Source organism: Choloepus didactylus, chromosome 15 (genome assembly GCF_015220235.1).
Source record: "Choloepus didactylus isolate mChoDid1 chromosome 15, mChoDid1.pri, whole genome shotgun sequence".
Classification (NCBI taxonomy): domain Eukaryota; kingdom Metazoa; phylum Chordata; class Mammalia; order Pilosa; family Megalonychidae; genus Choloepus; species Choloepus didactylus.
Genome location: NC_051321.1, coordinates 66,152,391 through 66,284,843, shown reverse-complemented (window position 1 = coordinate 66,284,843; position 132,453 = coordinate 66,152,391). Strand labels below are relative to the sequence as shown.

The window sequence follows — 132,453 nt, the reverse complement described above, 5'->3', positions numbered from 1 at the left end:
TGGGGATAAAAATTAGATGAAGAATAGAGTGGGATGGGGGGATGGAAAGGTTTAGGCATTCTTTTTTGCTTTTGTTTTTATTTTGGAGTAAGGAAAAGGTTCAAAAATTGATTCTGGTGATGAATGTACAACCGTATGATGGTGCTGTGAATAATTGATTGTACACTGTGAATGACTGTAGGGTGTGTGAATATATCTCAGTTAAACTGTATTTTAAAAAAAGTAAGTGAACAATGGGAGGAGGGGAATGGGATGTTTTGGATGTTCTTTTTTATTTTAATTTTCATTTTATTTTTTGGAGTAATGAGAATGTTCAAAGTTTGTGGTGATGAATGCACAACTATATGACGATACTGTGAACAACTGATTGTACACTTTGAATGATTGTATGTTATGTGATTGTATCTCAATAAAATTGCATTAAAGAAATCACCTTGTAAGCTTTTAATGTATCCTGATATCCAAGCCCCATCCCAGTCCAGCTAAGTTGGAATCTCCATCAACAGGTGCCTAGAATCAATATTATTTTAAAGCTCCACAGGTAAATTCTAAAGTGCAGCCAGGACTGAGAGCCACTGGTCTAGAGGTAGTCATGAGGGTGACTAAAGAGGGAGATTCAGCTATAAACAAGACAAGAGCTTATATTCTATTATGTTGAGGAGTTGGAGAAAGGGAAGACATAAAATACATATTAAAAAAAAAAACAAACAAACACATGAAAAGGACAATTTCAGTTAAAGATCTGGGAAAAGAGCTTCCAAGTGAAAGAAACAGCTGAGTGCAAAAGTCCTGATTCAGGAAAGAACTTACAGAATTTCAGGAACAGAAAAGTCTGTGTGGCTCACCCAAGAGACCACACAGAGACACTTGAAAGAAGCAAGGTCAGGGATGTAGGAAGACACCTACTAGCTTTATTATGTGGGGTTTCTTGTCCAAGTTTCCTACCCTCGTCTTACACTTTCTGTTGTTGAGTGCATGCCACTGGTGAGTTTGAAGCAGAGAAGGGACACAGCAGCTGACCAGTGCTTTGGAAGGCTCACTGTGGCTGCTGCCTGGGGGGTGGACAGGAGAGGGCAGGCACTGGAGGGCAGGAGGGCTGGTTAGGAAGCCACTGTGGTAGTCCCAGTGTGAGATGGTGGCTTTGAACTAAGGGTACTGCGCTGGAAATGGTGACAAGTGGTTGGATTTGGGAATATATACTGGACATAGAGACAACAGGATTTCCTGATGGAGTAGGTGTGGGGTGTGCGGAAAAGAGAAATCAAGCATCATTCCAAGTTTTTTGACTTGAGCAACTAGGTGGGTATTGCTGTCATTTACAAAGGTGAGGAAGATCAGGAAGAGTGGTGGGGGGACTGGGCTGGAAATCAATTGCTTTGCTTGACTGTTTTATTTTTTGAGATGTCTTTTCCAAATCCTGGCGGAGTTGTCTAGGGAGCTCAGAGGTGAGGTGTGGGTGGGATGATATAAATTTAAGTCATCACATCAATTGCAACCATGGGCTCATGTGAGATCACCTAGGAAAAATGGGTAGTGAGAGCGGAGAATAGACCCGAAGGCTGGCCCTGGAGTCTTCCAACATCGAGAGGAAGAGAGGCTGGCAAAGACGCCGGAGAAGGCACAGCTAGCGAGGAAGGAGGAAAACGAGGCCAGTGCGGTGACAGGGACGCCTGGGGTAGAAAGGGCTTCAAGAATTTTAGAGAGATGTGGAACAGGGTTTAGTGTCATGGGAACTTCTTTTAATACTCTGAGGCTCCAACTATGTCCTGAGGGGTCCGATAAGAGCAGGATGGAGAACTGATCATTGGCTTTACAAGATGTGGGTCATTGTAAGATGTGACCTTGAGGTGAGCTATTTTGATGAAGCAATGGGGTGAAAGCCCAATTGGATTGGATTGAGGAGAGGAAGGAAGGAGAAGAAATGGAAGAGGCAAATATAGACAACACTTTAGGACTTTACTGGGAAGGGAATAGGGAAGTATACACTCACAAGCAGGTTTATGAAACTATTCATGTAATGGTTCATAAGTGGCATTCTTTCAAATGCACCAAGCAGCCTCCCAGCCCAAATACTCAGGAGTTAGTAGCCTCATTGTGGGAAATTTTAAATGGCCACAAATCATTTGCAGCTTCTCTTATCAGGTAGAATCTATTGCCCCTTAAATCTATAGGGGCCTTGTGACTTGCTATATAGAAGTGAGGATGTTTGAGTTCTAAGTCTAGGTCTCAAGAGGCCTTGAAGCTCATGCTTTGGCCCTCTTGGAATGCTGCTGCCATGAGAACAAGCTGGTTGGCCAAAGAGACCACACACAGGAAGTAGAACTACTATGTCCCAGCTGACAGCTATTAGCAGCCAGACATGAGTGAAGCCATCTTAGACCACTCAGTTCCAGTCAACCCACCAGCTGACTACATCTACATAAGTGAGTATGGGTGAAATCAGCAGAACTACCCAGCTGAGCCTAGACCAAATTGCCAATCCATAGAATCATTAATTAATAAAAGATTAAGTCATGAAGCTTTGGGGTGGTTTGTTACACAGCAAACGCTAACTGATATACTCTTAGTGACTCAAAAATCATGAACTCAAATAACCATCCCCTTCTTTCCTCTTCCTCCAATTTTTCTCTGAAGTACTGTACTTTTAAATCTCTATATTTAGTCTTGAGAAGGGACATCAGTTCCCTTCAAGCTTTCCTTTACCCCTTTATGTACCTTCCCCTGGCTCGGATTTTAGGCCACTTCTCCTCCCGAGCCCCTTTCCAACTCTCAAGGATCTACAGTCATTCTCTACCAATTATTTATTTAGCATCAGACACTGAACTGCAGGTTCTCACATAATTATTTCTTAATTCTCACACTAAAGCCCATGGAAGTTGATGTCATTAACCCCACATTACAAATGAGTACATTGAAGTTCAGAGAAGTAAATGGATTTTCCTCCACTGGGAAGTTAAACCGCTCTCAGATCCAACAAGCTATGTGCTTTCTACTCTGACACAGTTATTGCCCCAGGTACATTAGAATGAAATGATTTAATTATGTGGTTTAAAAAACAAATAGGAACAGTACACTTCTCCAAATATTGGGAATTCAATATTGGTTAGAGTTGAAACCACATAGAGTCATTGTAGGTTACTGCAAAACAAGAGTTCTGTTAGATTTTAAGTGTTTTGTAAAAAGGATCCATCAAATAGTTCTGGAAATGCTGCAGGACTTCCTCAGAGCTTCTAACATGCAAACAGACATGGTATTTTCTCTAAGAGGAAAGAGAAGTATGCAGCCTTTTCCAACTGTGTTAACCCACAGAACCAGCTATTAACATCTCCAGGAACTAGCATCCCTTGGAATGTACTTTGAGAAATGCTGCCCAGAGGGCCTGGTTCCTAATTCTTTTGAAGTTGAATGTGACCTCCTCCAAGTTATATGCTCTGTATTTAAGAGAGAAATTAAAGAGAACAGGATTGTTTGCGCTTGATTTTGTAAAATTAAGCAATTTCCTCTATTATGATTATGAGACAACTAGGGGTGGTCTGTGATTTTACCTCTTGGGACCCAAGGGGAATCAGGACCAGAGCCTGCAAAGACATGCAAAATGCTCAATCTCAGGGTTCAGAGGGCGCCAGGGTCATTTCCTGCAGTTTCCCATTTTGTAAATCCCCTGAATAGCTGCTTCCAAAAGGCTTGCTCCTTCTGCCCCCGCCTCTTCATCTCCCACTGCTCCTCTGGATGTTCTGTCCCCAGAGAAGGCTGACTGCCCAGGGCCCTCTCCATGCAGCCCAGGGCCTCCTTCCTACACTTGGCTGCTGGACGCCCTTCCTCACAGCCCCCACCCACAGGACTCTTTCAAGGCACCAAGGACTTCCTGCCTCCTTTTGGGCAGACAGGACCAAACAGTTGCCTGCTTCCTCTTTCTCTCTGGGTCCTAGGGGCCCAATGTGCTCTGACCCTCCCCACCCCCCTCCTTCTTGAGACAGGATCCTGGGCCAGTTGCACAAATGCCCTCATCCCACAGGGCTTCCTACGGGCCCTGCTGTCCCAGCTGCAAGGCTGTTTCTGACCAGCCAGGGGGAGCAAAGCAGGTGGGCTCAGGAGCAGCTGTGGGGCAGGGGTATGCCGATAACCTAATCATTCAACTGTAAGGAACTGTGGCTAAATGATGCCACAGAGCCCTGGGTGGCCATTGGAAGTGATGTGGAAGTCCATTGAGTGCCCTGGGAACTGCTCTTAATGCACTGAGGCTCTGCCTGCATTTGGGGGGATGGGGTGGGGCACAGGTCAGGTTCGTCTGATTCTGAGACTACAGCAAGGCTTTCTGGGCCTCCATCCTCAGTGATGGAGCTGGGAGAACAAAGGGTGCCCAGCAGGTAGGTGGAACCTATGGGAAAACTATCTCTGGCCTCCAGAGAAGGGGGCATCTGGTAAACCTGGGAAGAGGGGTTGAGGCCAGGGTCCAGGGGACCAAGCTGGAAGGTCCTTGATCTGGCAAGTGGGTGGGTCCCAGGGCTAGAAATGGTATCAAGAGCTGGCAGAACATACGAGGGTTGTTTCTATTGTTCCCCATGAGCCTCTTTGGGAGGGGGCAGGCTCTGAATGGGTACTGTCCCTGGTGATGGGCAGGACATGCCTAGGGGTCAGCTGGTGTTGGGGTGCTGGGTGTCAGGTGAGGTGGGGCTATGTGAACCAGGAGGCCCTGGTAGGGGTGCAGAAAAGGATATCCAATGGTGAGTTCCATATAATCAGAGCTTTTCTCCCCAAATTACTACCCCTCCATGTGTAGGATGAGAGGTTCCACCTATATGAAATAGGGGCTCCATTTCCAGAAGAAGGTGGGGAAGGGAATCTCCTCAAATAGAAAACCAATATACGTCCAGTCCTTTCCTGTTTGTCCCTGAGTTCCCAGTTTGGGCCCCAGGTGTGGCTGCCACATGCTTTGGGACTTTTTCATTCCTTAGCAAGTCTTTTCTAATCAAGTGACAGGGTCCTGAGGCTACTAATCCCTGAAGATGGTGTGAGGCTTCCCCATTCAGTCATCTCCCCCGAGGATGCCCCAGATCCTGACTTACCAGAAATGTGAGCCCCAGGTCCAAACACACAGACACCAGTCAGGCCCTTGCCTGGAACTTGGAACAAAATCCTCGCCATGTTCCTACCCTGGGACATCGAAGGTGCAGGGGCTCTCCTCCTCCTCAGCCTCTCACCCTCTGGATCCCTTAGGGGGGAAATGGGTACCCCAGCAAGATGTTTGCTTCCTCTTGTCCCTTCTTTCTAGGGTGACCAGACATCCCAGTTTGCCCAAGACTGATGGTGGGTCCTGGGAGGTGAGACTTTCAGTTTTAAAACAGGAACAGTCCCAAGCAAACCATAATAACTTTCCTGGGACTGAGAGGCTTCCCAGGATGCAGGATTTATAGTGCTCAAACCAGGAAAGTCCTGGGCAGGCTGGGGCGAGTTGGTGACCTCACTTCTTTCCACCTTGCCCACCATCTCACGGATGTTCAGAGGGGAATAGTCGGTGGTAAGAGGTGGAAACCCCAGAGAGACAGGAAGGGAAGAGAGTCAGGGGCACAGGACCAATGGCTCTAGCTATCTGAAGTTGTCAACAGAGGAGGGCAGAGATTCATTGCAAGGGAGCCCTTGCGATAGGAGTAGGACCAACGGGACATGTTCCTGAGCTCTCTGAAGCAGCACAGTGTTGTGCAAAGAGCATTGATTCCGAGTCGGAGTGTGGGGGTTCACATAGCAGCCCTACACACTCAAGCCGCCCCTGAACGAGGGCACTGGGAACGGAGCCGCCCTCTCTGGTCAAGTGTCTTCACCTGTGAACAGAGCCCCTCAAGGATGAAATGAGGTAACCACCATGAAATTATCAAGCTCTGTGCCTGGAACAAAGCAGGTCCTAAATAATTGTGAGTCAAATCTCTATCTCAATGGGAGGAAAATTTTTCTCAGAGACATGGCGTGGGACACCTTGGGAGGGGCCGTGGGGAGGTCCTCACCCCTCATAGAATGCAGGCAGATGTCGGAGAGGGTCCAGTGGCAGAATAGCAGGAACAACAACTGATGGGACTCTATGAATTAGGAAGTAGTCCCACTGGGCACACTCCCTGAGAGTGCAGTGCTCTTTAATCCTTTTGCACCTCCCTGTCTCTCCTCCGAAAGTCCTAGCTGACAGCTGAGCCCCTGTGCAGCTCCAATGGTGGATGCACTAAGGTCCCACTGAACATGGGGTGGGGAAGACCCCCGAACCCACCAGAACCACCCCTCGTCCCTCATAGCCCAGGCACCAGCCCTGTGCTTGGCATTGCATTGTCCCTCCTAAGACATCGGTCTTGGCTGGCTTCCTCATTTGAAACTTTTTGGAGCCACCTATCAGTGCTCTGAGGCATGTTGGGTTTGTATGTCCAATTTATACATGAGAAGACAGAGAGGTTAGGATATTTTCCCCAGGTCACCAAGGGAATCGGCAGTAAACCAAGACTGACCGCAGTGGTGATTCAAGGAGGGCCGGTGCTGGGACGGTCTTTAGACATCGTCATGCCCAGCCCCTCATGATATGGACAGAGAAACTCAATCTCAGAGAGGGGCGACATCTTGTTCACAGTTGCACAGCGCAGACCTGGGACTAGAACTTGGGTCTCTGGGCTCCCAATTTCTTAATAAATGAAAAGATATTTCTGGAGGGAAATTCTCAGTACTGAAAATGTCAATTCTCCTACAAATTAATCTATATATTCAGTGTGATTTCAATCAACATGAAAAAGAATTTCAAAATTGAATCTGAAAGCTGATTTTGAAATTCACCTGGAAGAGAAACTACATTAGAGTCAAGAAAATTCAGAAGAAAAAAAAAAAAGAGCTACAACTATCTGTCAAAAATTAACACAAACTATAAAGCTACAATAAATAAAACAGAGTAACATTGGTTGCAGGAATAGCCAAAAAGATGAATGGGGCACCCTAGCGATCATTGGAACAAACCCATGTATGTGTAGAAATTTAGTATGTGTTGACAGTAGCATTTCAAATTATAATAGACTATGAGTAAATGGTATTGGGACAACCAGCTATATGTTTGTGGAAAAATAAAGGCAGGTCTCTATCCCTACGGCAACCAAAAGTAAGTTCCAGGCGGATGAAAGAGAAAAGACTTTTGAAAACTATGAAAGTATTAAAAGAAAACATGTCTATATCAAAATTCTTGGGGTTAAGAAAGCTGTAACATAAAATCCAGAATTCATTAAAGAGGTTGAACCATTGGCTATGTAAAATATAAAACTTCTATATGACGGAAGAGACCTTAATAGAGTTTAAGAAAAAAGTGTCAGACCAGGAGAAAATATTTGCAATTATATAATGGACAAAGGATTAATATTCAAAACATCATAAGAACTCTTATAACTCAATAGTTTGAAAACCAACTTAAAACTAAGCAAAAGAGAGGAAATACAAAAGGCCAAAAAACTTACAAAAAATTCTCAACATCACTAATATTAGGAATATACAAGTTAAAACAATTCCATTCCTCTTTTTTGTCCTTGGATTGGAAAAAATTAAAAAATCAGAAATATCCATTATTGACAATGATATGGGGAAACAAGCCCCCTCTTCTACACTATGGTGGGGGTGCAAATTGTACAGACTTTTAGGAGTCATTTTGGCAGTATCTTTTGAAATTAAAGGGGCTCATAGCCTTTGACCCAACAATTCCATTTCTAAATTTCCATTCTAGAGAAATCCTCACAAACATGTAAAAGAGGCATGTACAGGATGTTCCTCGAGGTTATCTTTGGAAATACCTAAAGACCATCAGTGGAGACCATGGGGCAGCCACACCCTGAAATGCCACGCAGGCCTTACAAAGAATGAGCTGCCACAGGAAGTTCACCAAGACATTCTTAAAGAGGAAGAAAATAAAATTGCAAAGAAGAATGTGTAGCATGTTCACACACACACACACACACACACACACACACATACACACATATACAAAACAAACAAAAATTCAACTACATGTTTCTATACCTAGAAATATGCATAGTAATAGTTCTTAACTTTGCAGAGAAAAGTGTAGGGGAAGGTGGTTAAGGGGGAATTTTGTTCTCATAGGAACAGTGTTCCAGTTTGCTAATGTTACCATTATGCAAAATACCAGAAATGGATCAGCTTTTATAAAGGGGGTTTATTTGCTTTCAAAGTTACAGTCTTAAGGCCATAAAGTGTCCAAGGTAAGGCATCAACAATAGGGTACCTTCACTGGAGAAAGGCCACGGGTATCCAGAAAACCTCTGTAAGCTCGGAAGGCACATGGCTGGCATCTGTTGATCCCGGATTGTGTTCCAGCTTCTCTCTCAGCTGCTGTGCATTCTTCAATGTGTTGCTCTTGGGGCATTTTGTCCTCTCTTAGCTTCTCTGGAGCAAAAGTCTGCTTTCAACGGCTGTCTTCAAAATGTCTCTCTAAGTTGAACTCTCTGTGAGTCCCTTTATAAGACTCCAGGGAACTAATCAATGCCCACGCTGAATGGGCAAGGACCACACCTCCATGAAGACTATCTAATCCGAGTTATCACCTACAGTTGGGTGGGTCACATCTCCACGGAAACATCCAATCAAAAGGTCACACCCTAATCAAAAAGATTAATCAATCTGCCCCCAGAAGATTGCATCAAAGAACATGTTTTTTTCTGGGGGACATAATGTATGCAAACCAGCACAAACAGTGTTGCAAAAAATAACTTACACACACACAAAAAAATACAAAGGTATGAAATTAAATGTTCCCCTCCCGACTTCCAAAGCTACACATATGCATATGTGTATATGTTGATGGATATTACATATGTATGTGTAGAGAGAGTGCAAATTTTTTCCTAAAAATTAAATCACATGTTATATACTGCTCTGAACCTTGCTTTTTGCCCTAACAGTTATCATAGGCATCCAGTTCTGCCTTCTTTTTAAAGGCTGTACAGTTGGAATTTCATTTTAGGGATGTGCCATAATTTAAGGCATCAGTCCTCATAATGCTAGATTTTAGGTTGTTCCCAATCTTTCAAGTGTTGCAAACAATGCAGCATTCATCATTCTTGTTCTTAACGTGTTTGTGCCTTTTCCTCCACAATCTCACCAATGAGGTGGATAAAAAGAAGTATTAAAACTTAACCATAATGAGATACCACCTCACACCTATCAGAACAACTAAAATGGAAAGGACAAAACCAAGTGTTGTTGAGGAGATGGAGTCACAGGGATTTTCATGAACTGTAACTTGATATGATTGCTTTGGAAAGTTATTTGGCATTTTCTATTAAAGTTGAAGATACCCTCTACCTTATGATCCAGAAACTCCAACAGAAATGCATGCTCATGTGCACCAAGAGATGAGTACAAGAATATCCGTAGCAACACAACCAGATGTCCATTAGTGGAGAACGAATACTTAAATGTGGAGAGTTCATATAATAGGACATCACAGAACCATGAACTGAATGAACCACAACTATACCCAACAAATTGGGAATGAATCTCACCATAAAAACACTGAACAAAAGAAGCCAGGCACAAAGGAATATCTAGGGTCTGATGCCATAAACATTACAAAAACAGTCAAAACAAAGCTAAACTGTCTAAAGATACATAATTAGGTGGTAAAGAAAAGAAGGAAATGGCTACCCCATAAAAGTCAAGATAATTTTTATTTTTAAGGAGGAGGAAAAGGGTTGTGATTGGAAAGTCACTGGCAATATCCTTTGGCTTTGACATGTTTGGTGGTTGCTTGGGGGTTTGCTTTATAAAATTCATTAGGTTGTACATTTATGTTTTGTGCCCTTTTCTACAAGTATTATATTACACAATAAAAAATTTGTTGTTTTTTTTTTTAAGAAAAATGATGTTCTCTTGTTTTAATTTGCATTTCCCTGATGATTAGGGAGGATGAATGTATTTTAACATGTTCATTAGTCATCTGTAGTTTTTCTGTAAATTTCCTGTTTTTATCCTTTGCACATTTTTCAGTTAAGCCATGCTCTTTGAAGTGGGCAAAGCCAAACGCTGGCAGGCTGAGGACACGTCAGTCCTACCATTTATGGCCACGGGACAAGGGCCCTCCCAGCTGGGGAGACTCCAGGCTGATGCACAGAGCTTTGCCCAAGGAGGGGTCTCCGGGAGCCAGCTGTCCCAGGGCTTGGCCTTGTTGGGGCTCAGCCAGGCATGCTGGGAAAGTGGCCTGGGTGCCCTGGCTGCAGGGAGGTGGTGCCAGGCCCTGTGTGACTCACTTGGACTCACTGAGACTCACTGGGAGTGGCTGGGTGCCCGGGCATTACGGCTCATGCAGCAACACCTGTCACTCAGGAGGCTGGCTGGACTCCAAGGGCAGACTGGGGGTGGCAAGAATGGGGACCTGGGGGGCAAGGAAGTGGGGTCTGGAGTTGATCTGGTAGCTACTGGGGAAGATGGGCAGAAGAAGAGATGCAAGACTTTACATTCAGAAAACATATTTGATCCCCTGGTCTGTGCCAGGCAAGTTAACAAGCCACAGGGTCCTGCCACGTGCTAAATGCTATGGGCCCCCCAGAAGGGGGCAGATAGAAACTAGCAGCCCTGAAGGGCAGACTCTGCAGTTCATGGCTTAGGAAGGACTTTCAATGCACATACTTAAGCATTCACCCCTCCAACGTTTACTGGGATGTCCTCCTTCACCACTGGAAGGTCTGCACCGTGACGTAGGAAGGGACATCTTACCACTGGGTAGCTGGGAACTGCTGGGATGCCAGGCCCGTTTAGGTGCTCGTTAAACAGGGGCTCTGCAGGTCAGCCAGTTCCTGCCACGTGGGCCGGCTCTGCAGGGCTGCCCCTCCCTGGGCCTTCAGCAGACTCCAGTCACCCGGGCATTTGATGGCCAGCCTCGGGGTCATGGGGAAGGGGCAGTTCTCCTCTGCCAGACTTGCTGGCTCCTTTCTCCTACTTCCTACATTTTCCCTCTGGGCATTTCAACTTCCTCTTTCCTGTTCACTGAACAAGTCAGCTCAGCGGCAGCATCTACTTTCTATCACGCACACCAAATCCCTCTCTGCCCCTGCTCGGAAAAATCAAAGCATACTCCATTAGCAAAATATCATTTTCTGTTAGAAATATGCATTGAATGAACTGTTGGGGGTTCCTTCTCTCTCATGGGCCATTAGAACAGGTTTGTGTGGGGAACAAGGCAGGGCCCATTCCCCCTTCCTCGGGGGAATGACCCAAAGTCATACAGCCCTTTAGGGCCTTCGCAGGAACTAGAACTGAGGCTACTTTCCACCACACCACTGCCTCCTCCAGCCTCCCCTCAACACTGGAGCAATGTTTTCTCCTCCCTGCCTTGGTGAATAGCCCTGAGGACTTCACACTGGCTGCTGTGAATCTTGACTAATCCCTCTCTGCCCCTGCTCGGAAAAATCAAAGCATACTCCATTAGCAAAATATCATTTTCTGTTAGAAATATGCATTGAATGAACTGTTGGGGGTTCCTTCTCTCTCATGGGCCATTAGAACAGGTTTGTGTGGGGAACAAGGCAGGGCCCATTCCCCCTTCCTCGGGGGAATGACCCAAAGTCATACAGCCCTTTAGGGCCTTCGCAGGAACTAGAACTGAGGCTACTTTCCACCACACCACTGCCTCCTCCAGCCTCCCCTCAACACTGGAGCAATGTTTTCTCCTCCCTGCCTTGGTGAATAGCCCTGAGGACTTCACACTGGCTGCTGTGAATCTTGACTACTCTGGACTTCCCTGGTGGGACTGTGGGTGCTACACAGAGACCACTGTGAGTTCCCAGAGAGCGGGCAGCTATTATTTGGTAAGTTGTGGTGCCACGGAGGTAGCTGATAATTAAAGTCAGCCGGGAGTGGAGTGGGGCATGGAATTCTATTAGTAAAAGATCTAATCTTCCTCTAATTTTACTCTCATGTGAAGCCAAGTCGACTGCCTCCAGAACTCCTCCAATTCAGCCCTGCTCATACATTTTAACATTACCCAGAAATATAGTTTACACCATGGCCGAGCAAACAAACAAAACACAACTGAAACAAAAGTTTCATGAAACAAACTTGTCCTGGCTGGGTAATGCACTCTGATATTTTCTATTCTATCCCTTTGGTTTTAACACTAGTCCTCAACTCACTGTTGGAAAACCTCTAATCTAATTCAATCAAGCTGCTGACAGAATGTCTCAGAGAATTTCTATTAGGCCTGTTTTAGCAAACAGGTAAATCATACCTGGATTTGCAACATCTGTTTGCCCAGGAAGTATCCAGGTGCTAAGCAAAAGCAAAACCTTTATAAAGTTGGCTCATGGGAATCTTAAAATTTCCTTAATCAAGCATTGATGTCCAACCTTCTCCCTTCTCCCGCCTGCTGGCTCACTGATTCTCTGGGTAACATGACCGGGCAGTCTGGAGGGCACCCCTGAGACTGTAGAGAACTGCTACACCTCCAAGGGCAGGAGGAGGTTTGGGGCTTCCCTCACCTGGACTAGAGCTGAGGGACCAGGGGCAGCAGAAAAGGCACGTCCTGCTTGAGGTGTCTGGTGGGCAGGAATTTCTGGTTCCCGGAGGTGATCCTGCCAACAGAACCCTAACTCTTCTCAGGGAGGGATACACCTGCCTGGAGGGCTGCAGGTGGTCCTTGGGGGGCCCTTTCCAACCAGCTGACCGCTGCAGATCCGAGGGGAGCTGCACTGGTGTTCGATCGGTCCCAGCCCCCGTGGCTGGCCAGTGAGCATGGGGGTACCAGGGAAAGAGAAGTAAAGGGTTTTTGCCAGATCCCTCCCCTGCCACAGGCCTGTGAGAGCAGAAACTGATGCATCTTCCACCTCTTACTGGTCTGGCCCTGCTCTAGAAATGCCAACAGCCTCACCGATATGGAACTGAGGAACAAAACCTTGAGCAACTATAAGACAAATTGCACCTGTTTAAGAGAACTCAGTAAGAAGAGTGAGGAAGCCCTGGATGAACACAGAAAGTAGAACTAGCAAGAAAGACAGAGGAGGACTTCAAAGAGGGAAAAAAAAACTCTCAAGGAGATACAATTAGAGCATTCACAAGAAGATTCTCACAAAATTAAAAAGCATGACTTTCAAAATAGCAATTCAACAGAGGATGGTCAGTGCTGAGAAATGAATCATCAGTCTGGAAGATAAAGTGGGAAAAATAGCTCACGATACAGAGAAAAAAACCCTGAGGAGGTGGAAATCAGAAGAGAAAAATAAGAGCTGTGGAGGCCAGATCCAAGATGAAGAAATGTAGAAATGCTATTAACCAATCCCCTTCCCTCTTCTCCAACTCTACCATGGGGGCTAGACAAGGGAAATACACTCATCACCGGCTTCCCTTGCTCTATGACACTTCTGACCAATGAGACATAAGATTCCAGAAAGATTTTTGTCTTTTCCGATTTAAAATGTATATGAAATTGATGCAACACTTTTTTCTTTCTTCCTACGTGATGCTTGGAGCTGCAGCAGCCATTCTGTGACCACAAGGGAAAGGTCAAAAGAGTTGAAAGTTGTCAACCCAAACCCTGGCATTGTTGAGCAACTGAACCGTAGCAATCGCCTAGCCCTGCACTTTTGTGAAGTGAGAAAAGCAAATGCCTGTTTGTTCAAGTCATTCGTTACTCAAATTTTCTGTTACTTGCAGCTGAAAGCATTCCTAACTGATATGAGAAGTAACAATTATAGAAATGATAAGAGTACATTCCCTCTGGAGAAGTAAAACTTGATTTTTCAAATTGAAAGAACTGAGTACCAGGCATATTTAATTAAAACCAGTACTCTTTTTAGTTACATCTTGGTAAATTGCAGAATTCCAGGAATAAGAGATAAGAACACATCTATAGTCTTCCAGCAGAAAAAACAAGTTCTTACAAAGAAAAAAAGAGTATCAGACTAGATTAGATTTTTCATTTTTAACTCTTGAATATGGAAGACAGAGAAACAGCATCAACAGATTATTGAAAGGAAACAACCATGATCTAAGAATCTGTGTCTTGCCAAGATACTCCCTGAAAGTCAAAAGAATAATATTTTTGGACATGCACGATCTCAGAGAGAATTCTATCGATGTACCAGACATGAGTAGAATATCCCAGGAACTGCTCTCATCGAACGGCAATTTAAATCAGAGCAGAGATCTCAAGATGGGGGACGACAAAGAGGAAATAGTGGTGAGCAATAGACACAGTTAAATCTAAGTGGATGATAAAATTTTATAGAAAGCATTCCTAGTCATGTTAAGAACTCTTGGAATAGAAAATCTAAACTTAAAAATGGCCCAGGACTAAAAAAGTTAAATGATCTCAGCAAAACTGTGGAGTTTGGTGGAGAGAAGAAAATAGAGAAGAAAAGCTTTCTAAAAGTTTCATTTATCCTGAAAAAGATAATGTAAAACATCTTAATGAAGTGGATGGAGTTACTCAGTTTTCATGTATTAATAGAGAACTAGAGGTTTAATTAAGGCTGTTAGAAACACCTTCACAGATATTCTATCATTTGGCCAAGTGAAAGGAAAGAGACAGAGAGGAAAGAACTGCATTGTACAAAATGAAGTAAACGTAAAATATGATGGAAGGACTAAAAATACTTTACAACATTAGGTATAAATGGGTTCAATGCTCCCCAAAACAGAATTGTCAGTTGTATTAAAAAAACATAATCTAGCTTTATGTTGTTAATGTGAAACACACCAAGAACAAAGTGAAAAAGATAAATTGAAAATAAAGGAATGGGTGAAGAGATGCCAGGCAGATACAAAGAGAAATCAGAAGTCACAAAATTAATATCAAGGTGATAGTCAGGTCCCAAAGCATCAAACAGGACAAAGTAGGTGGTGTATTAGGTAACTTTTAAAAATCGATGAAAAAAGCTACAAAACTTTATGCACCAAATAACATAGCAACCAAGTACATAGAGAAAAATTCTTCCTCTTATAAATTAAAAAAAAAGATTTAGTTGGACATTTCAATGTACTCATTTCAAACTTGCAAATAATCTCATGTACAGAGGATTGAGCAATAAGATCAAGCCAGGCGTGTTTGGAATTTTGAACCCTATAAATAGACTATACCTCCTTTTCATATATGTCCATGGACAATTTACTAAAATTAGTCATGTACTTGAACCTTTAATAAATTCTGAAAGGTAGAGATTTCGCAAGCAGCATATGCTGATCATAAACCAATAAAACTAGAAATGAACAAGAAAAAAACTTGACCAAAAAACCCCTCAACTACTTGAAAATTTTGAAACACCTCTCTAACTCCTAAGTCAATGAGAAAATTTCCATTAAAATAGGTTTTCTAGAAAGTAACAAATACCCCCCAGACCTGTGAGAAACAGTAAAACTCAAAGCAAATGTTGTAGCCTTAAACACATTTTTACTTAAAATGGAAGACTGAAAATGTATAATTCATTCAATTTAAGAAATTACAAAAAAGATCAGCAACATATACCAAGAAGAAAAAGATAGTGCATAGTAACTTAAATTTACAAATTTACAAATGAGGAAGTAATAGTGTTATTGTGTTGAGACATATGGACATAAATACCAAAAAAAATAAAATAATTGAAATTGGTTGCTTCTGGAGACAGGAATTAGGATTAGGGAAGAGTATTACTGGGGATCACTGTTTATTGTTATAAATCTTATGTATCACTTACCTTTTAAAATTATGCAAATACATTATTAGATTTTAAAATGTGTTCAGCAAAAAGAGTAAGGGAAAGCAGGTCTGAGAACTTTGACCCATCCCGATATGGAGGAAAAAATATGGCCAGTCAGGCCTCAGTCTGAACTTTTCTTCTACTGTTTATTGTTCCTATGACCTTGGGCAATTCATTCAGCCTTTTAAGTCTCGGCTTCTTCCTTTGTAAAATGGGGCACTGACTTTGTACAATGACAGGAGGGGACGAGGACCCGAGGACTGGCTCCAGCCTCCTGGGAAAGACCACATGTCCCCGCCCCCAGATTAACTCAGCACATCTGCTCCCTGGTTTCACTTTTCAGTTAAAATCGTGGCATTCGTTTTGTTTTCCTATAATCCATAAGCATGTGGGGCATTTCCCATAGTCCTAAGGTCCATGAGCAGGTATTAGCCACGGCTTGGGAATTTCAAGCAGAAAAATGGGCAAAAATGGCTTTGAGGGTATTAAAAACAGAGATATTTGTATCTACTTCCACATTTGAAGAGAAAATGTATTTCTTTGTGCTTCAAACATTGTAAACGATAAACTACAAAAACAAACCTGGGCGACATTCAAAATTGTAAGAAAATAAAACTTACCTGCCTGGTGTTGTAAAGTGTTGCTCTGTTCGTGTGTTCACACACAGGGCGTGTGTCAGGGGACACAGTGCGCAGGGAGCACAGTCTTTCCTCTCGGGGACGGGTGGAAAAGGGGAGCAGATACAGCAATGCAGCGTGCTGCGTGTCCAGATGGTGAAGTTCTCGAGGAGCAGTTGATTCCGTCTGTGTTCCGGGAAGCTCCCAGGAAGCAGTGATGCTACAGAAGGTTCTGCCAGAGTAGTAGGGGTCGCCCAGGTGAAAGGGTGTGGAAACAGCTCACACCAAGTGGAGAGCCTACACCTATGGTTCCCGAAATTTGCCGCAAATTTGCACCCACCTGGGCAACTTTAAAAGTACTGATGCCTGGCTCAGATTTAATTGGTCTGAGGTATGACCCGAGCATGGGCATTTTCGAAGCTCCTCAGGTGATGCTAATGTGCATCAAAGTTTGGGAACTATGTGGCCTGCGCTAGGGCATGAGGCAAGGCTATGCGGCCCTCGGAAACTGAATGAGGAATTGGAGGACAGAGAAGGCAGTGGGAATGGAGAGAAAGTGGATTAAGACTTAGGATGTAGAGTGGACAGGACTAGGTGACAGCTGTGGGGAAAGCAAGGCAAGAAGGAGCCAATGGTGGTGCCCAGGTTGCAGGCTTGGGTACCTGGGGAGATGTAGAACACAGTAGGAAAGAGGGATGAGTGTGAGAAGACTTGCTGATTAGAGATGATGCTGCCCGGTACAAGGCAGCCTGGCTCAATAAATAGTAGCTGCCTTCACAGCCTTCTGTTCTGCCTCCTCCCTCTCCATCATCATCATCATCATCATCATCTGGTTGAAAGGCTGCTTAAAGCCTCTCATGTTCACAAGGTTTCACGTGGTGTGGTCGCCCTCTAGTGTTGGAAACTGTGTATTACAGGCATGCAGCCGGCATCTGCACACCTCTATAGGGATGAGGCTGGGCCCAGGTGGGAGTAAAGGGTAGGGAAGGGGTGGGGGGATGGTGATGAGTTGGACATGGTCTCTCTCTCTTTTTTTTAAATTTAGTTTTATTGAGATATATTCACATGCCATACAATCATCCATGGTGTACAATCAACTGTTCACAGTACCATCATATAGTTGTGCATTCATCACCCCAATCTATTTTTGAACATTTTTCTTAAACCAGAAAGAATCAGAATAAGAATAAAAAATAAAAGTAAAAAAGAACACCCAAATCATGCCCCCCATCCCACCCTACTTTTCATTCAGTCCCCGTCCCCATCCCTCCACTCATCCATCCATACACTGGACAAGGGGAGTGTAATCCACAAGATTTTCACAATCACACTGTCACCCCCTGTAAGCTACATTGTTATACAATCGTCTTCAAGAGTCAAGGCTACTGGGCTGGAGTTTGGTAGTTTCAGATATTTACTTCTAGCTATTCCAATACATTAAAGCCTAAAAAGTATTGTCTATATAGTGTATAAGAATATCCACCAGAGTGACCTCTCGACTCCACCTGATATCTCTCAGCCACTTAAGCTTTATTTGGTTTCATTTCGCATCCCCCTTTTGGTCAAGAAGATGTTCTCAATCCCATGATGCAGGGTCCAGACTCATCCCCGGGAGTCATATCCTGCATTGCCAGGGAGATTTACACCCCTGGGAGTCAGGTCCCATGTAGGGGGGAGGCCAGCGAGATCACCCACCAAGGTGGCTTAGTTAGAGAAAGAGGCCACATCTGAGCAACAAAGAGGCACCCAGGGGGAGACCCCCAGGCAAATTATAAGCAGGTTTAGCCTCTCCTTTGCAGCAACAAGCTTCACAGGGGCAAGCCCCAAGACAGAGGGCTCAGCATGTCAAGCTGTCAGTCCCCAGTGTTTGTGAGAACATCAGCAACAATCCAGGTGAGGAAGTCCAACACCTCCACATCCTCCTGCAGTTCCTCCGGGGGGCCCTGAGTATATATTTTTATTCTATGCTCAAATTATCTTGAGATGCATTGCCATTTCACTCTAACCTATACAGACCTATCATATCTCACTTCCTATTCAAAGTTCCATGTAACTGTGGTGTTTGAACAAGCTGACTGTAGAAGTTATATTGTTTTGAAAATACAGATCCTGTACCAAATAAACATCTCTTCCCTTGGTCTCACATGGAAGTTGAAATTTCAGTATGCAGTCAGTTTCAACCTTTACCCTTTGCCCAATTTTTCCTAGTCTTAACCAGATCTGCTTCATTCATATCTCTAATTGAAGTCTGGGCTCTTTTTTGGCTTTTTTTTTTTTTTTTTTTTTAACAGTTGGTGTATGCATTGATACTGACATTCATATCTGCCGAGCTCTAGCTCTGAGTTTCAGGTGTCACACAGATACCCAATGTTCCAGAGACCAATCAGGTTATACACAAAGGGATCAACATCTCAGAGTGTGGAGATAGCCATTACAATTCAGGAATAGATGTGACTGCTGTAAGAGCTTACAATCTAGGGACCATTACAATAATCGTTCCCCTGATAGGCTGTGCTCTAAGATTCAATTCTGAGTTTACACATAGTAGTTAGTCCATATTGGTGAGGCATTATAGTGTTTGCCTTTGCTTCTGGCGTACTTCACTCAAAATGCTGTCTACAGGAGCCATTCACCTTGCTGCATGTCTCACAGCTTCACTCCTTCTTGTAGATGCTCAATATTCCATTGTATGCACACACCACAGGTCACCATTCTGTTCCTCAGTCAGTGTACCCTTAGGCCACCTCCACCCACTGCAATTCATGAACACTGCCTCCACAAACATGGACATGGTCTCTTAATGTTCAGGCCACGGACTCCCAGGTGAGTCCTGTGGTCTGCCCAGCTGTGAGTAAGGGACTCCTTAGATGAGCTGTCTCCTGTGCAACTGCTAGCATGTCATGGAGGCAGCCCCGAGCAGGGGCTGGGAGGGTGCTGAACCGGGAGTCTGCTAGTTCTAGTTCCTGGCTGTCAGACCGCGACTGAGTGCCAGCCCTGGGTGTCGGTGTCCTTATCAATACTAGGCAGTCCCTAGAAGCCTAAGCTTGTGTCTGTGTTGATGACCACAACAGCGGGCGACACCCTGACCCTTCCATCCAGAGAAGCAGAGCCAGCTCTCCGTTCCCTGGAAGGGGAGGTTGGAGAGGGATCCCTGGGAGGCTTCCAGGAGGAGATGGCATTCTATATGTGCCCTAAAGAGGCTAACAGTCTGTGGCAAGACACCCACCCTTGGGAGATTCAGGAGAACTAGAAACCTGGAGTAAGAGGGGAAAGGGTGTGGGCTCTGAAGTCAGGCTAGGCTTTGTCTCTTGGCACCCTCAGTGTGACCTTGGACAAGTTATTTAGCCTTTCTGAGCATGGATTCCCATCTGTGAAATGAGGATATCATAAACTAACAACAGCAAATGCATATTTAGCCCTATGTGCTGGGTCCTAGTCTAAGCACTTTGCATATATTAACTAATTTAATCCTCACAACAACTCTATGAGTAATACAACTAGCCCCACTGTACAGGTGAGTAAAATGAGGAACAAAGAGGTTATGTAACCTGTTCAATCACCTGATACATGGTTGGCACTCGGTAAATAGCAGCTACCGCTGTCATCAAAGAGGCGATGGTCCCTGGTTGTGCCGTAACAGGTGAGCTCATTGGCAGAGCTCATTGTCATGGGTCCATCTCCAAGAAGAGAATTTCAAGAGCTAGAAAAAGACATTCTCCAGTAAGCGAGACAGATAGGTGTCAGCTGACACACGGAGGGATTCTATTTCTAAAAAGAAGGGGAAAGTGGTTCCTGGGGGACAATCAGCAGTCACACGTGATTGGGGATATTTTCCTCTTAACCCAGAGAGCAGTGGGGAGTCACTGAAGAGTTTTAGGCAGTAAATACATGGTCAGATTTACGTTTTAAGAAGATCATGGTGGCAGTGGTGGTGGATGGAGTGGAGGGCAGCAAGGAGGCTGTTACAAATCTAATAATGGTGACTTGGCCTCATGGGTGGACAGAAGGGTCTATGGCTCCAGGCACATTTTTGGCCAAGTGGATGTTTTTTTAATAACAAGTTATGCCAGAGACTTGATGGGATTCCAACGTGAGTTGAAAGCACATGGCAGTTTCTTCACCCCTGTTTTCCATTAGTTGGAGGGGTCTTCAGCAGAATCCCCCAACCTCATGATGTCATTTTAGTTGAATTAGATTTGAGTAGCCCAAATTGCTGTTATAAGGGCGTGCCAGCTGTAATTCCCGGGAGAGCCACGCCCGGGACAGGGACAGGCTCTGCTTCTGTATTGTGAGGTGGGGAGCATATTTGCAGGTGACCTTGGGTGGACCACCTGGAACAAAGCTGCTGGTGCATCCTCAAAGAACTGGCTTTTGAGGGGTCCTTGAAGAGCCAGGAGGGTGACTGCAGACAAGGTGTCCAGAAGGGACATTCACGGCTCTCCCCATCGGCCTCTGGTCTCCCGCTCCAGCCCCATCTCTGGGGCAGGACATGGATACTCTGATCATTTTAATATGGAAACTTAGCTTAATTTTTCCTACCTTCTTTGCCGTACTTGAAGGACAGAAAGCAAATATTTTCCTCTGTTCCTAGGAAGGTTCCTGGTAAGGTCTTACGGTTTGTTAGTGTTCTGATCCTTATCAAAGATACCATGAAAGGACATGCAGAAAGAAGCTGAGGTTCTTAGAGAAGCAGGGGAGGAGAGAGGGCCGTGGGGCCAGGGGAAATGGGTGCTCAGTCCTTCTCCCTGGCAGGGCCTGGGGAGGGATGGCTATGGGGATCTCTGGAAAGAAGGACCTGTGGGACTTGTTCTCGAGCTGGGCACAAAATTCCAGGGCTGCAGGTGTGTCTCAGAAACAACAGGCCCCCTGACCTTGTAGAAACAGGGAGAACAGGCATCTGTGCTGAGACCTGAGTGGGGCTTAGTAGGGGGGCCCCACCCTGGATGCTGTGGCACCCGGGGCAGCCCCACGAGGTGGGGAGTGGAGCCCACGAGTGATGAGGTTGGATTTCCCTGCGGCTCAGCAAGATGGGGACTCAGAGTCAAGATTAAGATGATTTTTAGAGAATATGGAAATGGGACCTTACCTGCACTCCTGGGTTTGGAAACTGAGATCTATAATCATGACACCTCTCATTTCGCTCCTGCAGAAACCCTGGGCTTCTGCCGGGCTGGTCTGATTTCTTCTCAGGATCAGAGCTCATTCCTTTATCCCCTTTGCCACTACTTCAAGGAGCCACCCAAGTGCCAGGCCTCACTCCTCAGTCCCAGCAGCCCTCGATGGCCTCTCCCTCTCTCCTCTGAAACTTGAAGCTCACGGCCTGGCTGAGGGGTGGTGGCACCCATTTGACAGATGGGTATGGTGAGTTCTCTCTCCTAGGTTGGAACTTGGCTGCCCACTTCGGCGGAAGCTTCATGAAGGTAGAAATGTGACCCTTTCTCCAAACTCTGGGCTGATGCCAGGCCCTACCTGCTCACTCAAGAGGCTCACTCGGGCCCCAGGGCAGGAGCCTCTCGGCAGGGGCTCCAACCCTTTGCCAAGCCCTTTCCTCACCTCACTCATATGCCATGCCACAGCACGGGTTGCCACATTTGCCAACACAGGACAGATGATGAATCCTCCTCTGCCTGCAACCTCCCTGCTGCCTCTGGGGTGAGCCCCCGTTACCCAACCAGCAAGACGGGGTGTCAGATGTCAGAGTGCCCTTCCTAGGAACAGCTTCGCACCTCCTCCTCTGCCTCCATAGATGGGCAGATTCTGCTGCAAGCCAATGTTTCAGAAATGGCCCTGTTTTGTGTTAAGAGCCTCTGAGCTCTGTGTACACCAGGACCTCGGCAGATGTAAACATTCCCAGCCTCTCTTCTCCAACTAGATAAACTTCAGGCTTTCAGGGTAAGGCACTGCCCCCCCGTGGGCTCCCAGTGTTTAAAGAAAATGTCAGCTGCAGCCCATGCTCTTGGCAGAGATCAGCTTCTCCCCCTCAGCTAAAGATCCAAATTCTGGGTCGCAGATGCCTAGGCCAAGGGGCAGGAAGCAGGGAGCTCATTGTCCAAAGGGGACCAGGACTCGGGACTCCCTCGTTTACAGACAAAGCAGGGCTGTGCCTGAGGAGTGAAGCCAGGAATGCTGTGGAAACTCTGACCACCTCCAAAAGCCCGGCGCTGCCTGTCTGGAGGTGTTACCTTAGTTTAACTCCAAATCCTGTGCGAAGTAGAATGCTGCCTCCTTACCCCTGGATGGGTGAGATTTTGAACTTAACTGGTCATTGTTTATTCACTCATTCATCTGACACTTATAGAGCACAACTATGTACCAGTGTGCCAGGCATTATAACATCACAATGTATGTAAACATTATATATATAGCACATATAACAAACACTGCCCTGTCCACTCAGAGTTGCTGAAAATCCCATTAGTACTAGTCCTGTTAGTTTAAGGCTTTCATTTATATTTTAAGTTTTATTCATAATTTTCATTCAACCAACATTTACCATGCACTGGGCACTCTACTAGGCCCCGGAGACAAACAGGACACGATGCAGGCCCTGAGGGGCTCCCCAGCGGTGTGACAGGGAGGGGCCCCAGCAGGTGGCTTTGGCGGGCCGCTGGAGAGGGGAGGCAGAACAGACCAGAACAGGCCGGGCAGGGCAGAGGACAGCGGCAGGAGTCACTCCCGGGGATGTGGGTCCCCCTCACTGGCGATGTGAGCTGGGGCAAGTCCTTTCCCCCTCGGGGGCTCACTTTTCTCTAAAATGAGGAAGTCAGATAAGACAGGGCTCCTGGGTCTTTGGAGTTCATGCAATACAGTTTCAAAATACTGATTGAGTGAAGCATATGGGGTTACCAACTTTTTATCCAGCAAGTAAGGATTTTTAGGGAAAAAGCAAAACCAGGCCTAACAACTACCATTTGCCGTAGCTATTATTTCATAAAAGAAAGGACATTTTCACCCAAGAAGCAGGAAAGGCATAGCCTCAGAATGAAGGGGATCCTTTAACTCCAGAGAGCTGAATACAGAGCTAACTACCTTGTCCAAGCCCTCATTTTGCCCGTTCAAGGTGAACGGTGTCATCCTCTGGTGCCCACTCGTGGGTGGTGGTTTGATGAGGTTTCCAGCATGAATGTCCCACAATCCTGCGTGTGACCTACTGATGCTGGGACCCAAGTGGTCAGAGAGACACAATCAGCAACTTCTAAAGGCAATTCCAACTCTTTCCAAGCTCCCTGCAGATCTCACAACAATGCTTCCTGGAGTCCCTTTTCTCTCCCATCCACTTCAGACCCTGTAGCTGCTCCCCCCTGGAAAAACAAAAATTCCTCTACCAACTCCAATCTTCGAGCCTCTGGCCTGGAGTTCACAATGACACGGATCAGCAGGAGCAGTCCCAAGCAAATAGCTCATCTGAGGCTGATGCCATCAGATGCCCCACCCACCCACCCACGCAGACTCCCCAGATCCCCCCCAGGCTCCCTAGATCTCCTTTAGTTTCAGATCAATCCGTGGGCCTGTCCAACGCTGTCCAATGCTTGTGGGGTGGTCAGGCCTGCATCCCCGCTGAACCTCTCCCTCTGCCCTCACCCACGTCCTTCCCCTCCCTTCCCCAGGTAATGATCCCAAGGATGCTCCATAATAAACGTCCTGCACCCTAAACTCTGAACCAGTCTGCTTCCTGGAGGTGCCTAACTTGTACCATCAGCTCGGCAGGTCATGGCCAGAGCTCGGGGCAGCCTGCCCCTCTGCTTCCTGCTGGATGGGGCTTCCCATCATAAACCTCAGTGAGTAACCTTACAGTCTTCAAATGCCATTAGGAGGTCCAGGGATTTAGAATATTCTTTCTCTTTGAACAAAGCCCAGCTTTCAAGACTATTGTCTAGCTTAGGACTCAGACACTCAGGTCTGAGCTGCACAGCTGATTAATCAGGCCTTTGTCCTGGGCAGTCCCACCCTCTCCTTCCGTGAGGCTATGAGCCACACAGCATATAGTTGGAAAGCTGCAAGAGCACATGATTTGGGGGAAGTAAAGTCCCTTAGATTTAATAGCTCCAAAAATCCATTTAGATTTCCCATTATATATACAGTGGCATGGGGGGACGTGGGGGGAGAGTTGTACTATTCTGCGCTTCTTTGACCTGGTGAAAGACGTCCTTAGCTGTCCCAGCCCCGCACTGTGCTGGCAACTGAAACTCAATAAATTCCAGCTGCCTGGGAGTAGGAGGCCAGGAGAGCAAAGAGAGAGGTCTTATGTTTACATTCTCATTTCTGCATGTTCTATCTCCAGACGCCTAGCCAATTGGGTATGAAGCAGAAACAAGCCCCAAAGCCGAGTGGCAGCAGCTGCTGCTGCCCGCAAATGAGGTCAGAGGCAGAGGTCCCTCAGGAGGTGGCCGACATCCAGACAGAGGGTGGTGGGAGGCTCTAGAGAGGGGCAGGCCTCTCCTTGGCTTGGCCAGGGCTGGAGCTGGTTCTGTCCAGAGCTGGCCGTGGGAGGGCAGAGGTTCCAGGGCCTCCAGTATGTACACCCCGTGGAGGGTAGGGGCCCAGGGAGCACCTCCTCCCCAAAGAGCAGGACTGGGTCCCACTAGACCAAATGCAAGCTGAGCATAACAGCAGGGGCCCCAAACAAAGTCAGTCAGCCGTGAATAACTTATCCAGAAATTTACAATCGGAAAAATCTAGAAGAAAGCTCTTTTGATTTTGGCACAAGTTTACGTTTTGTGACTTATGGTTTAGTGATGGGTTTATTTTGGATTCCAGAGATGGCCTAATCTTTTTGGCATTTGAGGCCTTTAAATGTCTTTCCCAGCTCCTGCCAGGAAGGCGAGAGGCGGTCTGTGTGAAGAAGGGAGAGAAGCAGGAAAGAAGATGGCTAGATGGGAGTGGGGCGGGGGCAGGCCACGAGAGATGCTAGGCTGTGCCAGGCAGCCAGGAGGCCCCCGTCCAGGGTTGGCTGGTGAGTGAAGCCCTTGTCTCTTTAATGAGGGACTCACTCCACCCTTCAGAGCCTGCCTTGCCTTTAGGGGCCACACAAACACAGGTACGCACAGGTACATGACGTGCTTACACATGACAGCCCCACACATCCCTCACTCAGTAGCCTCATCACACCTTCTCTTGGTGCTCCAACACATGCACCCACAGTCAACCTTCAACTGATGAATGGATTAACAAAATCCATACAAAACACACACAAACACACAAACACACACACACAATGGAATATTATTCAGCCGTAAAAAGGAATGAAGTTCTGATGCATGCTACAACTTGGATGAACTTTGAAGACATCATGCTGAGTGAAATAGGCCAAACACAAAAGGACAAATATTGTATAATCTCACTTACATGAAATAACCAGAATATGAAAATTCATAAAGACAGAAAGCAGAATGGTGGTTACCAGAGGCAGGGGCGCTGGGGTGTTATCATTTAATGGGTGTGAATTTCTGTTTGGGATGATGAAAATGTTCTGGAAATAGTGGTGAAGGTTACATTGTCAATGTACTTTATGTTATATTTAATATTCATTTACATTGGTTAAGATGATTTTTATGTTATGAGTATTTTACCACAAAATAAAAACAACAACAACAACAAAAAAACCCGGCCATTAAAAAAGAAAAAAACTCCAGCCTTTCTGGGGCCACAAAGAGGCATGTGGTTCTCCAAGTGAGGTCCACGGACCACCAGCAGGATTTACCACCATCACCGGGAAGCTCGTCAGAAACACTGTGGGCTCCGTTTCCTCCCTCCTGTAGACCCTAGAGCTATCTGGGGGCTGCCCTTGGGGTCACAAATCTCGGAAGCACTTTTATGTGCTTCATCTCATTTAAAACTCACAAGTAGACTGTGAGATGTACACTTTATCTTCCCTATTTTTTTCAGGTGGGGAAGCCAAAGCTCCAAAAGGTTAAATGACTTGCACAAGTATCACTCCCAAGTGTGTGCTCGTATCGTGTTATAGACGTGGCCTCTGTCCTAGGTGAATCTATACACCCCACGGAGAACTGTGCCCACCCCACCCCCACCAGCCCCACCCCCACCCCTGTGCACCCTATTTTCCCTGGGCCTCTCCCTGCCTCCTTGGCAGTCAGCCCTAAATCTTTCTCAAGAGGCAAGGCTCAGCTGTCCGAGCAGGGGGTGGGACAAGGGGCGGGAGCCAAAGCCAGACCTCATGAGCAGGGACCACCTCTGCCAAGGCCCTTTCCCGCCCGGCACAGGACAGAAAGCTGCAGAGGCAGCAGCCGGGGGCTGGCAGTTGGCAGAGTCGTGAGCACGTCCTGGCCCTCAGCCCGGCCTGCACCCCAAAGCCTGGAGAGCCAGCCTGCCGGGGCCCGCCAGGCAGCTGAGCGGCGGAATCCAGAGACTGCAGCTGAGCGCTCGTCGGCCTGGGACACCGTTCCCATCCCATCCAGGATGTTCCCTGGGTAGCAGCAGCAGGGCTCTGGGTTCAAATCCTGGCTTGTCACCAACTCCAACTTGCTGAGTGACTTGGGCTCGTCACTTTCCTTCTTGGACTCTCAGTTTTTCCACCTCTGCAGGGAAAGTGTTGAGCCAATGATTTCTAAGGATGGTTCCTGCTCTGAAACTGTGATTTGGGGTCTAGGTTTCCACAGGGCATTTGAGAATCTGGCCAGGACCTGGAACTCTGAAATGACATTGGCTCTGGACTGGGCTTTCTGCTCATCCTAACTCATCTTTTCCCTAGTCCCAGGTCATGCCGGGGGGCTGGGAGTGACCCCGGGCTCCCCGACATAGCCCGGCATCTGCTTCGCTCTCCCCCTTCCACGGCATATCCGGGCCGAGCACCAGGGCCCAGGAGGAACCGCAGAGCCAGGCCCCTCGACTCAGACCCAGAGGCAGCCATGGGGGTCTGTGCCACTGAGATTGACGCCAACGTCTCGTCTGGCCCCGAGGGCAACCTCACGGGCGTCACGGCCTTCTCCATGCCCGCCTGGCAGCTGGCACTGTGGGCTGCAGCCTACCTGATGCTGGTGCTGGTGGCTGTGATCGGCAACGCCGCAGTCATCTGGATCATCCTGGCCCACCGGAGGATGCGCACAGTCACCAACTGCCTCATCGTCAACCTGGCCCTGGCCGAACTCTGCATGGCCACCTTCAACGCCACCTTCAACTTCGTCTACGCTAGCCACAACATCTGGTACTTTGGCCGTGCCTTCTGCTACTTCCAGAACCTCTTCCCCATCATGGCCATGTTTGTCAGCATCTACTCCATGACTGCCATTGCCGCCGACAGGCAAGAGAGGCTGCGGGGAGGCTAGGGGTGGGGTGGGGGGCTTCTCACTCTGCTGAGGCTGGGGGTGGGGTAGGAGTGGGGTGGTGACTCTCTAAGGTTGCACAGCAAGCTAAGAGTGTGATCCAAAGCTAGGTATCTAGAAGTCAGTGGCCTGTGGAATGAAGCATGTAGGATTAAGGTGAGACACAAGGAAGAACTGCCCAAGAAAGGTTGCTCAAGGTTGTGAGGGGGGGTGAGGAGAGTTTTAGGGACCTTCTGGAATGTTCTTCTCTGAATTTGGTCCTTGTTTGGGTGTCTTTCTTTTACTACGAGGAAATCGCTTATATTGATTTCTTTTTCCAGACAGATTATGAGAGTGGGGGAATGTAATACAGCATGCAGTTACTCTATAATACAAAGTATAAATTTCTCCAGTATATAGCCAGACCCGATTGTTTCCTACTGCTGCTCTCAGGGGCTGCAGACGGTGACCCTCTGTGGGAGGAGTTAGCCACAGACGGCTCCAGAGCCTTTTGAGAGCTGGCTGGGGCAGGCAGTCTCCAGCACCGATGAGGAAGGGCAACTTCGAGTCCTCGGGGGACTATGAGTCAGATAGCACTCAAAAAGGGACATGGGAAAAACACAGGGGGTGTGTGGCAGGTGAGGCGGGGGGCCTGGGACCCTTGGAGACATGGACTCAGGATGGTTTGGCAAAGCCTGAGCCTCACAGTCCTTCGCTGAGAGCTGCCAGCCCACCCCAACTGTCCCTGCTACCTTTCACCCAGACAAGCTCACCTTCCCTGCTCTAGGCTGTTTTACTATGGAGTTTCCCCTTACAATTTCATTTATTTAAAAAATACTAATAAATTCCATTAATTAAAGCAGAAAAAAAATGTTTGAAAAACATTCATTGAGGACAAGCTTCTAATTTTACACCCAGGGACACTGAGGCTAGAGGATCGCCTGCGGCCAACAAGCAAGTCAGGGGTAGAGCCAGGCGCCTGGGCCTTGGGCTGTCAGCACAGTGAATGAATTTTCTTTTCATTCACTCAACAAATGTTTGGGTTTCTCTCTATGTCAGGCACAGTTCTGGGCACTGGGGAATATCCCTGTGGAAAAAACTAGTCCCAAATTCCTGGCCTCGTGGAGCTTTCATTTTAAAAAGGGGGGGCGGGAGGCAAGGATAGACTGTAGAGGGCGGGATGGAAGGCGGACACCAGGCAGGAGGCGGCTATGACGATAATTCTGGTGAGGGAGGACGGCGGCTCAGACCAGGGTGCCAATCTTGGACTCACCCATTCATTTCTTCATTCATTCATTCGTTCAACAAATATGCATTTAGCACCTGCTAAGTGCAGACAGTGTACTGGGCACTAGGGGGACACAGATAAAGATGTCTGCCTTGGGAAGAGTTTAGGCAATAAACACATAAATAAATAAATGAAGCATTGAGTTGTGAAGTCCTGAGTGCTGTGAAATGATATTAGAGTGTAAAGGGGATCTGAGGTGTTGGCGGGGCAGTGGTGAGGTCAAAGTGTCGGGACAGACCTCTTTAGGAGGGTGGGATTTGAGCAAAGGCGGGAAGGAGGTGGGAGGGGGAGCCCTACAGATTCTTGGGAAAGAACATTCCGGGTGGAAGGTGCAGCGAAAGCAAAGGCCCTGTGGCAGGGGCTCGGCTGGAGTGTGAGGAGCTCACCAGACACAGCTCCAGTGCTCACTCAGTGCCCACAACGTGAACTTCCCCACGCAGGGCAAGGGCTCGGTGAAGTTTGAGGCCACATCCTATTATCCTGGCTGTCCCCAGACTCCAGGGAGGAAGCCTGAGGAACCATCCAGGACCAAAGCTGTTTCAGGGGCATTTGAAGGAGACAGATAGGAAGTGTGGCCTCAGCCTGCCAGCCACCCTGCCCGCATCTCATTGTGTTTGCATAACAGCTCTATGTGGCATGAGCTACTATTGTCCCCTTTTCACAGAGGAAGAAACAGAGGTCCAAAGAGCTTAGGTTGTTTGCCCAAGACCTTCCTGCTAGCCAAGCAGCAGAGTCGGGATTCAAATCCAAATCACACGGACTCCAAAGTCTCAGGGCCATTGCCTCCACTAATGGGATTAGGAGAAAAGCTCTCCTCCCTCGCACCCAACTTCCAGGACCCTCCTGTTATCTGGCATCATCTACGGGGGGTGGAGGGTGTTCGAGAACCTTCAGGAAAATGGCCCATCCTCTTGCTGAACTACTCGGTCCAAGTCCAGACTGGCCACTTCAGGCCCGACCAAAGTCATGGGAGAAGGTCAGTGTCGCAGGGGGTAGGAGTGCAGAGTGGGGCTTTGCAAGCATCCAGTCCAGGAGCATGTAACCTGTGATCACCGACAGTGGGCAGAAATCCGGGGGTTCGTGAAACTGTGTAGGGAAAAACGTCACAATTTCCTACGTTGGCAGCCAACTACTGAGTCAGCATAGCCCAGGGCTATGTCATCAGCAGAAATTACAGCTATACTGCTGTGCTGAAATGTAAGCTCAGAACTGCTGCTAGATCTTGTTATTTAATGGGTTAACAAAGGAGCACATATATTGCTATGTCCCAAATTTATTTTGTATTTTGATAACTGGTTTTCAGTATAATTAGTTTTCCTTGTAATCCTATGTATTATATATTTCCCCACTTTTTTTCTTACTGGAAAAGATTCAGGTTTACAGGAAAATCATGCAGAATTCCCTTAAACCCTTCCCTCACCATGCAGTTTTCCCTATTATTAACACTATGCATTAGTGTGGTACTTTTGTTAAAACTGATCAAATAGTATTATTATAATTATACTATTAACTATAGTTCATAATTTATACTAGGGTTGACAGTTTTTGTTGTACACTTCTAGGGGTTCTGTAAATTTTTTTCTGGTAACATATAGGCAACCTAAATGTCCCCCTTTGAACCTCTGAAAAGGAGAGGGACTGGCATAGGGGCTCAGGCAGGGTAGAGCTTCAGGCCAGTGTTGAATGCTCAGCCCTGCCCCGAGACGGGCTTCCAGTGTGGCCGCACGACTAGTCTGTGGCCCTCCTGGGCTGGGCTTCCGGGGTGCCAAGATTCTGTGTGGCCGTGGGAGAGTCACCGCCCAGCTGTCTCTCCGGCTCCAGCATCTGCAGACAGGGAGGGCCTGGGGTGGGGGGTGGGGTGGGGGGATGTCTGATGGGAGGGTGTCCGCAGCTCACACCACCCTCTGCTCACAGGTACATGGCCATCGTCCACCCCTTCCAGCCTCGGCTCTCGGCCCCCAGCACCAAAGCAGTTATTGCCGGCATCTGGCTGGTGGCACTGGCCCTCGCCTTCCCCCAGTGCTTCTACTCCACCATCACCCTGGAACAGGGTGCCACCAAGTGCGTTGTGGCTTGGCCGGAAGACAGCGGGGGCATGACACTCCTCCTGTAAGCCGCCCTGGTGTGTGTGTGTGTGTGTGTGTGTGTGACTGTGGGTGGGTGTGTATATCTGAGAACAAACATGTACTCGTGTGCATGTACATACGTGTACATGCATCTACATGCAAGTAGTGTGTGTGGATGGGTGTGCACACGTGTCTGTCCATGTACATGGGATTATGTGAGTACATGAGTATACCAAAAGTAAACTGGCATAGTGCTCACTAGGTGCCAGGCCTGCTCTAAGCACTTTGTGTATATTCACCCGTTTAATTCTAACAGTCTATGCAGTACGTACTGTCATCATTCCCATTTTTCAGATGAGGAACTGAGACATAGGAAAATTAAGTAGTTTGCCCAAGACCATCTAGTTAGTAAAGTGATAAAATTCAGGCAGTCCCCCTCGGGAGCCCAATCTCCTAAGCATTCTGCTACTTAAGTAACATGTGTACCCTTCAATAAGGAATATGCAGGTGTGCAGTGTGTATGAAACAACGTGGATATGCATGCTACACTCAATTGTGCATGTGTATGTAAATAAGTGGGCGTGTTTGTAGACGTGTGGTGTGCACGCAGGCCCCCTGTTTGGGAATATGTGTGCAGGTGGTGGTAGGAGGGCCCTGTGCATATTCAGGCCATGGAAGGTCAGAGCACTGAAGCAGGAAGAGTGGGTGGGGATGCCCAGTGTCGGCTCCATGCTGAGGTGGGCCCACAGGCTGGAGGACAGGGTGGGAGCGGCTAGAAGAACTCAGGCCTGGCCCAGCCTCCGTGTGACCCTGTGTACATCCTTTCCCCATTCTGGGTCTCAGTTTCCCCAGTTTTCACAGTGTGGGTCACTGATCTCCAAGCATTGCGCCATTGGTTAGTAGAGGATAAAGAATCAGTTGAGGGTGTGGGGCTTGCAGTCGGTCAGCCAGGTGGGGGTCCTGCTCTGCTCCCTCCTGGTGGAGGACCCCACGTGGTCCCTTACCCTCTCTGAGCCTCTGGCTCCTTCTTTGTAGGAATATCAGTAAGAGTACCTTGCTCATGAGACATTGCATGTGAAGCCCATAATATAGATCCTAGCAGAGAACTATTGCCCGGATGTGGTAGCTTCAATAGGGGACAAACAAAAACAGAGCTGGAGGGGGCAGGTTTAGTCCAACAAAGCACCAGCTGCGTGAGCAGGAGAATGCCGCGAGCTCTGAGCTGAGGGCTGCTTGGTGACCACGGCCATGCAGCAAACCCCCCCACCTCCACCTGCTTTAACCCCCCCACTCCCACCCTGCCCCTACCTGATCCCCATCTGCCCTGAGCACTCGCCAGAGAAGGCCCTTCCTGTGGTCTTCCGCGCTAGGGAAGCACCATTCCTCTGAGAAGCCTGCCCCTGGGGGCTGATGAGGCTCAAGGGCAGCCCTTCCTGGGGTCTCTTCCCCCACCCCGCACCCCACTCTCTCAGAAAGATCCCCTGTCGCGAGGGAGTTCTGCACATTGGGAAAGCGCTCCCCTTCTCCGGCTCAGGGAGTGACGGAGAACAGAACAGAATGGTTTGGGACTGGCCACCAGGGGGTGATGTTTCTCTACCTAAATACAGGCCTGTCTCCCAGACAGGGATACCAGCATCAGCTCTCTCCGGATGGCAAGTTCCAACCCTGCTTCTCACAACAGGGAGAAACAGGAGGGCAGGAGTGGGCAGGGAGAGCCACACCTTGTTGTTACTTAGCATTCTGAGAGAGGAAGTGGGGGGAAGTCTGGTTTATGCGTGAGAACGTGTTACTGTTTTTCTTGGATGGGGGGGCTTATAATAAGAGTTAGGTTGGGGACTCCATACTCAAAGACTCACATCCTCTCTGTGTGTGTAGAGGGTGAGAATCTGATGAAATGACAGATGCTGTCTGCAGGAAAATACACACACCCCAAAATCAAAATACAAAAAGTCCAGTCTGAGAGCAGAGGCATCCCTAATTCTGGCAGCTCCTACAATCTGCTCCCCAGGAACCAGAGAGTTCCCTCCCGTGTGGAAACCCAGCCCGGGTGAATTCCTATCCTGCAACCCGTTTCCTATTTGGAAAGGTCCTTAGAGATTACCTCCTCGTTTTACAGATGGGAAACTGAGGCTGAGGGAGAGCCCTGACTTGCCCAAGGTCACACTCCAGATTAGAGGTGGGACAAGAGCCCTGTTCTTCTGATTCCACAAGATTGACCCTCAGTGAGAGGAAATCATTTGAATCTTGAGTATGTAGTGCTGCTTCGTATGGTACAGACTTCCTGTGCCTCAGTGGGTCTCAGTTTCCCCTTCTGGACATAAGGCAGGTGGCCTGGTTGACCCTCAAGATCTTTCTCGCTGAAACACTGTGCTCTCAAAATGAAGGTAAGGTGGCCAGGGCCTGCCACTCGCTGACCTCTCTCCCTTCTTACCTGCTCTGACAGCAAGGATCCTAGACGAGGATCAGAGGGTCTAGGAGCAACCTTGGGGTGGCAGTGCCTCTTGAAAGGGGCCCAGGGAGGCTGGAACACCGTGGGGCTGGGGAACACCTTAGCCCTCCTAGTAAGAAAGAAAAGTCACGTGCAGGGGTCTCAGGCCCATTTGTGGGATGCTCGAAGGACTCCTGCAGACCCGGCGGGGAGTCAGTCCTCAGCCTCCGCCTTGCGGGAGGGAGGCTTCAGCATCATGCAGGGACAGAGAACACATGTGTCCTCGACACTGTCATTCCGAAAGGAGATGAAACAGCCTCAGCACGTGGGGGACAGGGTGAGTAGCCGTGAGGTGGCACTGTGGGCCGCAGGCTCAGAGGTGAGGTGAGAGAGCGTTTACTGACATGTTTCCCACCTATTGCTGATGCTTGGGAAACAGATGACACAACAGTCTGTAAAAATATGGGGTGTTAACACTGCCAATTCCTTGGTGGGGACATTAGTGCAGGATGGAACCATATGACCTCCAGTAACCCTAGCGAGCTAGGTGCATAGATATATAGATTTTACATAGATTGATAATATATTATCTAACGTGTACATATATGATTCAGGAAGGAAATATGCCTGTTAAGTGGCGGGAGTGGGTAAGTGATTTTACTTCCTTCTTTGAGCTCAATGGTATTTTTAAAATTTTAAACAGATGCACTACCTGGGTAATTTTTTCATTCTTACTCATTGTTATTAGTATTTACGTCCTTATTTGCTACAACGCAGGGCTAATCTAAGACGCCCCGCAAGACTACAGGAGCCTCCTAGAGAGCCCCGCGGGACAGTCCTCCAGTGCCGGGACTGCAGTGCTCGGAGGCCACGGAGAACAGACCTCATCCAGCTTCTCTGTCCGCCTTTAATTCCCACCTTTTGCGGCAGGGGGAGCCCGTTTTTGGAATATGTGCTAGCCAATACTGCCTTTGTTTTGTTTTCTTTAGATCAAACCCGGGCCTTGGGAGGTAGCCCGGGGTGGAGGTGGAGGGCGCGGAAGGCGGCCCAGGAAGCCGGGATCCCGGCCCAAGGGCGCCCGCGGGATTCCGGGGACCGCGCGCTGGTGGATGTTGGAGTCGGGCCGCCCCGTGCCCAGGCCCCTGGTTCTCCCTGCAGGTACCACCTGGCCGTGATCGCCCTCATCTACTTCCTGCCCCTGGTGGTGATGTTCGTCGCCTACAGCGTCATCGGCCTCACGCTCTGGAAGCGTGCGGTCCCCGGGCACCAGGCGCACGGCGCCAACCTGCGCCACCTGCGCGCTAAGAAGAAGGTGGGCGCTGCGGGCGGGCGGGCCCGGACCCCGCCTCCGGGAAACGTCCTTCCCGGCTCAAAGCCCGCCCCCGTGGGGGAACCCGGGGGTCCGGTGGGAGGATCCACCGACTTGTCCTCAGCCTGGGGCCAGAGCCTGAATTCATTCCTCCGGGGCGGGCGGATTTGCGTCTGATCTTTGGCCACATGCAGAGTTAAAGGAACTTCCCAGAATCTTAGGAGAATCGGGAAATCCTAAAGCCTCACAGAATGTCAGATACTTCCAAGAAGTAGAATGACAGTCTTAAAATCAGACTTCTTGAATAATCAGAATGTTGAATTTAGGAAACCTGTAGGACTACAGGAACCTCCTCGGTAGAAGCAAATGGCGGAACAGCAGCCGTCAGAGGTCATGGAGGCTGGTTGTCCTCAGGTTCACATCTGTCTTCAATTTCCACCCACTTTCCATGCCCACCCGAAATGCCACTGTCCCCTCCTCCTCGCCATCCGGGGTCCCCCAGGGATCCTGATATAGAATTCCATGCACAGACCTCCTCGGCCCATTTCCAATCAAAGCATAACTTTGGCGTGTCCCCTTCCTGCTAGGCCACCAGGGGGTGGAAGGGGTTAATCACATAATGTATCCAGGTTGAAGCCCAACTTCTCACCTGCTATTAGGCAATGTTCACAGGGCAGCTCAGGGAGGGGGTGGGCAGGACACCATCCAGGAACCCCTCCTCATAGAAAGGCGGTTCCAGTCGGGTGCTGGGCCTGCAGGCAGGGTCTGTAGACAAAGCTATGAGGATGGAGAGGTCAGGGAGCTGACCTCCCAGGCCATGGACAGAGGGCTGTTGGGGACACAGATTCCAAAGAGAGGGGGCCTGGGAACCCATAGCTGGCACAAGGATCCCCTAAGGATGGGGTTAGAAATGAGAGCTCATCCAGGAAGCCTTTTGGGGGAGGTGGCAGTTGAGTTGGGCTCTGAGGAAAGAGGACTTCAAAGGAAGAATTGGGAAGGAGGGGCAGTGTGGACGGAGAGGCCGGGCTGAGGGGCAGGTGGGGCTCAGGAGTGTCTGGGTGGCAGATGCTTCAGAGGCCTGAGAAGGTAGAGGAAGAAAGGACTGATTGTGGTCTGGGGGGGGCACCCCACTTTGGCCCCGGGAGGGCTGGGGCTTGGGGCGTTTAGCTGAGGAGTGACCTGAGCCTCCCCGGGGCCAGTTCGTGAAGACCATGGTGCTGGTGGTGGTGACGTTTGCTGTCTGCTGGCTGCCCTACCACTTCTACTTCATCCTGGGCCACTTCCAGGAGGACATCTACTGCCACAAGTTCATCCAGCAGGTCTACCTGGCGCTCTTCTGGTTGGCCATGAGTTCCACCATGTACAATCCCATCATCTACTGCTGCCTCAACCGCAGGTGAGCCCCACGCTGGCCCCTCTCTCAGCCCTCGGGCCCCACCTGCTCAGCCTCCACCCCTGCTCTGGCCTGAACCTCTGCCCCTGTGCGCCTCACCCCCAGCTCAAGCCTCCCTCTCCTCGGGGCCCAGCTTGAGTCACCTCCTCCCCAAAGCCTTGCCTGGCTGACTGCCAAGTCACAGCTCTGTCTGCTGCTCCTGTAGTCCCTCGAGCTCTCCCTTCTGGGGTCTGTGTCTGAGAGAAGGAGGGGTAAAGTCCGAGAGAGACAGAAGGACAGAGAGGGAGAAAGGAAAGAGGGAGGGGAAGGAGAGCAGGACATCTGATCTGGCATTTGGAAGAGCTTCTTGTGGTGAGGAAAAGCTCTGAGGTGGAGTGGGCGGCACGGATCCCAACAGTCCTAAGCAGTCAGCAGGAAACTGGGGCCAGGACGGGAGTGGGGCCTGCTGCCGCCTGGGAAGCCCTCAGTGCATTCCCTGCCCTCAAGCAGCTTTCAGGGCAGCTGGGAAACAGCCTTGGCTGAGACAGCTGGGAGCAGGAGGCCAGGATCTCATTTCTCCCTCGGATACCATCTGGTTCTCCCAATCCTTGCACTTAGGAGAAAGCAGCATCCCGGAGAAGGACAGGCATTAGCTCTGGGGGCACTTGGAGACTTAGGAGGTGGGGGACAGGTGAGCCAGGCAGGGACCCCAGCACCCAGGAGTCCATCTTTGCAGAACAGGCCTTTTTTAACCTCGGAAACCCCTAAAGGTGGGGTCAGACAAAAGGAGGTGAGATGGGGGCACTGAGTCTAGGCCTCAGCCAGACATGATGTGGGCAAGGTGACCATGGGCCTTTTGCCACCTCACCAGCCAGCTGTCCAGGCCACTCATGGTGCCGGGAGGCTCTTTGTTCCTCAGACACCCCACCCACCTGGGGAAGGCCAGAAGGAGGTGAGAGAATTAAGATTTGGGGGGTCCTTATTGGGTGTCAGAACTCTTTGTCTCCTGACAGGCAGGTAGATAATGGGAGAGAGGCAGGTGTTATTCCTTTTACAGATGAGGAAACTGCCTCAGAAAGGAAGCGACTCTTGTAAACTGATACAGCAAGCAGTGGAGCCAGGGTCCCGTGTACCTCCCAGGCCTGTGCTCCTATCCCCACACCACACGTTCCTCTCCGGGTGGGAGAGAGACCTGGGAGTCAGCGAGGGGCCACCCGACAGCGTCCACGCACTGGTCTCTCTCCCACCACCCAACCACAGTCCAGGACTCCCAGTGCCACCCTAGGGCTCGAGCACGATCCCCAAATAGCTTCTGAATCAGTCAATACCTGAGGACACTGGCTCTAAGGTAGGACCGGAGCTCCCGGCAGGACTCTTCATTCAATCGGCCAATGTTTCTCCAGAGGCGACATGTGCCCAACACTGTCCCAGGCCCTGGGAATAAGCTAGTGAACAAAACAAAGATCCCTGTCCTCAGGGAGCTGACTTTCTAGTGGGGGAGGCAGACGCTAAACCCAAGGAGTAAATGACCCTCACAGCGCATGAGAAGGTGAGAAGTCGTATGGAAAAGGAAATGCTGGAGCAGCGTGAGGGAGGACAAGGGTGCCGGGGGAGTGGTGGGCATAGGAGATGCAATATCCCAGGACAGTCGGATGAGCCTCACTGAGGAGTCGTCTGACAAAGATTGGAAGGACGGGGTTGGCCCTGCAGCGTCTGGTGAGGTGAGTTCCCGGCAGAGGGCACAGTCGATGCAGTGGCCCCAGGGTCAGGGTAAGGGCTTGAGCTGGGACTCCAGGATGGGGAGCCACTGCAGCGTCCTGAAAGCAGGGACAGACCTGCTCTGACTCACAAACCAGCCTGGCAGCTTTGGACCCTACGGGGAAGACGCTACATGCAGGGAGATGGTTAGGAAGCTATTGCAGCAATCCAGGAGGCAGTGGGGGTGGGTGGGGGGTGGTCAGACTTGGGTGAGAAGTGGTCAGAGTTTGCATGTTGCTAAGGTAGAGCCAACAGAATCTGTGATGGAGGGGAGGGGGCATGTGAGAGGAAGCCCAGCTTCTTGGCCTGAACAATGGGAGGATGGAGTCATCAGGACTGAGATGGGGAGGAAGGTGGAGGAGGCTGGGGTGGGGGCAAGCTGCTTGTGGTGGTGATGGGGATGATCAGGAGCGCCACTGAGTGTGGATGTAAGGTACGGGGAACATCGAGCTTGCACAACTAAAGGTGCTGGTGCTTGAGCCACACAGTGAACTCTGGTGGAGCTATAAGGCAAAGGACCAAGTCCTGGTCCCCTAGAACATGGAACCTGCACCCCCTGGAAACAGACTGCTGCACAGGATCTCATCTCTGCTTCTCTGAGCAGCCAGTGAGCATTTTCTGCCAACCCATTTCTCCTCTTCACTGTTATCTGCTTCCTCCTAATTCGACTTTACATATAGAACCTCAGTGCTGCCATGGGGAAAGTTGTTTATGTTTTAAGCAAATGTACCCAAACTTAGTACTTCCATGGATGTATTTTCTTTCAAAGCAGTCCCTTAGGAGAGCATCCTTATTCCACCAACAGTGACAGTCTCCATTTTAACTGGCTCCTCCTTGAATACCCCTTTAGAAGCCAGTCAACAAGTCCAACAAGAAAACCAGCTGTTCCCTTTTAATTACACTTGTTTGTTATAACAAATGATTCAATTCAGCTTCATTACCACTTCAGTCACTGGAGTTTGGCTCCAGATTACTTCTGGCTGTTGCCACATTCAAATCCACTAAAGAATGAGTTTCTCAAGAAACACTGGACATTGGTGGGCTCCTCCTTGGTGTGAGGCAGTTACTGTCCTCTGGAGGAGAGATAAGCTCCTGGGTGGGTGGGGTGGTGCCACACAACAGCTCCTGCACTGTGCCCCGACCCCCGTGCTCACGGTGACCCTCCACCCCCAGGTTCCGCTCTGGATTCCGTCTTGCTTTCCGTTGCTGCCCGTGGGTCACGCCGACCAAGGAAGATAAACTTGAGCTGACCCACACACCATCCCTCTCCAGGAGGGTCAACAGATGTCATACTAAAGAGACCCTGTTCATAACTGGGGACGTGGTGTCCTCTGAGACTACCAGTGGGCAGGCTGGGGGTCCCCAGCCCATTGAGCCCGGAAGTGCTCTGCTTGCTGCAAGGCAAGGTCTTGCACCTTTGGAGAAGTAGCCAACTGAGAGGACAAGATCTGCAAGTTAGGCCCATTTCCCACCCTTCTCTACACTAATGGCAAAACAAGACGGGGCCACAAGCCACGCAGAGAATGCCAACTCTAAGTCCACTGACTCAGCCCAGCCACCCCTCCCCAAGTCTGCTCTGGGAGATTCTACACCAGTCAGAGAAGACAGTGTGAGCTAACATTTACTCAGTCCAAGAGCTGGAAGCTCAGATGTCTTCCTGGAGCCAAGCATACAAAATAAATGCATGAATAGGATCAAGTATTAAAGAAAAACTGCAAATGTGTTGATAAAAGGCAACTGACTCCCAGCCTCAGTGTTGGGGTAACAAAGAATGGTGGGGACTGTGGCAAACTGGGATAGATAGGCATCCAAAGGGGACAGCGGCGGTTCAGCTCTGGATAAATGTTACCACATGGTAATGGGAGCCCATTGCCAGGTCTTCTAATCTTTGAACAGAGGCTGGAAATCCAAATTTGGGAGGCCTTCAGACTTGTTAAATTTGGCTCATGTTTTTATAACTTTAGATAAGCCAAACAAAACACATCTGTGGGCAGCATGCAACATTGACACTGGTTAATTATCAGGAAAAAGACACAAGGGAGGAAGCTTCTTGTTTTGCAAAGTCCATTGGCTGTGAGTTAACCCAGGGCTTCTTGGCCTCAGCACTCAAGAACTCAGATACAGCCCAGTGTAGACAGAGGCTAGGAATCAGAAGGAACTGGACTGGAATCCAAGCTGGGTTATCTCAGGCAAATCACTCTGACCCTTAGCCTCTTCTTCTGCCCATTGGCAAAACGACCTTTTAGGATGTTGTGAGGATCCATCTAGGCGATGCTCATAAACTAGCAGGCCAGACACAGATTAAGCGCTCAATTAACAGCAGACATGATTTTGATTTCTACTATGCCAGCCATTTTAAACAAAAACCTTCTGCATGTCAGCAACACAGCACCCACCCTCACTCCTGCAGTGAGAAGGCGGCAGGCAGAGAACCCCAACCATCCCCACTCCCAGAAGCTCCCAGCCTGGCCCAGTCACCCCAAGGGTGGCCCCAGTCCCTCTTGCACACTTGTCCTTCATGCCCCACGGCCCCTGCAGAAGAACCACTTAACACTGTAAATGCACATCAAGAAGTTTAATGTTAACTGTGTTCTCCACAAAGATCACTGAGCCATAGACACTGGCCCATTGGTGCCCCAAATAAAGAGATTCCGATCTCACCAAACCGAGTGAGCATGCAGTCTGCAGTCGTCCTGGAGGAAGCCACTTAGAGCCGAAGCCACAGCTTGGGAGATGCACGTGGCACCAGAATGTGGACTGCTGGGGATCCACCAGTGGGCTGGGGGGAGAACCCCAAAGGGCAGCCACATTCATGGGAACAGCAAACTGCTGAGATGGGTGTTGGTGGGGGCAGAGGCCAAGGGGCCAGGAAAGAATGAATTTCCTATGGGAGGGATTTGTTTAAGATCAGGGAGAGAAGGAATGCAGCAACTCCTGCTACCCTGGACTGCTTCCAAGTGTCCTATGTGTTAGGGCACAGGGTACTATTTAATCCATTGCTCTGGAGTCAGCAGAGAGGTGATAAAAGGGCAGGATCTGTTTGGGGACAGCAAGCGGAGGATCCATTAAATCCAAATAGCCCCTGGAAGCCAAGGTTTTTTCTTTGCTCCAACTGCAAGTGAGGAGGACATGTAAAGAAAAGACACAGTTGCATTTGTTTGAGGCCTTGCACTCCTCTACCCTCCTAAAGGGGCTGGGGTGGGGGCTGCAGGAGCCTTTCCATGGGATGGGTAGGACCCTCGGGTAGAGAATTAGAGTCGAGAACTGGCAGGCAGGTGCTGGAAGACAAGGGAGAGGCTTCTTCTGTGATACATTCCAGGGAGGTTGTAGACGTCATCGTGCTGGACTAATGGGGTCTGAAGGACACAATCTTCATTTGAAACTCTCTCCCCCACCCAGAAGGCCACAAAAATCCCCAGGGTTTGGTTTTCACCTCATCCCAAGATTTCCTTCCCTCTCCCCAGCCATTAAGCATCACTCAGGTTTTGGATTGGTACAAAGTTTACTAGGTCATACAACATGGCTCACAAAAGCAACGGGAAATTCCAGTGATGGCATTGTTGGTTGCTTGGTTCGTTTTACCCAAATGGAGACAAGACACTTTCCCACAGGACTGCCCACTTCCCCCAACAAGACAAACAGGATGCAAAACTATCACAGTGTGGTCATGACTGGTTCCACGGACACACAATTTAGTGGCATTGACACGTCCCAGCGGGCGCCTTGGGACACCAGACAGCAGTGGGTGCTGGGACGCGAGGAGGCGGCTAATGCTACATCCACAGACGCCCTTCGGGCCGCACCCCTGGAAGGGGAGTTCCGGCAGTGTCTGCTGGAGATAATACATTTCACACGGGGGACGCAGCCCCACGGACAGGCTTCAGAGACCATAGGGCCTGTCAGTTGATGTGACTTTTCATCTCGAGCCAATAAATAACTTCATTGGATGAGTGCATAAATTAGAAATGGACATCACTAAACTTCACACGTGGGGAACGGACGACCAGGTTGAAATCAAATCATGCAGAGTGGCAGGGCAGGTGAGGAGGGATCCAGGTGAGAGAGATTATCAACAGCACACACTCTATTTTGTACCCTACTTTATACGCCATTAGTTGTCATGTTTTCTTCCCGCTGCGGCGCTGGCAGGCTCCGGTGCTGGCATTTCCCAGCATGGCTACTGGGAGGACTAGGGGGTCACCGCTTAAAGAGAGAAGTGCTGGAAGGGCAGCAGGCTGGGGTTCCTGGGCTTTTAGCTGCTTGGGGTCGTTTCCTCTCGGAGCCGCACACCTACGGCTGTGATGAGGGCAGCCCCTTTGCCACTGCCATCTTCTGACAGCAGGAATGACACGTTACAACTTGGTGACAGCTCCTTCACGGTTTGGTACATAATTCTGGAGAAGCTAAAAAAGGGAAAAAACAGAGAATGATGGGGAGAGATGTGGGACCCATCTGAAAACGCTAAAACACTCAACAAACAAACAACAAAGAGGGCAAGCAAGATGCGTGGGCCTTTTAAAAGCTGCTGTAGCTTATTGGAAATGGTTGAGAGGGAAGTGGACAGTTAACCATATTATCACAATTTTGAGCAGGGAAGCACAGCTGATAAACCCCAAACAAGCTACTCAGTGTAGCTGATAAGGGGTAGGACATGAATAACCGACTCAGATACACCCGTCTTCAGAGCTTGGGGCTCCAGGGGGCCTGAAAACCAAGATGGATGCTAGGGCCTGGGCACGGACCACCGAGGCTGGCCCAAACTGATGAAGCAGTGGGCCAGGTTCAGGAGGCAACATGTGAATGAACATAATCCACACCCAGCCACAGTCGCTCTGAGACCCTCACCCCACCACCAGCAACAGCCCAGCATCCAACAACGGGAGCCATGAGAGGGAGCCCCCTAGTGAAGGATAATTGCTAAATGAGAGGCAGCTCCATGCACTTGCATTTTTGAATGGAAGATGAAAGACAAGGCCAGGCTGAGGCTGCTCAGGTGACAGGGCCTTTAGGGGTAATATAGCTGCCATTTATTGAGTACCTACTGGGTGCTCTACACTTTTATGTACATACTCTCCAGTCCCGCAGTGGCTACTCTTATCCCACCTTAGAGATGAGGCAGATGAGACTCTGCAGAGATTAACTACTTGGGGACAGCTTCTAAATCATGGTGCCAGGATTAAGTCCAAGAATGTCTGGCTTCCCAGCTTCCCCCATGCACTGCCCCAGTTGATGCTGAGGATGCTAGTAAGGTGGAGAGATAGAGGTGGGATGGAGCGAGATGGATGGTTTCATCTCAAGCCATGGCCACAGGTAAGCAAGTAGTATCTATGTTGAGTTGGGAGAGGCTGCTTGTAAGTTACGAATAGGGTGACATTATGGCCTGGTTTGCCTGGGATCGTCTCAGTTTGCTGTGGTCACAGAGTAATAATTAGCAGCACCCTTTTCATTGCAAAAGTACCCTAGACAGAGAATAAGTTATATGGTTACTCTTAACTCATGAGAGCCAAGCTTGAGAACATGTGATGGATGAAAAAAATAGGAAGGGACCTGTGCCCTTCTCTGGCATGGGGTGTCAGCATTTCCCAGCCACTGGCCTCTACGAGATCTTGGCAACCAGAAGGAGGCCACTCCCTACCCCTCTTTCCATGAAGCCCAGGGCCAAAATGGCACTGCCCTTCCAAGTCTCTTGACAAACTGTAGATCTGGCAGGGGAATAAGGCAGTGGCCCTCCTCCCCACTTTCCTCCATTCCCTCACCCACTGACCAAACAGCCTTCTGGCCAGGCTGTGGCTAGCCAGGCTGATGCCCACCACCCTTACCTCCTTCCCCACTCCCCACCTCATCCTGGACTTGGCTTGACCTAAGAGGGACACAGGAGGAGCAGGGAAGGGGAGTCATATCAGGCCACTAGTCTGAGCTGCCTTCCCAGGGATCCCAGGCTAACTCTCAGGCCGATCGTACCTCGCCCAGGTGAGCTGCAGTCCCTGAAGGCATGGCCTCCTGGTTGGTTGTGCCAGGTGAGCAATTTCTCTGGCTGGAATCACAACCTGATGCCCCATAACCATAAAGCGATCTCAAGAGGCCAGGAAGTGCTGCCTGTTCAAGCCCAAAGCCCCCACTTACTGCGGGTGAAGTTTGTAGAGCGTCCCATCTACCCCCACGGTCACGTTCAGATGGTTGAGCCCTCTGTTCTCGCGGATCTTATCCACCACAGCGGCCATGCCTGCGCCACACAGCTGCGCGGCCCTCCTGGACACGACCCCACACACAGTCTTGACGAGGATACTGTCGTCGCAAGTGCTGTTCAGCCCCAGCTGCTGGAGGATGGCCCGGACCTGGAGCAGTGCCAACCGGTCACTGTGGTGGACAAAAGGCAGGGGCTGGGTGAAGCAGAGCCCACGAGAGCAGCCTGGAAGTCAATGCCGAAGGAATGGACCCAAATCCTGTTCTTACCCACGAGGAGGGTCATGGGTTTTTTCCCTCAAAATGACTATTTTTTTTAATGATCGCAAAAGCCTTACAGGTGAAATTGCAGAAAATTTGGCAAATGTACAAAAACGCAACTTAGAAAATGAAAACTATCCACAATCCTAACAAACCCAGGAAAACACTATTAATGTTTTAATCTATTTCCTTCCAATCTATTTTTCCTATATGCCGTTAAACAATGTTACATTATGATTTGCAAAATGGGATCACCCTTTATATGTGGTTTTCTCTCTTGCTTTGTTCCTACTTAATACATCTTACCAATTTCCCACATCCTTAAATATTATCTGGGAACAGGATTGAAAACGGCTACCATAGTATTCCATTGTAGGGGGTGACCATAATTTATTTAGCCAATTTGGGGACATTTAAGTTGTTTGCCATTTTCTGCTATTATAACATTTTGATGACATTTCTTGTTTACATATCTTTGTGTCCAACTGATTTTTTACATTTGACACATTTCTGGGTCAAAGGGCTTTTGATACATATAGCCACGTGCCTTTCAGAAAAGTTCTATCAATTTACTCTCTCTCTAAAAGAGCAATGGGCTGTACTTGTCCCCATGCACATTTACCAAACCATGCCTTCCCTCTCCCCTCCCCAGAGAAATGATCACTTTTTTAAACTTTTGACAATTTGAAAAGAGGCATCACACTGTGCTGCATTCCTCTCTATAAGTGAAGATGACCATGTTTTTCAGTTGTTTATTTGCGATACTGGAATACCTATTATGTCCAAAGCCTTTTTTCCTCTTGAGGTACTTATGTTTTTCTTATTAAAGTTAAAGAGATGATGATGATGATGATGATGATGGCAGTCGGCCTTTTCTGAGGACTTACTATGTGACAGGTGTCTTATGTCCTCTTAGCCGACCGATGTACATATGATTATTCCTATTTTAATGACGAGGAAACCGAGGCTGGGAGAAACAGTAACTCTCACGTGGCCAGTGGGCACAGCTGGGTCCCAAGCACTGACCTGCCTGAGCTTCAACCACCACCTCATGCTCTGCAGCTTGTCAGATACAATGCAAATGTTCTCCTCACCTTTTAACTTTGCTTACCAAAAAAATTTTTAACATACAGAAGCTATACATTATATCTAACTAAATTTGGCAGTTTTTCCTTCACGATTTCTTTTTTTTTTAATTAGAGAAGTTTTGGACTTACAAAACAGTCATGCATAAAATACAGGATTCCCATCTACTACCATATTATTAGCATCCTGCATTGGTGTGGTACATTTGTTACAATTGATGAATGCATATTTTAACAATTGTACTGTTCACTATAGTAGTTTGTTGTTTGCCTTGTGAGTTTCCATGTATTTTTTTTTTTTTAATTTTTTATTCTAGGACTATATATACAATCTAGCATTTCCCTTTTTAACCACATTCAGATATTTATTTCAGTGCTGTTAATTACATTCACAATGTTGTGCTACCATCATCACCATCCATTACCAAAACTTTAAAATCAATACAAATAGAAACATTTGAAGGCTTAACTCCCATTCCCTATTGCTACCCCATCACCTGGTAACCTACATTCTAGATTCTAACTCTATGAGTTTACTTATCCTAATTATTTCATATCAGTGAGATCATATAATATCTGTCCTTTTGTGTCTGGCTTATTTCACTCAACCCTATGTCTTCAAGGTTCATCCATGTTGTTGCATGTGTCAGAACTTCATTCCTTTTTATGGCTGAATAATATCGCATAAACGGCTGATTCTTTCTTCTGCCGGCTCCAATCTGCTGTTGAAACCTTCCTGGGGATTTTTCATTTCCTTCATTATGGTCTTCAACCCCTTCTTTTTGGTTCCTTTTAAAAATTTCCCTTTATCGAGATTTTCATATTGTTCATTTGTTGCTTCCTGATATCCTTTAGTCCTTTCTCTGTATTTTCCTTCATCTCCTGGAGCATCCTGAAGATCATTTTTTTTTAAAGTCTTTGTCCAGTATGTCCACAGTCTGGTCTTTGTTTTCTGAAAGTTTTTCCTTTCTTTGGATGGACCATCATTTCTTGTTTGTCTTGTAAACTTTTCTTGGATGTTATATATTTTCAGATTTTAAAATGTTAACTCTGGGATTTATTCCCTGAGGTGTCTGTTTGCTAGGTGTGTAACCTGCTGGTGATACGGCAGATTTCCTTGAGTGTCAGCCTCCTAGGAGGAAGGTCGTCTCAAGGGAAATGCAAAGTGCAGGGTCTCCCCGTCACTGCGGGATCTGTGTCTTGTCCTGGGCATGCGTTGCTAGTTGCTTAGGAGGTCCCCTGGTTACAGGAGTTTGAAGCCCCTCTACTCCCTAGGAGACAGACCTTTTCCATCTCCCAGTTGTTCCACTGCTGGCTTTAAAGCAGGTAAGCCTTTGCCCAGGCCCTCTGCCTCCATTGTTTCTTACACTGCTTTTATTGTCTCAAGCTGCTGAGGGCAAATTCTGGGAGGCGGGGCACACCCGAAAGGAAGTTCCCAAGTGAGTCTTTCCCAGCTGGAACAAGGCCAGGGACCCACAAAGGGAGCCCAGGCTGGCTCCAAACTGCCCTGGAAAGGGGATGAGGGAGGGTCCCGGAAGGGTGCCAGGAGCTTCTTCCACAGCTTCCCAAAGCTGCATGTTCTTGACCTTCCCAGCAAATGCTGTCCTTCAATTGTCCTCTGCAGCTCTGAGGAAGTGGACTGTTTCTTTCGCTGCCTTTGTCTGGGGCAGGTTGGAACAAAGGCCGTCCTTAGAGCTGGGCCACCAGCAATCCGAAGTTGCTAATCAAAAGCCATAATCAGCAATCAGTCCAAGTCCACCATGGCTCTTAGGGAAGTGGATTTTTATGTCCTCTTTTGGCACCAGCAGGCTACACCTGGGGCCGGACCCCACTGCTGCCTGCCACAAGAGGAGGGCATGGGCACCAGTAAGCACTGTGCGGAGAGAGCAATTAACTGGTATTTACCATAATTTACCATAATTTTCCTCCCGCTCTTCCTTGGATGCTGAACAATATTCTATTGGCCTCTGAAGTTTCAAAATAATTGTGCTGGTGAGGGGCTGATTCCAGGGGTCCTACTCCATCTTCTCACAATCCTCCTCCTTTTAAGCTTTCTTTACAATTGTGCTTTAACAGACCTTCCCCACCCTGAGTTGAAAAGTTAGAAGTGTCCTATTTTTCACATTTAGCTCTTTGAACCACTTGGAGTGATGAGAAAGAGGGTGATAACTTATTTCCCAACCACAAAGCAGCCCACAGCATCATTTGGTGAGCTGCAGCCCCCTTTCCCACAGCTCTGGAGGCATCCGCTCAATGTGCTCAGTTCTTCCAGGCTCACTGCTCCTGGGCCTGTCTGCTGTAACGGCTCGCTGCCTTCACAGTGGGTTTTACACGCAGGTTACAGATACGGGCATGGGGAAAAGCAGTGCACGGGCTCCAGCAGCTTTGATTTTTTTTGTCATTATGATCATTATAAAAGTAAGGTGCATACACACAACTGGTTTTACTTTTTCAGAGCACTTTTCCACCCTCTCGCACAGCTCCCCTTGGAAGGTGGCAAAGGTAGGGATAAAAACTTTCATTTCACATGGAAAGAGCAGGAGGAAGAAGGGAGAAGCAGCTTGCTGTGGGTGGCAGCGCCTGGGTGTCCAAGCTCAGCTGCTGTCCCAGGTCGCTTTTCCTAATGAAACTAGGGGGCGCTAGACTAGCGGGTTTTGGCTCTATTAGAGTCAATGCCCCTTCAATACAAGTATTTTATAATGCACCTTTACTATCCCAAAATAGAATCTACTTAATATACTTACATATATAATCTCAAATAAATCAATATCGTACCAATATAAAAGACAAATAAAAAGTCATTTATAATAAAATTATGTGATTTCAATATGCAAGAGCTCAGGGCCTAAGAATTCCAGAGGACAAGAACACCCTCAACTAATGGCCAACACATCACCTAGGGTCCCCGTCACCTCATCAGAGCCACCGGCCAGGCCAACCCTAGCTGGCAGGGAAGCCTGCCCCACTCACCTCTCGATCTGAGAGAGATACTTGGTCTCAAAGATGCCCCGGGTCTTCAGGGTCTCAGAGATCTGCCCTCGGAAGAGGAAGCCCTTCCTGGTGAAGTCGATCAAGATGTTGCGGACAATCTCGCCCAGGTACATTCCACTGATCATCTTCTCATACCTGAGGGAGGAGGATGGGGTTGGGGTATGTTGACTGAAGGGACTGGGGCTGTGCCCCTCGGTCTCACAGGAGCACCAGGATTCTTACTGCCCCTCGAGGGCATCACCAGCGGCCACGTGCCCAGCCCTGTGCTCCCCTGGCAGAAGCACAGGAGGGGGAGACCAAGAAGGACTGGGCAATCCTCCACCCATCCCAAACAAGAAACAAAACCAAGCCCAGCGCTCATGCCTGACTACCTGCTGGCCTCCTCCCTCCCCTAACGCCCTGCTCTTTGCCTGGCTAAATACCATCCCAGCACTCAGCCTTGCCCCCTCCCAGGCCCGGCTGCCAGGCCCCCACCCTTCCCCTTATTTCAACACATGACTCCCTGCCTCCTTTTCCCAATGCAGTCAAAGTCCCGAGAGGACTGGGAATGCATGTCTGGTTGAGCTTTGAATCTCCAGGGCCTACCACAGCAATCAGCTCTAAGTATACGTGCAGAAAATACCTGCAGAATAAGCAAGTCTCCGGGCTGAGCCTTAAAGGGACAAGACGAACATGAGGGGAAAGTTTCTGGATTTTTTGAAGGTTTTGCAAAAACCCAGGTCAAGCACAGAGTGCAGTGGAGAAGGCACGCAGGCTGGAGGATCCCGGCGGCCACAACACACCTGAGGCCAACCTGTTCTTGGGACTTTTTCATTTCCTGCCCTCCAGCATCTCTAGAAATGACAAGGGATTTAAATGCTTCCATGGACACACCTCATCTCAGTGTCCCTAAGCTGGAAAGATCCCTCTGGTGATACTCCAGGAGATCTCAGGTGGTCAACAGAAAAAACATGAAATAGTGCTGAATCACAGAGAGGGTGTGTGTTAATTCCTGTTCAGCCCTTCTGATTCTGTCGAAGAGTCAGTCTCAGTTTGATGCTAATCTGTCCTCAACTCCTTTCTAACATGTACTAATCTCCCTTTTTAACAGAGGCAGTCTTAGTTCACAGCCTTTGGTAGGCAATAGTATCTAGCTAATACTATAGCTATATATTTAATAACACTGTCACTAAATTCATTTTTATTGCCATCCATCTATGGTAATGTTGGTTTTCCTTTTTTTTTCCCTCCATCAGTAAATTTAAGTAAAGAATGTAAGCTGATTTAAAGAAAAAGATAAATAGGTGCTATTTGGAAAAGGTAAAATCTTGAGGGTGGCTGGAGAATGACCTATGTTCGGGATGCCCCACCCCAGCCCTTCGTTCTGCCCCTGGGGGCATGCGTCCTGACTCTCGCAGGGGCTGGTGGGATTCCAGGAACCAAAGAAGCCTGGGAGCTTTGAGACGAGGGTCATTTGTGCACTGGGAGGAGTGGACACTGCCATCTCAGAGAGGTTCCCTGAGACGCAAAGCTCCAAACAGCATTTGGTGGTAGAGGTGGGTCTGTTGGGGAAAGGGTGAACTGAGAAAGAGCCTCTGCTCCTCCCCAAACCCCTAATTTCCCCTGACCTTTGACAACTGCTGGTCACGTGTGTTCTACTTCCACTAAAACAAAACAAAATAAAAACCTTTGACCAAACTGGTTTCCACTATTTTGATGGGGAAGATACATAACATAGGGGAAGACCTCTTCTAGGATGGGGAAGACCTAGAATGGAAAAGGTCAATGAGGGAAGCGGGAAGCCAACATCACCCTGTTGTCTGGGCATTCACCAGTCACTGGGCTGTCTGGTCCCATGCTGGGGCCCGTCCTCACTGATTCCCTGCCATCCTTGGACCAACCAGCCAAGGGCAAGAATGAAGCAGGAGCCCCGGGGGGCCAGTCTCCCGCCTCTGTCCAGATGCCCTCCTACTATAACCTTCTTCCTTTGCAAGAGGCAGGGTGCAGCCAAATGCCCCCACTCCTGACTGCCCTGCCCCATATGTCCCCTCCCCTGGGCAGAATCACCTTTGTTTCCCAGAGTTTAAAGAATATTCATCCACCAGTATGTCATAGGTTGTTCTGATATCATCCAGACACCCGTTGTCCCCGAAGGCACCCCACTCCATGTTGATACACATTCGCCCCTCGTTCCCCTCCAGCACCTCGACATTCTTCATTTCTTCCATGTAGCAGGCATTGCTGCCCGTTCCTGAAACACACAAGGAGGGGAAATGGGTGTCACGCCTCCATGCTCGGGAGTATCAAACAGGGACCTGGCACCTGTGATTCCACAGATGTGGGGGTACGTTTTTTAAATGAACCAAGTAAGTTTCTTTTTCCCAATGTTTTCAGGAGAACCTCCAATGAAAAAGGAATATCTGAATGAAACCATCCAGAGAGCATCTGATGAACTTATTTTATACTAAGGCATCAGTGCTGAGAGCCTAGGGTGTTAACCCGTCCTAGGCTCTATTTATTTTAATAGGGGATGATTTTACAACAAAGAAACGCGTATTCAATGGTGGAGGCTTAGGTAGTATTATTCAGGTTAGGAGAATATATATATATATATATTACCTTGTGGTTGTCTACTATTGCACCATGGTTGTCTACTATTGCACCACAGATACCTGCTTATCTTTTATTATTAAAGATGGTCATGGACTAAGCCTGTTCAGTAAACTCTCCCACATGTTTCAGAATGAATCCCACAGTAATTTAGGGATGGACAGTATCCTGAGCAGTTCAGGTGTATCCTCCTGTGCCCATGGTTCCTCACCACTTTGGTCTCACAGACCTCTTTGAAAACCTGATGATTCTCCTGAGAAAAATGAACATTTCTTGGGCTCATGCACACACTGCACACATGCAATTAGGCAAATGGTTTGTGTTTCCCATTCCCGGACCCTCTAGGGCAAGGCCACACAAAGTACTGGGGCTGGACCATGAACTATTTGCTGTCCCAGTTCACGAGGAGATAAATATAGAAATCAAGAGTAAGGTTCTGAAACTTTTACAGCAGTTTTAATTGCTATGACATCCAAGCTTGTAATCACTGGACTTGTCTCATTGAAAGGACTGCAAATAAAAAGCCATCCAAACAACTAACCAATGATTCCTGAGCACAGCTATTTTAAAGTGCACACGAATCACCCTGGCGAGCTTGCTGAGATGCACATCCTGAATCAGGAGGCCTGAGACTCTGCACTTCTAACAAGTGCCAGCTGATGCCCGATGCTGTTGGTTCATGGAGCACACATTCAATAGCAAGGCCCCAGAGCACCATCGACCCATCTTAGGTGGGATACAGGTCATCTTTTTAACATCATTAGGGGCACACAATAATACTGTTACCTCTCCTACTCCCCACCCCCACCTTTTTGTCTGAGGCAAACGCCTCCTGACGTATTATTCCTTAGACAGTGAGAAGCAGGGGAGTGGCCGTCAGAGCAAAAGGGCTCTTTAAGTCATTTTCATTCCCTTTAAAGAAAACTCAAGTAGAATTCACAGATACTTCTGGCAGAGTAATTGGATTTTTCTGGGGATTTTTTCCTCTCCCTCCCAGTTCCTTTCCATTCAAGATAATAAAAGTGAAAGAAGAGGGACCCCAGAAGTGGTGGTGATGGATGGGGGGCAAAGAAAGCCAAAACCAAACTTCTTGTCCATAGGAGTTCCGAGCAAAGAGATTGAGGGATGGAGGAAGGGAAACTTGTAGCTGCCACCCGTGGAGAACCTCCACCCCAACTGATGCCAAGAATATCTAATCAGGCTGCACTGAGTGGGCCTGACCTCCCAGGCGGGAAGGTGAGGCCTTGAAAGGAGGAGGAGAATGTGCTGTGTCACTCTAGCTTTGCATTTCATACTTAAAACCATTCACAGAAGGAAGGGCGTGGCTGGGTGGAGAAAGAGACCTTTGCAAAAGAAAAGATGAAACAAACCTGAAGCTACTCTCCAATCATTCCAAATTTCAATAGAAACCAAAAATAGTTTAACAAATGGAAAGTCTTCCTAGCATCAGGAGGGCAGCCTGACGGGGCCTCACCCCAATCTCTAAGACATTCAGCAAATGGTGTGCCCAGCAGGAGTGACAGCCTCCCCATCCAGGTAGGGTGTGCACCCTGACATCAGGAGCAGGACCAACTGGGTGAATGTTTTCCTCACAGCCCAAATCAGTATGCTTCAGGAATGATGTACGCTGTAGGGCGAGACCCCTGATGTGTCTGGAATATAACAGAACAACCTGCAGAGCCCACAGATAATCCCCCTGCAACCCACTTCAGTGGCTGGGACCACTCACCAATAGTGGCTGCTGAAAGCAAAAGGGCACCCAAGACCACTATCTTTGGCCTTTTCCAGGCCGCTGCCAGGAAAGGAGACTGTCTCTGCTTCCTTTCTAGCTTCAGGCTCCCAACCCGTAACATCTGTCCAGAGACTAAAAGCTCCCAAAACTGTCACCCTGTTGGCCAAACCAGCTCCAGGTAACCCCACCTCACCCTCCCAAGCTGTGTGAGCCATTTGGGGCCTTGTTCCTAGAAAGGGCTCAAGTTCTTGAGCTCACAGTCAGCGTGAAGTATACAGGAGGGCTGGGGGAAGGAAGGCCCCAGGAGAGCCCTGCAGTCTTGGTCCAAGACTGATCTCTGAACAGAGGTGGTGAGGAGACAGTAGTGACACCATACACTGCAGTGTCAAGGCTCCACAAAGGAGGAAATCTCCCGTCTTCCCTTCCTTGGGGGGAGACCTCCTGGCATACTCACCGACGATGAGTCCGACCTCACAGGTGGGCTCCTCATAAGCACAGGTCATCATGGTGCCCACCGTGTCGTTGACCACGGCCACCACATCCAAATCAAATTCCTTTGGGAAGAAAGGGACACAGCTTTAGAGGGGGACAGCTCTGCCCAGCTTGAACCCTGCCAGTTCACTCTGCTGCACGGCAGTCAGAAAGCCACTGGTACACCATCTGGAACAGCTTCCTTACCAGCTAGTAAAAATGTAATTAAATACAACTTCACTGACTAAACATCTACTATTAACGATGATGTAAAAGTTGAGATTAAATAAAGGGAAAAATTGTACCCATTTTACAGATGGTACCAACTACTAGTGTGGCAGCCAGGAGGAAATTATTGAATGGAGAAAAGATAAGGGACAGTGGCCAAACTCCAAAGTGTTATATAGTATTTTCAGAGAGAAAAATGGAAATATCAAATCCATTTCTCAGAATCTGCCCTTCAGAAATAGTCAGGCAGGTGCACAAAAGTACATCACAAGGACCTTTAACTGCAGCATGATTTGCAATAGCCAGAGGGAGGAAACAACCCAAACACAGATCCATGGGGGCTGTGTAAACCACGCGTCAGGCACACACTGGAATCCTGTGCGGTGGGAACAGGAATGAGGTTGGTCTACATGTACGTAATACACTGCATGTCTGCAATACACTGTAGTGTACTGGATGAAAAACACAACTTGTACTATTGTGTATACAGCATGATTCCCATTTAAAATATGTGCATACTCGTATGTTAGTATATGTACGGGGAGCAAGCTATTAAGAATATAAACTAACATTAATAGTTGTGAAATGGGAAAAAATAGATCACAGGTGTCTTTTTAATGAAACACTAGAAGTTGTCTGGCCTACCCTTTCAGGTGCTGAGTCCAAAGGCCTAAATGCCTTTCATTGTTTTGGGGCTATTTTACAACATTTTAAGAAAGCTATAGAAAACTGATGGTAAGTATAAATAATTCTTGTCCACAGAGATACAAATAAACACAATTTGCCAGCTGGCAGTGCAAATGATTAGTACTCCAAGACAGCCATCTCAAACACATTCATTTCAGCATTCTTGATGACCTATATATTTGCCTGCTCTTTGGATTGTCCTTTTAATTAATTAATTAATTAATTAATTTTTACTTCTTAAGAATTCCTTCGTTAATTAATGAATTAATAAAATCTTTGGCTTTTTCCATTTTGTATTTTGTCAGTATCCTCCAGCCAAAGACCACCAGAAACACACCTGTGGTTGAACAAAGTTAGGTTTATTAACTTGTCTGCAACTCGCGAGAACACCCACCATGGGGCGCTGTGGGGCACCTCAGTCAGAAAGTCTTAGAAAGAACATATTGTAGGCTTTGGACCCTGTTGGTGATTTGGAAGAGGGTTCAAAGAAGTGGGGTTTTGTTCTGGATTGCTGTTAGAAAGCCGGGGCTATTCCGTGATTATTTTAATACATCTTATCTAGAAGCCATAGGGAATGCAGCGAGGCTAAAATGGTCACTGGTGAAGACCTAGCACTCATTTGTATTAGCCAGGATGGAGAGATGGTTCCACAAATGTTCTGACAGGATTACAGGGTGGTCTTAGTTATGTCTTAATCCACCGTGGTCCTAGAGTGGCCGTGCCTGATGTTAGCACTCTGTGAAACTGTTCTGTTCCACAGGAGGACACCAGGGCCCAGCTCTCAGGAGCGGCTTTGCTCTTTTTCAATTTGCATGAGAATCATGATTTTACCTTTTCTAAAATAATACCCTTTAGCAACACAAAACTGTTAACCCTAGTTTTACTGCTGGTGGGAGAATGAGGACATGGGGGACTTTTATTACTAAGGTCACATGCTTCTGTATTACTTGAATTCGTTACAACAATAAAGATTTTTTTAAATATGTATTTTTAATAGTTACCTCTCTCCTTTTTATTGCATCCCTCAGTAAGGTGGCAACATCGTGCCCCACGCAGTCAGTTGCCTTAAAACCCTTCGTCCAGGTGATCAAGATTCCCTGAAATAAGAAGAGCACCAGTAGAGCCATGTGTAATTAACCCTTAGTGAGGAACACAAAATTTCACCCCCTCCCACAAGCATTACATCTGCTGAGCAGTGATAGCGAGGCCCAGTGCTCAGACACCTGAAGCACAAACCAGTAAGCGTGAAAAGCCACCGTCCTCCACAGGCCCGCCCTGCCCTCATCGTCCGCACAGTGGTCTGGTTTAGAACCCCCATTTGGAGATGGGCTATATAAAGTCAATGGATGAGCTATATAAAGTCAATGGATGTGTGCAAGTTCACTCAGCAAGGGACAGAGCTGGACTAGACCCCAATTTCCTGATTCTTGGCCTGGGGCCATTCTTGGCGTAACCACCCAGTTCCCCTGAAGCAGGACTCGCTGATGATATAACTGAAGGAATGCAATCTTTAGTAACACTGTAGACCCTTTAGGTTTGAGTGGACTGAAGTTATGATTTTGTGAGGAAAAGAGTTGTCACAGATGCGTACTCATTAGGAGTACAAGGTGACATTATAAGTGAACCACTCTAGAGAGTCATGCAGATCCTTAAAAATGCAAACACCAAGTTCCTACGGATCCAATTCCTGAGACCTTAAAAGAGCTTAAGGAGTAAAAAGTCCAAAGTCAGCAACATGACTGGATTAACTGGCTTAGGGAGGCAGGTGGCCCCTACCTGGCTCTTCAGTGCTAACACTCATGTGCCTTAAACCCTGGCCTACAGCCCTGTGGGTTCTGATGTCACCCTCAGGCCTCCTCCCTGGCCAGGCCCCCACCTGTGACACACAGAGCAAACTGTGGCTCTGTCTTGCCTCCGTGACTCCGCACACTCGGTTCCCTCTGCCTGCCTGGAATATATGCCCGTGTAATATACCACAGCTGGGGCTGACGGTGTAAGGGCTTGGCTGCCACCACTAGACTGGGGGCCCCCTGAAGACAGGAACTGTATCCTTCAGCTGTACCCAGCACTTAATCCTCAGCAGGTTCACAAGCCCTCGCCCGGGACCCCTTGCCGCCCCACTTGTTCAACAAACACTAAGTATCTCCTCTGATAGGGCACTACACTAGGGCATGTGGGGGAAACAGGTCCTTGCTTAAGCAGCATACAACACAGCAGAATAGAAAGACACATTGCTAAGAACTAAGTGTCCGAAAAGTGCTGCAATCAAGGCAACAATCAAAGGAACAGAGAACAGTGAGATTCTTTTGGCCTGGGGGTCCAGAAGACTTCCCAGAAGATAAGGAAGAGTGGAAAAGAATATTGAGACCTATCAGCAGGTGAGAAATAAAGCCTGGGTCAACCCACTGTGACATCTGAGCTAGTCCAGACCTCTAGAGATGAAACCGATACTGGAGAAGGCCTCGAGAGCTAGCCACAGTGTGTCAGTGCTCCTTGATGTCTGACGCCTGGAAGAAAGAGACTCACCGCATCCAAGCTTGTCTGCATGCACGGAAACGAAAACGTGAAGCCCAGTGGCATTCTGGGGCCTTTGATCCCCATGTAGTCCAGGAAGTCAGAAATACAGGAGACGATGTGGTCAAACAGCTTTTGGAGAAAAGAAGGATTACTCACGTTTGCTCTGGTTTCGTGGTTTCAGTGCACATGCACAAGGACACAAACATAAACACCCAACACACACAGAGCAAGCCCCCTTCTCCAGGATCTTCACAGCCACAGCCACCTGCAGGTCATAAGCCAGGCATGGCTGAAAGGTACACCGAGGCTTTCAGGCCACAAGGGCCTAACTGCACAGCTGCGGGCATCACGTGGCGGCCTGGGGGACCACGTGTGCCTCACACACACCAGGGTGGTGTACGAGCAGAACCGGCTCACCTCCTCCCCAGTGCCCTGCATGATTTCAGTGGGAATGGCATAGATCTTGTTGTGCATTTCCACTGTTCTCTTTTTCCCACTACGGATTTTCACCAGCAGGACACGGAAATTGGTTCCTCCAAGATCCAGGGCCAAGAAGTCACCATTCTCTGTTGTAACCAAGAACACAAAGAATGTCAAAAACAGTCTTGGCAGCCAGTAACCTCAAGGCTCCAGATTTTCAAGGGGGTAAAATCTCCCCTTATTAAACATAGGGGAGAAGCTGTAAGTCTCTCAAAGGCCAACCCTGTCTCTCCTCCCTCCCTCCTGCTCACAGCCCAGGCCTAGAGAAGGAAGGGCACTAAATCACTGACCCCCACATACTTTTAGGCCTTGAGTCACATTAGTAAAATACAAATCATTTGTCATAACTAAAAAAGCAAACAAACTTTACCAGGGTAAGAAAGCCTGGCAACAATGCTCCCTCAATTTATAGAAATTGGTTCCTCCAAGATCCATTAATAATTTATGTCAATATGTAGAATGTTTGCAAAAATGGCCACAATCATTCCCCACCCTGTTCATATGCTTCTTTGCAATACGACTCTGCAGCTCTGCTCATCAAAAGCTGAAAGTTTAGACTCCATCTTTTTGTGGGGAGGAGGGATTAGGGTACTAATGCTTAATGGGTACAGAGTTTCTATTTGGCATGGTGAGAAAGTTTTTGTAATGGATGGTGGTGATGATAGCACAACATTGTAAACGGAACTAATACTGATGAATTGCACACTTAAAAATGGTTACTATGGCAAATTTTATAGTATATATATACATATTAAATTAAATAAATTTATATATATATATAAAAAATATATACTATAACCACAATTAGAAAAAACATACATACAAATGAAAATTCTAGAAATGAAAACTATAATTGTAGAAATAAAAAACTAAATGGGGGGGGGGGAAACGGCATCTATTTCTTCTCTCCTTAAATCTGGGCAGATCTGGTGACTTGCTTTGGCCAACAGGGGAGACAGAAGCCAACTGAGCCAGTCCCCAGCCTAGGCCTGCAGAGGCTTTGCCAGCTCCTGCTCTCCCTCACAGACCCTGCTGTCACCACGTAGTGAGCCCAGGCGCCGGTGGAGGACGATGCATGTGGTTCACCGGCCATGACCACGGACTGTGAGCGAGCCCAGCAGAGATCAGCCGAGGCTGGCCCAGATGAGCACAACCATCCAGCTGACCTATGACCCGTGGGCAGTAATAAATAGTGGTTGTTTTAAGGCACTAGGTTTGAGGAAGGTTCACAATGCAGGAGTGTCAGACGTACCCATCATGAACACTCCTAACTCCAGGGACTCTCCTGAGAAGCCCTTTGGATTCCCCATGGTGCTCAGCCCCCACAAGAACCAGCAAGGCTGCCTTAAGGGCTGGATTCTGTTCTCCAGGCTGCCTGGGTGTGGAAATCCCCAGACCCCTGTCTCCCTCACACACCTTGGCAGGGTTTCGGAAGGGTCCAGACTGAACTCCTTCCCTGCTCACGAGCCATGCATCGGGCGTTTATCCTTCTGGGGTTTACCATGTTCATGAGAGAACCTACACCAGTCTCACTGCTGTGGGCTTGGCCCAGCTTCTTGCTTTTAGGAACCTTTCTAATTCTGAGCAGGGATATGAGGTTTTAGAGGTGGAGTTCACCTGGGAGGCCTGACCAGGGCAACTCAACTGCCTGGAGCTACACACATGGCAAGTCAGTGGTAAAGTTGGAAAACGGAAGTTTTAGTTAGTTTCCAGCTCTTGCCCAAATCATATATCCCAGGGGCAGATGCATCCCCCAGAGAATCCAAGCTCCCCCAACCCAGCCCCTCTGTGACTCTGTCATCTAAATGAGCATGGGGCGGGGGGTCATGTCACCCAACAGAGGCCCTCACCAGTCCCATCTGGAGTGCTCCGGACAAAGGAGGGCAGCATCTTCACGACGGCCTTCTCGTGCGTCTTCTTCTTCAGCCCAAATTCCATCTCGGCCCTCATCCTCTTCTTTACCTCCAGTAGCATCTCCTTGGTGAGGTGGAAGTGGGCCAGGGTCTCCTGTATCTGTCGGTGCTGCTCGGCCAGGCGGTAGGCGACGGCAGTCACCATGGCAGCCCCCTTGCCGCTGCCACTCTCCGAGAGGAGGAAACGCACGTCGGAGTCGGGCACCAAGCGTCTCAGAGTCTTGTGGAAACGCCGGGAATACCTGGGGGGTGGGGTAGGGTATGGACATGCCGCAACAGCTGGACTGAGCCAGCTGTCAAGGCCCTCTGGTGCCCCTTTCTTTTCTCACTTATTCCATTTTCTACACTTATTTTTTTCATTGCACAAATCATATACACCCACTGTAAAAAAAAAAAAAAGCAAATGTAGACAGTAAAAAAGGAAAAATGAAATTGCCCATATAACCACATCTAAAAAGAAAGGATTATAATTATTATATCAGTATCAAATAGAAAAAAATTGGGGTCCAAAGGAGATGTTGTCCTCCACATGGCAAGGAGATAATACAACTCAGTGGTCAAGAACACAATGTTTGAAAATCCAGAAACAAGCATGAGCTCCAGCATTTCCAAGTCAGGTGATCTTGAGCCATTACTTAACTTTGGAGTCAACAAGGATGATGGTATCTGGCTGACAGTGATGGGGTGCAAACTCAATGAATTCATTAAAATGCTTAGGTTGGTAACTGGTGCTGAGTATAAGGGCTCAATAAATAATCTCTTTTGCTTTTTACTTTGAGTTGGCCTTGCCCTCCCTCCCCAAGAGTCTGGACATCTGTTACGAGCTAGAAGAAGCCTTTAGAACAAGACCCAGTGAGACAGAGGAAGACGAAAAGGAAGGCTGCTCACCAAAAGAAACAGTTGAGGAAAATGTACCTCAAAATGTTAACAGAGGTCAACTCCAGGGGCTGGGATCAAGGATGAATTCTATTCTCTTTGTCACTTTTTGAACTATCTAAAGTTTCTGTATTGGAAATATATTACTTCTGAGAGAAGCAACATTTAATCAGAGTAATCATTTTTTTTAAAAATGTGATGTTGCAAATCCCTAGCTTTCCAAAAATTAGCCAAGAAATTCCCCCAAAAATAAAGATGGCTGGCTAGGTTTATTTATTTTGTAAAAAGAATTTCACAAATACTTTAAGCATACAAAGTAATACTAAAATTATGAACCATAGATATGCTAATTATCCTAGTCTGGAAGAAAATAACTTCTAACTAGCTCATACCCTCTCTGCTCAGTAACTCAGAACAATTTCAATTTAAGTCAACATTTGTTTACGTGTCGCTAGAGCTGAGTATGAAAATCCAGTATCCACAAGGCCACTTTACATGCTCGTTAGATAGACAGTGGGAGGTAACCTAGGCTCTATACAAAGTCATGTCATCGGCGGTTACTAAAACTTACCAAAGACTTAGAATTTACCTTCAGCCTTTTATAAAGATATAAGCCATGCTCTTTCTGACAGCAAGAAGTTTTTGATGCTAATATCAGTCAGCCCGGGGACTGGCTAAGGTACAGACAAAAAGGTGGCATGGTCAAGTCCCTCTTCATTCACGAGGGAGGAGGATGTGGACCACTTACAGCTTCACCTCTCTCTCGCTCTCTCATTCAAAGTGTCAACAAGTTCCTATCTTAACAAGTAATACCTGAGAGTTTTGGGAATTTTACTAGGAGTTTCTAAAACAAAAATGTGTGCAGAGAAGCCATGTCCCAAGCTATAATAAGAATGAAGATCACTGATGAAATGTGGACAAGCTAGAGAATTTAAAATACAGACACATTCCAGCCAGCATTTCTGGCAACTATAGAAATCTCTACCAAAACTTGTAAAATAAGCAAAGGTGATCCTGGAGTGCTGAAGCAACATGGGCGAGAATCAACTGAGGACCAGATCCCTCTCAAGGAGGCAATGCACATTTTAAAATTCAGATCGATAACGAAGGAACAGTTATCATCAACATAGGAATCACCAGCATTCTCCTCTGGAATTACTGGCTGCATCGTACTGGTTATTTGGGCTGATTATTACTAAAATGTCATCTGGACTTTCTGCCAACAACTGTTCACTGGGTGCAAAAGCCTGACCTCTGGAGAAGGTCCTTAGCCCAGATGGGTACTGAGCACCAATTATAGCAAAGGGCAGACTCACTGTGGGTGTGTCTTGTAAAGAGACCCGTCGACACCAACCGTGGTCCGCAGCCTGGGGCTGCCCTTGTTATCACGGAGGCGGTTCAAGATGGCACCCAGCGTTGCAGCCACCAGATTGGCAGAGCGAAATGAGACAATGGTGCACACGTGCTGGACCGAAATACAGTCGTCATCAGATGGCTCTACTCCCAGGCGTGTCAGGATTTCTTTGGCATTGTGGAGGCCTTCCTTATTCCTGTGAGGTTAGAGAGGATACTGTCAGGACCACATGGTAGACTGGGTCATGTCCACCAACACACACATAGTCTTACTCCTCATCTGTGGCCCCGAGGGTGTGAACTCATTGTAGCTAAGACCTTTTTAAGATGTTATTTTTAGTTAAGGTGGGGCCCAACTGAACGAGGGTGGGTCTTAATATACACTAACGGAGGCCTTATAGAGAAGAAACCAGAAACCAGAGGTTGGAGAAGACTACCCAGTTAGAAGCCAGAAGTCAGTGGAAACCCAGGAAAGCAGACACAAAGAGAAAGAGATCACTGTGTGATGGGAGACAGAGATACAAGCCAAACAGCCCCAAGGATCACAGCAAAGCAGCCCCAGAATGTTCCAGAATTTGGAGAGAAAGCATAGTCTTACTGATGCATGGATTTGGGACTTCTATCTTCTGAAATCTTGAGACAATAAATTCCTACTGTTTAAGTCAACCCATTGCGTGGTACTGTCATAGCAGCCTAGCAAACCAAGACAGACCATAAAAGACGATGAAAAGCACTGAGGTTTGAAAGATACTGGATCTCAGAGAGTAAAATGCTTGAGAAGAGCACAAGAAGGATTCTTTTCCAAAAGAAATACAGGGCAACTGGAAAAACTGTACAAAGCTGAGTTATAACAAGCCAGGCGCATAGAGAGAGGTGAAGAAGTGAAATCACATGGCCACTGTGAAAGTTGGAGAACGAACTGCCCCCACCCCAGTGCTCATGAGGCCTGGGGGAATTTCCTGCTTTGGGGGTCTGTGAGTTGACCCTGTGAGTTACATGTCCTTCTTCAATGTTTTTCAGTCAAATTTAAGTTTTCGGCATATAGGTGTTGCATATCTTTTGTTAGATTCATTCTGAGGTACTTCATAGTTTTGTTACTATTGTAAATGGTGTCTTTAAATATATACATTCTTTTAAAATGTACGTAGTAATGTAAAATGTTAACAATTGGGAAAACGGTGCAGGATATACAGGAACTCTATAGCTACCTTTGTAACTTTTCTGTAACCAAAATTATTCTAAAATTTAAAGTTTAATTAAAAACATATATGTATATGTGTGTATACACACACATTTTAAATATTGCCAACATATAGACATACAATTGACTTTTGTATATTATCCCCAGATGTTTTGCTAATGTTATTTTGTTCACTTGTCTGTAGATTTTGGGGATGTCCCATATAGACAATTGTCATTTGCAAATAATGGCAGTTTTACTTCTTTTTTTTTATTCCCAAGCCCTTAATTTCTTTTTCTTGTTTTGTTTTTAAAAATTTAGTTTGTTTTTGTTTTCTGTTTTTAACACTGGCTAAGACGTCCAGCACAAGGTTAACAGAAACTGGTAATACTCTCTTGTTCCTGATTTTAAAGGGAATGCTTCAAACATCTGCCGTTATACAATGATTTTTTAAACAGGTTTTTTGAGCTAGCATTTATTACAATAAACACGCTTTCTTGAGCTGCCAAGAGAGAGTTTGTGTTTCTTGTTAACCAGCGAGCCAAGACTAAAAGTAGGCTGAGAGGAAGAAGGGCATGTCTTGATTTTGTCAATGACTTTGAAGACAAAGTCTTCTGCTTTGACCTTCTGCTCCCCTCCCTTCCCCATGGCTGACCAGGAGACCTGAGAAGATGTTCAAACCTCAGTGGTGCAGGACACTGGTATTCATAGTGGCATTATTCACAGTTCCCAAAAGATGGAAGCAACCCAAGTGTCCATCAACAGATGAGTTGATAAACAAAATGCGGATTTTACACTCAATAGAATATTATTCAGCTATAAAAAGGAATGACGTTCTGATACACTGACAACGTGGATGAACCCTGAAGATATCATGCTGAGTGAAATAAGCCAGACACAAAAGGAGAAATATTGTATGATCTCACTGATATGAAATAATTAGAATAAGCAAACTCATCGAGTCAGAATCTAGAATATAGGTTACCAGGGGACGGGGTAGGGATAGGGAAAAGGGAGTTCAAATGTACAGAGTTTCTGTTTGGAACAATGGAAATGTTTTGGTAATGGATGGTGGTGATGGTAGCACAACACTGTGAACATAATTAACAGCAGTAAATTATATATTTGAATGTGGTTAAAAAGGGAAATTTTAGGTTGTATATGTTACTAGAATAAAGTTTTTTCAAAAAAATCCATGGAACGGCACAACACAAGCAGTGAACGCTTATGTAAACTGTGGACTATAGTTAATAGTAGAGTTACACTATATTGTTTCATCAATTGTAACAAAGGGTACCACCCCAATGCAGACTGTTACTAATAGGGAAATCGCTGTGTGTGAGGGGAATTATGTGGGAACTCTGTATTCGCTGCATGATTTTTCTGTTAACTTACAACTTTTCTAAAAAAAAAAAAAAACAACAACAAAAACCAAAAAACACCCTTGGTGATGCAGCTCCCTGCTCACTGCAGCTTTGCACACACCGCTCCTGACGGAAAGTGTCCTAGGATAAACCCTAGCACAATCATCAGCAGAAGAACCCACTCCCCACCTCTCCCCACTTCTGCCAGCCTCCTTATCTAACCATAAAGACCGCTGATGCATATCTTCTCCTAGGAGCCAGCGCTAGGAAGCCAGTGGCTCCATTTGACTTTCCAGGACCATGAGGAGGCACGTGGGAAGAATGCTCCAGGCAGAGATGAAATGGCATCTCCAGGACATAGCACCCAGGAGGGCAGCAAGGTAGGCTTATCTCCTATCAGATGCCCTCACATCGGCTGCACAGATGGACTCACCTCAACCAGAAATAGAAGCTGGTGGCAAACAGAAGGAGCCACAAGAGTCCCTTAGATCTGAAGGCACCTGACAACCTCGAATACCACTGTGATCAAATTTACCTTTTTGGTGAGGGTACTTGACCAACAGCCAAGGCCAAGAATTCCTGGGTTTCTTATTTGGTGCCAAGAGGTTGCAGTAAGGTTGCTGGTGGGACTCTGTCCTTCTGAGGCTATCTGTCCTGTCTCAGCTGATAACCAGTGTTTCCCAAACTTATATGCCAGGGAACACTTCTAGCTGTGAACAGTTGTTCCTCGAAAGAGTTTATACTAGGGGAGAGGGTGGATTTCAGGCACAAAAGAAGTTTGGAAAACATTAACCAAAGTGAAATGGGGTTTCTTTAGTATGCTAATAAGTACTGTAAACTCTTAAAAATGTGCAGTATTTCCCAAACCTATTGGCCACAGAACCCTTTTTTCAGGAAATACCCATTATCGTCTTGAGGTCTCCAGGGCTCCCAGGAATGCAATCTGGAGAAGGTCATGGTATACCAAAGGGGGAATTCCCAACAAGAGCCCAAGGTTGGGCTCACTGGGCTCCTTACTCCCCATTAGAATCATCTGCTTCCTGGACTCTCATCTTATCTTGAAAGACAGAGAGACAGAGCGACAGTGAGGGGAGATGGGGGAGGAGGTAGGCTGCTTTTGTAACTTAATAGGAAAATCACCCGTGAAGCATTTGCCACCAACTAAGTCGTGAGGAGACCGGCCCAGGCTGGGTCAGCTAAGAGTGAGGGGAGAGTGACCTGAAAACACCTGGCCCCCCTGCGGGAAAGGCCCACCAGAGCAGGAGGCCTGTCGCTCCCTCCACCACCCCCAGAAGGCTCCGAGGGGTGGCACCTACTTTTCGATGGCTGACACGTCGTTGGTGTTGAACTTCCCTTTGGTGAGCAGCTCTGGGGTGATCCGCCCTTCAAATAAGAGGCCCTCCTTGGCCATCTTGACCAGGATCATTCGAACCAGCTCCCCCATGTACATGCCACTGACCATCTTCTCAAAGCTGTGGAGAAAAATACACCAGGCATTTGTCAGGTTCTTCCCTGTACCCCACATGACAAGTGGGACAGATACAGAAGGAGAAGGCGGCAGTCTCACTGGCAGGGAGAGCACATACTCATAAGATCAAACACAATAGGATGGGGGGCCTGGGAAGCCTCTTCCAGAAGAGGAGGCCATGTGGATGATACATCTCCTCCCAGGGCAAGAGCAAGCAGGGAGGGCTGCCTGGAGGTGGGGGAACATTTGGATTTAGACTGGAGATGTCGAGAAGGCCCTCCCCAGACACAAATGAGCACAATATGAGCGTCTCTTACATTGACGCTGTATGCTGTCCTTTTTAAAGGGTGTTCACCTCTATCACTCTATCGTGGAGATCCTAACCCCTGTGGGAAGAAGGTGACCCCAGCTCAGAAAGGATAAGTGTCTTCTCCAAGGGAAGGCTGAGGAGATGACAGGGCAGCAAGTGGAGCTGCTCCCAAGGGGGATGCTGCAGGGGCGTTTGGTAGTCACCTCCCTGGTATCCATTTTCTCTTCCAGCAAAAAGACCAAGAATTTGCTTTGGAGAACCCACTCCTCTCCCACTGACCTCCCCCTAAACTCCAGGGTGGGCTCTGAGCTTAATGCCAATCAGCTTAAGTGCTCGAGTCACATTCAGGAACAGGCCCCTGACAGCAAATCCACAGACTTGTGCAGCTCAGGGAAGACTCTTGTGCATGCTTGTGCACGCGCACACACTCTCGTTCTCTTCTCTCTCCCTCACGTCCCTCCCTCCCTGCCCTGGGCCTGGGAGTGGTGGAGTGAGGTATGGGCTCTGTAACCACAGCAGCCATTTTGAGCCCCGTGCTGCAGGGGAGAGAGCGCCACGTGGAGCCTGAGATCGAAGCTGACACACACCAAGGAAGGCTCAGCAGAGAGCCAGCGAGAACCCGGGCGTGAGGCCACTTCTGAACCAGGTTCAACCCCGGCTGGCCAGGGGCAGAGCAGACCAAAGAGGCAGGTCCCCCGTCCACGCCGCCGCCTCACGCTGGCATGACCAGAGCTGGCTCTGACGCAACAAAACAATCTGTTCCAGTCCCAGTCGGGCCCGGGAGCCACGGATGCCACTGGGACCTGCGCAGCCCACCCTCTCCTGTCAGCACAGGCAGGGTGACTTCCAGCCTTGCTGGAAACACAGTCCTCACTGTTCCTGCTCTGACAGGACCAGACAGGACCCAGCCACATGGGTGTCAGGGATCCCTGGCCGGGTGCCCTGCTGATGCCTGGATGCCCAGTCACTGCCCCAGGCACCAGTGGGGACCCTCTGCGCAGCCTCGACCCAGAATCCCAAAGCTGGCAGTGGCCACACTGGGGCCAGCCTGCCCAGGGCCCAGCCCCAGCTCTGCCACTTGCTGTGCCGCTCACCTCTCTGTGCCTCGGTTTCCTCATCAATATATGGGACAGTGACAGGGCCTACTTTATAGGGTTGTTGTAAGGAGGAAATGAGTTAATAGAGGTAAATCAGTGCTTGGCTAATAAGGAGGACTTATCTGGCCCTTCCTATGTGTCCAACACTTTTCGAAGCACTTTATATGTGTAATTTTATTTCTTTGTCATTATAATCCTTTGAGGTAGGCATTATCTCCATTTCACAGATGAGGAAACTCACGCACAGAAAAGTTTCATAACTTGCCCAGGGTCACAGAGTTAATAAGTGGCAAATGCAGGTTTTGAACCCAGTGAAATCTAACACCAGAGGCTGTGCTCTAACCACTGTGATGCTCTGCCTCTTTCATGGACAGTCATTAAAAGTTGGCTATTGTGTCATGCTAGGAGCCTCCTAGGCCAATCCCTACCCCAGCCCCAGCTTGCCCTCCTCCAGCTTGCTTCCTCCCCCAGCAGCCTGCCACTGGACAGACAGTCCCACAATTGGAAAGAATATTCCCATTAACATGAGCTAAAATTAGCCTCCTGGCACCTGCTACCACTGCTTCCCATGCTGCCTGCTAGAGAGACCTAGAATGATCTGCACCCTATTCAACATAATGGTCTTCTACAACGTAGATCCCGACATTCCCTTTCCTGGATAAGGAGGCCCTAGGCCAGGGGTCTGTCCTTTTCCGGGCCCCTAGAACTCCTGCTGGTACAAAAGAACACAAAACAGAACCTCTCACAGTCCTTTCTCAGTCCAAGCCAAAGGCTCATGGGGATCGGCAGGGTTCCTTCTGCACCGATGTACTTCCCTTCTGCCCAAGTGAAACCAGCAAGCTGCACTCTCCCTCCCGGCGCTCACACCCCTACAACTAGACGGGCGGCGAGGGGCAGTACCAGGGTGTTCCAGCCTTCCTGCCTGCTGGTGGGCACAGGCAGGAGTGAGACCTACAGGGCCTGGAAGGGAGGCTGGAGCAATGAGCAAGGCCTTGCACGCCAATTAGGAGTTCCTTTGGCAGCAAGGTCTACTCCAGCTGGCACCCAGAGAAAGGAGAGCGTGGTCTGTGGCCAAACTGGGACTGGAGCTGCAGAGAGTTCATGGGATGGGCAGAGCAACAGTAAGAAAAGGCATTTGGGGGTTGTGATGGTTGGGTTCATGTGTCAACTTGGCTAGGTGACCCAGCTGTCTGGTCAAGCAGGCACTGGCCTGACAATTGCTGTGAGGATATTTGAGGCTGGTTAATAAACCAAAGGGCTGGTTTGTTGGATCATCAGTCAATTGACTGCAGCTGACTGATGACTCATCAAGGGGGCATGCCTTCCACAATGAGAGAATGCAATTGGCTGGATTTGGTCCGGGTGATCAGCCGGTTTGTTGGATCATCAGTCAATTGACTGCAGCTGACTGATGACTCATCAAGAGACGTGCCTTCCACAATGAGAGAATGCAATTGGCTGGATTTGGTCCGGGTGATCAGTTGAAGGCTTGTAAGCGGGACGGTTAGAGAACCTTCACTTCTTCTTCGGCTGCCCAGTGAAGCATTTCCTGGGGAGCTCGTCAAAGTTGCCGGTTCGTTTCCTGAGAAGTTCATCGAGCACGTTCGTCGAAAATCCCAGTTCATTTCCTGAGGAGTTCGTCGAAGTTGTCGGTTCGTTTCCTGAGGAGTTCATCGGACATCTTCCTTGGAGTTGACAGTTTGTTACATCTCTCATTGATTCTGTCTCCCAAGAGAACCCTAACTAATACAGGGGTTGACTTGAAAAGATCTGAAGTTACTCCACCACCATCCAGGCTAAAGAATTTTCCTAACCAACAACATTTGCTGCTGCCATCACTGCTAGTGTTGATTCATGAAGCGAGTGTTGCCTTGAGTTAAGAAGGATGTGATGAATAAGGAATCACAGCGAAAGGGGAGTTGAGATCCCAGACATAAGCATAGTCAACAGAAGAGCAGGAGGCCCAAGAAAACAGGAGGGAAGAGAGGGAGAATTTAAAATGAAAGAATTTCTTCCAGGAACAAGAATAAATGTATAATACTATTACAAGGAGTTAATAATAGAGGGGTATAAAGGAAAACATGCACCTATTGCAAACTATGGACTACAGTTAACAGTAATATCTTAATATTCTTTCATCAACAGTAACAAATTTTCCACACCAGTGCTGGGAGACAATGATGGGGGGATAAGAGTTATGGTATATTTTGAGCTTACTCTTTTTTCTTTTTTCCTTGGAGTAATAAAAATGTTCTAAAATTGATCATAGTGATGAATGCAAAACTACGTGCTGACACTATGAGCCATTGATTCTCTTTGGATGGATTTACATCTCAATAAAACTGTATTGAAAAAGACAAAAGAAAGAAAGAAAAAAAAAAAAAAACAGAAAGAAGGTGGGGAATAATATCTCCAGGAGGAAACAGCTATGAGACAAGAATATCAAAGGCCTCGAATGTAAGGGTGTTGGGAGGAAGCCAAACATCTGATCCTTTTTAGCAGGAGACTTTCTAGCTCTGGGCTCTGGGGCAAGGCCATGGGGTCCTGAAGACTCCGAACAGTTCCCCCACTGCCTCCGGAAAGCAGCAAACCAAGGAAGGAAGCTACTGAGACTGGATCCTAGTACCATCAACTGTCAACCGCATACAGCAGGTGCCTAGTCAGTGCTAACGTCAATCAAAACGCATGAAATGAGTGGGTGCGTATGGTCTGGAACCCAGTTTTTAAACACCTGGTCACTAAGAGCCTCTGAACAAACCCAAACCCACCGAGGTTTTCAATCCTGGCTAAAAACTGGAAATACCTGGCGAGCTTTTACAGTCCTGAGGAAAGGCCCAGCCCAGGCCAATTAAATCTGTCAAGGTTGGAAAACCACTCCACCCTGATGTTTTGTTTCATAAATGAGACAGATGCCTCTTGAAGATTCTGGAAGGTCTCTCTGAATATTCAAACTTTCATACAGGGCAGAAAACCGACAAACTAAGCCAGACCAAACCTTGACAAAGAGTCTTGAACCAGTTTTATCCAATCCCAGTGACTTAATTTTCCCACCAGTAAAAAGAAACAAACATCATTCCATGAGAAATAGAGGACAAAATGACTTGGAATAAATTGGCATTCCATGGAAGAAAGACACAGAGAAGATTCAAAGACTCAGGTAGGAGCCGGGGAGAACAGCAAAAATTAGCCTGCTCAAAGGTTACTAAGCTTTGGTCAACACCTTATTTCCAAGAGTATGTGATGCAACTCAAGAATCTGTAATCTCCTTGGAATTGTTCTTAACAAGACCTGCCCTAAGGTAATCAATAAGCAGGAAAGCACACTGTGGAGAAGACAGATTTTACCCTAGCCTTTCTCTTCCATCCTTCCACCCATCCATCACCCACTCATCCCACACCCATCCATCCATTCATTCACCCACCTCAAAAACATTTACTGGAAGCCAACTATGAGCCCAATTCAGTTTAGCCCAGGGATACAGTTCAGCCCTTTAGAGAAATTCAGAAAATATGTCAAGGATGGACAGCCGAGAAATCCAGGTTTACACCCAACTCCTGCAGGGCTCCCACACTGGAGCTGCTAAGAAGACAGACGAGGGCCTGGGCCGTAGCTGCTCAGTTAGCACAGGTGGCCTGCCCCACCTGCAGTGCTGCAAAGGTGGATTCTGATTCAGTGATTGCTTGTAACTACAGGTGCATAATCTCTTACCTGAAACCCTTAGGGTCAGATGTGTTTTGGAATTAGGAGACTTGAGGATTTTAGAGATGTAATATGGTACATATGCCACTTACTACAGAATACCCCAAGCAGTGTCTGCAGCAGCACTGTAATCAAGCTCATTAACAGATCTGCAGTACAGTATATAAACAGTCACGGTAAATAGCTTCATGCCAGTTGGCATCAGGTTTTACCACCAGTGGATTAGGCTTTCAGTGCTCTGGTACTGTGGTAAGGGGTTGTGTGTGGCCCTTTATCAACAAGCTGGTGCCCCAGTCTCAGGCTGCAGAGGACATGTTCAACTCTGAGTCTAAGAACTTGGGATTCCTCTCACTGAAAAACCTAATTTATTCACTGTTACCCCCCATTCCCAGTTGTGGGGAGTTGGCCAGTTAAGCAATTCCATTAACTCTGATGGAAAGCCCAGTGGTCCAGCCTGAAGTATCAAGAGCTTTTCAAAATGACTAGCAAATTCCTGTTTCTCTCTGATGTAAGGATAAGGGGTGTTAGGCCAATAGGGTAGGTGAACATCAAAAGATGGAATATCAAGTCAGCCCATTATCCCAGCCTCCCTGAAGGCCAACAGCATCAACCTCTGAGGATGAGCTGGCTGGAAGGCTGAGTTGATCCAAAGCCCTAGCAGCATGCTGGAATCACAGAGAAATGTGAAAACTGGGTGTGCACTTCAGATGAAGCAATGCCCCGCTCTAGCCCAAATGATGTCACTCTGACTTCTGCAGCCAAGAGATTTTCAAGGCCAAAAAGCCACGTGCCTGCTCAGTGTGAGGTTCTCCATATACTTGAACCCATCTGCCTGTATTTGATATGAACAAAGTTTCTCCATCCTCCAATCTCCCTAAGGTCTACAAAACTCATATGGTTCTCACCCATTCCTTTCCCTCTGCACAACATGTATTTGCAGGAGTGACTTACCTCCCCATCTAGACAGTGAGTCCAGAAAGGGAAGACGCCTGTTTTGTATCCTCAGAACCTGACACAGGGCCCAGCACCTAACAAGAGCTCAAGAAATCTGTGTTAAATGAATGGACACTCACTGCCACTTACTCAGGACACCCAATGTATGTGTCCTCTCTCTGAGCCACAACACTAGTGACTGTGGTATATACAAATGTTTTTAAACCTTATATTTGCATAATGCTTCTGTGCTTTTAATTTTATAAATTGTTTTTCATGGATGTGATCATAGTGTAATTAAACAAAGAAAACATCATTTTAAAAATGTTTTAAAGCTGCAGACTCCACAACTGTGCATCTATCCAAAAAAGGATGGCGAGAGAATGCAAATTTGATGGGCTTTTCCCCTTTTGGCCTCACTTTGTAGCTGCAGGCCTCTTTTCTCCCACCCCAAATCTTTGTGTTAAGCCCCTGGCTAGTAAGAAAAGGTCAGAGACTCACAGCTGTTTTCCAGGGTTGAGGGATCCCCGGTCTATCTCTCTGTCAAACTCGGTGCGGATGTCCTCCAGGGAGCCGTCGTCTCCAAAGGCCCCCCACTCCGTGTTGATGCACATCCTCCCCTCGTCACCTTCCACCAGGTCAATGTACCTTAGTTCCTCCATATAGCAGGCATTTGTGCCGGTGCCTTAGACAGACAAGATCAGAAGCTGTGAGCACACACAGACACAAGAGAGGGGCAGTGCCTGCTCCAAACGTCTGTGGGACAGAGGGACGGACGTTACCAATGATCAGGCCAACTTCACAGTGCTGGTCGTCATAGCCACAGGTCATCATGGTCCCCACCGTGTCGTTCACCACGGCCACAATGTTGGCGTCATAGTCCTGGGGACAGACAGTGCAGTGTCACCACCATGCACACGTAGGAGCAGAGCTCGCCTACCCAGAAGACCGCCTGGCAGGAGGAGGGCTGCAGTTTTAATAACTACCACTCCTCTCGGGGATGGAGCTGGTTTCACTCCCACTGGCACTCAAGTTAACTAGATCAGAGTGCCAGGATTAAATCATGGAAGCGGCTCACTCCCCTCCATCATCTGGCTTAAAATCCTTTTGAGGGTGAACTTTTCTCCTGGAGCCATGTTCCTCTGCAGCCACTTCACTCCTTCCACGTGTCTGCTCTAACACTAGCTCCCCTGCCTTGTTCTATCCACAGCAGGGCACCTGGAGCTCTGGCTCCCTGCACAGACCCAGCTCTCCACTGCCAGAAGAAGGGGGACCCTGGTCTGGGCGTTTTGGTCCTTTGGGCAGCACCTTTGAGAACTCTGGCCTGTCGGACTGTGGCCCTCACCTCTCACCTGCCTGAGTCTTCAAGCCTCCCCATCTGATGCCCCAGGCCCTGCCTCTGCCACCCTCAGACCCCTGCCCTCCCGCCCCCTGGAAAGGGCCTTGGTCTGTGGTGGCGGCAGATGGCCCAGAGAGCAATTACCCCTCGTTTTTTGATGGCCTTGTTAAGCAGCTTCACCACATCCGCTCCCTCCACTCCGCTTGCTTTAAATCGTTTTGTCCAGGTGATCAGCACGGCCTGCAAAGGAGAGCAGATGGGGCTGGATGAGGGCTGGGAAGCCTCCAGAACCTTCAGGTCCCTGGAGAGGCTGCTCAAGGAGAGCGAAGAAACAGGGGCCCAGAGGGACTAAGCGGCTTGCTCAGCGAGCCAGGCTGTGTTCCACCTTCTGTCCACCCACACAATGGATTTCTCTGGAGGCTGTCATGGGAAAAAGGAAAACCCTACCTACAATTTCTGGCTCACATTAGAATAAATCAAGCGGCGAACCAGTACAGGAGTCACACAGCAAGCAAATCTCACTGGATTTCAACTGCACAGCCACGGCCCGTTGAAAAGAAGCAAGCCCCAGAGGAATCCAGTTTACCTGATCACCCTCCCCCACCTTCAAACCAGTTCTCGGCTTCCACAGCCCCAGGGAAAGAAAGCCAGAGCCGAATTGGCAAGACAAACAAAATGCTCAGATAATTCTTGGCTGTTGAACTCCTAAAAGCTGGCCTGGAGAAGTAGGGGACAATGTTGAGTATATGTTATTAATGCTTCATTCACCAACTGGGGAACATAACCCCCATGTGTAAGCTGTGACTCCACTATTTATACAATATGATCCCATTTCTGTGTGTATTATCAATGGAGAAACATCAAGAAGGATATATACAGCCTATGGTTATTCACCTGGGAATGTGGAAGAGTAGGAATTTTACTTTTTGCTTTATATGCTTTTATATGAATAGCTTTACATACTGCTTTTGTATTTTAAAACAACTATGCCAATAAGAAAAATTATCATTATACTTGAGTGTTTTTTTCTGAATGGGGACAGTAACCATAAATGCTGCAGGTTTGGAAAGATTCTCTGATCAGACCCTGCAGCCTGCAGGGGACAGGGGGTGACCCAGGAATGGGGAGTTTGCTCAGGAGCGTGTGCTGCACCCCACTTACAGCAGAAGCCACGGCAGCCTGTAAGAGGCGCTGGCAAGGGTGAGCCCTGTGAGAATGTGTGGTTCTTACCCCACCCCAACCCTCTGGCCCCCCAAGTTTTGGAAACAATGTGAGACTGGTAATCAGAGACTGGGTCCTTTTTCCACACCTCCTGCCCATTTCCCATGGGCAGTCCCTAACTCTTCTGACAGTGACCTTGATCATCTGCAGAACAAGGAGCTGGTGGGGATTTGGACACTTGTGAAGGCCCCAGCCAGCCATGAGGATGTGGACACAGGTCCCCTGGATGCCAGGAAGCTCTCCAGTATTGGGAAGGCCCGTGGCTGGGGCCCCCTCTTTGGCTCCTCTGTCCAGAAGGCCCCTCTCCCAGGCCCTTCTCCACCCTGTCGGGGCTCTTGTGCCCACAAGGACGTCCCCTCCCTAGAAACTGGCACCCTCTGGGAGGGCAGCCACGTCTGCTCCCGTCCCCTCTCAGGGCCTGGCCCAGTGCTGGGCATGGAGATGAACCTCAGTAAGCAGCTGCTTAATGAACACATGAGCCACGGTGAGCACAGGCCCCCAGCCCTGGCCCCACTGAGGTCTCTCCATTCCTGGGCTTCTCCCACCCCTCACAGTGGGAAGGGGGAGAACCCTGAAACCTGCTTCTCTGCCCAGGGAGCATGACTGGGGTCATGTCTCAGTTCTCAAAAGCAAAAAGATTTGAAACACCTAGAATAAGCAAATATGTTGTTGTGGGGAACAGACTGGACTATTGACACTAACCAAGTACTTCTTTCTCTGCTCCTGAGACATGCAGGTATCTCACCCTGGCCCTCTTTTAAAGCCCCACACTGACCCCACAGCAGCAGCTCAGGGGCGTGTGTAGTGAGAACTCCTTCCCCTTCCACCAGGATCTTTGGGGACCACAGAGTGGGACACAGGGGTCTAGAGGTATTAAGACCCAGTGGCTCACTTCCTTCTCTCCTTACCAGGGTGTTGTGGGAAAACTCTGCCACCCCCTCCAACCCTCACCCCCACCACAGGCCTCTGCTCCTGACCCTCGCCAGCCCCTCCTCCAGGCAGGCATCATAAGGCCAAACCCTCTGCCCACAGTAACCTGAGAACCAGGGAGAAGTTTACAGGGCCCTGCAGGAGTCTTGTGACTTGTTTAGGTCTAACAGAACACCTGCAAGTCTGACACCTTGAAAAACACATACATTTAATTCCACACAGTATAGTTTTACTAAGACAAGGGTCAGCGGGTGCTACAGGTTGGAGAAAAATTCCCATGGAGGCACAACTTAAAATTCATATTCAATGACTTGATTTTATCTGCCACTACCCAATTTGGCCCTGCTGATCTGGAGCAAAGGTGAAGAATCTGTTGGGAAAGGCAGGACATACCGAAGCAAAACTGAGTCATTTGCTGGGTGACCAAGAAACCAGTAATAATGGATGCTGAGCAGCTGGGGACATAAGCTGAGGGGGTGGTAAAGGTCATGACCTTCTTAGGAATCAGAGGAAGGGTCACTTAAATCACCTCCCTGCTTCCTCCTCCCCTCTCTGCTCTTCGCACGTCCTGCAGATAGGCCAGCCCCAATGTGACTTCGGAAGGAGGTTCTGGGATGAGATGGCAGAATCTCAATTACATCTGTCGGAGGGCAAGAGGCTGCTGGCCAGGATCTATCATGAATGAACCAAGTGACCTTGGGGAGGCTCTGGGTTTCCCATCTGTGAAATGAGAGGCTTGGCCTGCTGAGCTCTCACACTCCTTCTCATTCTAACGCTATGTAATTCCACAAGCACACAGTATCAGGGCTCCAGCAGCAGGACGCAGTGTCCAGCAGAAGGTGCTGACCCTACTGAGCACCAGGTACAGGGATGCTGCCAGGGCGTCTGGGTACAGAGGGTGCCAGAGGGTGTCCAAGCATGGGCCAGACTGCCTGGAGCTCTGCCTCTTCCCATGTCATCTTGAACAGGTTCTTAACCCCTCCAAACCTCAGTTTCCTCATCTGTAAAGTAGGGATCATAAGCATTTCACTCATAGGAGTGTGTGAGGATTATATGTGCTAACTGTGGCGTGTGCAATAGAGCAGAGCCTGGCACAGGGTGGGCACCCGATAAATGTTGACTCTCAGTATTCCTATTGGTAGGAATGTATTCATAGGTTGCCTTTTTTTTTTTTTTTTTTTTTTGGTCTCTGCACGTAGAACTGGAACAAGATTGCATCTACTTAATTTGTATTCCTGTAGTGCTCCAAGGTACAGTGCTGTCAACACAGCAGGTCTGAGCCCATCCTTGTGGAATGGATGCATGAATGAACAAATAACCAGCAACAAGGTGAATGCAACACGTCACCCGGAAATCAACAAGGGAACCCAAAGCCTCTGGGGCTGGAGCCACCGACCAGCAGCGGCTGTGGAGAGGAGGTCTGTGACCAGGCTGGCTTCCAGCTAAACTCCCTCACACCCTGCAACTCCATCCAAGGACCTTCTAAACTCTCTCCAACATCACTAAACCTACTTTCTTTTCCTTCACTTGCTTGAGTTTTATGTATGTTTCTCTCTACCTTATGGCCACAAATATCATGATTCATCTCCTGAAATACATAAATAACTAAAGTAATTGAAAAATAAACTATCTATACCATGACCTCACATTAATTTCTGTATATGCTTCTTAAAAAACCATACAAGGTGTGCCTACCATCCTGAAAGCAAGACGGAAAATTAGTGGAGAAAAAGGGTTCCTTGGCTTTCCTATTCTGGGGAGCATCTGTGGAGTCCGGCAAATCCCAGAACGACCTTACCTCGTCTATTTTGGATTGTTGGCAAGGGAAAGAAAATGTGAATCCCACAGGTAATTTCTTGTCCTTGATTTTCTTTTTCTCCATGAAATCTCCCAGGCACTCCGCGACGTGATCGAAAAGCTGAAGGAAGCATGAGAGAGCAGTCATGGGGGAGAAGAGGGACTTAGTGCTTCCCGGAAAAACCTTCCCACACACAGAGAAAAGAACACATCCGCCCAAGCCCAAGCCGTCCATCCCCAGGGTCCCAGGGGCCTTATCTGGAAAGCCATGTGGTGTGTGAATGGCAGAGAAGAATCGTAAAAAGGGCCTGCCCTGGGGCCTGCAGCGGCTTAGGAAGCACCGATAACACTTAAAACAGAACTGGCCTCTTGCAGTCTTAGGAAGCAGCCTCAGCCCCTGCCTGGGAAGTTTCCAAATGAGGCCACCTTCCTGAAGGCTCTCCTTGCAGGGGCTTCCTTGGGAGGGGGCCCCACTTTTTCCCAGATGCCCCTGGTCCAGCCAGGGTACAGGAAAACCCGGATAATTTTGACTTAGGAGCCTCTGTCCCCGAGTCACAATTCCTCGGGCTGCTCTGCAGCAGCGCAGCGTGACCGGCTGAGGAGACACAGGACCGCCCTCCCTGTGTCTAAGCCGGACCGCCCGGCTAAGCTTTCCGCGACCTCGATTTCAGATCGATGTAAACCCATCACTAAGCCCATCAGCGCGCCATGGCATCTGCACTCTGAAGCTCCAGACTCCCCCGTGGCCCTCGGGAGAGAAGGGCGGGCAGAGGAAGGCTGCCAGCAGGAAGCGGCAGGGAAGTGAGCGCTGGGAATGCAGAAACGGATTCATTGGAAGAGGCTCTGCAACCAGCTCTTGGATCCAAGCCAAACACAACCACCCCAAAGCACTCGCTTAAGAAGGAAATGTTTCTGTGGAATGCCCACAATCCAGGGGCTACAAGCTCTTGAAGGAGGGAGGAAGCTACCCCTGGGCTAAAGTGAATCCCTCTCCAGGTCTATGATCAACCAGGGAGGGAAATTACCCAACCGCTCCGACTCACACTTTTAGCATCTAAAGAAGTGTTCATTTCTTTCCTGACAGCATGCTCATTTAAAAAAAAACCCACACCCACCAGAATCAGTCCCTCTAATTAAAGATGACAAAAATTATTAAACAAAAACTTTAAAATGTATTATTCAAAATCCTGAAAACTAAGCAATGTTTTAAATACGTTGCATTTACAATTCTGAAGTTATTAAAGCTTAAAACTGCACTTAGATTTTTGGGTGCTCTCTCTGTGTGTGTGTGTGTGTGTGTGTGTAAGGAGGGAGGGAGGGAGGGAGGGAAGGAAGAAGGAGAGAGAAATAAAGGGTAAAGCAAATAGTTAACAATTGGGGAATATGGGTAAGGGTACATACAGCAGCTCTTTGTACTTAAAACTTTTCTGTAAGGTTAATATTATATCAAAATAAAGGTTTAAAAATTTAAACAATAATAAGGATTCTGGAACATCTTGTTATGCCAGAAAGTAAGGAAGTGCCAAAAAATTTAAAAATAAAAAAATATATATTAATAATTCCCATGTATTATTAATGATCAAAGTCCCCTATGATCACAACCCCCAGAATTTACCACTCTTCACAGCCTAAGTCTGAGCTATTTCATGGGCAAAATGAGGACCCTGGTTTACTAGAACACTCTATAGGTAGATAAAGAGATCTCGGGAAAAAATGCACCACCCAATACTCATTTAACCTCACACCAAACTCCTGGAGTAGGGGTTCCTGTTTCATCCCTATTTTTCATCTTTCAATTCTCTCCATTGTCCCAAATTCCCTCATCATCAAAAAATGGAGGGACAAAAACAACCAGAAATAAAAACTATAAAGGCAAAGGCAAAACCCAGCCTAGGAGTTTCATGTTGCTGAAACCGTAACATCTGGAGTTGGGCCACCTGGGTTCAAATTCCAGCTCTACCACTTACATACAAGCTACTGACACAAGGGCATCTGAGCCTTAATTTGCCTACCTATAAAATGGGAATAATAATAATAGTTGTTGTGAATACTAAATGAATTATTACAGGTAAAGTGCTTAGATGAGTGACTTGCACATAGCAAGTACTACCTAAGTATCTGCCATTATAGTATTATACCATCAGCATCATCATCATCATCTGCCTTTGCAGACTGCCTAGAATGGGCTGAGAAAGAAAGAGAGACAGAGGGAAACAAGGTGATCCTGGGAACGAGAAGAGGAGAAAACAGGGACAGAGACTGGGACAGACAAGGTCACTGGGGCAGGTAAGAAGGAAGTCACATGGAAGTGCACTCGGCGAGCAGTATACAGCTATGCGTGTGTGTGTGCTGGGGACACCCCTTTAATTTACAAAACCTGCCCCTAAAAGTGAGGCCAAAGCATCGAGGGAATGTTCGCAGCAGGGGTGAGTCCCAGTGGTGAAGGCAGGAGGCAAAGTGGCCCCCGAGGACCATGGGGACAGAGAATGCCGAGTGCGTGCTTGTTGCCAAGTGCGAAGAGCAGGATGCGGAAAGCCGGAGGCTGCTGGCCACCTGCACAAAGGAGGGCCGCAGGGGGCAGGCGGACTCCAGGAAGAGCCCCACGGCTGCGACCTCACTCCCCGCACCTCGCGAGAGGGCTGCTTTCAGAACCCAGAGACCCAGTGAGGAGGGGGGGACCTTTGGATGGGGCCATCAAGTGAGGTGACCTGCCCCAGGGCCAGCGGTGGACTGTAGCGTGGCCCATCTGTTGGAATGACACTGCACCTTTGATGACATTGGTCCAAAGAACTCTGAACCCAAAATGCAGGAAGCAGGTTAAAGGCCTGAATTAGCCCTTATCTCCTGCACAAAGACAACCCTGATGACTGACTCCAGGTCCCACCCACGTTAATTTAAGAACAAAGTGGAGTCAAGAGGAATAGGCTCCTGGGTCTCATCTCAAAGTCCACCCCAGAACAAATGGGTTCTCTGGAGAACTTGGTCACGACCACACCCTCCCCAAAGTAAATATTTGGCAAGGTCCGAACACATATGTATCCTGGACAGCAGCCAGGACTCAGGAGACAAGCTACAAGCTGGAGGAGCCAGAGGTGTAAGGAGAGGGTAAGGAGTGACCCCCACACAACCATCTTTCAGGACTGGAGACTGGGACCCCAAAAGGAGGTGTGCTGGCTAAATCTTGGTCATGGGGTTATCAGTGGGACAGGGAACCACTGCTCACTGCAACCGGACAGGAGGGAGCCGTGTGGACTGGCCCTCCTGAGGAAGCCCGTGGCTCCTTGACCCACAAAGGCCAGCCCTTCTCAGGGGCACCACCCCACCAGGGTGCAGCCCAGCAGGGAGCCTGGGAAGGGATGGGCTTCAGATGCTAACCGTGAGAGGAAGGGATGGGGGTTTCCTAAGCAAGACCCGGCCCTCCTGCTTTCTGTGCCAAAGATTTGAACAAGGCTATTAAATCAGGTAGCTCTGAGACCCCTGACTAGCCCTGGAGGAGCTGTGAACTCTAATTCCTGTTACCCCAAATGGCAAGAGCCTCACCCTGCGAGGACTGGGTGTGGTGAGCTGGGTTAAGTGGTGGTGCTGCAGAAAGGGACAGTTTCATTCCAGGGTCCTTAAGGAATGAATGTATTTACACAACACAGCTGCCTGTCTCCCTCCTCACACCCTTGACCGTGCAAAGGTCCAAGCAGCCCACTCCCACTCTACCTCTTCACCCGGATGAGGGATGGCTCTTCTAGTATAATCTGGCCTCCACCCGGGATGGCATGTCCTTCCACCCAGGTGTCCCTCTCAGTCTGAATCTATGCTGGACACCTTCCAGGAGCTCAGGACATCCCGACTACTTTGGGTTCTGGTTCTTCTGAGGTGCCCCCGGGCCTGATGCCTGGCCAGCTGGGGGTGACCTAAAGACAGCAGGGACCCACCTGGCTTCCGCTGCCGTGCATGATGTTTTCTGGGGTGTCGTAAACCTCAGACTCCATGCGAACATTCTGCTTTTGCTCGTGATTCACTTGCACCCGCAGAATTCGAAAGGAAGACCCACCAAGGTCCAGAGCAATGAAATCTCCCTTTTCTGTTTAGGGAGACAATAGGCATCACATCAGATTCAAGTGTTGCAAGAAGGCTACAACCCGTGCCCACTCCCCTGGAGGGCCCAGACCCTCTCTGCCTCCCCGTCCACGCTGTCCTCCCAGCTGGAGAGCAGGAGTCAGCAAACCTCATCTGACCACCTCCCTATGTGGAAAAGGGGGCGAGAGAAACCCTATCCTGAGCCTGGTATCCTTAAAACAGAAATAGCTTCAAGCAATCCCAGACTCTCACACTCAACTACAAGGGGATGAAAGCATTGAATTAAAAATACAAATTCTATAATTCCTTACCCTACTTCAAAAATTGCACTGCTATCCATTAATAATCAATCAATCAATCAATCACATAGTCAAACCACAGGAGAGGCTTTTCAACTCAGAGACAGCCCTGAATTTGAGTGCCATCCCCATGTCAGCTCTGACACAACTACCAGCAGTCCAGAGCTCCACCTATTCCCCAGGAGAAGTCACTCTTGGTCACATAAGAACAGAAGTGGCTGCTAAGACTACCTCCCTGGTGACCAGCGTGTGCGGTAACTGGGAGGGCGGGGGCTCGGAAGAACGGAGAAGTTACTGAGAGTCTGTACACCCAGATTACCAGGCAGCGCCAAGGAAGGTGGGAACCCAAACCTTCAAGCCACCAACAAGCATTCTTTACCTGGTTTCTCATTAGGTACCCTCACACATGCACCCAAAAGAGCAATTAATCTGTTAAGTTTACTCCAGATGCCAAGGTGACATTTCCTCGTCCCACTGTCCCTTGTGCTAGGGTGAGACAGCCATCCTGCCTTCCCAAGCCCCAGTGGTCCACTAAGCCCTCAATCCTATGACATCTCATTTTTCTAGGGAAGCATCTTTATTATTATCTGTGGAAGGGGGGTGAACAGCTTTACTGAGATACAATTCACATACTACATAATTCATCCATTTAGTGTACAATCCAATGGTTTTTAGAATATTCAGAGTTGTGCAACCATCACTATAATCAATTTTAGAACATTATCATCACCTCAAGGAGAAACCCTGTATGTACCTCTAGCTATCTCTTCCTAGTCCCTCCATCCCCCCAGCCCAAGGCAACCACTAATCTACTTTCTGTCTCTATATATTTATCTATTCTGGAGATTTCATATAAATAGAATCATATAATACATAGATTTTTATGACTGGCTTCTTTCACTTTGCAAAATGTTTTCACAGTTCATCCATGTCACAGCATTTATCAGTAGTACTTCATTCCTTATTATTTTTATTTCATTGTATGAACATACCACATTTTGTTTATCCATTCATTAGTTGATGGACATTTAAGTTTTTTCCACTTTCTGGGCATTATTATAAACAATGCTCCTATGAATATTTGTGTACAAGTTTTTGTATGTACATGTTTTCAGGTCTCTTGCCTGTATACCTAGGAGTGGAACTGTTGGATCAAACAGTGACTCTATGCTTAACTTTTGGAGGAAACACCACACAATTTTCCAAAGCAGCTGTATCATTTTACATTCCCTCCAGCAGCGTGTGAGGGTTCCAACTTCTCCACATCTTAACCAACACTGTTGTTATCTGACTTATTGATATAGCCATACTAGTGGGTACCTAGTTTTGATTTGCATTTCCCTAGTGACTAATGACTTTGAGCATTTTCTCATATGTTTATCGGCCATTTGTAATATCTTCTTTGGAGAAGTGTCTATTCAGATTGTTTGCCCACTTTAAAAATTGGGTTTTGGGTCCTTTTTGTGTGTGTGGTAAGAGTTCTTTATATACTCCAGATATAAGTCCCTTATTAGATATACGATCTGAAAATATTTTCCCTCATTCTGTGGCTTTTTTACTTTCTTGCTGGTGCCCGTGAAGCACAAAAATTTTTTATTTTGATGAAGTCCAACTTATCTATTTTTCATTTTGTTGGTTTTGTGCTTTTGGTGTCATATCTTAAAATCCATTGCCAAATCCAAAGTCATGAAGATTTCCTCCTATATTTTCTTCTAAGTGTTTTATAGTTTTAGCTCTTATATTTAGGTCTTTGATTCACTGACTGAGTATATTTTTGTATATGATGTGAGGGAGGGGTCCAAAGTCATTCTATTACTGTGGCTCTCCAGTTGTACCACACCATTTGCAGAAAGGACTTTTCTTTCCCCACTTAAAAAGTCTTAGCATTCTTATCAAAAATCAAATTGGGTCTATTTCTGGACCCCTCAATTCTATCCCATTGATCTCTGTGTCCATCTTTGTGCCGGCACCACACTGTCCTGATTACTGTCGCTCTGTTTTAAGTCTTGAAATCAGGAAGTTAAAATCCTCCAACTTTGTTCTTCTTTCACAAGATTGTTTTGGTTATTCTGGGTCCCTAGAATTTTTTTTTTTTTTTTTTTTTTAAGTAATGGCTGCTTTGTAGGTTTTTTTTTTTTTTTTCCTTTTTAAAGTGTTCTGTTTTATAAAGTTGCTGCATGTTTGCATTTGATGCCACTAAGCTGTAAGCTCTGACATGCTGCTATATTTCCAGAAGTTAGAATAGTGTCTACAATGCAGTAAGAGCTCAAGAAATACTTGCTGAATAAATAAGGGTAGAAATGAATGAATGAAAGAACCAAAAAAGTCTCCCATTGAATTGGGTTTTTTGGTGTTTTTTTTTAATTTCAGTACTATTGTTCTATTTTGTGATTTACTAGAAAATTTCCTGTGACAACACAAACTTAGAAAACACTGGATTCAGCCAGAGGGTTGGGTTTCCATTCCATTTATTTATTTATTTATTTATTTATTTATTTATTTATTTATTTTATTAGAGAAGTTGTGGGTTTACAGAACAATCATGCATAAAATACAGGATTCCCATATACCACTCTATTATTAACACCTTGCATTGGTATGGTCTTACATTGAAGCTAACTGTCCTTATTATCTTCTCTCTCAAGTTTCCTTGAGGGGAGACCACAACTTAGGGTTCTTTCCTTCTGCCTTTGGCATCCAGGCCAGCTCAATAAATGCTGGGTGGTTGATCGATCACAGACATTAGTGACCCATTTGTTCATTCATTCATTCAAGGCAACTCTGCTGGTTGCTGAGTAAGCATGAAGCAGTTAAACAGCTGGGTTGTTTTTAATTTTTTTTATTACTCTATTGAAATATTATTCACCATACAATTCATCCATTTTAAAGTGTACAATTCAGTGGTTTGTAATATATTCATAGAATTGTGCAACCACCACCACTATCCAACTTTCCAACATTTCTTCACCCCAAATGAAACCCAATACCCATTAGCAGTCACTCCCCATTTCTCCCCTACCTTCCCAGCCTCTGGCAACTTCCAATCTGCTCTCTGTCTCTCTCTGGATTTGCCTATTCTGGACATTTCATATAAATGGAATCACACAATATGTGGCCTTTTGTGTCTGGCTTCATAGCAAAATGTTTTGAAGGTCCCCCAAGTCATAGTACATATCAGTACTTCATTTCTTTTTATTACTGAATGATTTTCCACTGTATGACTGTATCACATGAGGCCGTGGACTTCCATTTCCTCTGGGCATCCAAAGGAGAGAGACCAAGGGTAAAGATGGGAGAACGCTGGAGACCAGGTGTCATAGGTTTGTGGGAAAATTTGACCTGACTTTGTGGGCTGCTCATATCAGTTTAAGGTTTTCTGTGGACTCCCATCAGAATGCTAACACCCATGCTGCTTGTACTACTACCAGGTTAAAAAACTGAATTCGGTGTGAGGTGGCTCCTCTCTGGAGGGTGAGCTCCTAGAATATCAAAAGCACTTCATTTTACCATCAGCTAACGTACATCAAGTTTTCTTCACTCCAGCACTGATAAAGCACTTTATGTGCATCACTTTATTTTTAAACCACTCAACCCTATGAAGTTGTACTGTTATGATCTCGATTTTATAAAGGAGCAAGTCAGGGCTGAGAGGCACTTGCTCAAACACACAACTAGCAAGTAGCAGAGCAAGAATTTGAATTCAAAGCTCAAATTCATAACCACTGAGTAAAACTGCCTCCTGAACAGGCTTCAGGATAAGGGTCCCCAAGGGTGGCATTTAGTGACACTGCAGCTCCTTAGGATGGCCGCATTTCTTTTCTGGGGTTCTTCTCAGCATCCACAACTACCTTGAATATATCCAAGAAGCATTTGTGGTTTTTTGGAGTTTTTTTGCTTTTAACTTTTTATTTTAAATGCAGATTTTATTAAGAAATATTCATATACCAAAGCTTTTGCTCTGTTCCTTCATGAAGACAATAAAAACTCATCTGGTGTGAACAATTACAAAACCACATGCACAGGGAAATAAAATAAGCACAAAAGTAAATATCGTGTTAGAATGAAAATATGGGTGCTTTTTCTTTTAACATTTTTAGTTAATGAATTCATTTAATGTTTTGATGATTAACTAAACATTTATTTATTTAAACTTTTACACTGGGTTTTCATCATAACTTTTAAAAAATGGCATGGGAAATCTGGTCCCTATTTTTTTCGGTTGCCAGCTGAAACAAAAGTCTCATTTCAGCTGAATCAAAGGCCTAAACAGAAAGCAGGTTCATGTTGCACCAGCTGCAGGTGCTGGCGGCTGGGAGCTCCGCTTACTGGAACAGGTAAGAGCACCCCGCCTCTCATCCAGGCAAGGGGTCAGGTTTCAGGCAGCACCTCTGCCAGACAAGGCCTGGAGTCTTCCAAGCAGGATAAGTGAAAAGTAACCTGTCTGCATGTAGACCCAGGAGAAGCCTGGCCTTAGGGGTGCCTGGAGCTGGCCGGCACTTCCACAGCTCTGCCAAGACCCATGCCCCATGCCAGCCTCTTGCCGTGGTCTCCCACACCAGCTCTCCATCGCTCCTTTAGGAAACAAGCAAACAGCAGCGGGCTCACAGGGAGTTAGGGTCAGAGAAGGGTGGCCTGGAGATGCCAAGACAAGGTTCGACACATGCCACACACCTGCAAGTGGGAGCTGATGGATTTGACAGGGGCCATGATAAATAGCTCCTAGAGGCAGTTAGTTACAAGAGGTCATTGTCAAGCCCAGTGCTCTCTCTCCTGATGCTTCCCTTAGCACTGACCCTGGTTCCACTTGAAGGGTGGGTTTTGCGTCTGGTAAAAGAAATGACTTTGGACTTCTCTTCTGAAAATCACACATGCAGCTCAGGAAATGCGGGACGAGTCCTAATTCATCTTCCTGGTTTGAAGATGAGGAAGTTGAATGACTCACTCAGGGTTCCCCTGTGGCAGGGCCAAGGAAACCCTTTCCCTTTCTCAGTTACTCTTAAAACATCAAATACTATGATGCTTATTATTTTTATGTGTATCTTCTTATCTTCCTCAGTTGGATTATAAGCAACTTGAAGGCAACACGCTCACCTCCCTCCCTCAAATACTGAGCCCTGCACACAGCAGGCGATCAATAAGTGTTTGCTGCTAGCTCAATAATAATTACGTGGGTCAAGCATGGTCTGTTGAGTCCTGTACTCTGCCAAACAAAGGTCACCAGGGAATGATTTCTGGTAAGGGCAACACGATTTCTGGTAAGCTTTCTGGATGTCCAGCATCTCTTTAGATAAGTACCCTTCCTGGTTTTTATACATGAGGTTGGGGGCAGCGTTGATCCCCTGCTCTGGCTCCAGGGGGTTGGATGTGTGCATGGCCAAGGCTTGTCCAGAGTCACCCATCTTGGCCATGGCAATTGGTTCAGAATGGGCACATGATGCAAGTTAGCCACCATGATTGGTCCAGAATGAGCACATGACCTACATTAGCCAATCATCACCCTCTCTAAGAATTTCACTTTCCCCCAAGGAGCAGGCATGCTTTTTTCACTGGGATGGCTGGCTAGGAGATGTCAGCCTCGCGCTGCAGCAGCTGTCTCTATCATCATGGGGGGCAAACTGGCCTGAGAATGAAGCCAACACAAGGAAAGCAGGGCTGACTGATGGAATGACACAGTGAGTCCCTGAAAACATAAGCCAACTCAGATCTAGACTTCCCGGTTATATGAACCTAGAATTTTCCTTTTTTGCTTCAACTAATTTAAGTTAGATTTCTTTCAGCCACAAACAGCAGGATCCTGAGTTCAATATTCTTTATTAGTAAGTGAACGTGTCCCCCATAACAAAGGGAGCCCACTGTCCATGAGATTATCTCAGGTGGGTCTCCCTGTTCAGAGAGGAGGTGTCCAGTCACCCCACAGCAGAGCAACCAGCGCTGTGACCTGCGACCCACAATTTTGTGTGGCTACCCCAAGGGTGGGATGTGGGGGTCAGCATGGAAACAGCCTGCCTTCACCTCCCGCTTTCCTCTGCCTCCTCCCCCGTAACATCACTGGAATACCAGTGAATTCTGCAAAACTCTGGATCCTTCCTCCAGGGGGCTGAGAAGTGGGGCTCCTCTGATCACATCAGTTAGGAAAGGACTTTCCAAAGAATTCTTGCAAAGTCAGTTATTAAATTACAATGATGATGATGAAGGTGATGACCACGATGAGCCACTGCAACTCTTATGGTGGCTTACAAGTTCCAAAGCACTTTTATTGAATTCTTTTGACAGTTCTACAAGGCAGGCAGGGAAAGGAATATCGTGCCCATTTTACAGATGAGGAAATGGAGGTGAAGAAAAGTTAAGTGACTTCTTTAAGGTCACATAGCTAGTAAATGGTAGAGTCAGGGATTAATCCAATATTTTGGGGTTTTAATTTTTTTTTCCCCCTTAATTTCAAGTTCAGCCTCTTTCTGCAGCAGTGGGCTGTCTTCCACCACCATCCTCCCTTTAAAGCTTTGGCCTCAACCTTCATTCCTGATACTGATACTTCCTACTTGCAACTTTTTCCCATATTTCCTATTTCCACTAAAGCCAGGAGAAGCTCTCTTCAAGAGAAGGCTCATTAAACAAAACATCTGAAGGGTCCCTGGCAACTCTCACTTTCTAATGACAACCATTATTACCAGCAAATAATGGAAAACAAACATGGGGACAGATGTTTCTCTTGAGTCCAGACCTGTACCGGAATAGAGAGCAAACAAAAATTCTGCTCTCATGAAATGCCTGCCTTTCACCTTCTTAATGAATTAATTCTGCACATGAGATGCAAAGGCATTCCCTCCTATCTGTGACCTGATATGAATGCTACACTGTCATCAAAAACCCAGCTCTGCTGTTACAAGTGAAAAAAGATTCAGAAGATTTCACAGATGCAGAGAACTTTAAAGATAATCCAGCAATCTTTCCAGATAAGGAACAGAGAAAGGCAAGTGACCAGTCTAAATGCCACAGGAAAAGAAATATTTTCCTTCCTTTGGCTGGAAAGTAATACTATGTATATTCAGGGCCCCAAAATAACTGTGGCCACATTACAAACCATTCTGCTTTGCATGAAAAAAAGATAACAGTATCATGCAAGCTTCTAATAAATATTCTTTGAACTTCCTTTGGGTAAAGAGCATGCTAAGAACCATAAAGAAATATCCAACACTATTTACCCCAAAATGCTTACTATCTAATTGGTACTTATGATATCCTTGGTAATAAATGAGAAGAAGGGCAGAAAGGAAGATTTTGTGATTGAGAAACAGAGTGAGCTGGAATGCAGAGGGACAACTTTGAAGAGGGATTTCTATTTAACCAAGTAACAGTGTTAAAAGGCTTCAATATTTTCCTTCTTTTATTTATTATTCATACCTTTTCTGCTTAAGAAAGGATTTAGAATAGCTAAATGCCACTTCAGGATTAAAAATAAATTAATGTATATATAACTTAAGAGCAACTAAAGAAAAATCACTGCCCCCCCCAAAAATGGCCAAAAAGGCAAAAATTAAATAGTAAATATGGGCTGATAAATACCTGAAAAAAATTAGTAGAAAAAGGTCAATAACTTAGTTTCAAAACTCTGAGTCCTTTTGGCAGTTCCTCAGAAAGTTGAGTATGGAATTACCATAACACCCAGGAATTCCACTGTGCTTGTCTGAAGCTGCTACGTACCCAAGAAAATGCCATGTTCTTTTAATCCACTCCTGTGGGTGCAGACCTATTAAGTGGGACCTTTTGATTAGGTTGTTTCAATTAAGTTGTGACCCAACCATTCAAGGTGGGTCTTAATCCTTTACTGGAGTTCTTAATGAGGATGAGAGACAGAGAAATATCCAGAGAAGCTGGGAGAGAGCTTAGAGAAAAAACCCCTGAGAGAGCTGAAAGAGAAAAGCCCTGAATATGCTAAGAGAGGACCCACAGAAGCTCAGAGAGGAGCGCTGGAACCAGGAGATGAAAGCAGTGAAACCCAGGAGCAAAGGTCCAGCAGACACCGGCCATGTGCCTTGCCGTCTGACAGAGGAACCCTGGATGCCCATGGCTTTTCTTCAGAGAAGGTATCGTCCTGTTGATGCCTTAATTGGGACATTTTCATGGCGTTAGAACTGTAAATTTGTGAACTAATAAATCCCCATTCTAAAAGCCAACCCATTCCTGGTATACTGTATTCTGGCAGCTTTAGCAAACCGAAACACTCACTTCTAAGTATATATACCCAAAAGAATTGAAAGGAGAGATTTGGACAGATGTTTGTACACCCATATTCACAGCAGCATTATGCACAATAGCCAAAAGGTGGAAGCAACCCAAGTGTCCTTCAACAGATGAGTGGATAAACAAAATGTGGCATATATATGCAATGGAATATTATTCAGCCGTAAAAAAGAATGACGTTCTGATGCATGGTACACTATGGGTGAACCTTGAAGATATCATGTTAAGTGAAAGAAGCTGAACACAAAAGAACAAATAATGTATGATTTCACTTACATGAAATACCCAGAATATACAAATTCATAGATAGAAAGTATATTACAGGTTAGTGGGAGTTGGGGGCTGATGGAAGGATGGGGAGAAATGTGAAGTTATTGCTTAATGGGTGCAGAGTTTCTGTTTGGGATGATGAAAAAATTTTGGTGTTGAATGGTGGTCACAGTAACACAATACTGTGACTGTAATTAGTACCACTGAATTATATTCTTGTAAGTGGTTAAAATGGGAAATTTTGAATTGTATATATGTTGCCACAATTTTAAAAAGTTAAAATATAAAATAAAACTCTGAGTCCAGTACACCAGGGTCAAGATGAAGTAGGAAAGAAAAGGTTTGTTTCTCCCTTTGCTTTGGAAGCCAAATCACCACCTGATTGTCAGGGCTATTTCTCTACCATGTTGAGTCCCAATTTGTACTTCAGTGGTTTGGGATTACTACTAATTCTGTCACTGACTAATTACTACAGATGAAACAGTGATTAAACATTTCAGAAAGGGAACAGGACCACAGACTTACTATTAAGGAGGCCTGTATTACGATTACTCCAGGGGACCTCCTGATTCTTGGTTGATGAAGGAGCGCAGGGGCAGCAGGAAGAGATGGTGGAGGCACTGCACCAAGAGGCAGGGATGGGACTGGGGGGATGGCAGGATCTGAGACCTTGGCATCAAGATCCATCTCTGTGCCTGGCTGTAGGGAGACTTCCAAGGGGAATGTGGGCCCTGGGGCACATGAACTGAGCCCACCCATTAACATTAAGAACAGCCATAGGTTAAAGGGCTATAAGTGGAAGAAGCAGTCAGGAGGAGGAGGACCAGGGTGGGTGGGATGGGGGAAGTGTGCTGAGTGCACCCTTTGTGCACAGGAAGGTGGGTTCCTGCAGTTTAGGACTTTGGTTCCAATCCCCCTCCTTTGTTTCTCAAAGCTGCTTTATACTCCTGAGAGGCCCCACACATTCACCCACATCAGCACTGGGGAGGAGAGAGGCTCAAAAGGAGGGAGAGGACCCACCCTCCTGCTGGCTTCAAATCTGCAAACCCTGGGGTTGCGTTTCCCCACATCAATGTATGACCACATATGTCACCAAATTTAAGACAACATTGATTGTGAGACACATCATCATTTTATGTAACATTAAGAAAGAAAAAATGCTGCCAATAATAATTTTAAGATGTGATTATTGGACAACACTTTGCTGATTTCAGAGATATTCAAACGAGAAAAACATGACTGTCTCAAAATAGGTGAAATACGGTAACAGATCAACAGGTTTGGAGTAAAACAGATGTCTTCCTACAGGACTTCTCAGGGCCTTTAGTACATGGGTGTCTGTTATGAATCTCTAAGAAAAGGCTGGAGAATGTCATATTTCCCAAATGAATAGGTATTCTAGGCCTTGTTTTGAGGAGTAGTCAGTGAGGGCAAATGGTTAGGTTACTAAAATTGAATCCACTTGGAGACTCTTAATCCTTGAAATGGTTTGTAGAGACAGTGAGGGAGAGAACCCTGCTAACATAAGGTCCTAGGAAGGGGGCCGGCTGACAGCAGGATTCAGGGGAAAAGGGACAGCATCTCCTCCTCAGACGTGCCCGCCCTGGGCCAGGCACAGCAGATCAGGTGCCCCACAGGGATCAGGTATAGTTCTGAGCTCTACCAAGCAAAGCCAGAGCAGGTGCCCTCCTGGAGGCTGCTCACACCCACCTGGCTCCACTTCCCCTCTCTCAGCTGGAAGCAGGGCATAGCCACGCCTCTCCTACACAACCTGGAACCTGCTAAAACTGGAAAGGCTCAACTGCTCCTGGATGTGGGCTCCACCCAGGACTGGAAAAAGCAAGATCAAATCAAAAAGGTCTCTTCACCTTGGTCAAAGCTGCCAGAACAAAACCCAGTGCACACCGTGGTCAGGTCACGCTGACGACAAGTCTCTCCAGCAGTTCTTAAAAAGCTAAACTGGCCTGCCCTGATCAAGATTGGCAGAGTGAGACGCTTCAGGGCTCCATCCCCCAAAGAAGCTTTGAACAAACAGCAAGAAATGGCAGAAACATCTTTCTTAGAGCTCCAGAAAGCAATTAGAGGAACACAGTAACAGGGCAAGCGCCAAATCAAGAAAAAGGCTACTTACGAACAGTAGGATCTCGTGGCATCCTAGCTGGCCCCTTCCCCACCCCTCATAGTTCAGCACGGATCAGCCTGCACTCCCAGTGTGAATCCCTGGTCCAGTACCAGACAGAGCAGAGTAACCCTTGTGCACATACTGGGGGCATGTATCTCTGGCCCAGTCTGCTTGGTGGTGGCTAAAGGACTTGCTATCCCAGAACTTGCCCTGCATGTAGAAGGTGGCTCACAGAGCTCTCTGTGGGAAAGAGTCAAGTGGCTGCCTGGGGCAAAGGATTGCTGGCTGTAGGACATACAGTGCAGCGTCCAGGACCAGGAGGGAACTATTTCCTAAGGAAGAGGAGACACTGGTATCCAAGTAAATAAGAGAATTCCTAGGGACACTCAAGACAAGTGTCAAGGCAAAAAGGATCAGGGAAGCCCCTAGGCTTTCTACTCCAGCTATTCTCTAAACTCATTGTATGGCTAAGCTCTGAAGGAGAGCACTGGCACAGGTCAATCTGAAAATACTGGGAAAGGTGTTTTTTTTCTTTAGCTCCTGGCATTCAAGGAAAGCTCTGTCATAACACTAGCTAGATACAAGCTTAAGGAACAGAAGCCACAAAGTCTAAATTCCAGAGATAACACCCTAAAATACCCAAATGTCCAGGTTTCAACAAAATTACAAAACATACATAGTAACAGGAAGTGATGGCCCAGGCAAAGGAGAAGATTAAAGCATTAGAAGCCATCAACAAGGAGGATCAGATCTGGGACATACCAGACAAAGACTTAAAAATGTCCCTAAATATGCTCAAAGAGCTAAAGGAAAACATGGACAAAGAACTAAATCAGGAAAACAACAGATGAACACATAGAGAATATCAATAGAGATGGAAATTATAGAAAGGAACCAAACAGAACTGAAGACCACAGCAACAAAAATGTACAATTCCCTAGAAGGGATCTACAGCAGTTTGGAGCTGGCAGAAGAAAGAATCAGTTAACTTAAAGATAAGCTATTGAAATCTTTCAGTCTGAGGACAGAGCAGAGTAACCCTGCTCTGAAAAGAGAAGAATGAAGAAAAGTGAACAGAGCCTGAGCAACCTGTAGGACACCATCAAGCGTACCAAAATGCACATTATGGGGGTCCCAGAAGGAAAAGAAAGGGGCAGAGAGAATATTCAGGGAAATAATGGCAGGAAACCCCCCAAATTTAACAAAAGACGTGAATACTTGCATCCAAGATGCTCAATGAACACTACACAGTATAAACCAAAATAGACCCACACCACAGCATATTATAATAAAACTGTTGAATGCCAAAGATAAAGAGAATTATGAAATCCGCAAGAGAGAAGCACGTAGAAGGGAGCCTTGTCATGTTCAAGGGAGCCTCAACAACAGTAAGTGCCGATTTCTCACGGGAAACCATGGAGGCGAGAAGGCAGTGGGAAGACATATTTAAACTGCTGAAAGCGAAAAACCGCCAACCAAGAATTCTATATCTGACAAAACTGTCTTTCAAAAATAAAGGAGAGATTAAGACATTCCCAGATAAACAAAAGCTTATGGACTTATTCACCAATAGACTAGCCCTATAAGAGATGCTAAACAGAGTTCTCCAGGTTGAAAAGAAAGGACAATACATGATAGATCAAAGCTGCATGAAGAAATAAAAACTCTCCGATGAGGGTAATGACATGTGTAAATATAAATGCCACTATCATTGTATTTTTGGTTTGTAACTCCACTTTTTACTTCCTACAAGATTAAAAGGCAAATGCATAAAACGTAATGAGAAATCAGTGGTTTGGACTCAAAATGTACAAACGTGTAATTGGTGACAAGAGCTACTTAAAGGTGGGGGTACAGAGGAGCATAGGAGCAGAGTTTGTGTATACCATTGATGTTACATTAGTATCAAGCAAAGGAGACTGTTACAGATTTAGGATGTTAAAGTTAAACTCCATGGTAATTACAAAGAAAATATCTGAGAATACGCAAGCTCAAAGAGATAGAAATGAAGAGTAAAGGCTACCAGGGGTGGCAAGGACAGGAGGAATGGGGAGTTAATGCAAATTAGATGCAGGGTTCTGTCTGGGGAAATGGGAAAGTTTTAGTGGTGGAAGGTGGTGAGGGTATCACAATATAGTGAATGTGACAAATCCCATAGAATGGTATGCTTGGGAGTGGATGAGATGGGCAAGTTTATGTTGTGTGTGTGTGTGTGTGTGTGTGTGTGTGTATTCCCACAATTTAAACAAAGAAAGAAAGAGCAACTACAGAGTCAATGACAATGAAATGTAATACATCATCCTGGAAAGGATCTAGCAAGAGAGGAGAAAAGGCTCAAAGGAATATTATTGGGACATATGAAAAAAATCAAATAGACTGTAAGCTTCATATCAATGTTAAATTTCTTGAACTTTATAGCTGCACTTAGGGTGGTTACATTAAGTGAATATCCTTGTTCTTTGGAATGTACATGGCAGTACACAGGAGCAAGATATATACATATAAAACCTATACTCGAGAGTTCGGAGAGTGGATTGATAGATAGATAGGAAGGAAGGAAGAAAGAGGAAAGAAGGAAGGGCAAATGTGGCAAATGTTAAAATTGGTAAATCTGGGTATCTGGGGGGATAGAGGTGTATTGGAGTTCTCTAAATGGGGTTTGTACTATTTTTGCAACTGTACTGTTAAGTTTGAAAGTATTTCAAAATTAAAAAGTTAACAACAACAACAAAAAAAGCTAAACTGCTAGTAATCAAGACCACAGGAAGAACAAAAGGATAAAGGCACAGCAGATTTCTAAGTAGCAGAGAACAACGAAGATGGGTGTGTGTGTGACGTACACCCCGCTGTGGCCCCTGCTGGCAGAGTAAACAGCACACGGCCTTCATCAGTGTTCGAATCCCAGCCATGGCTTCTCAAGGTACTGCAGGCAGAGCAGGACTTTTCCTCTGTGGTCAGTCTGCGCCAAGAAGCTGTGCACTTGCCCAGCTTTTGTGAATATCAGCTGCAACAGCTGCAGTTTTCCTGGCATCCATTTTGCAGGCTGCACACAAGATGCCCCAATTCCCTGCTTTCAACAAGAGCCTCCAGCGCAGGGAAGAAGTAGTGGGGGGTTGTGAGGGTCATGCTCATTGGGTGTGTCCTCACAGCCCCGAGATGAACTTTTCTTTCTCATAACTCTCTCCCTTTACCACATGCACCAAGATGAAGCCAAGACCATAGAACACACTCAGAGTGGGACCAACTGGGGTGGGAGGGACCCACCCCTGCAAACTAATAACTGCAATCAGTCAGGCAGCCCAGGCTGCACCCTCCCAGCCTCCACTCTGCCAAGCATAGGGGCTGATGCCACTCATCTAGGAAGTGGGGCTAATGATCTTTGGGAAACATCCAATTCCCCATTATGGGAATGCACACCCATGGCAGAAATTTTGTTTTTTTTTTCAATTCTACCTCCCTTTTCCATTTCTCTGCTTCAGGGGCTAACTTGATTCAGCATCTATGCAATCTGTTCAAGTGGATTCTTGAATCTCACGCCTGAATCTGAGACCCACTGGCTTCTAGGATTTTACTTATCTGGGGTACTGAAAGGGGTCTTGGTGCCCTGATGGAGAGAGTCTCCTAAAATGAACCTGTCACATTCTGGAGACTTTCATGTTCTTGAGACATCAGGGCAACCCAAAAGCATCTGTAAGATCCACAAATATTTTATTTTCTGAAATATCACAAGCCACTAAACAGTCAGGCCCCTGAGGGGAGGTTGGCCATGTCTAACCATGGTATCCCAATGCCTGGCACACAATAGGTGTTCAGTAGACATCTGTTGGATGGATGGATGGATAGATGGATGGAGGGATGGGTAGGTGGACGGATGATGGGTGGAGGATGGATTACACATGGAAAGGAGAACTGATGGATGGAATGGCAAAAGAGTGGATGAGTGAATGAATGAATGAAAGTTGGTATAGATAGTTCTAGTTTCACAGAACATTCGGCCCTCAGAGTCCAAAGTCTGGTTGAGAGACTCACCTGAACCATCGGGAATGGATCTTACAAACGTTGGCAACATCTTGAGTGTGGCTGTGGGATTAAAATCTCGGGAGAGGCCATTCTGCATCTCCCTCTTGAAGCGAGTCATGATATCCAACAGAGTTTCATCAGAGAGCCGCATGGCGTAGAGATACTTGTCAATCTGGTGAGAAGAATGAGAAGAAAGGCAAATGAGGCTGAGGCTGAGGCTGGTCATGTCAGTTCAAGACTGGCTGGGTCAGGATAAGGCAGCATGAGGTGCCTGACTGGCCGAGGCAATCCAGTTCCTGCTTGTGCCGAAACACCGACACTGGCACATCAAATAATGGGAGGTCATTCGATTGCCATCAACTTTGTGACCTGGAGCAGGCCTGTGAATGCTATGAACCCCTGTTCCTTGCCTCTAAAAGGAACAGCTGAAACCAGACAATCTGTAAGGTCCCCTCCACTCTAGAAGGGAGCCCCACAAGAGCATAATGGAGGCAGGTCTCTTTGTATATCTTCACACCCCAGGCCTCCACAAGACTCCTTCCCTCTCTGAGAGGTAGCTGTCCTGCACACTGGATGCCGTGCAGCAGAGGGTAAGATGGGCTCTGGAGCCAGCCCCCTGCATTCAAATCCCAGCCCCATCACTTACCAGCTGCATGAATCTCAATTTCCTCAACTGAAAAAGTGAGATGATAAATAGGACCTAACTCACAAGAAGTTGCGAAGATCAAATGAGCTGCAGAAACACTTAGAACAGAGTAAACACTCAATGAAAATCAGCTATCTCTATTTACATGGGACCATGGTGCCAGTGGGTTTCCCAGGATATGACTTCTAGGCAGATGGAAACAGAACCCTTCAGAGAACATAGGGTGGCAGGTCCACAGCACAGGGACCTTGACCCCACCCTCCGGAGCATGGGGACAGGACAGCCCCTGGGCACCCAAGTGCACATGCAGTACCCATGTGCCAGGGCCAGTGTGCTCACAGATCCAAGTTGGACCACTCTCCACTCCCACCCCTGACCAGGACTGACCCAGCCTGCACCTCCTCCTGTGTTCTCCATTCTCCTCAAGGTCCCCAGACTCCTGACCACAGGGCCCCTGGGGTAGGCAAAGAGGGAGACTCATTCAGCTGCCAAGTCAGTGGCTGCTCTTCCTTCGTAGTATCCTCCCAGAAAATGTTTACTGGGTGCCTACTATGTGCCCAGAACTGGGCTAGGTCCCTGTCCTCATAGCACCCAGCACTCCCTTCACCTCACCATTCATTCTGTCCACTGCTAGGCAGCTTAAGAAATCCTGATAATCATGTACCTGATTACTGATGACTCATCCATTACAAAAGTTTTCCATCTCCAGTCTCTCTTCCTTCCAACCCATCCTCTACACCACATCAGCCTCCTTAAAGAACAACCTAGTTGTCTTTTTCTTACTCCCTTGTTATGGTCTCTTTGAAATGTTCTTTTATTGTATGTTTGTTTTCTTTTTAACTTTTTTTTTCATACAGTTGATTTAAAAAAGAAGGGAAAGTTAAAAAAAAAAAAAGAAAGAAAGAAAAACAAGGAAAAAAAAAATGATGTAGTGCCCCCTTGAGGAGCCTGTGGAGAATGCAGGGGTATTCGCCTACCCCACCTCCATGGTTGCTAACATGACCACAGACATAGGGGACTGGTGGTTTGATGGGTTGAGCCCTCTACCATAAGTTTTACCCTTGGGAAGACAGTTGCTGCAAAGGAGAGGCTAGGCCTCCCTATATTTGTGCCTAAGAGTCTCCTCCTGAATGCCTCTTTGTTGCTCAGATGTGGCCCTCTCTCTCTGGCTAAGCCAACTTGAAAGGTGAAATCACTGCCCTCCCCCCTACGTGGGATCAGACACCCAGGGGAGTGAATCTCCCTGGCAAAGTGGAATATGACTCCCGGGCAGGAATGTAGACCCGGCATCGTGGGACGGAGAACATCTTCTTGACCAAAAGGGGGATGTGAAAGGAAATGAAATAAGTTTCAGTGGCACAGAGATTCCAAAAGGAGCCGAGAGGTCACTCTGGTGGGCACTCTTACGCACACTTTAGACAACCCTTTTTAGGTTCTAAAGAATTGGGGTACCTGGTGGTGGATACCTGAAACTATCAAACTACAACCCAGAACCCATGAATGTCGAAGACAGTTGTATAAAAATGTAGCTTATGAGGGGTGTCAATGGGATTGGGAAAGCCATAAGGACCACACTCCACTTTGTCTAGTTTATGGATGGATGAGTAAAAAAATAGGGGAAGGAAACAAACAGACAAAGGTACCCAGTGTTCTTTTTTACTTCAATTGCTCTTTTTCACTCTAATTATTATTCTTGTTATTTTTGTGTGTGTGCTAATGAAGGTGTCAGGGATTGATTTAGTTGATGAATGTACAACTATGTAATGGTACTGTAAACAATCGAAAGTACGATTTGTTTTGTACGACTGCGTGGTATGTGAATATATCTCAATAAAATGATGATTAAAAAAAAAAAAAAGAACAACCTGATCAATTCACGCCCCTGCTCAAAACCTCTCCATACCTCCCCATTTCCAAGGCACCTAAGCTCTGCACATTTGGTTCCACACCCTCTGAACTCCAGCCAAACCACCTCTACCATTCCTGGTAGGTGCCCCCCAGCCTTCCTGCTTCTGTTGTCACCTCTACCCAAAATGCTCTTCTCTGCCCAGCATTCTCATTCCCACCTGCCCTTCACGGTTCAGATGAAATGTCCAAGTCCCTCATGCTGGGCCCTGCCTCCCTCGGCAAGGCCTAGCCTGGATCATTGCTTCCAGTACCCAGCACCTCGCCAGTGTCCATGCCATTCACCTTGATCTCCCAGTGCCCTACATGGAGCCCTGCACACTCAAGGCTCCCAGGGGATGGAGAGGAAGATTTATGACCTGACGAGGCCAAAAAGATCTTGACGCTGATTGCTTATTAGAGCAGCATCTCGTGCTCACTTTTCAGGATGGCTAGAAATGTCCTGACTCAAGGACAGAAAGGCCCCAGCCTGGGTCATTTCTGCATATTTTGGTCCTGGGCAGCCTTCTCCCTCTGGTCTCCATGCCTTGTGTCCCTCACCACCACCACCACACCCCCAGGCCCTGCCTGTCCCCTGCCTGACAATCAGGCAAGAGTCCCCCCAGAAAAGTCCTCTGTAGCCAGGGACAATCCCTGCCCCACCCCCAATCTCTCCTACTGTAACCACTTTTTCCCTTCCTTTTTGTGATAAAGCAATGCAATGAAGGGCCATCACAAACTACCTAGAGCTGAAACAGAAATTGCCAGAATCATGGTCTTGGGAGGAGAGCCATGCCTTGATACCCCCAAGCTGGCATCAGGGCACCACCACAGGGCCCCCAATCGGCACAGCAGACCTTGCTATTACGGCCCCCACAGTCTGGGGGTGGGGTGGGGGGGATCATGATACAAGTGGCACACACCTGGACAACGCAGCACAAATCAGACAAGTCTTTCTGGAGGGGTGATGTTAGGGTTTCCAGGCACAGCAAGGGCAGGTGTAGAGGCCAAGGTGAGGCGGCCATTTGTTCAATGAACGGAAACAAATTCGGTGTGAATCAAGCAGACAGTATATGAAACGGTGCAATTGAAAAGACTGAAGACCTGGATCATGCAGAGCCTTATAAGTCATGTGAACAAATTTAGACTCAATCCGAAGGCCAATGGTGAGCCTCAGGAGGGCTTTAATGAGAATACAACAAGGAGATTTGCATTTTAGAAAGATCAAGCATTCTGGGTGGAAAATGGATAGGGCAAGACAGTACAATAACAGTAACTTGGCACTTTAGCATTTTGGACATGCTTCTACTCCCACACTTAGCACACAGCATCGTGACTATCTCTTTAATGACATGTCCATCTCCTCCAACAGCGTTGGAGTTCCACAGAGAAAGGAAACATGTTCAGTATACCTTCGAGATTCACCCACTGGTGGCTGGCACAAAAGAGGAATTCAATAGATGTCTGTTGGATGCTAGAATAATACAACTTTGTCATTATATTGTGGCTTGCAGAATAGCAAGTGCTTTCACATACAATACATTATTTAACTTTTTAAACAACTCTGTCAGGGAGACATTCATTATGCCCATTGTACAGATGCAGAAACTGAAGCTCCAAGAAGTTCACTAATTAGTTCAAAGCACAAAGCCCGGGTATTTAGATCTTATACCTGCCAGTCTAACGCTCCTCTCTTCAAACAACCATCCCCCGGGGAAGACTGGTCCTCCTACTCTGTGCAGGGCAGGCCCAAGGAAAACTGCTGAGGTTTTCCAGGTGGACAGAGAAAAGCTTCCAGAAAAAAACAGGGTTTTTGGTAGCTCCTCAGTCAACTTGTCTCCTACATTAAAGTGCAGCTCAGCAGACAGACACCGATCTGAGAATCCCGATGTTTCAGGGCAGCGAGTCTAGACGCTCAAATGAGAAAGCAGGTTGGATACACAGAAGGCAAACCTGGCTCCCACGCTTCAGTGGAAGGAGGGCTTTCCTCCTCTTGTTCAGCTTCAAGAATCATCATGTGGCACAACTCTCTCAAAGAGATGTGGAAACTGGGGCCAAAAGGGGGTATGACTCGGGCAGAGCTGGAACTGAAACTGAGATGCCTTGGATTACACATGAACTGAGGCTGAGTGAAGGAAAGCCCTTTCCGGTGATCCTTGGGAGGTGCAGAGGAGCCTCTGAACCAGCACAGATCCTGGAGCTGGGGCTGGCAGGGGAGAAGTCACTCCTCTGGTCCCCTCACACTGCCGGGCCAGGCCAGCACCAGGTGCAGGACTCAGCAAATATACACCAAATGGACCGTGACCCTTTAAGTGGCCCAGGAAACATCGGAGCAAAGCACATGCCAAAAGACATTTGCAGAATAGGCCCAGGGCACACCCAGCACCAAGCTGAACAAGGGGCCTCTTTCCCCTCCTGAGACCAGCCCTCCCTGGCCCCTGACCAGGCTGCCTCTGAACCCACCAGCCTCTGTCAGCTGGGAAAGAGCCTGAGAATGCGCAGTGGGTGGATGGAGACAGGAAGGGAATAGGGGAAAAAAAAACACTTCTGCCCATTTGCTCCAGATCTTGGCAAGGCTGCACTCTGCAAGAAACCCATAAGAGAGCTGCTATTTTCTACAGAAGGTGGGGCCAAGAGTCTGTGGCCCTTTTGACTTTTCTATTTCTGTCCCCCTTTTCCTGGCATCTCCAGATCTGTCCCTCTGCCCCCTCCCTCTCTACTGCATCCCTCTTCTCTCTCTCTCTCTCTCTCTCTCTCTCTCTCTCTCTCCCTCTCTGTCTCACACACATGCGTATTTCTACAATCCTTCCCTTCTCATGGGACCATTGCCTCCAAACCACTGCTGCTTTACCGCTTCAGCCAAACCTCAGAGTCCAAAGAATCCCCCTGACCTTCCAGCTCCCCAGCCTACACATCTTGGCGATGGAGAGAGCACAGTGCAGGACCTCCTAGCTACACACCTCCAGCCTTGGGAACATCTGTCACAGGACAGAGGCTCCCACGAGCCCATGACGGGAATCCATGGGCTCCCGAACTCCCACTCTCACACACGGTGTCTGAGGCGAGTGTGCAGGACTTCAGCCAGGCTGCGGAGGAAATGGAGGGTGGCTGGGGACCCAGACACCACACCCCGAGCTGGGTCCTGCAGGCTCTTGCTCAACAAGGCATGCCATTCAGCCACCTGGCTCTTTCACCACCCTGAGGACAGGGCCCTTCTTGTGCGGGTGCAGGCCAGGTGGGCTGTCAGGCCAGGGGCTGTTGCCCAAATCCTGTCCAAATACTTGTCCTGGGTTATCCTTCTTGTGGACCAAGAGGGTCTTGAAGCTTTCAGCAGCTCCAGGAGTTGGAAAACGGTGAAGGAAGGAGGAAACAGAAAAGACAGCCTCACCAAAGCCCCAGTGAAGGAACCAAATGGCCCAGCACTGAGCTAAACTCAAAAACATTTCTGAGTCCCAACCTCAGCCCCACCCCCTGCTCCCAACAGAGCACCGACAAACAGACCCAGGAGCAAAAAGGGGACACAGGCCAAAAACAAACTCAAGACTGAACCTGCCCAAGTGAACAAGCTGGTCGTGGCAGAAGGTGGGTAACCACAGTTGACCTGGCATTGTCACCCCCTCGGGGAAGGGGCCACGGCCATGGAAAATTCTCACTCCCTCTCCCATCCACTCTCCAGTGAGGTGGAGAATGAGGCCGAGCCCACAAATGTGACTGAAGCTGCTGGGCGCAGGCCTTGAAAACGAACTCTCCCAGGCAGGCACTTCACTTGCACAGGAAGTCAGGAGCTGGCAGCGAAGGGTTAAGAGGCAGGCTTGCTTAAGGGCAGGGCAGAGATTTCAACACTAGATTCACTTCCCCTTCTTAAGAGACTGACTCAGGAGGGAACGGGTCCTGGCTGTACACAAAGGACTTTCACGTATATTATCCCATTTGAACATCATAGAAAGAGATGAAATGAGCTCATGGATGCAAAGTGCCGGCATGAAGTAGGCGCTTAATGTGTTAGTTCCCTTTCACCCTTCACAATAACCTGGTGAAATAGGCAGGATATATATAATTATCTCCGTTTTACAGGAGAGGAAATTGAGACCCAGTGACTCACACAGTTACATAGTTTCTAAGTCGCAGCTTGGTCTAGAATCCAGGTCTTGTAACCCCTCATTTGGGGTTTCTCCTTAACCCTTTCCGTTCTTTCTCACATGGTGGAAAGAACATGGGCTGTGGAGGAAGAGAGCTGGGTTCAAATGCAGGATCTGCCGCTGATTAGCTGTGTGGTTTTGGGCAAGGTACTTAACCTCTCTGAGTCCTGGTTTCCTCACTTTTAAGATGGGGTAATAATACCTCCTCCTCAGAGGGTTCCTGGGAGGATTCTAACAATGCACTGAGAACAAAGTAAACAACAAGTTTCATTTCCCTCCCCCCCCATCCCTGTCAAAGTAACACAATCATGTGTCCCCAACTCCTTTTACCTAAATCTAGAAAAATGCATTCAACTACCAAACATATTGACCCATTTTGTAGAAGAGAAAACTAAAGTCAGGTGGCAATAAGCCCCAAACCAGAATAAATGAAAGATACTGGCAAAATTCCTCTGAAACATTTGCACCATTTGGGTTTTTTAAAAACTATAACAATACTACCCATTTATTATTTAAAAAATACTTAAACAACACATACATGCATAAAAGAAAAAAACCTATGAGTTCGTCCCCCCAACCTTCCCAGAGATGTCCCTACTAATTTGAGGTTTATGTTGTAGGACTGGTTTCTTACCTAAGCAAACACTCTTACATACAGAGACTGGTTTGCTATTTTTTTTTTTTAATTTGTTTTACATAAACGCAATCAAATTGTAAATACTTTCTCCTTTGAAACCTGAACTCCACCTTCCCATTTCGAGAGAGCTGTCCTTGAGAGTCCCTCAGCACACTGACTGGTTCAAGGGGCAGCCGGACAGGGCAATGCAGACCCCAGGGCTCATGTCTGGCTTTGCCTCAGTCTCTCCATCTGCAATGTGGGTGAGTTCATATGACTGATGTACAGTCCACAAGGCACTTTTACATGTGGGTCCTTACATCACTGGTGTACAGAAGCCCAGCAGCCATCATCACTTCTAATTCCCAGAGGAAGAATCTGAGGCCCAAAGAGGGTACTTGACCGGCCAAGGTGACCAACTGGTCAGCAAAAGAACCAGGTAGACACCAAGTTCCCCCGATTCCTGGCCCAGTGCTCCTACCTCTGTACCTTTCTGCCCGGCCCAGGGAGAACCCAGGCCCAGGAATTCGGGCAGCATTCGAGCCTCAGCTCCATCCACTGCAGAAGCAGCGGTGGCTCCCTCATCGAGAGCACTGGTAGTCAGTGATTCTTAGGAGGCCCCATTCACCCTCCACCTGGGATCATACCAGCTACAGGCTACCTGATCTGCCCAGCTCCCCTTTTGCAAAATCTCGGGAAGGAAGTTCAAACTGGAGTGAGCCCAAAGCCCAGGCCCAACCAAACCCCCTGTTGCAGTTTGTGCTGCCACAATCCCTCCTCCTGAGGGCCCCGACTCTCTTCCTGCCTGCACGGGGCTCCTTGGGCTGCCAGCCCCCATCATTGCTACAGATGGCAGCTGGGGACCCCGTTTCTGTCCTGCTCTTGGCAGCCAGTCTCTGAGCAGGGAGGGAGTTGTCCACAAGGGGAGACATGTTTGACCTGGGGGGTTCCCCACAGGAACCATGGATTCCCAGCACCCTTGTACCTCCCCCTCGGGCAGTGTGGGGCCCTGACAGTGGTTCTTCCCCCTCAAAGCTCCTTCCTCACAGATCCCCTGTCTTCTGCTCCCTCAGCCCGCAGAGGCCTCTCCGTCCCCCGCTCCTTCTTTCACCTGAAGCCACCTCTAAACTCACCTCCCCCAGTGCGCAGGCCATGGTCCGCCCCACCCACGCGGTCGGATCCTCTCCTCAGCATCCCCTCGGCCTTGGGTGTTCACCATGTAGGAAATCGTTCGCCCTGGAGGACACGCCGCTGCGGGAGAGCCTCTTCCCGGCACTACGGCCTCAGGCACATGGTCTGCATCTCCTGCTAGGCCGCGAGTACCAGCAGCGTGGGGTTCGTGCCTTCTGGCCCTTTGTGTCCCCAAAGCCCTCAGTATGGTGCTGGGTGGCTGCCTGGCTGGGCTGGCCCTAACCAGGGGAGGTCTCCAGAAGGGTTTGTTGGCCCAGATAAGGCCCAGGGACTCCTCTTCCCCCAAAGGCCCAGCCCTTCTCCCCCAGCGTTGGCCCGTCACCTCAGCTCACCTCAGCCTCGTGGTGACCTGTGCAGTGGCAATGCTGTGCAGTGAGTTCCAGGCATTTTTAACCCTCTCCTTCCCCTCACGACTTCTCCATTGCACAGCCTAGGCCCAGAGGAACACAAGAGACCCTAAAGACAATCAGGACTCTTACACACCTAGCCAAGTCTCCCTGAAACTGCTGGGTTACATGAAAGTCACCAGAGGAAAATAAATGCCACTTTAGAGCCTCCCAAGTGAAAGCTCTGGGCATGAACATCACCGAAGCAAAAATGATCCCGTAAGCACTTGAAAGTGCTGAACCTGGGAGGTTCCCTTTCCCCAGTCTCTTTTTCAAGCTCCATATGTATCTTTCAGTGCCTTATCCATAATTTTACTTATGCTTCTGAACTGTTGTTCAGTTTCATTGAACATATGCTTAGCGCCTATTACATGCTATGTACTGTTTGTACAACTCTGTGCCTTTTCATAATAAATCATGGGGAAAACACAGGATCCCTGATACTGAGGAAATCATGGGGAAAACGGGATCCCTGATATTGAGGAAACTGAGGTTCCAGGAACGGAAGACAGGTCCCACACTTGGACCCACCATGATCCAAATCTGCAGTTAGCAAGGCAGCCTTTATCCACCACATTTCACACGGAGGACCCTGAGCAGCACTGGCTCAGAATCTCCAAATGGGGCGCTCCTTCCCTTACTCCCCAGATGCCTCTGGCTGTGAGGATCCAGATAAGGCCAGGACCTTAAGATCACAAGGGCTTCCTGGTGACCCTGACACCCGTAAGTAGGAGTTTCCTGGATGGTGAGTGACCAAGCCCTTGTGCAGGACAAGAACAAAGCTGTCACACTGAACTAGCTAAAAATAAAGGAGGCACCGTGCCCTCACGGGGAACAGAACAACCCTGGAATGTGGCATGGCAAGAACAACAGGCTGAATTCTCAGCCTCCTCCTGGGTGGCCTGGGAAGGGCCAGCCTCCACACTTGCAATCCCCAGCGTCCTGTGCACCTCCAGACAGGAGGGAAAGAAGGATTGAAAGCGCAGGCAGTTTTACTTTCACTATGGGACAACCAGACCCCAAGGCCCTTGCAAATACTGCTCACTCCCTGTCCCATTCCCCCTGCCCCTGGCAGGGCTTCAGTGGGGACAGTGGACCTGGCTACAAGTTAAAAGACCTCCTCCAGCCACAATGACTCCCTCTGTGACCTTGAGCAAGTCACTTCCATCCCCATGTTTTTCCATCAGTAAAACAGCAATAATGAAGAACTCGCCCTCTCGCCTTCACATATGGAGGGCACAGGAGCTCCACGGCACTTTGGATTCCTCAGAATGCAGGCTTTTCAGAAACCCATTTGGCAGTGGGAAAATGGACATGCGAGTGATCCATGAACCTTTGAGCTCTCATGCACAATTGGAGGCAAAGGCAGCATGGCACCAAGATGCCCGCCTCAGTTTTGGGGGGCTGGCCACCTGCCCTCTCCCACCCACAGAGCTGCAACCCCCACCTAGCTACTCAGGATGCCTCCAGAAGTGTTCTGGGTGAATAATGATGATAACACCTGGCATTTGTACAGCTCCATATACTTTCAAAGTGTTTTCCACATCCATTTTCTAATTTAATTCTTATTAATTAACCTCATCTGACAGATAAAGAATCTGAGGCCCAGAGAGCTTGACAGCCACCCAAAAACTCTGCTGAAGCTGGAGGGGTCCTTTAGAGATAATGGATTCCAGGCTCTGAGTCTTACAGCTGAGAAAACTGAGGCCCAAAGACCCTCAGGAATCCAGTCATTTAAATAAAACTCCCTGTCTAGCAGAGTGCTGTCCTACAGAAATACAATGCAAGCCGCATACAGAATTTTCATTTTTCAAGTAGCCACACATGAGAGTAAAAACAGGTGAAATTAACTTGAATGACCATTTTATTTAACCCAATATATCCAAAATATTATTTCAGCATGTAATCAATGTTAAAAAAGTTTAATAAGGTACTTCATATTCTTTTTGTCATGTAAAGTCTTTGAAATTCTGTGTCTATTTTACCCTTAACAGGACGTCTCAAATCAGACTCACCACATTTCAAGTGCTCTGCAGTCCCCTGTAACTGGCTGGCAACTATGCCAGTCGGTCTTCCAGACTCATCTTTCCATGGGAGCCCCCAGGGGATAGCTCCTACCCCGAGGCTGCTGCCATGTAGTGGACTGAGCACTGCACCGGGAGTCTGGGGTCCCAGCTCTCCATGCCTGGTGATGCCCTCTGGGGCCAGGCAGTCCTGGGTCCCCACCCCGGCCCACTGCTTTTTGGATGTGGGACCCACACCACGTCAATTCCACTTGCTGAGCCTCGCTTGCCTCATAATTAAGATGCAGGAAGAAATGCCTACATCCAAGCTTGCTGGAAAGACTCAACCAAGTCAAGCACATGAAAGCATTTTGTAAAGGGCACAGAACTTTGCAAATGTGGGGTGGTGTCTTTATTACAGTGGCAACCTGGGTCTCCCAGTCCATTCACCCCACCACCCAAAGAGAGTCCTAGAAGGCACCCGGAGACATCAGAGAAATGAGGTCAGGTTGACTAATATGGCTGAAGGCAAACCCCATGTGTCAATCAATCGATAAAATCAACAGTTGCTTACAGTATGGCCAGGCAGAGAGACGCAAGGAGAGAACCAGAACAGCCCCCGGGAATGGGCACTGCAGGGTGGGGAGCATTAGGGGTCTTCCGGCAAATTGCCCCCATGGGGGTCCTCTTTTAAAGGAAAACAAGGATGGGGGCAGGTAGGGTCATGTGAAAACGGTTCAGGGAGGGATTTGAACACAAGAGGGAAAATTCCTAACACCTCACTGTAACTGACTTTTTGAAGGAATATCTTTCCCTAGTGGAAGCTGTTGGTCAACACCGACAGCTGGGAGATGTGGGGGAGGGGAGGGGAGGGGAGATTTAGCAAAGGCCAATGAGCTGGAGTTGGGGAGGAACAAGATTGAGCTCAACTCTGCAGACCCCAACCCCACCCCAGCTCTTTCCGTCTTTGGCTCTCAGTTTCCCTAAACTGCAAAGTGAGAGTTGGGCGTGTGGCAAGCACACTGAGTCAGAGGACACAGAAGTGCCCCTGTCCCCATCACTAACGAGCAATGTGAGCATTCGCATGTCACTTCATCACTTGGGGGCCTCATTCCCCTCATTTCTAATGGAGATGATGCAGCCTCCATCAAGGTGGTTAAAAGCAAGGTCCTCCCCAAAATTCCACACCTAGGTATAGACCCAGGAGAAAAAACCTTGCGCATGAATGTTCACAGCAGCATTATTCATAATTGCCAAAAGATGGAAAGAACCCAAGAGTCCATCAATAGATTATGTGATACAGCCATCCGATGGAATATTATTCAGCCATAAAAAGGAGGTACTGATTCAGGTTACAGCATAGATGAACCTTGAAAATATTACGCTAAGCGAAAAGCCAGACACAAAAGGCTACCTACTGTATGATTTGAAATGTCCAAAACAGGCAAACCCATAGAGACTCAAAGCAGATTAGTGATTGCCAGGGACTAGGGAGTATCTGCTTAATGTCTATGTGGTTTCTTTCTGGGGTGATGAAAATGTTCTGGAATTAGATGGTGGTGATGTTTGCAAACCTCGTGAATGTACTAGAAACCACTGAATTGTATACATTAAAATGGTTAAAAATGGTGAATTTCATGGTATGTGAATTAGATTTCAATAATGAGAAACAAGAGAAGCAGGGACTTTGCCCACGGCCTTAACAGGTCTAAACACTGACTCCACCGCTTACACCCGACTCTCAGCATCCTCATCCAAAAGTGGGGGTCATAACAGTGCCCACCTCACAGGAGCCCTGGGGGGACACAGCGAGATAAGGCTCATGAAGATTTCAGCCCAGTATCTGGCAATAAATGCGACGGGCATGACATGCTGGCTTCAATTAGTATAAATACTAATAATTATTAAATGAGAAGTATTTTAAGAAAAAAAGGGCAGGCGTTCAATACCTCCCTTCCTTCTAGGTCCCCTCCAGGGCTCATCTTCTGTGAGCCCCTATCCAAGCCTGGGGTCCAGATGGACGGGAGCCGCCATCTTCCTCCTCACATGGGGACCACTGGGCTTCAGTTTGCAAAGGACTGGGCCGTGACTCCCCATTTCGGTGCTCCCTGTACAGAGCAGGGAGGGAAAGGTGGGATACAGCTACCCTCTCCTTTTATGGAAGATAGTCTGAGAGAGGCTGCTGGCTGGAGTTTTCTTTGAACAGAGTGAGGCATGTTTAGGGGACAGAGAAGTCTGCAGGGGTAGGATCCACCCAGGAAGAGAGGATACAAGCAAAAGCAAACAAATATAAGTGTTTTAATTCCCAGAAAAGTTTAACAGATTCACACTACAGCCCAAAGGGCCACAGGGAGTTATCATACGACTTTTCTCTGCATCTGTCCCCACCCATGAGAACTGGGCGATGTTTCAGCAGCAGTCAGTGGAGCTGGCCATGGTGAGGGCTGTCCGCTTAACTCAGTAAGACTTGACAGCAAGGGCTCTATTTGATAAGGTAAATTAAGAAATGGGCTGATTTTAAACTAAGCTTGAATGGTGTAAAGTGAATGGAAAAGACTGCAAAAAGAAACAGACTCTTTAAAAATTATCTATTTAAAATTTTTAAAGGTCCGAACATGCCAAGGGTTGGCACAGAACAACAGGGACTCACACACACTTCTGATGGGAATGTAAGCTGCCAGGACCAGGGAGGACAGCAATTTGGCAAAGTCTTGTAAATGGGAAGAGGGAAGACGCACACACACGCCTGCAGAAGCCCTTGTCTATGTGCTAGAGGAGAGATGCATCAGAAGGCTCACCGGGGCACTGTCTGTAATTTGAAAAATTAGAAACCCAAACGTCCATCAACAGAAGAATGGATAAATTAATTGTGACTTATTTACACAATGTGAGAACATAGAGCAGTTTAAATTAATGAAACAGCTACATGGATCAGTATGGAAATATCTCAAAAACATAATGTTGAATTAAAAAAGGTGAGTTGAAGAAGGATACATACAGAATGGTATCATTTATAAAAGTTCAAAACCCATGTAAACTATACATTGTTTAAAGATATATGCATTATCCCATGAAACCATTGCCACAATCAAGAGGGTGAACATCCCCCCAAGTTTCCTCATGCCCCTTTGTAATCCCTCCTACTCCTTCCTACCTTCTTCCCCTCCCATCCCTAGGCAACCACTGATCTGCTTTCTTTCACTATAAATTAGTTTACATTTTCTAGAATTTTATATAAATGAAATTATACTGTTATTAAAAAAAGACACATGCATATGTAACAATAGTATAAAAACAAACATGGAAATGATAAACACCCAATTCAGGACAGAGGTCACCTCTGGAGGGAGGGGAAGCAGATGGGATCAAACAGGTACAAAAGGGGCTTCAATGGTGTCTGAATGTCTTATTTCTCAAGCTCAGTGGTGGGTACACAGGTGTTTGTTATATTAACCTCAATATTTTTTATGCACCTAAAATATTCCATAATAAAAAATTAACTCATATATATCAATTTGTGAGGGAGAGAATTAAAATACAGTTTCTAAGGTTAACCATTAAAATCAGCAGGGATGGATTTTTCTCCTAAAGGAAACAAAGTAGAGGGATCCCATTCCTGATTTTCATTGTGACCTTAGGAAAGTCACTTATCTCCTCTGAGTGGGCCTCCAGTCTCCATTTCTAAATGGAGAATAAAATCGCTGCCTTCCATCTGCAGCACGCAAGGCAGGGATAACACTTCGTGTCCTGACAACCCCAATCAGGTTTTTGAAAGATTCAGCAACACACACTTATGTATGTTACTATATCTGTGTGTATTGTTACACAGAGATAATATAACATAATATAATAAAATATAATTTATATTATATCATATCACATCATATTATATTATATTATAAAATGATTATCGATACCTGACATGACACCCATAAAGTTTTTCAGGTTGCTCAGGAGATAACAAACAACCATTAAAAAGTGAGAAAGCCTAAAGAGAAAACAAAATTACATTTTGTTAGTATCATTTGGCTCTACCTTACAAAGTTTCTAAGTATAATATCTCCATTTGCACTGTTTACAAATCAATGTTATTCTCAGAAGTAAAAACCCATCAGTGAGTTAAAGCTTTTAGTTATTTTTCTTTTTTTCTTTAAGATCAGATACAATGAACACGACCCAGTTTATATTAAGTGGCGTCCTACAGTCCCGGTGTTAGGGGTGCGTCAGGCTGGAAGGCAGGGGGTGCCTGTCCTTTCCCCCAACCAGACTAACCTCCACCCACCTCCCCAAGGTCTGGCGGCAGGGAGAAGGGTCAGCTTAACAGGCCAATATCTAGAGCTTGGCTTTAGGGGGTACTAAAATAGTGATTCCCCACCCCAGATCTGATCCTTCCCCACCCCACATTTTACATGTTCTCGTAGAAGTCTATGCTTTGCACATATCACAACTGACAGCCAGTATTTATGCTTCATGAGAATAGGGGCCATTTCTGCCTGCTTTTTAGTTGTTGCCCCAACTTACACCGGTACCTCGCATATAACAAAGGACTCAATGAACAGTTCTGAAGAAAGGAGTGCGTTCCAGTGATCAGATGTGATCCTAAGGGTCTCTGCTCAATAAGCCGGTGCCGTTAGCCTGGCCACGCCTGCGTCCTGGACAGAGGTGCGCAGCTGCCTCTCTCTATCCAGTCAGGAGCTGACTCCAGTGGCTAATTCCCTCAGCCAGGAACCCCTGACTGCAGGCATCCACGGAGCCAGTAGCAGCCAAGCCAAATCAGTCTTTTTTGGGAGAAAGCTGCCCATGTCTTCTCAGGAGAACAGCAGGAACGTGGGAAGACAGCAGCATGGCCAGATGTGAAAGCCCCTCACACCCACCCACTTTCCCAGTTTACTCCCTCACAACATTCCGAAATTATCAAACCCCTGGTAACATCAAAGGTAGAGGGGACGGGGATTATGAAATGAAGATCCACCAAGGAGCAACAATCTCACTGGATATTTGTACAACACCAGATAGAAAGGTGGACGAGACATTTTTCATAATTTTCTGAATCTCATCTCTCTCAACCTGAGCAATAAGGAAAGGGCGTTTTTTTTTTTTATGATTGCAATTGGGGCATATGACTTCAGAGGAAATGGACCCTTTAATTGCTAAGCATGTTCCCCCATCTTCCTGGGCCACTGGAGGACTCCTGGGTTTGGCCATTGGACAAATCACACCTGTTTGTTCACCTGCCTGACAGGGATTATTCAGGGTCCCAGGATCAGATCCCGAGAAAATCCACTGGCGTTTGCTCTTCATTCTGACAACCCCAGAAGAAAGGAAGTCAAGCCTCTCTTTAGAGGCCAGGTTCTGCCCTTCCTGAACCCACCTCCTTTTCCTAACCAAACAAACCACTCTGCAATCCTCCCTCCTCCCCCAGGTCCCTAATGGCTAAGCTGAGTGGAAGGGACTGGCGAGATGAGATGCATGTTAAAAGTACTTTGAGGTCAGAGGACCCAGGCTCTAGCTGCAGAATTTGCAAATATCTGGGACCCTCATGAATGGAATCTTTCACAAGAATATATGTGCCTTCTTTTCCTCTAAAGAGCACTAGAAGAGTGAAAGGAAATTTTATGTTTTGTGCTTTAGGCAAACCTAATGCCAGGACATCACTTTCACAGCACCCTATTAACCAATATTATCTAGATGTGGTCAGGAAAACGGGGCCCCAAGCCTGGAAACCAGACGTTTTAACTGCTTCAACCCAGGATATATTTTATGATACTGAATTACTGATGTGCCTCATGGGCAATGGGGAGAGAAAAGATTCCCCTGTCATGATCACCACGATATTCTGAACAATCCCAAAACTTTCCCCGCTTCCCCAGAGCAGGTGGAGTGTGTGTAGGGGGGAGGGGGAAGGAGGGGATGCCAGGTCTGCCTCTGAGACCTGCTGTCCCAGGGAGCTGCCCTGGGGCTGGAGGGCTAAATCAAGTGGGGTCCCCATGGGGTGGCAGGCATGGCATAAGAAGTCCTTGCTGAGGTGCAGGAAAGCCATCTTGTTTTTAAGAATCTCCTTGACAAACAATATCTGGCCAGAGCTCAAGCCCCACCTCCGGCAAGGTTCTGAGGCCCAGAGGAGGGGATGTCACGTCAGAATAACAATGTCACAGGGAGGAAGGATTTAAGGATCAAGTGACTCAGAAGTCAGACACACAAATACCTACAGGGGCCTGGTAGACAGAATAAATATGTGAATCAGACTGCCTGAGGGGAGCTGCGTTGGGGGCCCGCACTAGACAGTACATGCCTGACAAAAGAGACTCCAAGGGGTGTCGTCCACCCTGAGGGGCCAGAGGTCACACAGGTGACAGTGGAAGTGAATGCTGGACATTTACAAGGTCATCCCCGCCCCCAACCCCGGGCTGCTGTCTTGAGCTACAGTGTAGAAGGAGGGCAGGGAATGTCTGTTGGCTTCAGAGGCCTGATCTGGGCATGCCTTGTAGTACTGGGAGATCTGTCGCCACATTTAATCTCCCCACTGTGGAATGGAAAGAGCTTGATGCACAATATCACTGAAGAAAACTTTTGAAATTCAAGCGTTGGCACTCACTCCTCCTGGAGTTCAGTGGCCAGAAGGGAACTCCAGGGTGCTCCACGGGTGCAAGCGTGGCATCCCGTACTTTGGCAGCTTACAGTTGCTGTCCTTTAAAGCCCTGATGGACCGTGGAGAGCGGCTGAATTCACAGAACTGATTCCCAGGCCTGTCTCCAAAGCAGGATTCCAGGCAGCAGCCCGGGGGGCTCTGTCTCCAAGCACTTCCCCCTCGGACTTCCAAAGGAGGAATCTGGTCCAGTTTCCTGGTGGAGGGAGTGGGAGACCTGGGTCCCCACCCTGAGTCCTTGCCCTCACTCTGCCTCTAACTCACTGGGTGACCTTGATGAGGTCACTACCCTCAGCAGGCCTGTTGTCTACCCAGTAGAAGAGGGTGGTGTTAGGTGCATGTAAAAAGCTCAGCCATCCTGCGGCTTGCAGGGCAGAAAATTAAGGCCTGTTGCTCCTGCCTCTCGCCAGCAGACAGACTTTGTTCGTGCATCCCAATTTGCCTGAGCAATAACATCACCCACATCAGGTGTGGGTGGGTCAGGAGCCCATGCCAGGCCTGGCACTGATAAAAATGAGCATCTTTCCCTACAGTCTAGACTATTTCTTGAAAACTTGGTAGCAAAACCGGCAGAAAGCTGCCAGTGGACAATATTTTAATCTAGACATATGTCAAAGGCAGCAACATCTCAGGGTAGGAAGATGTCTTTGTGAACAAATATATACATGTCACAAACGTGTCAGGGCCTACATCCCACTCAAACGACCAGGGTCTCTTTATTTGAGCTCCACGAGCTGGCTGGAAATTACAGCGTGGAAGAGTTGTCACGTAGAGGAATAAAAAAATTCCATTCAGACGTGCAGCTCCAGACCTGAGGCCTATGAGCAAAGTTTCCCGTGGCTTCCCCGCCCTTCCCGCTTCTGGTAAGCCGGGCTGGTCACCCAGATTGGTCACCTCATCCTCTGATTAATGAGCAGCTGCAAAAGCAGCTGAAGAGCCCGGGGGGACAGCCTTTCAGGACACCCAGCGCCCTCCACCGGGACCCCCAAATGTGGGATGCCTGGCCTCCAGCCAGCACCCCCGCTTGCTACTCGCTCACCTCCCCAGCATCTCCGTCATCACACCTCCGCCCACGGCGCTCGGACCCTTCCACATCAGCGCTGCAGTTGGGCCAGCGGGTCCCCACGCAGCCACCTCCCTGCACGGGCCATCTGACATCCACAGCCCGTTTCAAGGACACTGCAGCAAGCAGTCCAGTCTCGGGGGTCGGCCGCCCCCCCTCACCCCCCGCCACACACACACACACACTGACAATGCCGGAGAGAATCAAAGCGAGAAGCCTTCCCCACCGCCCTGCAAGCCAACCAAATGCTGGCCTGGGGGAGGATGGGAGCGGGTGGATGGAGGCGGCGACTGCGAGCGGATGCCGGAATGCAATGCTGCGGCCAGGGCGCCGGGCGGCGGCTCCGGGCGGGGACTCACCTTTTTGATCTGGTCATCCTTCAGCTGGGTGAAGTAATAGGCTAGGAGCTGCGCGGCGAGCATGCTGGCGGTCGGGCGCGCGGGGCGGCAGGCGTGGGGCCGGCGTCTGTCCTCCGCAGCCGGGACGAGCAGTGGTCCTCCGGCGGCTGCTCGGCAGCTCCTCCTCCTCCTCACGCGGCTCCTCCCCCACGGCCCGGGGCGCGGCGGCGGCTCCGCGCGCTCCCTCCCTCCGCGCTCGCGTCCCCGGGAGGGTGACAGCCGCGAGCCGGCCCACCTCCTCCGCGCCCATTGGCTGCGGCGCGCCTCTGCAGCGCAGGGCGGTGGCGTTCGCCCGCCAGAAGGGGGGCGCGGCGGCCGCTCCCTCGCGTGCCGGAAAGGGGGCGGGGAGCGCGGCGAAATCCCCCAAAGCCGGGCGGCACCCTGCACGTCCCCCACGTAGGGAGCCGGCGCGTGTGGCGGGAGGCTCTCTCCAGCGCGCGCGGTCTCGAGTGGCGGCGCCCGGGCCGGCGAGGCGCAGGCGGGGGAGGCGCGGGGCTCTCCCGGGAGGGTTTGCTGCGGGCACTGGGACAGCTTAGAGTGGGCTGTCCCCTTCCTCGGAAACGAGACCTCATCCCTGGGAGTTCTCAGAAAAGGGAGACGCCGCGAGGGAGTTTGCAGAAATGGACGAGGAAAGCCAGCAGGCCTGTGCCGGCGGAAGCGAGAGCCCGTGACAACGCCCGATCGCCGTGCCTGCCTGCTCTTGGGAGTCCAGAGCCGGAGCGCGGCGCCCCTCCTGGCCCTCACCCACAGCGCATCAGCCCCTCTCCACCCCGCCCGTGAGCGCTGCGACGCCTCCCGCCCTCCTGGCCTAATCTCCGGCTGGCGGATTTCCATTGCTCAACCCAGTGCGACGCCCGGTAGCGCCCGCCCTTGAGTCACCGGTTCCTGCGGCTCTCCGTGAAGGCAACTGCCCGCTGGGCGGGACCTGGGGTGCAGGCCTCTTGGGCACCCAGGCCTTTCAGACTTTGGAGGACAACTCAGGCTCCCTTCCCAGATGCCATATTTGTAACAGAGCCGTTTGTGTGTACAGGAAGTTAGCTGGGGGTGGGGGGAGGGATCCCTAGAAACCATTCAGCTTCAAAGGAGAGGGGAGGGGAGTAATAGTAGCAGAACATTTTAAATGTAATTAATGCCACTGGATTTACACTTAAAAGTTGTTAAAAAGACAAATTTTATGTGAGATGTATATATATACAAAATTAAAGAAAAGGGGGTTGCAGAATTAGAGGTATTTATGCTACTACTAGGACTAATGAAGACCATGGGATTCTTAAAATTGATTGCTCTGTGTGCCAACACTACTAGGAGCTTTACTGCTTTATAAGATGCCATGTATCAAGCTCAAAAATACAAAGGCGTGGTTACTCTCCTGCTTCAACAGGTAAGGAGACTGAGGTCCAGTGATGCCACAGACCTTGCTGGACTTCATACAGCCAGGAAGTTGTACATCTGGGATTGGAACTTGGGTCTCTGTGTCTTCGCAGTCTGCTCACTCCTGGGTTTTGCTGTCCTCCCAGTTGTATGTAGCTACATCTGCCTAAATAGGCCACATTCCTGGGCCCCCTTTGCCCTGTGGAGATGGTGGATTGGGGGCCTTGGCTAATAGGCTAATATCCTGGAATGAAGGGCTGCACCATGTGTTGCTTGGAGAGTGCCAGAACCCAAGTGCCCACCTCTAATCCAGCCCTATATCCTGGGAGCCCCTGGCCAGGCCTAGCAGGAGTACACTGGAATCAGGGGGGAGATGACTTACATCTTAGGACAACCTTCCTTAGGAACCCTAAGATCCTGACAGCTGCCAGCACCAACTGAAAAGGAGGAGCTAAACCAGGCCTTTGAATCCAGAACCTTGGGTCCAGAGTGCAGCCCCTACTCACTGGCCTTATGGCTATGGCACCCTGAGTAACAGCTCTGAGCAAGGAGCCTGAGCTTGTGAAATACTACAAATACTATAAATAAAATATCTGTATATAATATACACTTAGTACATGGCAGGCATTATCATAGGATTGACCATGAAGCTAATAAGGGCTACTTACTTGAATTTGTCTTTTTCTAGGCCTTGGGAGGGCCTAGCAACTTTGTATTTGGAATTTTTAATTTGTTTCCAAGGAGGTTCCCTAAAATTATTTAAGCTTTGATCCCCACATAACCTGGATCTTGAATATTATTGTAAGCCAAGAATAGAGAGGTTTTCTGGCACCCATCAAGCACTTATACTGCCTACATGACCATAAAGCAAAATTGGGTGAATAAGAACAAGATGGGTTGTTCTCAAGTGCCATCTGATTTGAGTCCTACAAATGTGAATCTACAAAACTCACAAGGCTGGCAGCTCCTTGACAGCCAAGGACCATGTTTTGCTAATTGCTTTGTCTCCCCCAACTAGCCTGGCACATGGCAGGTGGAATGAGCCGGGTACAGTTATCAGGAGCGTGCCCTTAACCCAGCCTCCACTACAACTGTGATCTCATATCAGAGCCTGATGGAGCCAGGGAGAAGTTGACCCCCCAAATGACCAGACTACCCTGAGAACTTCCGTCTACAGGCAGGAAACCTACCTTGCTTTCTCTTCCCTGGCCTTTGAGAAAGCAGCTTCTTCTCAAGGTGACTCACTTCTCCTCCCCCCCCACCCCCCCACCCCCCATATACACACTCTGAATGCAGCCAGGCCCCAAGGCCTATCAATAGTTCCTGAGAAATGCCTCCAGGTCTGACCCACTGCTTCCTCCCAATCCCCAGTCCTCATCACCTTGTGCCAGAAACAGTACACGAGTCTTCTGCCTATCCTCCCTGGTTCCTGGCTTCCTGCCATCCAAGCCATTCCAAACACCAGGCCACATTAATCCTGCTAAAAAGCAGCCTAATCACATCTTGACCCTGCCCAAATCCCTCAACAGCCCCCTTCCTTCCCAGTGGACCCAATTTAAACATCTCTGCCTGGTTTCTGAGGCCTTCTCTAATCCAACCCTCTTTCCTACTTATCTTTTCCTTCCACTGTTGGCCACAGCCAGGCCAGACCAGTTTCCCATAGTCGTTGGCACCCTTCAGGTCCTTTCCATTTGAGCCCTTGTTCATATTTCCTTGCTTGCCCTGCCTTCTCTGCTCACCTCCACCTGACCAGTTACCCATCCCTCACCAAAGGCCCAGCTCTCCCACCTTCCCCAGAAAGCCCTCCCTGACCACGTTTACTCACCCCAGCCTCCCAGGCCTCAGAACCTCTATGGGGCAAACTTAAACTGTGCTTAGAGTCCATCTAGATCTAGACCAATATTCTTCTTCACAGACGAGGGCCCTGAGGCACAGCAGGTGAGCCATCTTTCCCAGCCTCAGGTTGTGGTAGAGTTTGGAGCTGGGACACAAACCCAGTTCTGATGCCCAGCCAGAGTTCTGTCCGTCCTTCCCCAAACCCTCACGGCAGCCTGTGCCGCAGATAAGTAACACTGAGTCATGACAGCCTGCCTGATACTGGTTACTGTCTTCTGGGGGGCCTGTCTTATCTGCTCCAATCAGACAGAACTTCCTGAGGCCAGAGGCCATGCTGCACTTCTTTGGTACCACCCCAGCCCCCACCCCGGGGCTCACCCACTGAGCCTGTGTTCCCTCTGTCATACCGATTACCACCTCATGCATTTCACATTTTTCTGCCTCTTTTTGCTGTCATAGAGCTTATAGATCCCAGCTATGCCCACTTGCCAGTTACTCCCTGGATCCTCAGAAAGAGCAGCAAAGATCTCCTTAGTGCCACAGGTCTCCTTCCCTCACCCTCCAGATGACCATACCCTTCCCCTTAAATCCCCTGGATTTTCCTCTGTGCATCTGCTGCCATTCCAGTGGCTCTCACACGGAGACCTCTTGTAGAGATAGTGGTGGGGGGTCAGTCAGTGCCCCAGGTTCTACCCTGCCAGACGTTCCTGCCTGTAAGAGAACACAGGCTGCAGCTAAGGCAGAGTGTCTGAAATGACTGAAATCTGACCCACCCATGGCACTGGGAGTGTTACTCCAGACATTTTCTCCAATGGATCAAAGCTCTACCCCCAGTAGACAGGAGCACACTCTTCACAGCAAGATGTTTGTATAATGTTTGGCAAATTACAGAGCAGTTTCTCATTTATAGCCTCATTTCTCCTGTTAACAGCCCGAGGAGGTTAGAAGGGCAAATATCATTATCTCCACTTAATCATCAATGAGATATGGAGGTTATAGAGCTTGTTTAAGATCTCAAAGAGAGTAAGGAAAGAAAAAATTCAGTCCAGTGCCCAAACCACTGCAACATCTTGCAACCCTGACAGTTATTTGGGACTATCTTGCTCAGCACAAACCAAAGAGAAATGACAGAAGGGATCCTGACCCAGTGTTTCTGTTACTTAGATCAGTGGTTTTCAACCTGGCTGCACAAAAGAATCACCTGGAGGGCTATGAAAAATGCCAACACCGAGGCCCCACCACCAGAGGTGGTGACTGAATTGATCCTGGGGTGCAGTCTGGACATTTTTTCAACATTCCCCAGATGACTCAGGGGCTGCCAGAAATGAGAACCACTGATTTAGACACTGACTTTCCACAGGAACATCCTTAGGAAATTTCAGCAATGAATAAAACCATAATATTTTTAGCGGCCTCTCTTGGACGTTGCTGAAGGCGGTTCCTCCAGGGCGCTGGTGGCTCTGTGGGGATGGAGTGTAATGGGCTGAAATTTAACCGTGACTTTCTTGTCCGCTTTGCAGAGAGTTCTGCTGCCTGCCTGAGAAGGCACAGCCCCTAGAGTGGCTGGAGTTGTAAAATAACTTTCTCAGCCTTTCCCTCTTGGTCTTTCCTTTGCCCAAAGTTCTACCCTCCAGCAACATTGTAACAGAGGTTGTAAACTGGCAACCACAATGCTAAAATGTGGCCTCTAACATACCTTATTCGGCCCACCTCATGGGCCAACAATAAAAAATAGGAGCTCTCACTTCGAAATCCAGGTTTCTGGCATCTAAGATCGAGCTACAGAGGACCCAAGTTACCAAGTGGCAACAATCGAAGGCCACTGCTCTCTGTGGAAGGCCAGGACCCCACCCAGCCTGCCCTCTTCCCTGGTTGACACTGCTGACTGGCCCGTGGAAGCATCTACACCTTCAAGTCCTGATGCTTGGAAGTTACAGGCAGAAGGCCTCGGGGACTAGGGCAGGGACTAGGGTAAGGCAAGAGCTGTGCCATTTAAATCTTGCACCCTAGGTGCCTCTCTTGCTTCACCCTGTCAAGTACCATAAAAGCCTCTGCCTGTCACTTGCCCAACCCTGATCCGTTCACCGTGGTTCCCAGAGGACCTGACAACCAGAGACCCCTTTCTCGGTTTCTGTGCTGAGAAGGCTTCTATGTCCCTTTGGGGATGGCAGTTCCTGTGGGCCAGAGAAACCTGCAGGACATGGGAGCCAAGGAAAGCCCAGCTTCACCTTGTGACTTCCTGGACATTCCACCCTTATCTTATCTCAGGCGAGCTCCTTCCCCAAAGGAAGCCCACATCTTGTTGAACCAGAGCAATCACAAATCACCCTTCTGGTGGCCCTGAGTTTCCTGGGATTGTTCTCCCCAGTGCTCACACACAACTGCATTCACAGGCCAATGAAAGATCCCCAATCCTGCCCCCTAGTATTGGCACCCAAATATAGAGGGAAACAGCTCTCACCAAGTCCACAATCAACACCTGGGCAGGGGCTCTAGGCTGTAGGATTTCCCAGGTTTTTATGTAAACAAACAAAAATCAGGTACTGACTTTTCTTTGGCCAAGAAAGGATATTTTTTTAAATTATAATTTCCATCTCCTATTACCATAATTTCCTAAGGGAAAGGATGTTTTAGCCCAGAGAAGTAAAAAGGGTGTAATCTCAATAGACATTTTTAAAACTACATGCATGGCTTTATAATAATAAAAGCTAGCATTTAAGTAGAACTTGCTCTATGCCAGATATTGTTCTAAATAAAGTCTTCACTTATATTAACTTGCTTGAACCTCAGAACAGCCAGCCCATGGAGGTCAATACTAGTAATATCCCTGTTTTATAGATGAGAAAACTGAGCCACAGGGAAATTCAGTGATATTCTCAAGGTCATGCGGCTACTGTCTGGCTCCAGTCTGTGCTCTTAAACACCAGTCCACCCTGCCACTCCAAGGAGGTGAAACAGTCATTTTACCATATTGTCCTTATTTCTCTTATTTCACTCTGTTTAGTGAAACCTCAGTCACAAATGGATCCAAGGACGCGCATGGGGAGCCTCCCTGCTGAAAGTCCCAGTCATGCCTTGGTTAGATTTGTACAGCATGGCCAGTGGGCCTCAGCTCTGCAGAGTCTCCTTTAAAGGGACATTCTGAAGCCAAGCAGCAAGGCAGATCCAGATAACAAGAGGGGAGTGTAAGGGGGATTTGGAAGCAGTTGTCCTTCCCAGTGGAGTGGGATGAGGGCACCTGGCTTTGGTGGATCCAGCTGAACTGGCTGGCTCAGTGCACTCTCCTCTCTCGTGGTCTGCTATGAGTCCGCCCTAAGGTGCCCTTCCCAAAGCATCCTCCTCATCAAGATCTCTAGCTCCAACCTCTCTCCCAAGCTACAGACTCATTTTTCTAACTGTGTATGAACATCAACTCCTAGATGTCCCACAGGCACCTGAAACTCAATGTCTCTCAAAGTCGTTTTCTTCTTCTTAGTCTTTTTTTTTTTTTCTGGATTCCCCACCTTGACATTTATTCACTCAGCAAATATTTGGGAGGCGTCTAATCTGCCCTGGTGTTTTTCTCAATACTACAAATGTGACCAAGACAGAGTACTGCCCACATTCTTGGAGGGATGGAGAGGACAGACATAAACAAATCACGATTAAATATACATTAGGTCAGGTGCTAGGATTAAAAATACAGCAGGGTATAGCTGACACAGCTATTACCCACAGTATCCACCTCCCTTTTGTCCTAACTTATAAAGGCTCCAATCTTTAGCTGAATTCAGGTCCTCCAAAATAAAGACTGCATTTCCCAGCTTCCCACATAGCTAGATGTGGCCATGTGACAAGTTCTGGCCAAGGAGACGAAAGTGAGTGTTTTCATGGTAGCTTCCAGGAGCCTTCCTGAAGACATGGTTATTGTGCCCCTCTCCCCCTTCTTGGCCGTTCCTCCTTCCTCCTTCCTGCCGGCTGAAATACAGACTTACTGAGATGAGTAGCCATCTTGGACCATGAGATGAATTTGGGAATGGCAGCCACACACAAAAAAAGCAACAAAATAAAACAAAATAAAGCCTGGGTCCCTTTTGCCAAGATGCCCCATATCAGTCCCACACTGATTACCTCCGGATTTCTAGAAATTGGGAGAAAAATAAAATTCTGATGTATTTACCCAACTACTCTCTTGAAGTTTTCTGTTACTACCAGACAAAGCTCATTCTGATACACAGGTTAAACTGGCCAAATCTCATCCTAACTGACACCCCCTATGAACAAATAGAGGGCAGGGATATTATTTTAGATAGGCTGGTCAGGGAAGGTGTCTCTGAGGATGGAACATTTGAGCAGAAGCCAGAATGAAGTGAGCTCCTTCTTCTTCCACATGCCCCACAAATAATCTGTCACAAAATCCTATTAATTCTACCTACTAATATGTCTCAAGAACAACAACAACAACAAACCCAAACAACCAAACCTAAGAATTCTCTTGAATCCATCCTCTCTCCCCATTCCTTCTGCTGAACAGGCCCTTATCAATATCAACTGTCCCCTAGCCCCAGGCTACAAAATTTGTTGAATCATGAACTCCTATTAGTAAAAATGTTTTGATCATGCATCTCAATAATGTATAGCTATAACTATCAATGCATACTACTGCACTAATACAATATGTACATGATAAAACACATAAAATAGAGGCATAAAACGTAGACATAAAAAAGATAGATAGGAGTGTAAAATAATATAAGTAATTTGAAACTGTTTCTAAAATAGTTAAATATACACTCACCCCATGACTCAGCAATTCCACTCCTAGGTATTTGCCCAAGAGAAATGAAAGCATATGTCCATACAAGGATTTGTACCAAATGTTCATAACAGCTTTATTGGTGATAGCCAAAAACTGGAAATAACCCAACTGTCCATTATTAGATGAGTGGATAAACAAATTGTGGTATATCCATAAAACAGAATATTTCTCAGCAATATAAAATGATGAACTATTTCTTTCTTTGTGTGTGTGTGTTTGTGTGTGTGTGTGGCAGCAGCTTGAGCTATAGTCCACACAGCATATAATTCACCCATTTAAAGTGTATCATTCAATGATTTTTTAGTAGAGTCACAGAGATCATCACCAAAATCAATTTTAGAACATTTTCTTCATCCCAGAAAGAAACTCTGGACCCTTTAGCTACCATCTCTCAATCCTCCCATCCCATTCCTGGCCCTAGACAACTACTAATCTATTTTCTGTGTCTATAGATTTTCCTATTCTGGACATTTCATGTAAGTGGAATCACACAATATGTGGTCTTTTGTGACTGGCTTCTTTCACTTAGCATAATGTTTTTAAGGTTTATAAGAGTTGTAGCATGTTTCAGAACTTCATTTATTTTATTGCCAAATAATATTCCATTGTATGGATATACTACTATATTTTACTTATCCATTCATCAGTTGATGGGTATTTGATTTGTATCTACTTTTTGGTTATCAAGAATAATACTGCTATGAACATTCATGTACAAGTTTTTGTATGGACATATGCTTTCATTTCTCTTGGGTACATACATAGGAGTGGAAGGCTGAATGTAGATGTTTTCCAAAAGCAGCTGCACCATTTTACATTGCCACCAGCAGTGTATAAGGATTCCAATTTCTCCACAGCCTTACCAACTCTCGTTATTGTCCTTTAAAAAAAAAAAAAGTGTTTATTATAGCCATCCTAGTGGGTATGAAGCAGTATCTCATTATGGTTTTGATTTGTCTTTCCCTGATGTCTACTGATGTTGACCATCATTTCACATGCCTGTTGGCCATTTATGTATCTTCCTTGGAGAAATGTCTTTTCAGGTCTGCTTCTAGTTTGCTAGAGCTGCCGTAATGCAAAATATCAGAAATGGATTGGATTTTATAAAGGGGGATTTATTAGGTCACAATTTTACAGTTCCAAGGCCATAAAAGTGTCCAAACTAAGGCATCAACAAGAGGATACCTTCACTGAAGAAAGGCCAGTGGTGTGCAGAACACCTCTGTCACCTGGGAAGGCATGTGGCTGTCATCTGCTGGTCCTTTGCTCTTGGGTTGTGTTTCAAAATGGCTTTCTCCAAAATGTCTCTGGGCTTCTGTTTCTCTCACCTTTTTCTCTGAGCTCCTGTGCATTCTTGCTTCTTCTCCCAGAGCATTTCTCTCTAAGCATCTGGGGGTCCTCTCTTAGCTTTTCTGGAGCAAAATCTGGATTACATACCTTAGCTTCTCTCCAAAATGTCTCTCTCAGCTTCTCTGAGCTCTTTCTCTCCATGAGCTCTCTTAAAGGACTCCAGTGATCTAATTAATACTCACCTGTAAGGGGCAGGGTCACACCTCCATGGAAGTGATCTAATCAAAAGGTCTTACCCACAGTTGGGTGGGTCACATCTCCATGGAAACAACCTAATCAAATGTCCCAACCTAATCTTATTAATCAGAAGACTAATAAGTCTGCCCCCACAGGACTGCATTAAAGAACATGGATTTTGTGGGGGACATAATAGATTCAAACCAGCACAAGGTCCTTTGCCCATTTTTAAATTGAGTTATTTACCTTTTTATTACTGAATTATGAGTTCTTTATATATTCTAGATTCAAGTCTCTTATCAGATATATGATTTGCAAATATTTTCTCCTGTTCTGTGTGGATCAATTATTCACTTTCTTGATAGCATCCTTTGAGGCACAAAAGTTTTTAATTTTGATGAATCCAAGTTATTTATTTTTCTTTGGTTGCTTGTGCTTTTTGTGCCATATTTAAGAAACCGTTGACAAATCCAAGGTTGCAAAGATTTACACATATGCTTTCCTCTAGGAGTTTGTAATTTTAACTCTTACATTTAGGACTTTGATCCATTTTTAATCAATGTTTACATATGGTATGAGGGAGGGGGTCCATCTTCCTTCTTTTGCATGTGGATATCCAGTTGTCTGAGCACCTTTGTTGAAAAGACTACTTTTTCCCCCGTTCATTTCCCCCACTGAATTGTTTTGGCGCTCTTGTCAAAAACCAATTGACCATATATACCAATATTCATAGCATTATTCACAATAGCCAAAAGGTGAAAGTAAGCCCAGTAGCCCATCAACAGATGAATGCATAAATAAATGTATATACATACCGTGGAATATTATTCAGCAGTAAAAAGGAATAAAGTTCAACATGTATGAACCTTGAAGACATCATGTAGAGTGAAATAAGCCAGATACAAAAGGATAAATATCAAATGATTTCACTGATAAAATAACTAGAATATGCAAATTCATAAAGATAGAGAGTAGATTACAGGTTACCAGGGGACCAGGGATAGAGTTAATGTTCAATGGGTACAGAGTTTTTGTTTGGGATGATGGAAAAATTTTGTTAATGGATGATGACAGTAACAAAACCTTGGGAATGTAGTTAATACCACTGAATTGTTTGCTTAAAAAGGAAAATTTTATGTTGTTTATATTTAACTAAAATAAAATTTTAAAAGAGTGAAAAAAATCACTTGGCCATAAATTGAGGATTTCTAGACTCTCAATTCTATTCCATTGATATATATGTCTGTCCTTATTCCAGTACTACACTGTCTTGGTTATTGTAGCTTGATACTAAGTTTTGAAATCAAAAACTGTGAGTTCTCTAACTTTGTTCTCCTTTAAAGATTGTTTGGCTATTTTGAGTCTGTATGAATTTTAGGCTCAGCTAGTCAATTTCTGCAAAGAAGCCAGCTGGCATTTTGATAGCAATTGTTTTGAATTTGAAGATTAATTTGGGGAGCATTACTATCTTAACAATATGAAATCTTCCAATTCATAAACATGGGCTGTCTTTCCATTTATTTCTATTTTTAATTTCTTTTGGCCATGTTTTGTATTTTTCAGAGTATGATTTTTGTACATCTTGTGTTAAATTTATTCCTAAGTATTTGATTCTTTTTTTATGCTATTGTAAATAGAATTGTTTTCTTAATTTCATTTTTGGATTGTTCATTGCAAATGTATATAAATATGATTGATTTTTGAATATTGGTCTTGTATCCTGCAGCCTTGCTGAACTTGTTTATTAGTTCTAATAGTTTTTAGTGGAATCCTTAGGATTTTCTATATACAAGATCATGTAGAAATGAAGTCTGGATACATGCAACAGCATAAAATCACTAAAGCCCGGCACAAAAGTTTACATGTATATGATTCCACTTACAATAAGTTCAAGAAAACAAACCTAAGGTGATAGAAGTCAGAATAATGATACCCTCAGGAAGGGGATGGGGAAGTATTGACTAGAAAGGGGAATGAGGGGAATTTGGGAGGTGATGGAAATATTCTATATCTTGAACTGGGTGAGAGTTACACAGGGGTATACACTGGTAATATACATTGAGCTGACACTTATTTTTTGTGCATTTGACTGTTAGTAAAGTATACCTTAATAAAAATTAAAATAAAAACAAGATAAAAATGAAATAAGCAATAGTTTTAAATGTGGTAGCCACATAGTACCATTAGCTAATTATCTCAAGGCACTCTGTACACATAGGAATTAGTTCATCATTGATATGGAAAGTAAAGCCAGAATTCAATACAGCCTTGTTCATTTTTAATTTTTTTTTCTGACTTCTTATTAGATGTGATCTAATAAGGTTTTCTTTTAACCGCATGAGGTGGCTGATGAATAGCTTGTACCAGGGATAGGAAAAGTATATATCAGAACTCCCATTTTCTCTTTATTCATGTGTTAGCTTCAATCCACAGTGGGTTTTGTTTTTTTGTTTTGTTTTGTTTTGTTTCTGGTTGTTTTGTTGTTGTTGCAGAAATCTTTTCTAAGTCATTTGTCTATTTTGTGATGGTTAGTCTAGTTAAAGCCAATAACATGAGCCATAAAATTACTTCAGCCAGACAGTTATAAAACTCTAACACCTTGCAATATGCTTAAAGTGGCCCAGGAAACAAAGATGGGAGCTACTGTCAACCCCTCCTCAGTATGAGAGACCCTGCATACATGGTGACACAAGTGATCGCCTAAAAGGCTGACCGAGCAAGGCCACCAGTGTAGATTTCTCTTTTAAAAATTGGTAACAATGGAACTTGTGATACTTTCTTCCTACTCCAGGGTGGAAGGCCCCCACTTTGGAGGCCTGTCTTCACAACCCCACTGCCTCCATATCTCTGGCTTCCTGGATTTCCAAAGACTCCCTCCAGCTCATGCTCCTCGCCACTGCCAGGACAGAAAGCAATTTAATAACATGACTCCTTAGCCTGGAAGGTCCTTGGGGCCCCATCGATGGAGTTCCCTAAGGGGACATCCAACCCTGGCCTCTCCCAACTTTGTCAGCCTCACCTCCTGTCTTTCCCAACAGCTTCACCGCAGCCAACCTCCCCCAACTTCTCCCTATGCCTCTTAGGCTCCACCTTTGTACTTGCTGCTCTCACTGCTCTCTCTGCTTGGGATGTACTTCCTGGCCTGGCAAACTCCTTCTTCTGCTTCAAGACTCTCTGCAAATCTCACCTCCACTATCCAGCCTTATCTTTCCAAGCTGGCATTGATCAGTCCCTTGTCTGGCTCTTAAGGCACATGTCACCCTATGTTGTAGATTGATTGATTGATTGATTGGTTGATTGTCATGCTGAGCCTCACTTCTGGACCATGAGTCCTTTGAGGGGACTGAGTCTCACCCATCTTCAAAAGAACAAGAATACAATTGCTCAATCAGCAGAATGTGGAGGAAGGCAGAGTGGGCCATGGATCCAGACTGGGCCCTGGGCCTCACCTGGGACCAGGTAATGGACCCAGATGCAGGAGAAATTGACAGTTACTGTACTTCTTCCCTAACAAGTTGCCTCTTAAAGACTCCACCTCACCACCTTCACATGAAGCAACCTACCTCAGATCCACCATACTGCAATTTTAAGGGCACAGTAAGGTGTCTGCTTGGGAAATGGGAGGGAGAATGACAGCTCATCACAAACAGCACAGAAAACTCTGAGTGGGGACTATGTGGGATATATCGATAGCAAAGATCTGAAACTTGTCCATGTTCAAGTGCAAACAAGTCAAGTATCACGTTCCTGGCATGCCTGATACTGCACATTGGAAAAGCTAAAAGGAGAGACCCTTCCATTCCCTCTCCTAGAGTCGCTCCCACAGTCGTATTTCATGCAGCTCCAAGACAGAAAGGCCCTGGATTTAGCTCTGATACTTAGTATCCTGCATCTAAGAAAGAGCTAAGAAAGGGGCCTAGTAACAAAACCAGGCTCCCTGAGAAAGTACCTGCCCTGTGGAGGTGGACTAAGGCTTGGCAGGAGCAGATTAGAGGTAAATACTTCTCACCCCAGAGACTCCACAGCAGGGCTGCGTGGCTAGCTTAAAACCATTATCAGAATTCCCATAGGAAATTGCCACACAATCTTTCTCTCTTATAGAAAATGTTACAGAAGGAAATGAGGGAGTCACTGAGGTTTCCTACCTTACTTTCTGTGAGTGGGGGTGTCACCGTGTCCTCATTTACTGTAGTCTTCCACAGGCATCAAAGAAAGACAGGACAAGATAAGGTGTTACAAAGTCATCTTAACAACATGCATTCACAACATACTGAAGCTTACAGCCAACAAATCACTCTCCAAAAGCAAAAGTAATAACAAATAACCTTTAGATGTCTAAACAAATTATAACCTGATCAACTATTCTATAGATGAAATGCAGCAGAGCTCAGAGTGTTCATTATTTTATTCTCATAAACATTTATTGGGTGCTTACAAATGTTCCAGACACTATGCTAGAAGGTGGAGATTCAAAGGTGAAAAACAGTGCTAGCTCTGCACCCAGGGACCCCATAGTCTAGTCAAGAAGGCAGATGTGTGAATCAGTAAGCCAAGCATAATCCAGGCAGAGCTGCTATAGTGGCCTGCAGGAGAGTAGTAGAAGCACAAGGGGCCGATCCCTGCTGAGCCATTGGCCCTACCATGTCCCCAAAATGGCAGGACACAATGCTTCCCAGATGAGCATAGACGAAACATGGCCATCAAGCAGTGACCAGCTCTTGGTGGGGTCTGGGTGGGGATGAGTTGGCATCCTGCCCTTTCAGAACTTCCTTTGCCTCACATGTTTTGGAAGTTGCTGCCAATCAAAGATGTGTATTTCCTCATGTTGGCAGCCTGAAGCATCATGGAGGGTGTAGTAAATTGTTTCCAAAAAATAGTCACTATAATTCTCCTTGTCCCACAATGACTCTGGGATTTGCCACAGGATTTGCTTTGGCCAAAAAGAAAATAGCAACATGATGCCAGTAGAGGCTTGAAAAATGCTTGTATATGGGGGCTTGCCCTCTCCTCCTACTTTTGGAATCCTTGCCACCACCACCAAGTGAATGAGCCTGAGCTACTCTGCTAGAAGATGACCAACACATGGTCCAGTTATCTTCATCACCTTTGCCTATAGCCAGCCACCTGCCAGGCATGTGAGAGAAGGTACAAACTCTGACCTGACTACAAATATCTTAGTGAGACCAGCTGACTGTAATGCGACAGAGGAGAGTAATCCCCACTGAGCCCAATCCAAATTGCCAACTCACAGGACTGTGGGCAAATAAAGGATTATTGTTTTAAGCCACTAAGTTTTTGGGTGATTTATTACACAGCTAAATCTAAGTGATACAGAGATAGATTTAAAAGTTGGAGGCAGCCATAATGGGGCACACCTGTCTTGGAGATATCGTCCTTCCTCTTATAATACCCCTAAAATTCACATGCAAGCTGGCCTGTTCAGATGCTTCGCTCTCTGGTTCCTGGAATACTGCATGGAGAAGGAAGGCTGGACCTGTGGAGGTGAGCTGAGGCTGGGACCTAGGGGAAGGTGAGTGACAGCCCTCCTGCCTAAAGGGCATGCTGGGGTAGCTGGCTGAAGGTTGGGGACTGGGCCACCTCTCATTGGGCACAGAGAGAGGGGGCTTCTTGAGGAGTGCAGACATGATACAGGTCACCACATGCCCTCCTCTGAACAGGCCCCAAATCAAAGAAACTCCATAGCAATCATGGTCCTAGGGCTCGGGAAGCAAGAAAAGTCAACCCATAGACAGCCTGAGTGATCAGGACAATCCAGGCAAGTTATCCACATGCCCAAGGACCAATGAGTCCAGGCCTTCCACGGATATACCCATGAGAGCAGACTTCCTGCTGAAAGGGCTCTACTGAAACCTTGCAGATAGTTATAGGCTTACATGAAAATTAAGAATAAGGGAAGAGTGAAAAAGGCTATCTGGGCCTTGGACTAGCCTGGGAGCCTAAGAGAAAGACACTAAGCAGATCATACAATTTTTGGCCATTCTTTATCCAGAGCACAATGTTTCTAAGCTTGAGACACTCAAAATATATCAGTCGTTAGGAAGATACAGCTGCAGTATCACACATCACCTTCAACCCTGAGTTTGATATGGACATAGAACACAAGATTGGAGTCAGAGAGACTTGAATTTATGTCCTGGATCTGTCACTGACCAGCTGTGTAATTTGGGGCAGGTAATTTTACCTCTCTATGCCTTAGTTTCCTCATCTGAAAAATGAGAATGATGCCTACCTCTTTTGGCCTTTGTGAAAATTAATGGAGACCATATAAAATGGAGTGACTGGCCCAGAGTAAAATTGCTCATTAAATGTCAGCAGGTACAATAATGACCACTGGTTAACAGATGCACAGGGCAATACAAATGCAACTTACCCTGAGCTACTTGAGGGATATAAGGGACAGGGATTCAAACAAGTTTCCAACTCCTAGGTTTACATCCTGTGTCGGAGACCCCAGGGCCCCAAGAACTACAGAGGACCAGGCCCAGCCCCACAGACTCACACTGGACTCCAGGTGCCCAAGCCTGCTGACTGTCATGGGGTGACTGGGACACTAGCTGCTTTGCTCTCCTGCCGCTTTCTCCCTGAGGCTAGCAAGGCCCATCGGCACACAGGAAGGGAATGGTGGCGACCGTGGGAGCTGGCTATGACATCCCAAACAAACTGTCTGGTTTGGAGTTGCCTCTCCTTCCCCAAAGCAGGTAAAACGTTTTTTTCCTCCTCCTTGGGGTGGGGGTGGGGGTGAAGGGGAAAAAGAAGAGAGGGAGGAAGCCTCAGAGGTCCAAGAGCCATGATGAGTCTTTGGATTTTTAGCTTTTAGTGACCTCTGCTCTCCCACCCCTCCCCATAAACGAAGCAGGCACCTCTGATTCAGCAAATGAGAATGAGAATGAGAATAAGAATGAGAATGAGAATGAGAGCTTCCATTATCCGGTGCCCCCTGGGGCCAGGGGCCTGAGAGACAGGCTGCAATTGAAGTCCCTCAAAGATCTGGGCTGGGCTATGGGGGACTTTTCTATGAGATGATGAAGGGTTGATTTTTGTTGTTATTGTTTTGTTTTGACCAATTTTTAAGCCAATCTTGGCCTAGGCAGGCCGGAGGGAAAATGGTCTGTGCTGGAGTTCCAGAGTCCCTCACCTCCAGGCTAAAGCAGTTCTTTGGGTTTGCAATCTCCACTTTCAGATGCTAATAGGGAACTAATTTGTCACCCAAGGGCTGACCAGGGGAGATTATTCACAAAGCAGACAGGCAGGATGCAGCACTGAGTAAAATGCTTTACTGAGAGAGCTGGGAGGATTCTGGTCCCTGGGGCACAGGGTTTGTCACTGGGCTTAAACCCCACCTCACATTCCCAAACTATATTCCTGCTCCAGAGGAGCCCATCTGCAGCATAGATTAATTTTAAATGAGCCAGCTACTCAGAAGGACATAACATGTTCTGTAAATGTTTTCCAAAGGATTGTTTCAGCCTCCAGGGAAGAAGCAAAGCTCTCTCCAAGCAGTAAGAATGGACTTCTGTCTTTACACGGCATCATAAAATCAGGCCAAAGAAGGCTTCTCTTAGAGAGAAAAGGCCAAGCTCCTGTTTCCTGCACATGTACATGACCTCACGACCTAAGCTTCTAAGAGGCGTTTAGCCAAAGGGGAACGTGAATGAGCAAGTCAATGATCTTCTGGGCTCCTCGGGTCAGAGCGTACCCAGCCCTGGGAGAATTAACCTGCTCCAGAGTTAAAGGCCAGCTGTGACGGTGTCCTGCCTTGCCCCATAACATGCAGCTGCTGTGCTCTTGGCAGGGATTTTTCCCATAAAATGAACCATAATATAACCCACTGCCAGAGAGAGTGGGCTGGGCAGGCTGAGGCACAGGGGACCCTTCTCAGAAGTTAGAGCCAAGCTTGGGGAGAACTTACAAAGCCACGCTGGCAGGTCTGTCCCATGGTGGCGGACGCTCACTGGGCTTGGATCCTTGTTCTCCTCTCAGCAGCAGGATCTGGAACGTCTGGAGGAAAGAAAAGTTCAAAGGAAGGAGACAAGTTCAGGATCTTGTCAGCCTCATTCCTGTCCTCACCAACTGGGAAACTAAAGATCCTGACATTGGGGACCGAGGGCAGAGTGCAGGATTGTAATCCCAAGTAAAAGGTCATAAGGTTTCTGGCAGGGTGTTATTCTAGAAAAAATTGCCCTAGAAAAGTCTGGAGGTTGCACCTCATCACAAACTACAACCTCCGCTGTTTCATACTGGCTAGATGAAGTGGGGGCTGATTGAAGAGCTGCGCTTTGGGGGTGGGAATCAAATAGAAATGGAAGTTAGCCAAGACAAATTCAAAAGGTCAGAATTTTAGAAGTGTGCACTTCATCAATTTGTCCTTCTCCCCTTCTGTCTAAATTTAAACAGGGTAAGAAATATCTCTGGG

At 47.3% G+C, this 132,453-nt stretch overlaps 2 protein-coding genes across 4 annotated transcripts; one reads left to right on the top strand and one right to left on the bottom strand.

The window, feature by feature from the left end:
• Window positions 1-26,748: 26,748 nt before the first annotated feature.
• TACR2 (tachykinin receptor 2) lies at window positions 26,749-40,432 on the top strand. The gene is made up of 5 exons (XM_037804250.1): window positions 26,749-27,566; window positions 30,770-30,964; window positions 34,508-34,661; window positions 35,858-36,054; window positions 38,962-40,432. Exons 1-5 carry the CDS (start codon window positions 27,175-27,177, stop codon window positions 39,215-39,217), a joined length of 1,194 nt encoding a protein of 397 aa, XP_037660178.1. The 5' UTR covers window positions 26,749-27,174; the 3' UTR covers window positions 39,218-40,432.
• Window positions 40,433-41,271: 839 nt separating this feature from the next.
• On the bottom strand, window positions 41,272-117,877 carry HK1 (hexokinase 1). Of its 3 annotated transcripts, none has more exons than XM_037804248.1 (18): window positions 117,684-117,877; window positions 95,525-95,687; window positions 80,419-80,567; window positions 76,494-76,613; window positions 72,689-72,784; window positions 71,988-72,087; window positions 71,707-71,890; window positions 65,015-65,170; window positions 61,118-61,351; window positions 58,863-59,167; window positions 56,950-57,098; window positions 56,542-56,661; window positions 55,017-55,112; window positions 53,084-53,183; window positions 50,355-50,538; window positions 48,288-48,443; window positions 43,912-44,145; window positions 41,272-42,191 (listed from the first exon to the last, which is right to left on the bottom strand). In XM_037804248.1, the coding sequence occupies exons 1-18, from the start codon at window positions 117,741-117,743 to the stop codon at window positions 42,041-42,043; spliced, it is 2,757 nt and encodes a 918-aa protein (XP_037660176.1). In that variant the 5' UTR covers window positions 117,744-117,877; the 3' UTR covers window positions 41,272-42,040. The 3 variants fall into 3 exon arrangements, with proteins under 3 accessions (XP_037660176.1, XP_037660175.1, XP_037660177.1); XM_037804247.1 differs by lacking the exon at window positions 117,684-117,877 and adding an exon at window positions 114,449-114,627; XM_037804249.1 differs by lacking the exons at window positions 80,419-80,567; window positions 117,684-117,877 and having other exon boundaries at window positions 95,525-95,645.
• Window positions 117,878-132,453: the final 14,576 nt, after the last annotated feature.

Excerpts from the sequence above, each read along its gene's own strand:
- TACR2 (XM_037804250.1), top strand. The coding sequence starts at position 27,175 with ATGGGGGTCTGTGCCACTGAGATTGACGCCAACGTCTCGTCTGGCCCC. Across the intron at positions 27,567-30,769 it reads ACTGCCATTGCCGCCGACAG|GTACATGGCCATCGTCCACC; the intron begins GCAAGAGAGGCT and ends CTCTGCTCACAG. Across the intron at positions 34,662-35,857 it reads ACCTGCGCGCTAAGAAGAAG|TTCGTGAAGACCATGGTGCT; the intron begins GTGGGCGCTGCG and ends CCCCGGGGCCAG.
- HK1 (XM_037804247.1), bottom strand. The coding sequence starts at position 114,511 with ATGCTCGCCGCGCAGCTCCTAGCCTATTACTTCACCCAGCTGAAGGAT. Across the intron at positions 80,568-95,524 it reads ATCCATTCCCGATGGTTCAG|AAAAGGGAGATTTCATTGCT; the intron begins GTGAGTCTCTCA and ends CTCCCTAAACAG. Across the intron at positions 72,088-72,688 it reads AGGCCATCAAAAAACGAGGG|GACTATGACGCCAACATTGT; the intron begins GTAATTGCTCTC and ends GTCTGTCCCCAG.